The following is a 144,179-nucleotide window of genomic DNA, read 5'->3' as shown; positions in this document are numbered from 1 at the left end:
CATGAACACATCACTCCCATTCTCAAATCTCTACACTGGCTTCCGATTTCTCAGAGAATAGATTTTAAGATTTTACTCTTTGTCTATAAGTCTCTCCATAATATCGCTCCTCTCTACCTATCTGAACTTCTTCATCCCTATTTTCCTATTAGAAGTCTCCGTTCATCTGACCAGGCTTTGTTGGTTGTCCCTTGTGTACGGCTCAAGCGTAGAGGAGAGCGTGCCTTTTCTGTGGCCGGTCCTAAATTATGGAACTCCCTGCCACTAGAGATTAGGATGGCACCCACCATTTCTAGTTTTAAGTCCATGCTAAAGACTCACTTATTTTCTCTAGCCTTTTCATGATTGCCCAGGGTTTTATGTCTGTTATATCTTATGGTCTTAAACTGGCTATTTTATTATATTTTATTTTATTTTTTTTAATTTTTTTTTTATAATTCTTATTTTAGTTTCTTGTACTATCTTATTGTGTATTTTTTAAGTGTATCTGAAATATCAAACGCACTGTGAAGCACTTTGGTCAGCCGTGTGGCTGTTTGTAAATGTGCTATATAAATAAACTTGAACTTGAACTGAACTTGAACTGGAGCTCAGAGTAGAGCCGCTGCTCCTCCACATCAAGAGGAGTCGCTGAGGTGGCTCGGGCATCTGTTCAGGATGCCTCCCTGGGGAGGTGGGGCATGTCCAACTGGGAGGAGGCCCCGGGGAAGACCTAGGACACGCTGGAGGGACTATGTCTCTCGGCTGGCCTGGGAACGCCTCGGTCTTCCCCCGGTAGAGCTGGAGGAAGTGTCTGGGGAGAGGGAAGTCTGGGCGTCCCTGCTTAGACTGCTACCCCTGCGACCCGTCCCCGGATAAGCGGTAGAAGATGGATGGATAGATATATATATATATATATATATATATATATATATATGTATATATATATATATATATATTGGGTAGGGATGGTAGGGACATGTACCAATATCCAGGGAACACTCAATTGTCCCTAGCAATAATTCGACCAAGCTTATATATATATTTATACATAACCACTGATGTCCGTCTGTGTATTGTGCATTTTTACTTATTTCATTCAACATTTATCCAGGAATCATAAAATAAGATGAAAAATATTTTACATTGGCGTTCTGTAAAAAATAGTGCAACTTGTGGAACACAAACGGTTAACAGATTTACCCCCTGCAATGAATCCCGCCTCTGTAACTCACCTCTTTAAAAAGATTGGCCTTTGCCTTTTTTGAGTCCTGCCTCTCTAACCCACGTCGCTGTTTGATTGGCTTTGTCTTTCTCTTTCTCGCTAATGTGTTGAGGTCGGCTGCAGCTAAATTCCGTTGTATGAAGCAATATGCAACGGTGGAGAGGCTTCTGGAAAGACAGGGCCACAGGTGATTAAAAAAGTTGATAAAAATATGATTTTAAATGTTGTTGTTTGTTTTGCATTATTATATTGAGGTTGAACTGTTATAGAGTACTATACCATACAGTAGTTTTAATAATGTAGGTATAAATGCTGTACTATGCACTATGCATAAGATGCAGTTGCACATGCAGTAGTTAATTGTACATTGTGGTGTATTTCTAAGGAAACCCATCCTGATGTAGACAGTAAAAGACAGTGTAGCAGTGAGAGTGGCAAAGATGAAGAGCAGAGTGACAAAGATGAAGAACAGAGTGACAAAGATGAAGAACAGTGTAGATCTGTAGAGATTCTGGACTTTGATTTAAAGCCAAATCAACCTCAACCAAAATACATTGCAGTCCAAAAGCTGACAAACAGGGTCCTTCATTTTCAGGAAAGTTGGTATAAGCAGTATCCATGGCTTCACTATAGCCCCAGAGTAAAGGGGATCCTTTGCTTTCACTGTGTAAAAACATACACAATACAGAAAAGTACACTTTCCAAAAAGGCAGACCCCGCATTCTCCTCAAAAGGATACAGTAACTGGAAAAATGCTCTTGTTAGTTTTGAACGCCACCAGAATAGTAAGTCGCACCATCATGCAGTTACAGTTTGTGTTCAAGAAGCATCCCCTGTAGATTCACAACTTTCAAGTGCCTTGGCAAAGCAACAAGAGGATGCTAGGTATTGCCTGCAAAATATTGTAGGTTCAGTACAGTTCCTTGCTAGGCAGGGTATGGCACTTCGAGGCCATGAAACAGAAAATGGGAATCTTTTTCAGCTTTTAAAATTCAAAGCCAATGATGATGCGCGTCTCTCTAGTTGGCTATCCCGTTGTCATGACTATACTTCTCCTTCTGTGCAAAATGAGATTTTGCAAATGTTAGGAAATTGTATTGTCAGAGGCATTGCAGTCTCTATCCAGTCTCTTCCAGTTTTGCAGAACTCACTCATTATAGATGGCACTCAGGATGTCTCAGGAGTAGAGCAAGAACCTATATGTTTTAGATATGTGGACCATGACCTGGTAACACAAGAGGTTTTTTTTGGTTTGTATGAAGTCTCAGGGACTACTGGAGAGGACATTGCTAGAGGGCTGTGGATGCACTCATGAGGCTAAATATTCCCATGTCGGGTTTAAGAGGCCAAACATATGATGGTGCTGCTAATATGTCAGGAAGACATTGTGGAGCACAAGCACAGCTAAAGAGACAGCAGCCATTGGCTTTATATGTGCATTGTGGGTCACATTGTCTTAACTTGATCACACAATCTGCATGCCTAGCCAGTCCTGTGATACAGGATGCCTTGCAGTGGGTCCATGAGCTAGGGACATTAAGCCAACAGTTTGGAAAATTCAAGTCTATATTTTCAGCAGTGGCAGCAGGTTCAGAAGGACCATCAACTTCACTCAGACCACTGTGTCCAACCAGGTGGACAGTGCGAGGAAAAGCAATCAAAGCAGTGCTGTCTCAGTATGAGAGTATTTTATCAAGCTTGGAGGAGATGGCATCAAATGGATCTAACACAGGTGTGAGGACAAATGGACTGCGAGAGAGGTTTGAAAAGGGTAAAACTGTGCTTGGACTCTTTCTGGCATTAAAAGTGATTGAGGAATTGGAGTGTCTGAACAAGTCTCTGCAAAAACGGACTGAAACATTTTACAAGCCAAAAGAAATGAGGAAAGTTTTCAGGAGGTTTTTAATAAAGCAGCTGCAATGGTTGACTCCCTTGGAATTACGTCCATTCAGATTCCTCACCAAAGACATCCACCAAGGCGATACACTGGTGGGGCAAGCCAGCACACGGTCATGTCACCGGTGGTGCATTACAGAACAGAGTTCTATAAAATGCTAGATAGTGTTGATGTTCAGCTTAAGGACAGGTTCAGTCAACCAGATCTAGATGTTCTGCAGAAGTTAGAGGTAACTCTACTGACTGGAGAAGTGAGTGACATTGTTGATCAGTATCCAGAACTGAACAGAGACAATATAAAAGTCCAGCTAGCCATGTTTCGCTCTAGAAACACTTTTAGATCTAGTACTGAAGTGGCTAATATTCTAAGATGAATGTCAGTTGAATTGAGAGGCCTGTTTGATCAAGTTGAAACCCTTGTCAGGCTGCTTTTAGTGGTCCCAGTGTCATCAGCTGAGGCCGAAAGAAGTTTTAGTGCTCTTCGAAGATTAAAAACATGGCTCAGAACAACAATGACACAAGTGAGACTGAACAGTATTGCTGTTTACCATGTCCACCAGGACAAGCTGGACAAAATTGATGTGAAACAAATATGCCAGCAGTTTATTTCTGGTAATGACAGACGTAGACAAGTGTTTGGCTTGTTCAAATAGCAAGTTACAGTACAGTAACAGCTCTCAGTTATTATATAGTATATATAAATATATATTGTTCTTTATTTCACAAAAGTAAGTAATTAATACATTATGTTCTGTGATGTAATGTGTTGTTTTTTCTGGAGCAGATCTGGAGGAAATCTGCTTGTTCAGTTTTTTTTTACTTGCCCTGCTAGAATTCTTACTGGCATCATAAAAAAGTAAAAAATAAAATAGATCTATTGTGTTGTTTTTGACCTGTGTAACCTTAATAAATAAAGTTATGGCACAAAAAAAATACTATTTTAATTATTGTTCAATTTGAGTAAAAAGCGATAAGCTTTTGTACTTTTGTGACAAATTGGCTCTGCAGACCAATTTTATTTATGTCCCCACAAATGTCACAATCAAACTTACGCCCTTGTATAGATTCTAACCGTAGAGACGGAGCGCAATATTTATCTTTAGCGGAAGCAATACAACTGTTCAGCAGTTTCGTGTTGTAGCCACAGGTGTATGAGATCTGTAACTTGAGCAACAGCGCGAATCCGCGAACTCGTTTTAAGTTCCGCGAACTAAGATTTTATCTTAGTTTTTATTTTATACAAAACATTTTCGCCTCATCTTTTTTAGTCAACAATAATGCATGATAGTTTAGTCTTAGTCAGCGTTTTTGGACAGTGGTGCAGTCTTGTCATAGTCTCATATTAGTCATGAAAAAAAGGTTGTTGAGGAACATTTTGTCTCGTCTCGTCTGACGACATTAACAGTAGATGAAGAGGATGTTTTTAAGGCAGCACTGCCTGTGGCGTCCAATGAACACAAAAGCCGTCATAAACATTTGTATAAAATAGACAGCTGCTGCTTAGAAATTTGGGCCAAATGAGATGTCTTTTACCGATTTTGCACTCATACCTTCAAGCTATGGCCTGAAAAAGAGGAAAACAGAAAAGATCAGATTAAAAAAAGTTAAAAAGCTTACTCTTACTCTTATCAAAAATATTGTGAAGTGAAGATAAACATTTCAGATCTATACGCCGCGTGTCTTGCTGTGGCATTTCTAAGTAATAGAGCACATTCATTACCAAGTTGGTTACCTTGAGTGTGACTCACAGAGCTGAATATTTCCACTGACTTTCTTAACCTGTTCCAAAACGGCTGACATGCCGAGAGAAAAATATATTACAATTGAATATTTTTATTTTGAACTTAACCTTCCTCTGATCATAATCCCCTCAGTTATTAAGACAGAAATGTCAACAACCAGGAAAACCCAAATAATTAAAATGTAAACATAAGTATAAAGTCACAATGAACACTTAACAATCTCTTATATTTAAGTTGCAAAATGAAATAAAATGTAAGAAATGCTTAATAAAGTGTAATAAAATAGTGCAATGTGTTAAATATAAACATAGAGAAACCTGAGAATTTAGTGCAAGTTTAGTGCTAGGAAGTTCACTAGCTTTTCACCTTCTGGTGAATAAAGTGTTTTAAAATATGTGCAGTGTTTTTTAAACATAAATAAAACCAAGGTAGACTGAGATTAGGGCTGTAGCTATCGAATATTTTAGTAATCGAGTATTCTACCGAAAATGTCATCGATTAATCGAGTAATCAGATAAAATGTATTCTTGCTTAATTAAAGAGCAAAATATACAAGAGAAAATAAGACTGGTCTCTTAAAATGAACAACTAATTGGTTTCCTTTTTTTTTTTTAGAAAAATGAATTTTTACTTTTTAAATGCATGGTATGCAATGCATACAACAATATTTTCTCTCAAAAATAAACATTTAGATATTACCCATTGCTTCTCTGTCTGTACATGTACTGTAAACAATGACAAAGTTGACTGAGAAGAATTAAGTACATTTAAGTGCGAAACATTCTGGGCTTTAAATGAACCCTTTTCTGAGAAGCAAAAACAAAAGAATTACTTTAAAATTTCTTTTTTAAAGTATCAAAACTAAGGCATACATTAAAATAAATAAATAAATAATACACAAATACTGCCTTTAAGTCATGCAACTGAACTTCAGGACTAAAGGATTATTTCCAGGATCTTCCAGATTACTGATAAATCTACAGCTCAGGCATAACATAAGCCTTTACTGTCGTCTTGGAATGATTTGTGGTATTTAAAAGGCAAAAATCATGGACAGGAACTTGGTCCTAGAGGCCATGCATGGTTTCACACCGAGTGCTTTAAGCATATACAAGCATGGACGACGTGCTGTTGTGGTATGCCAGATTCGATTTTCTGGCGTTTTCTCCTGTTTGTTTCTTCTCTTTGCTCATTGCCATTGTTATCGCGCCCTTCCGTTTTGTAGCCCGCACGCGCACGCGCCCTCAAATCATCCATTCATCCATCCATTTTCTACCGCTTATCCGGGGCCGGGGCCGCTAACTCCGTGCGTCTTCTTCCGCTTTGACGTAAGTGCGTTGTCCCCCCCCCAAAAAGATCAGTCTTAAAACAAGTCTGGTCAGGTCGTAAAACTACAACGGAGGCATCTGCTGACAGGTATGACAGGCGACTGCATCTGTGTGCACAGAGTCCTTGATGAATTTAGACACAGGCATGCAGACTAAATTTGGTTAAGTAGAACCCTGAAATTAGATTTCTCTAAACCCTTTAACTCTAACTTGATAGATAATATAAGATTGATGCTACATGTCAGTAGAGGTATATAATATATAATATTTGCAGAGTGTGCAGCCAAAAATATATAGAAATACACCTGCACAAAGCAAATAGTTGTCTACTTCCTGGTTTTTATTATCGTTTTAGCAAAATCAACTGGGTCTCTCTCTCTCTCTCTCTCTCTCTCTCTCTCTCTCTCTCTCTCTCTCTCTCTCTCTCTCTCTTTCTGATTGGCTGCTGTCTTGTGCTGAGAAAATGAACCACTCAAGTAAAGACATTTTTTATTTTCTTAAAGCATCCCTGTAGTCAAATCTGAGGCTTTTAAACCGTTTTTTTGTCCTATTATTAATACTCATTATATATTTTTATATTCTGTGCAATTATTTCCCTTATATCCGGTACCTCTACCTTTGTTTAAAAAAAGATCATTTGGGAAGGTTAAGTTGCTTCATAAAATAGACTCAATGGCTTGGACTTGTTATAATCATTAGAAAATGGCCAAACTCTTTAAGAAAACTTAACGCATATCCTTGCATCATCCTCTGGTTATTATGGGATAGTTTGACAGGTTTGGCTGCTGTTATGTAACTACTGTGATATGATTGATGCACATAGGACAGGGTAAGGTTTGGGAGGACATGCTGTAAATGGACGGAAGGAGTCAGACACTGAACTATTCAAAGACATTGTGCCTGAAATACTTTAGAGGCGTCAGAACATTTACTACTGATCTATCTAGTGAAATGGTTTTTATGTTTTAAAAAGCGCTATACAAATAAACTTGAATTGTATTGAATTGAATTGAATTATCTAGTGGAATGTAAAAGAGATCAAGGCTGGGATTGATTATGGCATCAGGTCATGGAGGGTGGAAGGATATTCACGTATAGTATAGGATAACGTATTAGTGATGTACTAAAGCATTGCTTGTTCATAATCATATCGTGTACATTTAATCTATGCATTAAATAGGTGTTTACAATTATCTGTGCTTAATAAACTCAACACCAGTCAGATTTAAGGATGAGCCTTCTGGCTTATTATAGAATTCTAATATTCAGAATTAATGTTTGGTTAATTGCTAAGTGAGTGTCTTCAATGCGGTGTAATGAAGTATAATTTCCCCACTGCAATTAAACTTTCCTCCTGTCAGCAGTGAGGCACACTGTTACGTCTTATCTTTATTTGAATTCTGGCTAACCAGCTATTTCTATGTAACTGCAAACAGCTAAGATTCATAGCACGGCTCCATCCAGATGGATCCAATACAACCGTAACATAAGCACAAATCAGATTAATTATATAATAATAAAAGTTTATTGATATATGTTGATATTGTTGACTGATACATCTACAGATGTTTACCTTAATAAACTAGACAGATGGTTTCTGACTTAGCTAATGCGGGTATTCATAACTTTCATAACACAGAACTAATATTTATTCTTTGTATGTTTAACACAAAAATGGGCTGAACGAAGTCAGTATAGTTATAGTATCTTATAGTTCCACAAAAGTGACAAGTAGCAAGCAAACACATCTCTTCTCTGCTATTTAAATGAGATTTTACAACCATGCAGTTTTAAACTCTCATATTTTTGATAGATAATAATTCAACTGGGTTGTTTTTGCAGATGTGAAACAAAACAGTTCTCCAACGAGCTTCGGTTGTATATATAGTATCCAGAACGAATAAATCGCACCCACAACAAACTGTCTAGCTGAATATATTCAGCCTAAGTATGTTGCTTACTTACTCGAGGATTCTATACAAAGCCACAACAACCTCAACCTTGGGGTGTTGTCTAGGTGGAGAACATGAGCTGTGCATTTATTTCAAAGCCATGATATCATTTGACTTTATTTGAATATTCAAAATATCTGACTGCTTTGCCTGACAAGCAGGTGAGGACATTCAACATCATCCAACAGATTCAAATTTTATAGTAGAAATTAAAACTTACATCTTTTAATGCAAAAAATCCGATACAAATGAAATATTTGATACTGTTTACTTATGTCACCTATTACAATAGATGGTTTTGGTAAATGAAATAAACTTACTTTCCCCAAGCATCCTATAAGCGTTCCTTCTTTTTTTTCCAGTGAGTGCAAACGTAGCCGTGGTGGGCAAATATGGTGAAACTGTTGAGCTGCCTTGCAACAAAGGAGACATCAAAGTAGAGGACATCCTGATAGCTAAATGGAGATATGTAAGTATATTCCAATATTTAGTCATAGTTTATCACCATCGGGATTAGTCATTCAAAAAAAATGAAGTCACGTGATTGTAACCTGGTTGTGGGTTAAATTTGAATGGATCAGCTTGCTTCAGATATAAATTTATTAGAAGTAGATACAGTGATGCCTCGAGATAAGAGTTTAATTTGTTCCGTGACCTTGCTCGCATCTCAAATTGCTCGTATCTCAAAACAATTTTCCCCGTTTAAATGAATTGAAATCCCATTAATCCGTTCCAGCTCGCAAAATTCCACTCCAGTTGTTTTGTTTATGTGTTTTGAATATGAAAAATGTACAGTAACTGTATTTATAAATGTACCTTCCTTTATTTATAAAAACATACAGTAATAAAAGAGAATGTTAAAAAAAATAAACTGGTTTTACTTCATGGAAGATGCGCACGGAGGTTGAGGGAGGAGTACTTTTGTCTCGTACGTACACTTTCGCTTTCGTTCACTTACTCGCTACTGTACACTCTTAATGCCACTTTACACTTAAATAGAACTTAACTAAACTTCACTAAAATTAACGAACATAAATGAAGCATCGCATTAGTTCTGGCAGGCCACGTCGTCAAGCATGCATCAGCTGTCCACGACGCGCACCAATTCGGTTACGACTGTTAAAATATGTTAAAATATGTCCTCAGTTGTACGTTATTATAATGCTGTGCAATTCTGTGTTATGTAAATGAGTAGGTCACAAGGGGGCACTAAAAGTATAAGTTAATTAAGTAGACGCGTTTGCCTTATTTGGTTTGTCCTAAGGGAGTTACGGTTGTCTCTTTATGGTGTTTTAACTGTCTGACCGTGAGACGTGAGACTGATGTGCAGACAGTGAGAAAAATAAATATGCCTATAGGCTAAAGGTAACTTGTCTCTATCATCCATTTGTCATTTGAATGAAACGCTAGCTGCAACAGTGGTATAGCACAATTCAACAGGTTATGGGCCCAAGAGTTGTTCAGAAAAGTTTGTTGTTTTCCACCGTTTAGAACCGACGGACAGCGTGCTAACATGGTGGAACAACGGAGGATGCACAGTTTGACTCGACTGATGTTCGATGGAGACTAAGTATGAACTTTGGGAAACCAAAATGTTGGGACATTTTCATTTATCAGGATTAAAAGACACGGTGTTAAATGAACCGCAGTCGGAAGCTGAGATAGCAACGGATGCAAAGAAAAATGCTGACGCATATGCTGAACTGATTTTACTGTTAGATGACAAAGGCCTCTCGTTAGTTATGAGAGATGCGCCCAGCAATGGAAGAAAAGCTCTGGAAATACTGAGAGGGTATTACGAAGGGAAGGGAAAGCCCCACAAAATCAGCTTGTACACTATGTTTACATCGCTACAAAAAGCAAACGATGAAAGTGTAATGGACTATATCATCAGAGCAGAGACACGTTAGGAGATGGACTGCTAGTGGCTATGGTCTTTAAGGGATTACCGGAGAGTTTTAAGCCACTTGCAATACACGTGGCACATACAGATGATAAAATCACGTTTGCTGAGTTCAAGACTAAACTACGTAATTTTGAAGAAACAGAAAAGATAAAAGCAACTGAGTCGGGCGACAGTATGATGAAGACTCAAGAAAAAGCTGGATGGCGACCTGCAAAGATGAGCGCACGTGACTGGATCAAAGACAACGCCGAGATAGTGTGCTTCAAGTGCGGTACAAAAGGTCATCGAGCCAGAGGATGTCGACAGAAAGTATGGTGTAGTATCTGCAAAAGAGACACACACAAAGACACAACTTGTAGGCGTAAGGACATTAAAGACAAAAAGGATGGCGCAAGTAAAGCCTTAGATGATGTCGAGGACTACGCGTTCAAGATGAGAGACAGAGAGACTGGTGTCCAGCGGCAACCGACATGCAGCATTCAAGAAAAAGGTCTAATGTTGGACACGGGGGCTACTTTTCATATCATCACAGACATAACTTTGTTTAAGAGTTTCGACAGCACCTTCAGGCAAGAGACACCCAGTGTAGAGCTGGCAGACAGCACTCGATGCAACGGAGTCGCTCAAAGGAGGGGAAATGCTGAGGTTTCTCTCATCGACAGCAGAGGACAGCAACGCAAGGCGGTGCTTAAAGTCTCTTTGTTTGTCATACCCCCAAAGCATCTTTTCAGTGAAGGCAGCGACCGCGAGTGGGGCTACAGTTGTTTTTAAAGAAGATAAAGACTCCCTGATAACCAGAAACAGTACCAGGTTTAACATGCATGTATACGGCAAGTTGTATTATATGCATACTGGAACTGAATCTAATGACCAGTGCAATGCATGCCATGACATACAAACATGGCACGAGATTTTAGGACATTGTAACTATGATGATGTTATTAAGCTACAGGATGTTGTTGAAGGTATGCAGATCAAAGGTAAAACAAACAGACCAGAACAAGAGTGTGAGGTGTGTATTCAGGGAAAGTTTGTCCAAACCAGAAACAGAGATCCGGACACCAGAGCAAAGGCTCCATTACAGATGGTACATACAGACCTTGCAGGCCCAGTAGCCACAGAGTCGATAGATGGTTATAAATATGCTCAGTCATTCAATGACGATTACTCGAGCGCAGTGTTCATATATTTCCTAAAAAGGAAAAGTGACACCGTACAGGCTACTGAAAGATTCCTGGCGGATGTATCCCCTTATGGGAAGGTGAGGTGCATAAGATCCGACAACGGAACAGAGTTTACATGCAACAATTTCCAAACATTATCGAGGAAAAACAAAATCAGACATGAAACGTCAGCTCCGTATTGCCCACATCAGAACGGGACTGCAGAGAGAGGTTGGTGTACTCTTTTTGAGATGAGTAGGTGCATGATAGTTGTAAGTGCATTACCAAAACAACTATGGCACTACACAGTACAAACAGCAGCAATGGTACGTAACAGGTGTTTCAACATCGTACGGGACGGACTCCTTATGAGTTGATAACAGGCAAGAAGCCTAATGTGTCAAAAATGCAAAAAGTTTGGATCTGTATGTCATACATACAAACAGGACAAAGGAATATTTTATTCCAGGTGTGACCGGGGTCATTTTGTAGGTTACGACAAGAACAGCCCAGCGTTCTTGGTGTATCACCCAGATGTAAACAAAGTACAAAAGACTAGTGAAATTTGTGAGTAATGCGGTTGCAGAAAAACAGACACAGACAGGTGTACCAGATCTAAGCGATGGCTATAGTGGAGTGAAACCCAAGACTGATGAGACTACACAGAGTAGGAGTACAGAAAATGCTCCAGAGCCAAGTGTACAGAGTGGAAATACACATAGTGATAGTCAAGGTGAAGCAACACGATCTAGTGACCACAATCAAACACAACAGAATGTGACAGATGGTGAACTTGAGAGTAGGAGGTATCCGACTAGAGAGAGAAAAACACCGAATTACTTAGACTACTTTGTAACCGAATACAGTAATAATGATGGAGTTAATATCACAGTAGATTATTGCTGCAGGGCGGTGTGTGGCATTCCACAGACCTTTGAAGGAGCAATGAGGTCAACTAACTCAAAAGAATGGATAAAAGCCATGGATGAAGAAATACAGTCTCTAAACGAGAACAAAACGTTTACCTCGACAACACTGCCAATAGGCAAGGAAACAGTGGGGGGTAGATGGGTCTACTCTATCAAGACTGATGCAGATGGAAAAGACCAATACAAAGCATGGTTTGTGGCCAAGGGTTAAAACCAGAGAATGGGAATAGACTATGGGAAAACTTTTTCACCGACTTCGGACTTAACAAGTGTAAGAGTGGTGCTACAGAAAGCAGCACAGGAAAATCTACTCCTGTATAAAATGGACATGAAAACAGCATACTTGCACGCTCCCATTGACTATGAGATCTACATCAATCCACCAGAAGGTTACCAAGAGAAAGAGGGTATAGTTTACAAACTAGAGAAATCACTTTACGGGTCGAAACAATCCGGGCGAAACTGGAATAAGATTTTGCACGATGGTCTTTCTGAAAATGGATTCACACAAAACCCAGCCGACCATTGTGTTTGTGCCAAAGAGTCAAAGGAAGGAAAAGTGATCATAGTTACATGGGTCAATGACTTAATTATTGCAGCGAGCAATCAAGAGAGACTGAAAGAAGTGAAAGAGATGCTTGCAGAAAAGTTTAAAATGAAAGACCTGGGTAAACTGAAACATTTCCTGGGTATTGATTTCAATCTATCAGATGGGTGTGTAAAAATGACACAAGAAAAGTATACTAACAAGATATTACAGTGTTTTAACATGCAAGACTATAATATCAGAGAAACACCATGTGAACAAAGGTTAGAGTATACTGAAAATGCAGTAAAAATGAAAGCTGTCAAAATGTACAGAGAAGCTGTGGGAAGTCTTATATACCTGACTGTTTGCACCAGACCAGATTTTAGTATCGTAGTGAGCAGGTTATCACAGTATTTTGCTGAGCCTACAGAAGAACAGTGGGTCACTGTGAAGCATGTGTTTCGGTATCTCAAAGGTACAGCAGATAAAGGGTTAAGTTTTAGGAGAAATTACTGTGAAGAATTAGGTATACAAGCCTACAGTGATGCTGACTGGGCAGCTGATACCAGTGACCGACGCAGTACTACCGGATACTGTGTCTAAGTTTAAGCCAAAACAGTTCTCTAGTATCATGGAAGACCAGAAAGCAACCAACTTGTGGCGCTTTCCAAATGTGAGGCAGAATACATGGCACTTGCTTCAACCATACAAGAATGTTTATACCTAGAACAGTTACTGGGAGGTATAGATAACTACAAGTACACACAAACTGCAGTACATGAGGACAATCAGGGAACAATTGCTCTTGCCAAAAACCCTGTAAACAAACGGAGATGTAAACACATAGACATAAAGTATAACTTAATCAGGTCTATTGTAAATAAGGGAAGGGTAACTTTGATGTACTGTTCCACTGATAACATGATTGCTGATGTAATGACCAAACCTGTAAATAAGTTAAAACTGGATAGGTTTGCAGGTGCTCTTTTTGGAGATTGATATGTGTATGACAAGATTCCACATTCATTCTATCTTTTATTTTTGTTTATAAAACAACCTGAGTACAAGTGGGGGTGTTAAAATATGTCAACATATGTCCTCAGTTGTTTGTTATTATAATGCTGTGCAATTCTGTGTTATGTAAATGAGTAGGTCACAAGGGGGCACTAAAAGTATAAGTTAATTAAGTAGACGCGTTTGCGTTAATTGGTTTGTCCTAAGGGAGTTACGGTTGTCTCTTTATGTTGTTTTAACTGTGAGACTGATGTGCAGACAGTGAGAAAAATGAATATGCCTAAAGGCTAAAGGTAACTTGTCTCTATCATCCATTTGTCATCTGAATGCAACACTAGCTGCAACAGTGGTATAGCACAACTCAACAACAACATCCATATTACCCAACAATTTCAATTCCCATTCCTAGAGCCACTCTAGCGCTTCGCTGCTGCCGCGATCTAAACTCCCTCCTCCAACCCCGACTCCACCATGCCGGAACTCGCGTTCCTTGTACCAGTTTACGTCATAAATCACATATTTTTTCTCTCTCTCCCTCTCTTTCTAATTGTTCAATTAATTATTTATCCATTCATTCATTTATTACTTTCCAAAAACGCGAAAGCGAACATATCTGATACTATGCATGATTAGTGGTTCTGTTACACGGGGGTCTATTCCATTTTCTAGTCGCTGCTCCCCGCGCTCTGACCATGCATGCGCACGGTTAAGCCGCCTTTCCACTGCACACGACAAACGACGGTCGATAAAACGGAAGTCATTCATTTCCTATGTAGAGTCGCAACGGCTCTGCGTGAGGTGCCGACCATCTGCGGATCCGTAATTTTCAGATCCATTTTGAGCGTTGGATCCGTTAAAAAAATTAACTTGTGTGACTACACCGCATCTGATATACTGACCGGACAGGTTTTTATTAAAACGACCGGCAGATGTTAGTGAGGAAAGAGTAACAAAAAAAAGGCAAAAACAAGTGAAGAGAAAAGTGATGAAGAAAGTTAAGCAAAATTAATGTAAAGAAAACAGAAATTGTAGCAATTAAGTTCAGTTAAGAGAATTTCAGTTCTGTCAGGACTACTTTGTCAAAAGAGAATTTATTAGATGATATGAATGCTGTTAGTGTTGGCGGTATGGTTCTGTTCTGGGCAAAAATCCACGCGCCCGTCCGTGCAGTGAGACGCGAGAAGCTGAGGCGGGGAAAACAGAGCACACGTGGTTGTTGGGGATCTGTGTTTCCGCGGCGGCTCGGACGCTTGTATCTCAAAGATTTGCTCGTATATCAAGACAAAAATTTGGTCGGATCACAGCTTGTATCTCAAAAAAAAATTGTATGTCAATGCACTCGTATCTCGAAGCATCGCTGTATTGAAGCAAAAACCATAAGTAATAGATGGAGAATTATTCTAAGAACAGATATGGTTGGGTTAAGTGAGTGTAAGAAACCACACACAGAGGTATTGAGACCACTGACACAGCCTACAGACTTGCATGTACTATCGTCGTGTATCATATGCTGATTATTTACTGTAACCATAATTATTCAACATAGCACATTTTTGTTATACATTATACAGTGAAAAATTATGAAATTCCAATTCAGGTCAATATTAAATATATAATTATAACATGAATGAATTAATCAGATGGGAGCCACCTAAAAGCTTGAACAAGATGAATGAGTTCTTTCATGCCTTAATCCCAAGGACTAGATTTTATATGCATGTTCCTACAATAAAATCACTTAAAAATGAGCTAGAAATATAGAGGACTTTGTAGAGAAAATAGTAATAAATATAAAAATATTACTCTTGCATATCGAAAGCATGTAAGAAGTGAATTATATGCACACACGACCTCATGATGAATTTTATTTCTACCTATAACATTAATGTGTGTTGAATTTATATTACTAATACTAAAACAACTCATGACATAGAACTTTTTTCCTGCCAACTGAGAAATTTGCAGTGAAATTTGCAGTGAACATGTTACATTTTTAATTTTTAAAATGCATTGCTTTTATTTTGTAAAGTATGGCATTTGACAGGAAGACTACTGTCCAGAACTATAGAAAACAATCATGTTTTGCCAGATATTTTAAAATTCCACACAGAAATTTAAGTTAACCATTTGCGTAATGCAACTCGGAAAACAAATAACTCTCCCCATGTAAATATTGCTTGTATGATCTGCACCTAGCAGTTAGCAGTATTGTGTGCAATTTTGAGCGTCTGAGTCACTCGATCATAAGCACATGTATGATTATAGCTATGCTAAGAAATGCAAAATTCTGCTTCACAGGACAATGCGGGCGGCATCGACGTTCATCTTCTGACAAAATCAAATACACAGAATGCCTCGTTTGCCCCAGTTGCGGAGTACCAGGGCAGACTCGTCCTCACACAGGACCTCAACCTAAAAATTTCCCAGGCCAAAATGGCTGATCAGAGGACATTTACCTGTATGGTGGTGACAGGAGTGGATATATATGAGCATCCAGTTGATGTGACAATCGAGAGTAAGTGTATTCTCGAATAACACTGAACACTACACATCATGCTGAAGTAATCATATGTTTATTAAATGATATATACCACTCTTGTCCTGCAGAGGCTCCGTCTCCACCCACAATCACAAATCAAGCCAAAGTGTTAGCGCTTGGCAATCTAACAACGGTATGTCATAAACTACATGCACTTAAGTTTGTTTTATTCCTCTAAAGGTGTGGCATTATACAGATATACTCAATAACTATACACAAATAGACTTAATAACAGCATCCACCCAGAAGCCTGGAGCAGAATTACATTAGCTTATGATTTTGCTGGATGTTTGGCTTCTTCCTGAAAACAGTTAAACCAGAATAGATTGTGTGGGTTGTGAAAGAGGGTGGAGTCCTACAATTGTTCTGTACTTGATAATTAGTTGTTGTAGCAGACTAGAGTTTGTCTATTGACTAGACTCTTATCTTCTTCTGAATTTTTATCTACAGATTCAGCATTGAAACACATTAGTATGACATTTACAGCTTAATGCACTATTTTTTGGTCATTTCAAATATTGTGCAGAAACTTTTATCTTTCTTGGTTAAAGCTCTAACAACTATGTCCATGTCAATGTGAAATTGAAACAAGTTGATTGGATGGACATCGGGATGCTAATTCTCTCTCTCTCTCTCTCTCTCTCTCTCTCTCTCTCTCTCTCTCTCTCTCTCTCTCTCTTTCTCTCTCTTTCTCTCTCTCTCTCTCTCTCTCTCCCTCTCTCCCCACTCCTTACCCTGTTTCTTTTAATAAACAGCTGTAGCTGTTTGAAGACACAGTACAACTAAACATTTTATTTACTTCTAATTTTTACTCAACTTAATGTTAAAGTTCAGAATCTATGATATATTTTAAACAAAAGTATGAATGGTATCTTTGAGTTGCTCTTTTGTGATTAACTAGTGTAGGTAGGATACATTGGAAATGTATTAGTATTGCTAAACGTTTGTTTTAATATTTTTTTCAGCTGGCAGAATGTACTACTAAAGATGCTAGTCCAGCAGCTCACATTGTCTGGCTGAAGAACAATGTTATACTGGTAGAAACTGACAAAGGTATGAATCATCTCAGGTCCATGTGTCAAATAAGGCTTAAGAAATATGATTATTAAAATTGTTATTTATCATTTCAGTGATCGCCATCACAGAGGATGCACAGAAAGACAAAGTCACTGGCCTCTGGACTACATCCTCCAAGCTGCAATATTCAGCTACGAAGGCAGATATGAATTCCAAGTTCACTTGTGCCATCAAGCATAAGAGCCTCGCTTCGGACCTCGTGTCTGCTCCTATGACCTTCGTCATTCCCTGTAAGTCTCCATCCTCACCTTTGTTCTGTTGTTAATAAACAAACTACTCAGATTAATTATATATTTTCTATAATATTTTATATATTAGTCAATCAATTCCCACTTACACTGGAATATCAGCGTTTACTGACTGGATAAACTGCTTTCAGTAATACACAGAGCAGTGATGTTGAAGCTTGAATAGGGCTTTTTTTGTAGGGTGCCTCAGGGCATGATTACAGCCAGCCTATTCCTGCTGCTACTCTCAAAAGCTCTCCTCACTCGGGAAAAAAACTCTGCTCTTCAGACTGAGAACCTCTCAATGGCTCATTATGACCATCTGCTTAGTGGCTTGATCTGTTTGCCCCGTCTGTAGCCCTCCATATGAGCTAATCCCCGCATTCACACCTCTTTCCTGCACAGACCCTGGTGAAAAGGTCACCCTCCAGGTTGTGGCTGCACTCCCGATAAAGGAGGGAGACAACGTGACCCTGAAATGTGCAGCTGATGGGAACCCCCCACCGACCAAGTACAACTTTTATATCAAGGTAAGTAGAGCACGTCTGGCTCTTTTCATACCGAGTTCACTCTTTTAATGTCAAGCAGCTTTTGAAGGTCATATGGGCTACTGCATAATTTATACATACTAAGGTATTACTCAACAATGCAGTGTCTATTAGGAATAGAAAACAGGCAGAATACTGTCCATATGTCCCATTTTCCTTTCCATTTTCTCCAGTAGCCAATTTTTTTAGTTTTTTACAGGGCAATCTAAGTTCTGTTGTAAGAAAAAGACATAGGAACAAATACCACTTGTTTTGATCCAACAGATCTACTTATTTGCATCATCAAGGCATTCACAATCTTTTGTTTTCTAACCCTGTTATTGTTTTCCTTTATTCTAAGTAAAATCATAAGTCTTGAACTTCTGATAAAAGAAACTGTTGCATGTTAATCCAATTTTTTAGTGCTTTCTAATATTTCTGTTTTTTTAAGATTTCGCCACTTAAGATCAAAGCAGATGCTTTATATATTTTATATTGAATTAAACAATATTTTAATTAGCAGTTAGCTGTGTGTAAATAACATGGTTATTACACAGACTTATTTTTGCATAAAAGGTGTGACAGAATCCTGTTAATAATTTATATAGTCTCAGGAATGGTGAGCTCTGTGCTTCCATTTAAATGTGCAGGGAAAGAAGGTGACCACTGACAACTCGGACAATTACACCTTCCCGAAAGTCACCCGGGCCGACAGTGGAGAATATAAGTGCTCCCTGGTGGACGACGAAGCAAAGGCAGGCTCTGCCAGTTTTACCGTAGTGTGTAAGTTGTTTGGATTGTTCTAGATCACATGTGAGCCACTGTAATGTGTGGGCCAAGATCAGAATCATCATATCTCATACATGGGAAAGCAGTCATCTTAATAACAAGTAGATTGAAAGATGTGTTTGTTTGTTTTTTACACACTTCACTGTGCATGAACATATAAGTGCTGGTATCTCTTCCGCAGTCACACATCCAGGAAGTCTGCAAGTCTGTTTTTAAATGATGGTTGTTCAGCAGGAATGAGCTATTCTGTAGAAAGACAGTTTTGTCTTTGTTCACTGATATGGAAAATGTGTGCATGTGAGTTTCTTTAGTTTTTAAGTCTTAAGCTTTGTTGTCTTGTCCACTTTCATGGAAAGTACTAATTAAATTAGAGATCTGCTATGAGTGATGAAATGGACATGGCCAATAAAGCTAAGATTTTTCTTCATGCCTTGTTTTGCTTTAGACTTGGACATCACCAACGTCACCAAAGGAAAGATTGTTAAACTTTTGTCTGAGAGCTTTGAGGCAACATTAGATGTAGACCCCTATAAAGGTACACAAGTGTCATGGACAAAGGTAAATCAAAGAACGACAGTTTTGCATATTATTTTTATTTGTAATCAGCTTTGTTGCTTCTAACAACTACTGCTCTTACAGGACAACGTAAAACTGAGCGGTAAGCCCAAGTTTGACAAGCTGAAGTACTCAGACTCTGGAGTGTACGAGTGTGTGGTTTCCTTGGAAGGAATTGTCAAAAAAGCATCATTTGAGCTGAGTGTCCGAGGTAAGTGTGCACTAATATTAATCTAACAATAACACCCTATTAGTACATATCATCCTCATATAAATCATCCTTCAACTTAAGCTGTATGCATATAGTAGGGTCCACTGCATAGATGTAATGGTGTCAAAAAAGTATAAGAATAAGAACTGAATATTCAGTAGGCTGCACAATTTCTAGGTCACTGTTTAAACACAAGCATGTTTGTGTTATTGACCCTGTTCCAGAGTTTCTGTGTCTTATCCCTTCCATTGAAGCGCATGTTCAAGTGACACGCCAATGGATTTTTACACAATTTTACACAAATTCATGGAGTCTGTGTCAGCTCCTATGTACATTACACAAAAAACCTTTGTGTTAAATTGAGATGGTATTCTGTGCAGAAGCATTTATACTAGTGGTACTAGCAGACATTTGGACCCTACTGTATGTTCATATTGTAAAGATGATCTTACTGTCTCTGTCTCTGTGAACGCAGGACTGACTCTCTGAATGCAGGACTGACTCTGTGAACGCAGGACTGTCTCTGTGAATGCAGGACTGACTCTGTGAATGCAGGACTGACTCTGTGAACGCAGGACTGACTCTGTGAACGCGGGACTGACTCTGTGAACGCAGGACTGTCTCTGTGAACGCGGGACTGACTCTGCTTGCTATTTACATACTGATGAGTTAACTGCCATGTTTTGATGGTTGTTCTTGGCCGTTGTAACAAACGGCTTGATGTTGAATTTTCTATGTTAATACAGAGCTCTTACAGGACTCCGCTGAGAGATACTGCTATTCCGACCATTTTTGACCTAACCGGCCACCTCAGTAACCCACACAGCAGACATCGAAAACGGATTAAAATTTTGGTACACTGTTCTTTTCAACTATTAAAGTTTTAATGAAGCTTAATCTACACTAGTATTCTATTGTCTTTATCCTCTCTACTAACATATATAGTAGATAAAAGATGGGCTAATTATCCTATTCAACAGCAGTATGTTTGTTTCTGTTCTGGCGATAAAACGATAACGATATGTATCGCGATAGACACGTGATCGATAGCAATAGAAAATGTGCTCGATAAAACGTTCGATATTTTTATTCTTCGTCGGAAGAAAACAGAAGTTGAGAAGCAAGATTGGTTGCATTAACAAAGGCGCTCACTCTCTGGTAACCTAGCAACTTGGGGAGTGACACTCTAACAGCCAATCATGCAACAGTATCATGTTTGGTTGCGCCATATCGTTGTCTCGTGCTGGTGCTGGTCTTCTCTTCAGTAACCGGCGACTGATAAGCAGAACATTGCGAGCGGGGAAATTGTAAATAAAAGAGGAAAAGTCAGCTCGCCAGTACGGCATTTTTTTGGATATTATATCTAGGGCTGATTACAAAAATTGTTCGAGGCAAATTCATTTTAAAGCTTACGTCATGTTATTGTGCAATTATTTTGTGTGTGTGTGTGTGTGTGTGTGTGTGTGTGTGTGTGTGTGTGTGTGTGTGTGTGTGTGTGTGTGCGTGTGAGACAACGCACATATGTAAAAGCTGAAGGAGACGCGAGGAGTTAGCGGTCTTTTAATTTGAGGGCCGGGGCTAGTGCGGGCTGCAAAATAGAAGGGCGCGATAACAATGTCAATGAGCAAAGATAAGAAACAAGCAGGAGAAAATGCCAGAAAATGTCCAAGTTTTGGGACACTATCAGAGCATCTGTTTTCAGCAGCAGGAAACATTTCTTCAAAGCAGAGGGCAAGCCTCAATTCTGAGCATGTGGATACCTTTTTTCGTTGCAATCACATGCTCCTTTAAAGACTTTTAAAGCACACATGTTGAGAGAGAGAGAGAGAAAGAGAGAGAGACTTTTTATTCTGATTTATATATATATATATATATATATATATATATATATATATATATATATATATATATATATATATATATGCATGCTTAAAGCACTCAGTGTGAAACCATGCGTAACCTCTAGGTCCAAGTTCCTGTCCATGTTTTTTGCCTCTTAATTACATTCCAAAGCATTCCAAATTAGACAGTAAATGTGTGTTATGGCGGAGCTGTATATTTTGAATATTTTAGTTCTGAAAGTTAAGTTGCATGATGTAAAGGCAGTATTTTTGTATTATTATTACTATTTATTTTAATGTATGCCTTAGTTTTCATACTTTAAAAATAATTCATTTCTTTGTTTTTTCATCTCAGAAAAGGGTTCATTTAAAAGAATGTATGACACTTAAATGTACTTAATTCTTCTCAGTCAACTTTGTCATTGTTCACAGTACAAGTACAGACAGATAAAAAATGGGTATCTAAATGTTTATTTTTGCTAGAAAATAAACATTTTAAAATTGCACTGCATACTATGCATTTAGTTGTTCGTTTTAAGAGACCCGTCTTATTTTCTCTTGTATATTTAATATTGCTCTTTAATTAAGCAAAAACAAATTTTATCAGATTTTTTTAGTAGAATACACAGAACTGTACAAGAAGAACTATAAAAGTTCATCTCTGGATGTAAATTTGTGCCTCTTTTTTTTTGTTTGTGTGGTCCCGAGATGGTTATATTTGCATACAATTGTTTGTACATAAGCCTGTACTTCCTTCATGTATATGGAAATTGTGCCTGTGAAGGAACTAAACTTGTGGAAGTCCTACTGAGGTCATGGTTGAGTTCTTTGGCTTTTCCAGTGGTATCAAGTGCAAGAAATAAGCAATAGGTTTTAACAGTTTCAATGGCCTTTAACAGTTGTCTCTAGTTAACTGATCTTGATGTTAGCTGATCTTAACAAAGCAAATGCTTTCATTGGTTTGTCTAAAGAAATGCATGGTAAATTGAAATGTGTGTTTGTAAAATCTGAGATTGAACATCTTTCATTTAGATGTATGAAAATCAACTATAAAATCAACTATAAATCAACTTACAAACCAGACCTAACAACTTAAACTTAAAAATGTAACCCAATGTACAATATGTGGTTCTCATTTGTGCAATTAATACTGTGATTCCTGCTCTGAGAAAAACAAGAATAATGTTTAACCAGAACAAGAAGATGAAAGTGTGAAATTGTCCTTTCTATAAATACCTGTTGTCTAGTGTTTGTTTGTTTCTTTGTGTGTTGTAATTTCTCATGGTTTCTGTTTTGTTTTTCAGTTGCCTTGTGTTTTCTTCATGGATGTAGATTTTGCTGTTTTTCTTAATAAACCAGTTTTTTTGCAATCCCTACATTTGGGTATAAAGACACCAGCATTTTTGAGAGAACGAGTTTGTCTTAAACCTTATCATTCCTGTAGGCTGTTTAAACTTTAAATATGAACCAGTCATATTTCTTTGTTATAGTTTCCTTACTGTGTATTGAATTTCAAAGGATCCCCAATTTAAACCAGTTGTCTCTTTTCACTGTAAATATTTATTAACACTTTCACATAGATTTTGATGTTCTCGGTCTTTGATCTGGTGCTATACCATTGCTTGGAGGCAAGAGCAATTTACAGCAAGTTAACAAACAAGGTGTCAAACTGATGGAAGTCTTAAAAGCTATATAACTCAAATGAGCTCAAATGTTGTAGAATTCAAACTATAATCTAATAGCAAGAAGTGAAATGAAGATTTGATTGAATAAAAACCTAAAGACAAACTTAAAGAGAACATTACAGAGTAGTCAATTTTAGGTGAGAGTAAACACGCACCATACTTTGGGACAGAGGTCTGACAAAAATAGTTTGAACTGTTGTTTTTATAGTAAAGATCTCTGCTATTGTGATATTTGCAACATAATGTATAAGGTAATGGTTTCGATCTGGGTTGTGATTCAGCGGATTGGGGTTAAACCACTAGCATTAGCACTGCCAAACTGCCCTTAACCCTTACTGCTCCAGGGGTACTAGATCATGGCTGACCATCAATAGCAGGTCATCAGGAGCGGTGCAGTAACATGTTTGCAGGAACCACACCACGGATGGGAGAATTAGAATTAGGACAAGAGTTTTTAGTCTTAATGTTCTTGAGGAATTAAATGAATTGATGTTTATTTAACATTATGTTAGACATAGTGGTTTCATAGACAGGTACAAAGGCAGTGAGGAAAAATTTTTATACAAATGTACATAAGATGAATCAGGATTGAAAAAATAGCCCTTACAACACATACACATCCTTTCCTAGCAAGAACAATGTTCATAAATGACCAAATGGTTTGTCTGTTGCTGGATGACTGGCGGGTGTCATACTTTCCTAAAGGCGGCTTCTGATGCATTATTAGCTGCACAGATAAAAAAAATCTTGTGAAAACACACGTGTCCTCAGACGATTTAATGGCTGCACACATTCCCCCTTTGCTCAAGTCATCTTTATCATAGTAACAGTGGAAAAGTGCACATGGCAAACATTGTTTACCATCAGGACCAATAAATAGAGTCTGTAAACTTGGCACCAGATTTTGACCAAACAGTGCAAAGAACAGTACAGTTATTTAAAGGTGTAGATGGTGGTGGAGAACTGACAAATCAAGCAATGGCTGGATTTCTGGTAAAAAGACAACATGAAATAGTACATAGAAAAAGGTGTACCACAGTAGCCACATCTTCTGCAGCATTTCCCGTGACGACAGACCTGTTTGTATGAGCTATACATTTTTATTACAGAAATAAAAGCCAGAAACAGAATGGCATCTAGCAGAGCATATACAAGTTTAATAGGTTTGCCAGATGAAGTAAGAAAGCTTCCTTGTTTCCAAAGATTACCAAACAATATTTGATGTCATGATGTCAAGGTCTCATTTCTGCCATAGTGTTATTTAATGACTTGGATTAATATACATGCAAATGAGATCATATTCATGTGTTAAAAACTTCTCCTGGGTGTTTAGAACTGAGTATTTGGTCTCCACACTTACAGTTGAAACCAGATATTTACATATACTTCAGAAAAAAACACAAAAACTTTTATTTCTTTACTGTCATACTGTTATGAGAGCCATGAGGGCGCCCTCTGCTGGCCTGTAGAGGATTTGCTGCACTTTATCATCAGGACTCTATTTCCCACAATTCATTGCACCACCAACTCAGTACACCTGTTTCCTGTTTGTAATCACCTGGTCTATTTAAGCTCACTCAGAAGTCCCTGATGGCGCGAAGTATTGTTAGCACTGTCTGCCGGCTGAGCGTATTATTTATTCTGTCCCGTCTATTGCCTTGTTTTGACCCTGCTTGTTTTGACCCTGCTTGTTTATCGTGTTTATGAATGTTTGCTACCTGCCCTGACCTACGACCGGATTATTGACTACTGTTTTTGGATTTCCTTTGATGTTGTTGTTTGCCTGATGTTTGACCCTTGCCTGTTTTGGATATTGCCTAATAAACCAGCATTTGGATCTGACCTGTTCCACGTGCGTGACACATACATTAAATCAGAGTAAACTTTTTCTGTTTTAAATCAATAAATATTAACATATTTTTTGCATTTGTTAAATGTCAGAATCAAGCGAGGGAGAACTTTTCTGTATTTTTTCTGTATCACTTTCATCAAAGTCAGAAGTATGCATACACTAAGTTTATCGTGCCTTTAAAAAATAAATAAATACATAAATAAAACTCCAGATGATTCCATTCTGAGCTTAAGAAGCTTCTGATCGGTTAATTGATTCCATTTGAGTTAATTGGTGGCACACCTCAAACACAGAGCCTCTTTATTTGACATCATGGGAAAATCAAGAGAAATCCACCAAGACATCAGAAAAAGAATTGTTGACCTCCACAAGTGTGGCTCATCCGTAGGTGCAATTTCAAGATGCCTGAAGGTCCCATGTTCATCCGTTCAAACAATAATATGCAAGTATAAAAAACATGGGAATGTACAACCATCATACCGCTCAGGAAGGAGACGGATTCCGAGTCCCAGAGAGGAACGCGTTTTGGTATGAAATGTGTGAATCAACCCCAGGACAACAGCAAAAGATCTTGTGAAGATGCTGGCTGAAACTGCTAAGACAGTATCACTATCCACAGTAAAACAAATACTGTACTGCCATGAGCTGAGAGGTTACTCTGGGAGGAGAAAGACATTACTTCAAAACCACCATAAAAAAGCCAGACTACAGTTTGCAACTGCACATGGGGGAAAAAAATCTTAATTTCTAGAGGGTCTGACGAAACAAAAATGTAACTGTTCAGCCATAATGATAAACGGTATATTTAGAGGAAAAAGGGCGAAGCTTTGAAGCTTCAGAACACCATCAACACTGTGCAGTATGGGGGTGGTAGTATAATGTTGTGGGGCTGCTTTGCTGCAGAAGGGACTGGTGCACTTTACAAAATAGATGACATCATGAGAAAAGAAAATTATGTGGATATATTAAAGCAACATCTGAAGACATCAGACAGGAAGTTAAACCTTGGGTGCAAATGGGTCTTCCAAATGGAAAATGACCTCAAACATACCTCCAAATTAGTTACAAAGTGGCTTAAGGACAAAAGCCTTATTCGGACGGGATTAGTTTTACGTGGGGACGTGGGGGTAAAGTAATTATTACCAGAGCTTCTCTGTGATTTTAGTCCCGTCCGAATGTGCCATCTCGGTAATCATTACGGACAATGTCAGTAAAGATTACGGCGACTTTTACCTTCTGTAAAAAGGTCCGGAAAAATTACCTCAGGTAATACTAATCCCATCCGAATAGACCCGTGGTAAAATTCTGTCATTTCCTGTGCGTTTGGCGCGTTTTTCAAGCAAGGAGGCGCCAAATTGTCTGTTTGCGCACGTGATAACAGGAAGCAACGTCATACACACAAGGAGGTTACTGTGGTGCACAAAGTGAGTTACCCCTCCCACTTCTGCTAGTTTTACTGAGATGTCTTGTCCTGTGCGAATTGGCCAATTAATATTACAGACGTCCTGAGGTAAAATTGCATTACTCCACGTCCCCACGTAAAACTAATCCCGTCCGAATAGTGCTAAAGTCAAGGTATTGGAGTGGCCATCACAAAGCCCTGATCTCAATTCAATAGAAAATTTGTGGATGGCACTGAAAAGGCAAATGCGAGCAAGAAGGCCTACAAACCTGACCCAGTTACACCAGTTCTGTCAAGAGAAGTGGGCCAAAATTCCAGCAAACTATTGTAGAAAGCTTGTGGAAGGATACCCAAAACATTTGGCCCAAGTGAAAGGGCAATTCCACCAAATACTAGGGAAGTGTATGTATAGTCGCAACAAAATACAAAAAGTGATGTCTGTGATATTATCTAGTGTGTCTAGACAGATGATAAGATTATATGAATCTATTGAAACCTAAGTGGAATTAAGCAGGTCAAGAAGGTTCCTTGCACAGATAAAATACTCTACTGCATCTGTGTCCTGGTCCGGGTGGAAGCTTACCTCTAACTCATACCTCTAGTCCCTGGCATCTCTTTTAACTATAGCAGTGACACGTCCCACTGGCACCGTTAACACATCCCAAGTGCCTCTAGCTCCACACAGAGAGTCTTTTGCTGTTCTTCCCTACAGTGCCAAAGCTTTCAGCTACAAGACTGATGCTTGACATTGTTTAGAGTTTCTGCCTGCATGCCACTACAGTGTTGCTTCCAGGATTTTGTGCAAATCAATCACTCATAGTTGTCTGTATTTTACAGGATTTTGGGTCACCGGAGTATTTTCATTTTGCAGTGTCCCTGGATTGTCAATATTCATTTGTCTTTGTCCATTACAGAGTGTCAGGTTTGAGGCATTCAGAAATTTTGAACTGCTTTTTGAATGAAAGTATCTTGTTCTATTGTCCAAGCACAGTATTTGGTAAACTGAATTTGGGCTCCCCTTTTTTCTGGAGTGTGAAACTTTGTTCTCACTTCTTGTCTGTGTATTCTTGCACCCTGGCTTGATGAGCTGCCAGCCAGTTGCACAATGTTGCATCACTCCAAGTTGATATTATTGCAGGAGACATATGTAGGTTTGTCCTCAGCTAGCATTTGAGCAGTTCAATTGGTGCAATACCTGTGGTAGCATGTTGTGTGATGAGATATTGGAGCAGAATGTCTGTGACATAGGTTTGCCACAGTTTACTTTACAGGATTGCTCTCTGGACACAGCCCTTGAGAAAATTATTACAGTGTCTCACTGCATTGTTGGCTTAGTAAAAGTACAGAGAGACACAGTGAGATGTTCCTATCCCACATGTGTTTTATTATCCTAGTCATTGAAAGTCCAGGATGTGACCTGTGCAACTCACCAGTGTAACTCACCAGTGGCTAAAAACAATAGCCCGGAAAGTAATGACTGATAGTTGTGAAAACAATTTTAGTCTACTTGCTGTAAAAGTCCATAAGAGTGAGGATATATGTGAGGATATATCTGCAGTCTCAGTTTCCAGACCCAACAGGTCCTACAATGTCCAATCTCAGTCTAATCCCAGTCCAATCTACACATTTCATGATTTTGGAAGACCTCACAAGTGAAGATTTTAGAATTATCCACGGCTGCCATTCCTAGGCAGCACTGCATATCATGGAGACACGGTCCTTTGTACCCTTCGTTTGCCATCATAGTATGGGTGGCACACAGGGTAATGATGTAACCAGGAATGGTGTGACTTTGATAAATCAGGCTGTCTTAAACAGAGAACTATCTCAAGATCTATCTCTATCTCTAAATCTCATAATAAGTATGAAGCTAGCTTAAGCCAAACACTTTCTGAGATCTGGGATCAATCAGATTCAGAGAAGGCCAGAACCATCAAGATAAAGTTGTCTTATCTTAACAGCTTCAATCAGTGCATCATTTATCGCCACACACATTGATTCACTCGTTCACTCGTTCACAGCTGGGGCAATTTATCTTATCCAGTCCACTTATGTTTTACTATTGTGGTTTTGAGTGCTGAGAGGAAACTGTAGAACAAAAGCCTGAGGGTACACGCTCCTTGGACCCTAAAAATGTGAGGTAGTGTGGCAATTATATGCACTCCTATGATACCCCATATGTGCACGGATGTGCAATAAATGTAGAATCACTTAATCATGACCATTTTAAAACCTAGAAACCTAGAAACCCTTTGGTGCCAACTTCTTTTTTAATGCTGAACACAATCATTACTTCAATCACAGTTCTACCATTACTTCAAACAGTTCCAATACATGGGCTTACTAACATATTTTCTCTTTCACACATTAGTCAAAGTCACTTATCCTGATCTTCCTGTTATTTAGGGCTACAATATCCTGGAACAGATCACTATTATTTCTGACTGCAGAGGGCGCATGGACTTATCATGAATTATTTTCACTTTATGAGTAATATGATTTGAAATAAAGAAAAAGAACAGGCCTGTTATATGTAATTTATACCAGGAGATGGCGCTATGTCTTCGCCGCCTACTTTTTAACGCACAAACCAATAGATATCTATGGCACATATCGAGGAACATTTGAACCACTCCCGAAACCAAAACGACACAATTTGCATAAATGCATATTCATAAATCATTATAGATATTTGAAAGTCAAATCTCTTAACAGATCAGAGTATACATTTTAAAGAATAACGTGGAATTAAAAACAACAGCTTCAACAGCATCTTTTATAGATTAGGAAACATGTAAATATGAATTTTAGTTTCAATCAACACTTTTCATTTAAATACAAGACAGTGTAAGTAAAATAACCTTGTAAAAAAATGGGGTGACATGCTAACAGTTAAAAATTAATTCAGAAATTAATAAAAACGGTTTGATTCCTGGTGACCACAAGCACCTATTCAGTCATCATATGTTTGCTCATTTAAATAATAAAGAAAAGGCACATCTAGCAAAGCATTTCCAGACAAAATGTAGATGATTGGTCAATCTCCAATGGCTGAACAGAAATCAGAAGCATTAGGCTATATCCAGGCAAATCTAGTGCTAGTTGGTGGAAATCAGTTAAACTCAGTTCACGGTTTGGTTTAGTGGGTGTGTTGCTTTGTATTTAACCAAACTGTGAAAAAAATCAGATGAACAGATGTTTGGTCTAGATTTTGTTTTGTTTTGTTTTGTTTTGTTTTGTTTACTTGCTTGTTTGTTTTTTAGTGTGTCTATTTTGTCTAGTGTGTAACTGGATGAAACAACCATGCAGTATAAAAAGACTTAAATAAATAAATAAATAAATAAATAAATAAATAAATAAATAAATAAATAAATAAATTTAACTTATTTCTGTTATACTTTAGCATAGATAAAGATAGTAGACATGTTGGTTATTCTGAAGTCTTAAAATTCAAAAGTATTGAGAGATACAATTTATTTTGAAAACATGTTATCCAGAATGAAATCGTTCATTTTTCATATCTTAAACATTAATTTATTATATTTATTAAAACATAATATGTGTCAAATCAAAATAACCAGAAAGGCTTTTCTTAATTCTGTTCAATCTCTCTAGAGTTTATAGCTGGAAATAGTTATATTTATAAGCATTAAATGGAGCATCAAAGTGATCACTTAGGACTATAAATAAAACATACACTATTCAGTTATTTATAATAATATTTATAATACAATGCGTACTTCTTTTCCATGCTAATCCTCAACATATTTATTGTAATAGAAATTGGCTTTTTCACTCAAATGCATTCATGTGCTATGTTTTTTTTTTTATTTAGTAACATAGCACAAAAGAAGCTGCTTGTCTACTGAGCTATTTAAATGGTAGTTTATTATAATTTTCTTATCACCATGCACATACTGTAGATAGATGTCTATAATTTGACTATATATCACTATAGTAATGATGTTCATGATTATCATCATCATTGGCTACAAACTCTACAGTAACATTTATTATCATATTTGAGACAGGGCTGATTAAATATTTAGAGTGTATTAATGAAAGCAAGAAAAATTAATGAAGGGATGACCTGAAGATCATTAATTCCTGATGAATTACATGAATGTATAATCGGACAAGATGCTGTAAGTGTAACGTACCACTGGATTATTATCACTTTCTTTAAAGAGTTCTATCCAGAGACCCTGAAATTGATTGATTGATTGATTGATTGATTGATTGATTGATTGATTAATCAAAGGTCAGTTATTAGACACTTTGCAGTTCTGTGTGTGTTTTTTCCTCAATCTCTGGTGTCCTCCCATCTCTTAGAAATGTCGTTCAGGTGGATTTGGTACATTAAGTTACCCTAATAACCTTGACCAGGATAAAGCAATCACCAAACATGAATAAATGAATGTTAATCCATGAAAAAACCTTGTTTATGAAAAAGCAATATTGATTATTGAGGTTTACGCAAAGCTGAGGCTGTTGTGATAGACTTATCATTGAAAGTCCAGGATGTGACCTGTGATAGACTTATCATTTAAATTTTATGTGATTTAATGTGGAAAGGGGATTGACTGTAAAATAAGGGTGATGACTGATGACTAATAAAAAATTCTTAATCAGATTTATGAGAACAATGTACAATGATTTTTCTAGAGCACAGTTTGAAAAGTATATTAAAATCCTCACACAAGAAGGCAGCAGCATTGAAATTGAAGTGGTATCCAGGAGAAGACTGTCTGCTCAGGAGAACTTAGTGCAAATATCAGCACTGCATTGACTGTCTCACATTTATTAGATGTTACTCATCATGGACCTGTCGTGTTGGTTCGCAGTGAACTTTAATGCATGCTGAAAGACCATTTTGAGCAGACAGCAAAAATATTTGAATCAAGCATCAAAAATGTATTTATCGTGTAGCTCTGAATGCTGTACATCCATGTTAGATCGAACGTTCCTATTATTTCTATCAAGCTGCTGTAATGAAAAGTTACTGGTAACAATTTAGAATAAACATCATTATTTAACATATTACTTACTATTAACAATTAGTTAACAAACAGTCGCATTAGCTGATGTTTTTTATAATAAATTAATTGCCAGTACACTGTTGTAATGGGAATCAATTTATCAAACATTTTCAATCGGTATAAACAAATGAATTATTTTGTACTCTATATTCATTAAGGTGTTGGATCAGAATGATATGATTTATGGGCTTAGTTTTACTCATTGATGGTATAAATATTGCTTAAACAGATAAGATAAGATAAGATAAGATAAGATAAGATAAGATAAGATAAGATAAGATAAGATAAGATAAGATATACCTTTATTCGTCCCACAATGGGGAAATTTCACTGTTACAGCAGCCAAGAGGTAATATAATGCAAATAAATAAAAAGAATAGAAACATAATATAATATAATATAATATAATATAATATAATATAATATAATATAATATAATATAATATAATACTAGATAAGATGCTGATTATTTAGATTATTTTGTTTGTTATAAAAAAAAAGCGAATGCAAATGTTAATTAATTTTTATTATAATTACAAATGTGTTAAACAATGTCAGGAAATGGATCTGTATTAAAAATTGCTACTAGTAACTTTAGGCTAGGTAAAAATAGAAATACCGAGTGCTGAGTGTCTACTTTCATATGAGCCTTTATTCATCAATATGGAATATAGTCTAACAGTGAAATTCAATGCTAAACATGGGCACCCAAAATAGGTGCAAATTCCATTACAGACCTCTGGAAAAAAGAGTAAATTAGCTTTTACATACTTAACTTTTTTCCCATTCCAAGCACATTAATGTACTATAAATTACAGGAACCATTTGAACAGGTTCAGCACTTACTGTCCTTTAATATTTGTGTTTTTAAAGAAAACTGGATTAAAATTCTGGCAATTTACCTTGTGTCACTTTAACAGAGGAATGAATTATGATTCATATGGTCATATGCATATCACCAAAAAAAACAAAAAAAACTTCTTTTCACACCACTACAAAACATTTTCATTTAAAAATTATGTTTAAATGCATTGAACAGTAATCTACTGCTTTTTTTAACATTTCTACCATTTGTAAAATTTGCACCTTTTCAATTCCTTATATTGCACCAATACTGCATCATGATTTGGGACAGAGCCTGTGCTCTTTGTGTACAAGTATGGTGGTTCTAAGCAGCATTTATAGAGAAGGTCAAATTCTAGACAGATGGGACCTACTCTGTTTAGCAATACTAACTACATTTTATTGATTTTCTTTGCTTTAATGTCAAATTTTAAAAAATAATCTGTCATATGTCCTTCATGCAGTAGCACCCGCAAGCCAGATGCTTTTCTTCACAAATTCAGATGATGTGCTTTTTGCAGACATGTCTGTGTCAAGGGTGAATCCAAGATCACAATCAACAGCTTTGTTCTTTGTTGCAAAGACCACTTCCTCCATCTAAACGTCAATACCAATGAAGGCATGATGGGAAGCGCATATAAAGTGCTGAAGCCATAACCATTAACAGACCAACCACACAAGGAATGGGACGCTACAAATCAAATGAGATCATTTCAGAAAATTGGTTTGTGTGAACAACATTCACATGAACATACACAGGAGTTACTTATGTCAAATTATTAAAGTGATGTATAAAGTGACGTGAAATACGGCTAAGTACGGTGACCCATACTCAGAATTCGTTCTCTGCATTTAACCCATCCAAAGTGCACACACACAGCAGTGAACACACACACACACCGTGAACACACACCCGGAGCAGTGGGCAGCCATTTATGCTGCGGCGCCCGGGGAGCAGTTGGGGGGTTCGGTGCCTTGCTCAAGGGCACCTTTTTCATTATCATTATTCAGTCTATGAAAATCTGTAAAGTGCAAATGAATGAAAATGAAACGTATTGAAGTTTACTGTAAACACAATAATACCCATTGACCACTTTATTAGTAACAATCCTAAATCATGCGATTATCCAGGCAGCCGATCATGTGGCAGCAGTGCGATGCATGAAACCTTATACATAACACAAAAGCCAAGAGCTTTAGTTAAAGTTTGCATTGAACATCAGAAATCTAATCTCAATGACTAGAGATTCCAGTTATTCGTTGATAGAAGTAGAACCTGTTTCTATAGATAGACTTCCTATCAGCTCAAAGCAATCTTTCAGGCCACCTCTGTCATCAACGAGGTATTTCCACAGCACTGATGTTTTTGTTTTTGACACCGTTCTCTGTGAACTCTAAAGACTGTTACGCAAGAAATACCAGGAGACCAGCAATTCCTGAACTACTGAAACTAGCCTTTCTGGCACCAACAGCCATGCTATGGTCAAAAGCACTGCAATCACATTTATGATCCATTCTGATGTTTGGCTTGAACAGTAATTCAAGCTCTTGACCTGTATTTATGTGATATATGTGATGTTATGCCCTGAACTGCTGCCACATGATTGGCCGATTATATATTTCCATGAATGGCCATGTATACAGGTTTTTCTATTAAAGCGGCCTGTGAACTGCAACACCGAACTGTGTATTTTATTTTCCACATGAACAGAAGAAACTTCCAGCTGAAACTTCCACAGGTGTTATCCAATGAATTCCATGGCAAAGAAACACCTGATCCTATTCTGAGCTGTATTCACTCTCAGATCAACTCTTCTGAATCATCAATTTAACTGACAATAAAAAACATTACACTCACATAATAAAGGCCTTTAGAAACCAAGCTCTTCAATATCCTGTTTTTTAGTTATTCCATCATATATTAGATCTATTAAAGAATTAATAATAGAATTATCTGATTTGTGTGAGAAGAGGAAACAAAAGATTGTTATACACACTCCTCTCATTATATACAACTCAGGAAGAAAGAGCATTCCTATCAATAATTCACTGCATGTATTTTAGTTCATTTTAGATTAGGCTGAGCACATCATTAGTGCAGTAATGCAGGTTACATCAGGGAAATATTGTAGGAAAAATTCCAGTGCAATGAGTAGGAAGGATGTTGACGAACATGTATGGATGCATTATCTCGAGTCGGGCCCATTGGAACTGATATGTCTCTCGATATAATAAAAGAAGCACATTCTGTTTAGTCCATGTTGAAATATCATTACCAGACAGCATAGCAGGTATTATCAGAAACATTCCTCATGATAAAATCATATTATTATCTTGCCCTGAAACTGCACATGTGAACAATAAATAAATAAGTGGATAGAAATGTTCAAATGTGGGGATTAATTTGTGAAAATTAATGAATCATGTAATATTCACACAGTGACACAGTGTCTAAAAATTCCACATGTATAAATCTCACAAGCAAATACACATTTGTGTCACAACAGATTATGCACATGCAGAAATTAAGAAACAAAATACCAAGAAACACCAAGAAACAGCTAAAATAATCCAGACACAGGTGAGACTGATAAAGGAATTGAGGGCAGTGGTTATGAAAACAGGAAGTGAACAGGAGGGCTTCCTCTCAATGTGTGGCCCACTGGCCCTGTTAATGGCAGTTAGAGAGCTTTTGGCAGCTCTGCAGCTGTTACTACTCTGAGTGGGTCTAGAGTGCTTGACCCTCACTGCTCTCCTGGAGCCTGAGGGGAACACTCCCTTTTATAATTCATAACAGGGATCAGACATCCCAAAATGCAACGTAGACTCCCTTCAGGCTACAGTGTTACATTATGCATGGGACAGGCTGTGTTCCAGCAGAGCAAAGGTCTGCCCTTTGAAAGATTGTACGTGAAAATAAAAAACCTGTTTTGAATTCTGTAAAATTTCATGATGTATTGGAAAGTTATTGTTATTTTCAAATCCTGTATTATTCATAAAAGTAGTAAAGTCTATAATTCAATTCAATTTTATTTCTAGAACACTTTTATCAACAGACATGTCTTAAAGCAGCTTTTCGTAAATATATTTAAAAAAATACATCAATTCTGGACAACAAATTGATCAATTCATCCCTGATGAGCATGAGAGATGTGACAGTGATGAGGAAAAAGCTCCATGAGATGATATGAAGAAGAAACCTTGAGAGGAACCAGACTTAAAAGGGAACGCATCCTCATCTGGTTGGGTTAGGGTCGATATTTCCAAGATATCACAAAATATCTATTTTATAGAATTTTTAGAGTATAAACAGTGAAAGCAGTACTGAGTAATACTGAATGTACTGAATACTAATAATACTGTGCATGGTTTTCAAAGTGAAGTGAAGAGCAAGCATTTGGAAAAATAAGCTTACTATGGGCAAAGCTATTAAATATGTATTTTATGTAAGATCTTAAGCCTGTTTAACAAGTTATGTGAACTGAATAGGGTTAATCTACATGATAGTTTAAAAGAGTGGTTATAATTTAATAATTAAAACTATAATAAATGCAAAATTGAATCTATTAACAATATTAATACATTTATGTAAATGTAGCATAAGACATAGTTTCTGGGTGTTGCAGAATCTGAACTTTTCTAAAAACAACTTTTTTTTATGATTATGTTACATTAATGTATCATGTATTTAACACAAATGTAGTCCGTTTGGTCGGTAGAACACTACACATGTTTTGGGAGTGGGTAGGAGAGAGAGAGAGAGAGAGAGAGAGAGAGAGAGAGAGAGAGAGAGAGAGAGAGAGAGAGAGAGAGAGAGAGAGAGAGAGAGAGTGTGTGTGTGTGTGTGTGTGTGTGTGTGTGTGTGTGTGTGTGTGTGTGTGTGTGTGTGTGTGTGTGTGTGTGTGTGTGTGTGTGTGTGTATGCGTGTGTGCCTTCTTTTGGAGATAGTGGGGGTGGTGATAGTGCTGGTGGTTCTCGATGAGAACATGTTTTGAATGTAGACATTTGAGAGGTTGGGTATTGACCTTGGTTTGGAATGTGAGCATCGTTGGAAAGGGCAATCACACAGTTTTGTCTGCCGAGGGGCTTATTGAAGCTCTTAAATAGTTCTTTGTGGTCCTACAACAGAGCTTTAAAAGATTTGCATTTATCTATTTGCTTCTAAAAACGTTTTAAATCACCTTTAGTGTAATAAAGCAAATTTAAAATGAGATAGTGTTTAAAACATAATGATGTTTAACTAATATTATGTCTTACTGATTTAATGAGGTGAAATATTTGAGCTAGACATAGTACACAATTTATATCAAAATATAATAACTAAATAAGCTTTCGAGTGGCACAGGGTGCAGAAGGCAGTGGTGTTGACTCACAGCCCCAGGATTCTCATTTCAGATTCAGGTCATTCAGGTTCACTGGATTTGTTGTTTAGATATTTGGAAATTTTTTCCATGTTCATCTGAAATTTCTTCAGGTTTTCCAGTTTTCTTCCACCTCAGAAAAACTAGCAGGTAGATGAACTGGCGATGACAAATTGGACCCTAGATGTGAACAAATCTGTGAATATGTGTACTATACATTATGTTCTGCAAACTGGCATTCAGGGTGAATTCAGGGTGTGTTCCAGCTTCACACTCAGTGTTCCCAGGATAGACTTCAGATCTACTGCATCTCAGACCAGTCTCAACTAAATAAAGATATTGCTGAATTTTGCTTTGTGAGAGTTTCATAGATCTGGGTGCTAATTCAGAAGCATTCATAAAGTTATTTTAATTTAACAGATTATTTTTCAATAGACATTGTATCCTGATCATTCATTCACTCATTGAGACTTTACTCAATGCTCACTAAAATAATGCAAGAGAGGGCTATGAAGTCATGAACGTCATTTAATATTTAAGATCTTTCAGATCTTTATTTGGGTTGGTCTTTGGAACACTTTCACTCAAATCTCAAAACATTTCACTGCATAACGCTAATGTCTCCTCTGTGTAACAGTATCATTGTCATTAAAGAATAAACTCTTTCTGGGGGTTGGGTTTATGAGGGCTGTCACCATTCTAATGCATATGCTCTATTGCAGCATCTGGAGGAGTCCTTTTTACAGCTGCCCTTTGATTTTATCTTTCGTGTTTCTTAAGTCAAAGTCCTGCTTTCGGTTTCTGAATCCATCTTAGATGTTATGACGGTTCTTTAGAAACCTTATGAATTAAACTGATAATATCAGTGAGATCATGTGCGTATTTTTGGTAAGTTGCATGTTTTGTTTTTTTCTTTAGTATTATCTTAACTCTTTTTTTTTTTTTACCAGAAATCATTCAGGTTTCCATGTTTGCCTTTAAATTTATCTATACACAATGGAATTTCTCCACAGTGGTGATTCATTGCTCATATTAAAATAGTTTTAACAATTTGTAGTCTTTTGCCTAGTAGGGTCACTACATTCATATTTTTATGCAAAACAAATTGTATCTTCAAAATCTTAAAAGTAAATATTGATATCAAACCATTTCTGCTCTCTGAAATGCCCCAAGTGTTTGTTCATAAGCTTCTGAAATTTGAATGTGTTTTGTAATTTGTAATTTTTGTTTTCTGCAATTACTAAAATTTTATGTAAGCTTATTCCAATAGAGGTAAAATCATCTCACACTGAAAGTGTGACAACACAAACAGTGATCTGTCTCATTTAAATCATTTAAGTCAATTTCCATTTTACCGGTAACAGAATGCCAGCAAGCTGTTAAAAAGGTTTAATCTTACAAATTCCAGGCCATATTATTAAGTAAATTTTTTTAAACTAATAAAAATAATTTGTAGTACACAGAATTGTACAAGAAGAACGATATAAGTTCATCTCTGGGTGTAAATGTGTGCCTCTTTCATGACACGGTGTTTGTGTGGTCCCAAGATGGTTATATTTTTGTATACAATTGTTTGTACATAAGCTTGTGTTTCCTTCAGGTACATGGAAATTGTGCCTGTGAAGAAACTAAACTTGTGGAAGTCCTACTGAGGTCATGGTTGAGTTCTTTGGCTTTTCTAGTGGTATCAAGGGCAAGAAATAAGCAATGGCTTTTAACAGTTTCAATGGCCTTTAACAGTTGTCTCTAGTTAACTGATCCTGTTGTTAGCTGATAAGTATCTCTGATCTTAACAAAGCAAATGCTCTCAATGGTTTGTCTAAAGAAATGCATGGTAAACTGAAATGTGTGTGTTTGTAAAATCTGAGATTGAACATCTTTCATTTAGATGTATGAAAATCAACTATAAAATCAACTTACAAACCAGACCTAACAACTTAAACTTAAAAATGCAACCCAATGTATAATAGGTAGTTCTCACTTGTGCAATACTATGATTTCTGCTCTGAGAAAAACAAGACTTATGTTTAACCAGAACAAGAAGAGGAATGTGTGAAATTGTCCTTTCTATAAATACCTGTTGTCTTGTGCTTGTTTGTGTCTTTTTGTGTTGTAATTTCTCCTGGTTTCAGTTTTGTTTTTCGGTTGCCTGGTGTTTTCCTCATGGATGTAGATTTTGTTGTTTTTCTTAATAAACCTTTTTTTTTTTTTTGCAATCCCTACATTTGGATATAAAGACACCAGCTTTTCTGAGAGAACGAGTTTGTCTTAAACCTTATCATTCCTGTAGGCTGTTTGAACCACTCATATTTCTTTGTTATAGTTTCCTTACTGTATATTGAATTTCAAAGGATCCACAAATTAAAGTTGTCTCTTTTCATTGTAAATATTTAGTAACACTTTCACACAGATTTTGATGTTCTCAGTGTTTGATCTGGTGCTATACCATTGCTTGGAGGCAAGAGCAAGTTACAGCAAGTTAACAAACAAGGTGTCAAACTGATGGAAAATGTCTACATTTGAAGTGAGATACACACGTATGAAAGCAAATCTTTTTCATGCAAAGTAGACAGTAATATCGCCTGGGGGCTGTGGGGAGTTTTTTCAATCTGGCATTGTGAGATTAAGTATTGACATTATTCTATGAATGCATTTTCTCATGTGTACTTTGCACACATAGTCGCAACAAGTCTTAAAAGCTATATAACTCAAATGAGCTCAAATGTTGTAGAATTCAAAATATAACCTAATAGCAAGAAGTGAAATGAAGATTTGATTGAATAAAAACCTAAAGACAAACTTAAAGAGAACATTACAGAGTAGTCAGTTTTAGGTGAGAGTAAACACGCACCATACTTTGGGTCAGAGGTCTGACAAAAATAGTTTGAACTGCTGTTTTTATAGTAAAGATCTCTGCTATTGTGATATTTGCAACATACACTAGAATAAGCTAATGGTTTCGATCTGGGTTGTGATTCAGAGGATTGGGGTTCAAGCACTAGCCACTAGCATTAGCACTGCCTAACTGCCCTTAACCCTTACTGCTCCAGGGGTACTAGATCATGGCTGACCCCAACTTCCAAGGTTGGGATATGCGAAGAAAGATTTCAGTGTGCTGTAATGTATATGTGACAAGATAAAGGCTTCCTCTTCTAGACAGAAGGTGAGTTGAGAGATGGGCTGCGGAACTGAGGAAAGTAGAATAAATAACTTCAGTCATGACAACTGCTGAAGTAAAGTTTAAGCAATTATTGATGAAAAGATCTGCTATGCTGCTGCTGCTATTGTTGAGTGCCGAGACTGCATGTGGTGCCTGCTATAATGCGCAGGTGTTGAAAAACATGCTGCTGCTGCTGCTGCTGCCGCTGCTGCTGCTGCTGCTGCTGTTGCTGCTGCTAGTTAAGTAGAAGAAACCTGACAGCCCATTGTGAATTTAACTTTTATTTGAGGCAGCGTTGATCCTGCAGGTGACCCTGCAGTGTGTGTGCCTGTGTGTAAGCAACTGTAGTTGCTGTGCTGATTCTGAAGGAGAGTGTGGCATAAGCTTCTGGATGGCAACCACAGAGATGACAAAGCTGCTTCAGTTTGGAGGCAAACCAGGAGCTTGTCATTGAAAGCATTTGCTATAAAGAATAGCAGGTCATCAGGATCGGTGCGGTGACATGTTTGGAGGAACCACACCACGGATGTGAGAATTAGAATTAGGACAAGAGTTTTTAGAGTCTTAATGTTCTTGAGGAATTAAATGAATTGATGTTTATTTAGCATTATGTTTGACATTGAACTGTGAGTTAATAGACATTTACAAAGGCAGTGAGCAAAAAGTTTATACAAATGTACATAAGATGAGTCAGGATTGAAAAAAATAGCCCTTACAACACATACACATCCTTTCCTAGCAAGAACAATGTTCATAAATGATCAAATGGTTTGTCTGGTGCTGGATGGCTGGCAGGTGTCATATTTTCCTAAAGGTGGCTTCTGATGCATTATTAGCTGCACAGATTATACATCTCTTACAAACATTTTGAGAAAACACATGTGTACTAAAAAGATTTAATGGCTGCACACATTCCCCCTTTGCTCGAGTAATCTTTATCATAGTAACAGTGGAAAAGTGCACATGGCAAACATTGTTTACCATCAGGACCAATCAATAGAGTCTGTAAACTTGCCACCAGATTTTGACCAAACAGTGCAAAGAACAGTACAGTTATTTAAAGGTGTAGATGGTGGTGGAGAACTGACAAATCAAGCAAATGGCCGGATTTCTGGTAAAAAGACAACACGAAATAGTGCACAGAAAAAGGTGTACCACAGTAGCCACATCTTCTGCATCATTTCCTGTGAGGAGAGAGCTGTTTGTATGAGATATACATTTTTATTACAGAAATAAAAGCCAGAAACATAATGGCATCTAGCAGAGCAGATACAAGTTTAATAGGTTTGCCAGATGAAGTAAGAAAACTTCCCTGTTTCCAAAGATCGCCAATCAAAATTTGATGTCATAATGTCAGTGTCTCATTTCTGCCAGAAGCAAGCTTAGAGGTTTAAATTAATACCACGAGCTCTGCAGCTTGTGCCAAGAAGTGTAAAGGTAATTTAACACAGAGTTTTAAATTTAAAACCTCATCATGAATCTAGAGACAATTGTGATGACATTCACCATCCTCTGCTTTTGGGGAGTTGCTCGATTAAGAACATATTTTCACAGTAATATCAAGTAAAGTAGCATGATAACCATTACTGTGCAAAAGGTGAGAGGTTTTCTGCATGTTTCAGAATGTATGCAACTGCATGTAGCACCAAAATTATCCGCATAACCTTCATTGTCACATGACGCAACCACAGTTTCAACAGAAGCGACAGCATGCAGACACAGAAGGAGGGCAGGTGCAACGTTGAAATAGATAAGAGTAGCAGTCTCCTTTTCCAAAAAAATGTGCAACAAATTCAAACTTTCTGTTTCCACTGGCTTTCTTTACCTATCATTATCAAACTTTCTGTCTGGCACTTCTAATGCATGTATGGTGTAGTGTAACGATTGAGATGAGTTGTGATGTTACGTGTGCAATGCTATATGGCTGCAGAGACAATTCATAAATAATATGAATAGTATTTAAATATTACAATTATATCATAATGGCAAATGAGGTCTCTGATCATTACATTAACAGGACAATGCATTGATAATAATGAGTGTTTAATTGTGAGTGTTTAATTTTGGCATCCTATATGGTGTATGACAGTGGCATGGTGTATGATTCTATAAGAGGAACCCCACCAGCACCCACCATTCTTCATGTCCTACTACTTTTCTTTAGGGGTTTTAATAAAGTTTATTAAAAAACAACAGTGTTGCTCCTGAGACTAGGAAAAGTGTGATGGATTAATTATGGTGTGTGCATTAATTACAGCCTCAGTGTGTTTTAGATCATACATAACTGTTTCGCAATCAAATGGAGAGTGTGACATATCCAAGTGTTGTATTGTGTTTGTGTTGTGCAGACTGGTCCATAACCAGGGTTCACTAATCCATCTCTTTCTCTGAGTTTAATTGCGGAAATTGTCTTGGCCTCTTGATTTTTGGATTAGGGGCTTCACCAATGTCATGCTGACCACACACGTAACAAACATCTGGGTCATTTGTCGATTTCTGTCTGCCTCTGCCACGGCCACACCCTTGGTTCCTGCTGCATCCATTTCCTTTCCCTCAAGAGCTCTCCATTGCCTGAAACATACACTCTGAGTGCTTGAGAACATTAGAGCTTCTTCTAACTTCTGGTGAACATCCTTCGTACGTTGATTCTTTCTCATGCTGCTGGTCTTCTTTGTGCTCAGCATGTTGCAGAATGTGGGGGATGTATTAACTTCCCCCAAAATGCAGCTGCCCGGCTTGTTTTCAACCTGCCAAAGTTCTCTCATACCACCCTGCTGCTGCGATCCCTCCACTGGCTTCCGGTAGCTGCACGCATCAGATTCAAAACACTGATGCTGGCCTACAAAGCCAAAAATGGACCAGCTCCCTCTTACCTAAAAGCCCTCATCATTCCTCGCACTGCACCCCGCAACCTCCGATCTACCAGCACTGCTCGACACCATCTCTCAGGGTAAGAGGCAAATATACAACAAGACTTCTCTGTTCTGGCACCAAGGTGGTGGAATGAACTTCCCCTAGAGGTCAGGACAGCTGAGTCACTGGCTATTTTCAAGCGGCGGTTGAAGACCTACTTATTCAGGAAACACTTCAACTAACACTTCTTTCCCCATCTTTGGCATTTTGCAAAAAAAAAAACCCCACAACCTTTGACACTTTTTCATTGTAACTTTGAACAAATGTTTTAAACTCATGGTATCTTTAGTATGTAACCTAGTGAGCCAGTATTAATGTATTCAATGCTAGAGATGTAAGCACTTATGCACGTCGCTCTGGATAAGGGCATCTGCCAAATGCTGTAAGTGTAAATGTATTAACTTAGTGGTTAATGTGTTGTGAGGTAATGCTAAGAAGGTTGTGAGTTTGAATCAAGCTTGGCCCTTCAGCAAGGTCCTTAACCTTCAATTGCTCAATTGTATAAAATGAAATATAAATGTAAGTTGCTCTGGATAAGGGCATCTGCTAAATGTAATGAATGTCTGCCTGTGGTGCAGCTTTTCAGGAAATGCAGGTGAATTTCCACTCAAAATGATATTTTTGGTTTTATGTGTCACTGTAAACTTTCCTTTAGATGGACCTTGTAGGGTTTCAATGGTGTGTCCCTTGTCTGGCCCTTCTGAACCCAGTCCATGTCAATAGCTGCAGTGAAATGGGCCAGGAACGTACTGCCTGATTCTCTTCATCCTGCTACTGAAGAGTCTTGTTAGACAGCTTCATTTTCATTTTAAAAAATCAGCAATCAGCTCTCTAACAGCCTGTCGAAACTGAGTGTTATCACCATGTTTCTAGGTTTGGGTGGGTAAGGTGGAGATTCATTGTAGCATTGGTAAAGAATATAAGACCATATGCATGGTTTCTGCATTTTTACCATCAGCCAACTCAATTCAGTCATTGCTGGTCTTTGTTTCTGGAGAAATTACATAAGTTGAGTTTCGAACAAGGTCAGATTACAGTATGTACAATATTACAAATGTGGGCCATGGCTCCTGTGACAGCTTGAAAACCAGAATTGTGCAATCACCCCAGAGAGATTCATCTGTTGATCAGCAGTTGACAGGTAACATCCCCATCTTCTTCATCCACATTTCCCTGACATCCCTTTTTTGTATGGCTGCACATCACATCTTTTCCAGGAGCAGAGGCCTGAAGGTCTGACTATGTGGCCACTGCACCTTGTTGATTCTGAGCCTGTGGCAGATTGTGAGCAGAATCCATGTCATGATCCAACTTGCATCATTTCCATTTTATCTCCCTGAAGCAAAAATACAACATGGTAGTGCATTTAAGCTTTTTGATATTATCTATAATTTTTTTCTTTAACTTGCTTCTTTTCCAACTTTTGTTTCATCCATCCACATATTATATGCCTTTTAATCTGTTTTAAATGCTTAATGTTTTCCCGGTTTACATATAGGTGTGGCTACAAGTTTTCCTCTGCTTTGTCTCTCCTCCTCTTCTAAACAAGCTTCTAGCTGACTTGACTTGAGCTTAATTAGACTTGAAACAGAGTCTAATTAAACCCATTTTTTATTTTGTCTACCGTAAACTTTAATGTTGATCTATTTTGGGTATTGACTCGTCATTGTTTTTTCCCATATTATGAAATGCACCCATCTAAATTCCTAAATATCACAATAATAATAATCTGTCTCCAAGTATTTATGAAGGAATAATGTGGTCTACCTTCTTAGTTTTAAGTTATATCACCCCACAAGTCCGTACCTGCTTACTGTACCTTCTATTTCATATCATCTGGATTGCAATAAAATGTCGATTGAGTAGCAGATACTTTTAATACTATCTAATGATTTTCTTCTGCTCAAGTTTTGTGGCTCCACTGTATACCAGCTTACGATTTCAACATTTGATACACCACTGTATACAGTATGTACAACGATATTTATCACAATATTGACAATAGGTTTGAGTTGAATTAATGGTAAACAGTAAGTGCAAATTTAGACCCATTATTCGCTGTGCTTGCTTTAGGCATGGTTATCCAAATTAGTTGCAAAAAAATTGTTCGATTAACTATTGATGTAATCAATTATTAATTAGTGAGCTCATCGTTGGTGCAGACAGTCATTTAAAGCCTGCCATGTCTGTCTCGCTGAACACATTGCATATTGAAATACTAATGTGAATTAGCACACAAAGAACTGAATACATCTAGAGTGACATTACATTAAGATGAACAGTTCATGAATAAGAGATTCCTTTTCTCAGATCCTTGGGGATGTACATGAATAATCAGCCTAGCAAAGCCCTATTTCATATATCACTGTTCAAAAAAAGTTATACTAATAACACCCTGTAACATGAATCTCAGCTAACACCATCTTACAGTGAACAAAATACAAAGAACATGTGGTTATTTTCATTCAAAACCATTTGTACGGATGTAGTAATCAGCACAGAATCAACCCAAAGTTCCCCAAATAATCTTCACATGCAGGAGTATAGCCAAAAGACACACAGATATGTAGGCTGAGAGGCTTGAATATAAGTTTCACTATAATGATGTAATAAGGTCCCAGAGGCATATTTCATCACATCCTGACACATCTAATCATTCAGCATTACAAACACCTACAGCAGTTTAATTTATATAACTGTGCATTTGAGGAGAATATAGTATCATTCTAATGAGATTTTTTTTTGAGGTGTTGGTCAGGTGTCCATTTCAAAAATAGCATAAAACCTAGCAAGCATTACAGCTTTGTTTGAAAGTTTTTGGTAATATGAGCACTTTTCATGAAAATTCTTTGACATACAATATAACTTCAACAGGATTACCTTCTCTTTGATTGAATTGCATTAGCATGCCTTTCATGTGCCTATGATTTAACCTGAACATAACTACAACCCAATCTTACTGACAGTCCTCTAATAGAAAATGCTAGGATGTCAAATTTGTGTATTTTACTGCAGCATTATTCTGGAGAATTCACTCCCATTGTAAGCCAGTCCAAACAACAAAACATCATGTACACACAATTATGCTCTCATTCACACCTACGGGCAATTAAGCTTTACCAGTACTTACCGGTTTGTTGTTGAACTGTGAGAGAAATGGAGAACCCTAAGGACACCTACATGAAACACAGAGAAGATATAAAACTCCAAACAGCTGGGAACCCATGTTACTGCTGTGAGGTAGCAATGTTACCTGCTGTGCCTCTCTGCCATACAGTAATAAAATTTTCAGATGATATTTAGATAATTCTTATTAAAAACTGACCTTCTATTCTGCTGCCTGATGGTTTAACCATTGCGATATGGATCAGAAGGTTAAGAGTTCAACTCCAACCACCACCAAGCTGCTACTGTTGGAACATAGAGCAATCCCCTTGAACATCAGCCAAATTAGGTAAATATAATGTAAATGTAAATGTCGGCATAAAATAAAAATGCTTTATAGTTATAAATGCAACATGCAAAATATAATGCACATTAGAAACATTTTCATACAGCACCAACAACCATGTAGATAAGGAATGCAATGTATTTATAGATTCATGTTCAACATAAACCATCAGTCTTAATGGTCTTAAAGTAATGAATCTCCAGTTACATGAACTAATGAAGCACTCACGCATTGGAGATTTAGCCATCGACTGACACTGGGAAAGCTGTTAAGGGCATTTGCACCTCCTGCCAATCCGAAGCATGACAGTATGTTAGATTCCTCCTCTGCTCTTTGCCCTTTTCTTTTCTATATTGAACATAATGAGGTCTCTGCTGCCTTCTGTATAGCCAAGCCTCACCATTCATTCTCTGTGGAGTGAGTCATTTCATGTACTTCAGAGCACTCTGGATAACAGAGTCTCTGAATATTTCTTTGAAAAGTCTTCAGAGTATTTAATATTTTTTAAAATAATTATGCTCCCTAATTTTTGGATGTAATTGCACTAATTGCAGTGTTCAGATTTGCTGCTACTATACACATATGTAGTTATGAGTTCCGTTATTTTTTTGTAAGTCTATATGGACTTAATACTAATATGCAATTTGGTCAACCAGTGAAATATTCATGCAAGAATGTTGGATACTTTTACTGGTTCAGGTTTTTGATGGGAAATAGTAAAAGTTTGAATATTCTACCATTTTTATTAGTAATTTGCAAGAATATTGTTGCACGAAATCTGTTTTTGCAATGCCAATATTGGAAAATACCAGAAGATGCTTATGTTGTATAATGTCTCTTAGCTTTAAAGATTAAAAGATTAAAACTCTCCAGGACTGTAGGTCTTCTATTTGTTTTGTTATGTATTAATTACAAACTGTGATTTTGGCTCTGCCTTTTCTCAATACAAAGTCATGCCCAACTTCTGGAGTTTTTAAAGACATTATATTTCTCCTAAAATCTTGGTCAGACTGCTCAAACAGGTGACATATCAACCTAAACCACACTCATCAGTGCCAAGTAAACATACAGAAATGTCTGTGCCGAGTGTTGGATTTGAAAACATAAGATTTTCCTTATTTTATGCTTTAAAATCAAGTAAAGATTCTCATATATTGCACTGCTGTGGATTCTCACTCTGTTTAAAAGAGGGGCTTTCAGGCTCCCATGCAGACCAATAGGAGGTGTTAGGAAGGACAATGTAAATGTGAATGAGGTGAGAGAATAGTGAAGCAGCAGGGACACTTTGGGGTAATAACAGCTATAAAATGTAAATTTAAAAGAGAGAGTGAACAAGATAGAAGAGACTTTGTCCCTGGTGAGATATTAAGATTCTTTGATCTTATGTCAACATAATTAGAGTGTAGTACACCAGGGGTGTGATTATACACAGGTATAATGTTATACTGTTATAAGAAACAATAGATAGCACTGTTTATGGTAATGTTAATTTGGTATAATGCCTTATGATAGATAGATAGATAGATAGATAGATAGATAGATAGATAGATAGATAGATAGATAGATAGATAGATAGATAGATAGATAGATAGATAGATAGATAGATAGATTTAGTATAGGGATAGATATGTAGATCATGTAAAGAATGCCACAACATTTGAACATAAACATTATTAGCAGTCATGATACTCCAGTTAGTTAGTTTTTTAGTCATAATGAAATTAAACACTAAACAAATTATATAGACCATAGAATAGAAACGCCTAGTGTTGTGTCCTAACCTACAGTTAGTTATGAAGACTTAAAAAAGTCTCTTAAAAAAGAAATCTTCTACAAAGGGCGGCCATACTAAATATCCAGCTAGTTTGAATATGTTGTCTAAATTGTGGGCGGAGAGAAGGATTTCTTGTGTGTGTGTCATGAACAGACCTAAGGCGTGTTTTGAGTGGCGCGCGCTCCGGACTGCAGAGGATTGAACACGAAGCGCACGCGGTACCAGTTTGAATTGGGAGCTCGTTGTGTATCACGCTGTTCGAGTCGAGCACAAACGCTTCAGGACTTATTTCAGAAAGTTGTTTTTTTTGTTCAAGGGGAACAGCACTGATTGTTTTTCAAGAATGCATGCGACTGTCTTTTCTGCGTGGGTCCTCTTCATATCCCTACTGGACCAAGGTAATGTCCTTTATGCAGTAGTCTATACTCCAAAATATATATATACTCATTTTAAGTTTAGAAGTAAGTAAGTTTTGTAAGGAACTGATACTGAATCAATAAGTAAAAAAGATCAACGAGAAAGCATAATGAGCAGAGCATAATGTTTAGTAAACTTTTAGTCTATTAATAACTATCCAGTCCTTATACTGAATTAACTCTTACATCTCTGAATAAACTCCTCCTAGGACTACATAAGATCTTACAGTAACAGTACTGAATTAACTCTTTGGTTATAAAGTAGTCCTTACAGTAAAAGTCCTGAATTATCTCTTTAGGGTTATAAAGTAGTCCTTACAATATTGAATTAAATCTTAAATCTCTGAATTAACTCCTAGGACTACAGAAGCCCTTACAGTAACAGTACTGAATTAACTCTTTGGGGTTATAAAGTAGTCCTTACAGTAAAAGTACTGAATTAAGTGTTACTTTATTAACTTTTTAGGATTATAAAGTAATCCTTAGAACTGAATTATCACAGAATTAGAATTCTGAATGAACTCAGTAATAAATTTATTCTTGCAGCACTGAATTAACTGGTAGTGTTAATGTAAGGGGAGTATATGGATATATATGGATGGTATATATGGATGGTATAATCCCTAATGTAAGCTGTAGATAAATCCTCTGTATATGTGACAAATCCTCTGTATACCCCTGTAGTGTTGGGGTTTTAGGATATATCTTGCTTTGCTTGTTCTGATAAGAGATCAAGCTAAGTGATAAAGCTTAACTGAAAACTGTCTTGTGGAGTTTGGCTGTGGGGAGTGTGCTCATTGATTGCTCATTTAAAATCTGAGGAAAAGTCTGCACATGTTGCAGGGCAGATTATACATTGTCTAACATGCAGTTTTTTAATTTGTACAATTTTTAAGTGTTTTATTCTTTGTTTTGTTTTTTAACGAATTTGTGTATGCATACTTGTGAGTAAGACGGTAAGATAGTGTGAAGTGGGGGTTGGGGTGAAAGGCGTTGGTTTCTTTCCCTCAGGCTTGCATGTGAATGCAGCCTTCACCAGGTGATGAAATGTATCATGCTGAGAACAGCATGTGTTCTGAATATTCAGTTGTACATCTTCGTCATCTGTGTTCTGCGTCAGAAACCGAGGCTTCATGAGTATAGCACTTGCCGTGTATTTTAACAGACAGGACTGTTGCTCATTTAGTACTGATACAGGCGCAGGAAGATGTCTGTTTGATAACAATGTGCCTTGTGCTGAAAGATTGACAGTTTGTCCTGCAAAGACGCAGTATGAACACGTGTGACCTCAGTGCTTTTTCAGGTCCAACAGGCAGCAGCGCTTTCGAAGCGGCAAATGAGGCACTTTTGAACTTAATCTGATAAAGAAGTGCCAACATCTTGCAAATGCCAAACACTTTTCTATTATCATTTTACAGTTATAGGCATATAACCTGATTATCTATTTATATATATTTGAGTTTTAAGTCAAGAGTAAAGGGGATTTTATTATCATTTTGACCATATATAGCTGATGCAGTTCACAGTGGAATAAAATAACCTTCCTCCAGGGCCAGTGTTCCTTCTTTTTGATGCTTATTTTTAATCGTATTCTTTTAACTTTGAAAGCCTTTCTTTAAGGACTACAGCACTTTCCCTCCAGAACAAATAGGGCTTAATGGCCATTGAAGGAGTCACAGAAAAGTAGCCTTAGTGAGGCATCTGGTTTTTGTTCCTTTAGCGCTCCTGTTTTCCCCCACCCCCTCCGGTCACATACACACAAACACACAAATGCGCAGGCACACACACGTACACACTGCTGGCAGAGTCACACCTGGTCTGACTTGTTTAGCTGGTGGGATTCTCTTAGTTGGCTTTCATTCGAACATCCCCTTCTGAAACCGAGTCTTATGTACACATCTTTGTGTGTTCGCAGGAAACTTGTTCAGATATTTAATTGTGATTAAGAATTTTTTTAATGTTTCTTTAATTCTGTGCTTGGATCAGTTGATTTCATTTCTTTAAACAATTGTGGCCCACATCACAAAATTAAATTTATGGTGCGTTAGAAGATCTGCGTTAAGCTATTTCAGCTATTGACGAGAGATATGAGAGATATGTTAAATAAAATGCAGCGAGAACTTTACAGCCTCTTCAAGGCAATATTTCTGAGTTATTCCCTAGAAGTGCGGGTATTCTTCAGAGCTACATTATATGTTATCAGACAAAACAAGAGAACAGTTCTTTCTGCATTCGAAAAGGAGGTAACCTGTTGTTTTTTACGACCGATAGAAGAACAGCACTGACGCTCTTGCAATGCATTCCTATTGAAATGCGCGTAAGGTGCTTTCTAGAAGCTCCAGTGCTCCTTGAGGTCCACCCTGTTTTGGACAATGAGTCAAGTTTTTCCCTTCCTTTTGTTATGCACTTTACCCCTACTGGCTACATTGTCTGTTGGGTTTCTCTTAACCGGTGCATATATCTGCTAGTGAGGAGTTCTCTTGAATTTAACACAAGTGCATACACCCCCATGGAGAGGGTCTTATCTGTTCTGTGTCCTTTATTTGAGGAGCCCGGTCTCATATGAATGACTACCCTTCATGCAGCTGCAAGCTGAAATATGCCATCAGGTCCATTTACATTTTGTGAGAGTGAAGTGATGGGAGCAGATTTGTCCATTCTTATTTACAGTAATTTGGTGTTATCCAAAAAGTGCTTAGTCCACGTGTCTTACTGTGCCTTTTTCTGATTAGGTGGAGAAAGAGAGTGAGATCTATTCCCATTGTCTTTCATATAATCATCTTAATATATGTTTATTTAGTGCCTTTGTTTAGCTGCTGAACACAAAGGGGCTTTGGTACGATTTTGAGAGCTCATAATCCCACTCAGGGTGTGTCAGGGTTTAGAAAATAAAGCCATTTCTTACAGTAATATATGACAGAGAATATCTTTTTCTTATCCTAAAGTAATCTTCAAGAGCCTCTTCTGATGGCTGTTGATATTTTGTCTTAGAAATTATTTTCCGTGCATAGAGGTACAAAAAAAAGTCTTTTTTTTTCTTCAGATTCCTGAAGATGTTTTTGTACCAGTCACAAATAAATTTTTTATTTGTATTTTTTAATAATTCTTTATTGACTGCACCCTTTTATCTTTGTGCACCCAAATTAAATGAGATATGCAACGTAATAGTTTCTAGACTAACGTCTATAAATCTGTCAAACTGAGCTCTCGGGCTAGAATCTTAAATGAAAAAAAAAAAAAAACCTGAGCCACCACAGTGTTTAACTAAGCAAGCTACTTCCTGTTCAACTGGTTTGGAGAAATAAACACGTTGCTTTATATAAAGGCAAACGTTCACCCAACACCACTTACCAAAACAGCCCACTTGTACATCAATATTGATAGCTGTAATCGGTCTAGAAGTGTGGCTCTTGGCATCGCTGCCATGTTTCTAATGTCCTTTAAAGTACAACATGATACAGCTCTATACTTCTTTAAAGAATCAACAATGAACTGAAGGCAAACATGTAAATATGGGACATGGGTTGCTTGCAGTTGGTCAAAAAAAAAAAGAATAGGTTTCAGGTGGGGTGATCTTTCATTGAGGCAAACTTTGATGTTGCTTTGCTTTGAGCGTACAAGCCACCACAGATTGCCTCAGCAATTTCGAGCAGACACACCTGTTCCAGGTGTGCACTTCCATAGCGTACAGTAGGATGTTTGAAAGTCTCTTTTTTCCAGCATTTCAATTGTCTCTTAGCGTCTGGGTTAGGCCAAAGAACACAGTTTGAACAGCATATTTCCTGACTGTTTTTCCTTACATGGGGTCAAGAGTCGACTATAAAAACGTTATTCATTTACAATATTGTAATCAAGGTGAACTCAAGTTGAATCATGTCTGCTTAATGAAATGTTATGAATAAACCAGTAGGAAATAAAGTGCATAAAGCACATCATAGGTCTATTTTAACTAAACAAGCTGGTGCGCCAGCGTTAATATGGTAGCTGGGATTTATGCTGCAGGGCGAATCCTAAAGGCAGGGTAGATCATGGTGTAGAGGGCAGGTTAAGACCTGCATGACCTGTGACTTCTTGTTCCGGACAGGCCACTGAACAAGCAGGAATGTGAATTGAATGCACAGCATACAAACCGAGACGTTCTCAGGTGACATACTTTAAGTCATGTTGAAGGATTTTTGTTATGCATTACCACTGAAGCACGTGCCAATGTGAAGGTAAGAATAAAGGTATGTCGAGATACCATGAAGCACAAAAAGCCATAATGTGAACACCATTGTTACTTTTCCATTCTACCCGGATGATCTTTGTGTGCTGTTGTGTATTTCCACAACATATTTATTCTTTCACACTACTGACCATCTCTTTTAGAAAAGAAAGTCCTTCTAAAAAAACAAGTAAGCTGACCTTCATGTTTTGGCATCAGTTCTGAATGGCCTAATGTCCTACATGCAAATGCTGATAGTATGAACACGTGCAGGCCTGCAGGCCTTGGCCATTCAAATGTGCTAAGTGTGAATGCATTCGAAGTGTAGATAAAAACAACGCTGAAATTTTTTTTTTATTATTATTATTTTTATTTTTTTTTTTTTGATGCAGTAGCCATTGCGAACAAGCCGATGTAGTCACCAGGAGCCAAGTATATTTTCTATCTCTGGTTTTTAATGACTGCTCATTACTGGGAGACATTGTTGGATTTTTAATGCATTCCGGACCCGGGGGTCGTCTCCCATCAAATTCATAATTTAGCACTTAATGGATGTGATTCCGGAGTGCACTTATCTCTTAACCTGCAAAATTACTTTTGTTTTTATGTAGCTTAGGCCTGATGCAGACATTCACTGACAGGCTTTATGGCAGTTTCAGAAAGCTATAATGGCACTTGCTCATTAGATTGACAGGAAGACATTTGGGAAAGAAACATGGGCTCAAAATCAATTTCCGCCTATTGGCTTTAGTAAATGGTGCCCTCTATTTATCCAAGACACAGCCTTACTAAACGGCCTCATCCTAAAGGTTAATAGTTAACAGTTAGTGAACGCTTCTTCTTAAAAGCGATCCCTCCCTCTTAGTACGAGCCGATTACGGCCTAGAAGCAAATGTTTATGATTTAATGCAATATGATTTAATGCAGTGTGGCGACTGATCATGATATTAGACACGATGGAGAAAGCATGACGTAGTTTAACACAGGGCCTCAATGGTATAATAACACACACACACACACACTTATAGGTGTTTCAAATCTATAATCTATAGGTTTCCACCCATTAAAATAAAAATAGTAAGCAGATCAGTTGTAACCTTTTTCTATTAAACTAGAAAAAAACAAGCTATGGTTCTGTCATCTGTACTTTTGTGTCATCTCTACTTTGATTTGATTGTGCCACTGTACTATACTTGCACGTTCGTATTCATCAGCAAACTGGGACGTAAAATATCAGCCCAAACGAAGCTCAGATCTGCTGGGCGTTTCTCTCTGACTAAACTAATGAGACTGTCAGTGACAGACTGTGTGAACTGGCTGCGAGCCCTAGCCCTAGCGCTAGCTTTGCTTGTTCATGCCAATATGTTTATTTTTCTTACCACATTCTGTTGTGCTTGCTTCCATAAAAGATCCCACATTTATCTACATTGACCCAAAAACTTTTAATAAAAAAAATCTATTTTTGAAAGACAGGAAATTATACCAATATGCATAAGAGCTGTCCCGTTAATGTATATATTAATCAGTATCCAATCAAAATGATTATTTACATAAAATTTCTAATTTTATTAGCTAATTTTAGCTCCATCGCTTCAATAAATCGCTAGATCAAAAAAAGTACATTTATGTACCGGTGAAGTAATAAAGCACTGTTATACAATTACTGTTACATTATATTATACAATTATTAATATTTCCAGATCATTTAACATGTGATTTAGGTACAGCTGTATGAAAGTATAGTACAGGTTCGGTTAACTATAACTATGACAAAAGTAAATAAGCATTGTGTGATCCTCTGGCAACAGATGAGTGATCTGTGAGCGTAATGTTTAAACAAAGCACTTGCTTACAAAAGAAGATTGAACATGGGGGATGGGGTGGATTTGTTTACTTCACCTGGCCCACAGTCATCAGCTCGGAGGAATCAGCACAGCACACTCGCCGGTCTGACTTTGTGTGCTCATCTGGTGTTCACTTCCCTAATGTAGGTGTTACGGCGTGTCCTCTTTGTCGAGTGAGATTAGATGAAGAGGAGGTTTTTAAGGCAGCAGTGCCTGTGGCGTCCAAGGAACATAAAAGCCGTCATAAACATTTGTATAAGATACACAGCTGCTGCTTAGAAATTTGGGCCAAATGAGATGTCTTTTACCGATTTTGCCCTCATACCTTCAAGCTATGGCCTGAAAAAGACGAAAACAGAAAAGATCAGATTAAAAAAAGTTAAAAAGCTTAATCTTATTAAAATATCGTGAAGTGAAGATAAAAATTTCAGATCTATCTATACACCACCTGTGTTGCTATGGCATTTCTAAGTCCTAGAGCACATTCATTACCAAGTTGGTTACCTTGAGTGTGACTCACAGAGCTGAATATTTCCACTGACCTTCTTAACCTGTTCCAAAACGGCTGACATGCTGTGTACTTACAATTATTTGTTGTCCACTACGTTTTCGGTTTTGGTTTGGGATCCATGCGAACAGAGCAAGATTGCTTTTGATATGCTTTTGGATATGGGGTAGCTATTGTTTACGAATCTGAACCGGCGAGACAGAGATCAGATCTGAGCAAAAACACCAGAAGCTTCTAACGTCAACATGGCTTTCATGTGATTACTAAGAAAACCTTTGCGCGAACATTTAAAATTTTTGTCTTGTCAATGTTGTCTTGCAAGATGGTTTAACTGATAAAGTCTAGAAAGCAAAGTAAATATGTTATCTCTTCCTTTTTTTGTTGTTGTGCATTTTTTAAAAATTGCGCATGTAGAGACAAAGATCTGTCTTACAACAAGTCTGGTCAGGTCGTAAAACTACAACGGAGGCATCTGCTGACAGGTATGACAGGCGACTGCATCTGTGTGCACAGAGTCCTTGATGAATTTAGACACAGGCATGCAGACTAAATTTGGTTAAGTAGAACCCTGAAATTAGATTTCTCTAACCAACCCTCTAACTCTAACTTGATAGATAATATAAGATTAATGTGTCAGTCTCTTTCCACTAAAGAACACAGATCAGCATATGAAATATACATGCCAATAGAGGTATATAATATAGAATATTTGTGTGAAGTGTGAAGCCTAAAATATATAGAAATACACCTGCACAAAGCAACTAGATGCCTACTTCCTGGTTGTTATTATTGCTTTAGCAAAATCAACTGGGTTTTTCTTTCTCTCTCTCTCTCTCTCTCTCTCTCTCTCTCTCTCTCTCTCTCTCTCTCTCTCTCTCTCTCTCTCTCTCTCTCTCTCTATTTCTCCTGATTGGCTGCCGTCTTGTGCTGAGAAAATGAACCACTCAAGTAAAGACATTTTTTATTTTCTTAAAGCATCCCTGTAGTCAAATCTGAGGCTTTTAAACCGTTTTTTGTCCTATTATTAATACTCATTATATATTTTTATATTCTGTGCAATTATTTCCCTTATATTCGGTACCTCTACCTTTGTTTAAAAAAAGCATCATTTGGGATGGTTAAGTTACTTCATAAAATAGACTCAATGGCTTGGACTTGTTATAATCATTAGAAAATGGCCAAATCTTTAAGAAAACATAACGTATATCCTTGCATCAACCTCTGGTTATTATGGGATAGTTTGGCAGGTTTGGCTGCTGTTATGTAACTACTGTTATATAATTGATGCACGTAGGACAGGGTAAGGTTTGGGAGGACATGCTGTAAATGGATGGAAGGAGTCAGACACTGAACTATTCAAAGACATTGTGCCTGAAATACTTTAGAGGCGTCAGAACATTTACTACTGATCTATCTAGTGAAATGGTTTTTATGTTTTAAAAAGCGCTATACAAATAAACGAATTGAATTGAATTGAATTGAATTATCTAGTGGAATGTAAAAGAGATCAAGGCTGGGATTGATATGGCATCAGGTCATGGAGGGTGGAAGGATATTCACGTATAGTATAGGATAACGTATTATGTGATGTACTAAAGCGTTGCTTGTCCATAATCATATCGTGTACATTTAATCTATGCATTAAATAGGTGTTTACAATTATCTGTGCTTAATAAACTCAACACCAGCCAGATTTAAGGATGACCCTTCTGGCTTATTATAGAATTCTAATATTCAGAATTAATGTTTGGTTAATTGCTAAGTGAGTGTCTTCAATGCGGTGTAATGAAGTATAATTTCCCCACTGCAATTAAACTTTCCTCCTGTCAGCAGTGAGGCACACAGTTACGTCTTATCTTTATTTGAATTCTGGCTAACCAGCTATTTCTATGTAACTGCAAACAGCTAAGATTCATAGCACGGCTCCATCCAGATGGATCCAATACAACCGTAACATAAACACAAAGCAGATTAATTACATAACAATAAAAGTTTATTGTTGATATTGTTGACTGATACATCTACAGATGTTTACCTTAATAAACTAGACAGATGGTTTCTGACTTAGCCAATGCAGGTATTCATAACTTTCTTAACATAGAACTAATATTTATTCTTTGGAAGTTTAACACAAAAATGGGCTGAAAGAAGTGAGTGTCATAGTTCTACAAAAGTTACAAGTAGCTAGCAAACACATCTCTTCTCTGCTATTTAAATGAGATTTTACAACCATGCAGTTCTATTCTCTCATATTTTTGATAGATAATAATTCAACTGGGTTGTTTTTGCAGATGTGAAACAAAACAGTTCTCCAACGAGCTTCGGTTGTATATATAGCATCCAGAACAAATAAATCGCACCCACAACAAACTGTCTAGCTGAATATATTCAGCCTAAGTATGTTGCTTACTTACTCGACGATTCTACACAAAGCCACAACAACCTCAACCCTGGGGTGTTGTCTAGGTGGAGAACATGAGCTGTGCATTTATTTCAAAGCCATGATATCATTTGACTTTATTTGAATATTCAAAATATCTGACTGCTTTGCCTGACAAGCAGGCGAGGACATTCAACGTCATCCAGCAGGATTCAAATTTTATAGGAGAAATTAAAGCTTACGTCTTTTGATGCTAGAAATCCGATACAATTGAAATATTTGATACTGTTTATTTATGTCACCTATTACAATAGATGGTTTTGGTAAATGAAATAAACTTACTGTGTCCCCAAGCATCCTATAAGTGTTTCTTCTTCTTCTTTTTTTTCAGTGAGTGCAAACGTAGCCGTGGTGGGCAAATATGGTGAAACTGTTGAGCTGCCTTGCAACAAAGGAGACATCAAAGTAGAGGACATCCTGATAGCTAAATGGAAATATGTAAGTATATTCCAATATTTAGTCATAGTTTATCTTCATCGGGATTAGTCATTCAAAAAATAAAAAAATGAAGTCATGTGATTGTAACCTGGTTGTGGGTTAAATTTGAATGGATCAGCTCAGATAAAAGGATCTTTCAGATATAAATTTATTAGAAGTAGATATAGAAGCAGAAACCATAAGTAATAGATGGAGAATTATTCTAAGAACAGATATGGTTGGGTTAAGTGAATGTAAGAAACCGCACACAGAGGTATTGAGACCACTGACACAGCCTACAGACTTGCATGTACGGACTATCGTCGTGTATCATATGCTGATTATTTACTGTAACCATAATTGTTCAACATAGCACATTTTTTATACATTGTACATTGAAAAAATCCATTTCAGGTCAATATTAAATATATAATTATAACATGAATGAATTAATCAGATGGGATCCACCTAAAAGCATGAACAAGATGAATGAGTTCTTTCATGCCTTAATCCCAAGGACTAGATTTTATATGCATGTTGCTACAATAAAATGACTTTAGTGAGCTAGAAATATAGAGTACTTTGTAGAGAAAATAGTAATAAATATAAAAATATTACGCTTGCATTCCGAAAGCATGTAAGAAGTGAATTGCACACACAACCCCATGATGAATTTTATTTCTACCTGTAACATTAATGTGTGCTGAATTTATATTACTAATACTAAGACAACTCATGACATAGAACTTTTCTCGTTCCAACTGAGAAATTTGCAGTGAACATAAATTCAAAACAAAAGGGTTCCTAGGACTGTTGTTATTTAAATCTTTGCCTTCTTCTCATTTAAAAATGAACATTTTTAATTAAAATTTTTAAAATGCATTGCTTTTATTTTGTAAAGTATGGCATTTGAGAGGAAGACTACGGTCCAGAACTCTAGAAAACTATTTTAAAATTCCACACAGAAATTTAAGTTAACCATTTGCGTAATCCAATTTTAAAACAAAGAACTGTCCCCGTGTAAATATTGCTGGTATGACCTGCACCTAGCAGTTAGCAGCATTGCGTGCAAGTTTGCGCGTTTGCAACCTCTGAGTCACTCGATCATAAGCACACGTATGATTATAGCTATGCTAAGAAATGCAAAATTCTGCTTCACAGGACAATGCGGGCGGCACCGACGTTCATCTTCTGACAAAATCAAATACACAGAATGCCTCGTTTGCCCCAGTTGCAGAGTACCAGGGCAGACTTGTCCTCACAAAGGACCTCAACCTAAAAATTTCCCAGGCCAAAATGGCTGATCAGAGGACATTTACCTGTATGGTGGTGACAGGAGTGGATATATATGAGCATCCAGTTGATGTGACAATCGAGAGTAAGTGTATTCTCGAATAACACTGAACACTACACATCATGCTGAAGTAATCATATGTTTATTAAATGATATATACCACTCTTGTCCTGCAGAGGCTCCGTCTCCACCCACAATCACAAATCAAGCCAAAGTGTTAGCGCTTGGCAATCTAACAACGGTATGTCATAAACTACATGCACTTAAGTTTGTTTTATTCCTCTAAAGGTGTGGCATTATACAGATATACTCAATAACTATACACAAATAGACTTAATAACAGCATCCACCCAGAAGCCTGGAGCAGAATTACATTAGCTTACGATTTTGCTGGATGTTTGGCTTTTTCCTGAAAACAGTTAAACCAGAATAGTTTGTGTGGGTTGTGAAAGAGGGTGGAGTCCTACAATTGTTCTGTACTTGATAATTATTTGTTGTAGCAGACTAGAGTTTGTCTATTGACTAGACTCTTATCTTCTTCTGAATTTTTATCTACAGGTTCAGCATTGAAACACATTAGTATGACATTTACAGCTTAATGCACTATTTTTTGGTCATTTCTTGGTTAAAGCTCTAACAACTATGTCCATGTCCATGTGAAATTAAAACAAGTCGATTGGACGGACATCAGATATGCTCATTCTCTCTCCCTCTCCCTCTCTCTCCTCTCTCTCTCTCTCTCTCTCTCTCTCTCTCTCTCTCTCTCTCTCTCTCTCTCCCCCCACTCCTTACCCTGTTTCTTTTAATAAACAGCTGTGGCTGTCTGAAGACACAGTACAACTAAACATCTTATTTACTTCTAATTTTCGACTCAATTTAATGTTAAAGTTCAGTATCGATGGAATATTTTAAACAAAAAGTATGAATGGTATCTATGAGTTGCTCTTTTGTGATTAATTAGTGTAGGCAGGATACATTGGAAATGTATTAGTATTGCTAAACGTTTGTTTTTATATTTTTCAGCTGGCAGAATGTACTACTAAAGATGCTAGTCCAGCAGCTCACATTGTCTGGCTGAAGGACAATGTTATACTGGTAGAAACTGACAAAGGTATGAATCATCTCAGGTCCATGTGACAAATAAGGTTTAAGAAATATGATTATTAAAATTGTTATTTATCATTTCAGTGATCGCCATCACAGAGGATGCACCGAAAGACAAAGTCACTGGCCTCTGGACTACATCCTCCAAGCTGCAATATTCAGCTACGAAGGCAGATATGAATTCCAAGTTCACTTGTGCCGTCAAGCATAAGAGCCTCGCTTCGGACCTCGTGTCTGCTCCTATGACCTTCGTCATTCACTGTAAGTCTCTATCCTCACCTTTGTTCCGTTGTTAATATACAAACTACTCAGATTAATTATATATTATCTATAATATTTTATATACAAGTCAATCAATTCCCGCTCACACTGGAATATCAGCGTTTACTGACTGGATAAACTGCTTTCAGTAATACACAGAGCAGTGATGTTGAAGCTTGAATAGGGCTTTTTTTTGTTGGGTGCCTCAGGGCATGATTACAGCCAGCCTATTCCTGCTGCTACTCTCAAAAGCTCTCCTCACTCGGGAAAAAACCTCTGTTCTTCAGACTGAGAACCTCTCAATGGCTCATTATGACCATCTGCTTAGTGGCTTGATCTGTTTGCCCCGTCTGTAGCCCTCCATATGAGCTAATCCCTCGCATTCACACCTCTTTCCTGCACAGACCCTAGTGAAAAGGTCACCCTCCAGGTTGTGGCTGCACTCCCGATAAAGGAGGGAGCCAGCGTGACCCTGAAATGTGCAGCTGATGGGAACCCCCCACCGACCAAGTACAACTTTTATATCAAGGTAAGTAGAGCACGTCTGGCTCTTTTTATACCGAGTTCACTCTTTTAATGTCAAGCAGCTTTTGATGGTCATATGGGCTACTGCATAATTTATACATACTAAGGTATTACTCAACAATGCAACGTCTATTAGGAATAGAAAACAGGCAGAATACTGTCCATATGTCCCATTTTCCTTTCCATTTTCTCCAGTAGCCAACCCTTACAGGGCAATCTAAGTTCTGTTGTAAGAAAAAGACATAGGAACAAATACCACTTGTTTTGGTCCAACAGATCTACTTATTTGCACCATCAAGGCATTCACAATCTTTTGTTTTCTAACCCTGTTATTGTTTTCCTTTATTCTAAGTAAAATTATAAGTCTTGAACTTCTGATGAAAGAAACTGTTGCATGTTAATCCAATTATTTAGTTCTTTCAAATATTTTAAGATTTCGCCACTTAAGGTCAAAGCAGATGCTTTATATATTTTATATTGAATTAAACAATATTTTAATGTTAGCTGTATGTAAATAGCATGGTTATTACACAGACATATTTTTGCATAAAAGGTGTGACAGAATCCTGTTAATAATTTATAAAGTCTCAGGAATGGTGAGCTCTGTGCTGAAACCCAATAAATGTGCTTCCATTTAAATGTGCAGGGAAAGAAGGTGACCACTGACAACTCGGACAATTACACCTTCCCCAACGTCACCCGGGCCGACAGCGGAGAATATAAGTGCTCCCTGGTGGACGACGAAGCAAAGGCAGGCTCTGCCAGTTTTACCGTAGTGTGTAAGTTGTTTGGATTGTTCTAGATCACATGTGAGCCACTGTAATGTGTGGGCCAAGATCAGAATCATCATATCTCATACATGGGAAAGCAGTCATCTTAATAACAAGTAGATTGAAAGATGTGTTTTTTACACACTTCACTGTGCATGAACATATAAGTGCTGGTATCTCTTCCGCATTCACACATCCAGGAAGTCTGCAAGTCTGTTTTTAAATGATGGTTGTTCAGCAGGAATGAGCTATTCTGTAGAAAGTATTTGTCTTTGTTCACTGTTATGGAAAATGTGTGCATGTGGGATTGTTTAAGTCTTTTTTACAAAAAAAGGTAAACGGTTTGTGATGTGAATACAGCTTTGTTGTCTTGCCCACTTTTATGGAAAGTACTAATTAAATTAGAGATCTGCTATGAGTGATGAAATGGACAAGACCAATAAAATACGGAAAAGCTAAGATTTTTCTTCATGCCTTGTTTTGCTTTAGACTTGGACATCACCAACGTCACCAAAGGAAAGATTGTTAAACTTTTGTCTGAGAGCTTTGAGGCAACATTAGATGTAGACCCCTATAAAGGTACACAAGTGTCATGGACAAAGGTAAATCAAAGAATGACAGTTTTGCATATTATTTTTATTTGTAATCAGCTTTGTTGTTTCTAACAACTACTGCTGTTACAGGACAACGTAAAACTGAGCGGTAAGCCCAAGTTTGACAAGCTGAAGTTCTCAGACTCTGGAGTGTACGAGTGTGTGGTTTCCTTGGAAGGAATTGTCAAAAAAGCATCATTTGAGTTGGAGATCCGAGGTAAGTGTGCACTAATATTAATCTAACAATAACACCCTATTAGCACATATCATCCTCATATAAATCATCCTTCCACTTAAGCTGTATGCATATAGTAGGGTCCACTGCATAGATGTAGTGGTGTCCAAAAAGTCTAAGAATTAAAACTAAATATTCAGTAGGTTGCACAATTTCACTATTTAAACACAAGTATGTTTGTGTAATTGACCCTGTTCCAGAGTTTCTGTGAGTCTTATCCCTTCCATTGTTCAAGTGACACGCCAATGGATTTGATCTGGATTGGAGCATGATGTTTTACACAAATTCATGGAGTCTGTGTCAGCTCCTATGGACATTACACAAAAAACCTCTGTGTTAAATTGAAATGGTATTAATACTAGTGGTACTAGCAGACATTTGGACCCTACTGTATGTTCATATTGTAAAGATGATCTTACTGTTATTTACCACTGTAAAGTGAACATTACAAAATACAATAAAAATGATTTTGAGATCTTTTTTTAACAGTAATAACAGACACCAAACAAAAGCAGGTGAGCCTGTGTCAGCTGTGTCACTGAGCTCACCTCATAAAGATCTTTAAAGTAAAGTAATGTTGTATAGTTGATGACTGTTGATGACTTCTTGTACTTGTAGGTGCTCCAGTTATCACTAAGCTGACTAAGTCACAAAGTAATGGAGCCAAGCTTCTGAGCTGCAAAGCTGAAGGTTCACCTAAACCCACCGTGCAGTGGAGCATCAACGGCACTAACGTAAGCACGGAACCATGAACCTCCAATTTTATTAAAGACTGCAGCTGGCATGATGTATGACAAAACAAATTAAGAACATATTGTAGATAGCTACAATATATTAAACAACACAAAATTAGTCAATGTGTAGTTAATGAGTAAGGTAGATTTTTGATTAATTTACCTACATTACCAAAAACTGGGTATTCCAACATGTTATATCATGTCAAATACTACAATTATAACACCATTATTTCAACTTCCATTAAAGTGATAATGTAGTGTCTTTTTGATGCACAGGCACATTTTCACCTATACAATTTGTAAGTGCATTATATGTTTGACTTTATTATGTTTGCACTATATGTTTGACTTTATTTTATGAATACATTTCTGGGTCATGGAGCTTCAATGGGGTTCAAGTGTATAAGTATCTCACTTCATTTCCTGTTTGGTAGGGGGGAAGTAAGCGGGAAAGCTTACTTTCTGTTGACCGTAACCTTTATTGGTGTATTTTAATGTGATTTTCACATAGACTTCAACATAATCAGTCAACAAGTGCGTTTCAGTGTTTTCTATAATAATTATTAATAATAATTCTATAATAATCAAAAACATATGGCTAAATACGGTGACCCATACTCAGAATTCGTTCTCTGCATTTTGTTCTCTGCATTTGACCCATCCAAAGTGCACACACAGCAGTGAACACACAAACCGTGAACACACCCAGCGCAGTGGGCAGCCATTTATGCTGTGGCGCCCGGGGAGCAGTTGGGGGGTTCGGTGCCTTGCTCAAGGGCACCTCAGTCGTGGCCGGCTCGAGACCATTAGGCCACGACTTTGCATCATCGTATGCTTTTTTGTTTATGAGTTTGTGGTTTTCATCAGTCTGTACAACATGAATGTCATCTCATCAATAAATGTGATCAAGGAACAGTGTTTCTTCCTGCTACTTCGCCCCTCAGTGTTATAGGTTGTCGCTACACAATTGATCGAACTGAGTTGTGAATCTGGAGCTCTGAGATTGTCACTAGAACACACTCCATGAAGCTGTTAGTGGATCAAGTTGAAGTAAAGTAGGACATAGTACTATACTGCCCTTAAGTGGTGCATAGTGAAAGCACACCTAGACGTTAACAAACCGAAGCAGCAACCGTTTCAGAACTGTCCATTACATACCTACTTTGCCCAACCATTATGCTGTATTATTAACCTAGCCTGATCAAATGTAGTTCCATCTCAGTGCTAAAGTATGCATGGTGTAATGTATGTCTGTGTTTTTTGATTGCAGGTCTCAGAGAGTTCCTATGTGAACGGAGCAATCACATACAATCTCACATTGATTCCAACAGGCAATTTCACAATCAACTGCACAGTTTCTAATGAGCTAGGCACCGTCACGAAGAGCATAGAAATTTCCACCTGTAAGTATATTTCTGTCGACAGCATTATGGATGTTTTTCACTTAATGCCTTTTCACTAATAATTGCTGATCATTTTATTTCAACTATATATAATATAACATAAATAATCATTTGGCATTAACTGGCATATTGGGTGGTATTGCCACCTCACAGCTCCAAGGTTCTCGGTGTGATCCCTAGTTGGCTGCTTCTAAAAATAGTGGCTATGTCAACAGTATTTCCAAGAAGTGTATAGCGAATAAATGCATTATTAATCAGTATATTGGAGCATGTTCTGCTAGGTTAAATTCTATTTTAAATATTATTCGATATACACTGTATAGTTTCTATATATATATATTGAAAGTGTAAGCAAAATACTCATATTAACACATAGCCTATAGTGTGTACACACTATACACACTATAGGCTATGTGTTAATATGAGTATTGTGCTTACACTTTCAATGTACTGTCCACAAACATTTGAAAATCCACACAAATCATACTTTTTATCCGGTTACAGTGCCGGAAGATTCAACAGTGGACAAAAGGGGTGAGTTCACAAAGTTTCATGAATACTCTTGTGTCATCAAATAGTGTATGTTGTGCAAACTGACCTCTAGCAGATCTTCACTGATTAGAAAAAAAACAGGAAATTGCGGATATACTAGCCACTTAAAGCTTTATCTGAATTAATGACTAACATATTAGCTTAGAACATCACAAGAAACATCATTTGTACAGCATTAGAGGAAATGTGCAGATTTTTAAAACCATGTGACTAAAGTAATAAGGATATTATCAAATTTGATTTTTTTTTTATTAAGTGTTTTAATGCAATTGATCCTTTTTGCACAGCAGAGCAGACAGAAGACTCTAAAGAAAAGACACATGTAGTATTAGGGGTCGTCATAGGCCTGATCGTGGCTGCTGTCATTCTGGGTCTGGCCTACTGGGTCTACATGAAGAGAACCAGGTAACAACATAGTTCACAGCTAACCTTGACTCAAACCTTGATTTATCTATTAAACTGAAATTTCATTCAATTTCATATCATATATCATGATTACTACCGTGCCCTAACAAATATCCCCAAGCATGTAAAGGTTCCTGATGACTATTTATATAAATATTGTTTGTACTGATGATCATCAAAATGAATGTAGTACAACATATGTGTGTGGGAGCCTGGAAATCAACCTGAATTTAGGCTTTGCTTCTAACTGTTTTCTCTGGCTACAAAGGTAACATCAGATAAAGAGTCATGTTAACAAACACAATGGCCATGTCATAAACTTTGCCAGATAACTGTGAATTCTTCATGCAGTAAATGCCACACTTTGATCAAGTTGTTGGAGTAGCTATGTTCCATAAAGAAATAGCGCCACCTGAACATAAAGAATCATCTGTGGTCTGGAGTTGATAAACTTATTTCTCGGTTTGTTGCTACTGGATACTTGAATTTTCTTCCAGATGTATCCATCTATCTATCTATCTATCTATCTATCTATCTATCTATCTATCTATCTATCTATCTATCTATCTATCTATCTATCTATCCATCCATCCATCCATCCATCCATCCATCCATCCATCCACCTACCTACCTACCACATAGGAGGCTCTACACTGCCTATAGGAGTTAATGTCTTTAGTGAAAGATGTAACCAAACGGCTAAAGGTGCCTCGGGTCAACAAATTACATGACCTCTTTTAACAACTGATACACCAGTAATAATTTAGAGGGTCAAGTCTTCTGCAATCCCTACTATATATTTGTCCAACCAGGTTGCCATTTCTTCTAATTCAGTATTGTGTCTGTTGACTTCTGTCTGTTGGAACATTGCAAACTTTCCATGGGAAGTCAATACACTGTACACTCTGTCATGTGACAGGGTTTCCCAGGCCACCACACATGTATCTCAAAGATATGTATAGACAAATCCCAGGGTTATAAGGATTAAAGTTTGAAATATGCACTTTTGGTCTCTATTTAGGGAAGGCACCTGGAAAACAGGAGAAAAAGAGAATGGCACAGTGGAGGAAAGCAAGAAACTGGAGGAAACTCTAAAAGCTGATGTTTAAAACCAAAGGATACATTCAGAGTAAGAAGGTGAGTGTTTCCTTCAGGCTTGTTAGCATCCTGGTACTTCTTCTGTTACTGATACACTGCTTAGCTTTGTAGATGCATAGAATTCTCTATATTAAATACTTTAAAAACTATTTACTCTGGCGGATTTGGTTTTAGTGGCATTCAGTATGATTGTCCCAGAAGAGTCATTGTTTGAATAACTTTTTTGTTTTCTAGGAAAGGAGGCAATACTGTAGTAGTCTGTATTGCAAACTACGGAAACGTTTGGGAAGCTAAAAGGAGACCATCTCATTTGGTTAATAAACCAATATCTGATCCAGTGTGTAATGTATATTGCCATCCTCCATACAAGTGGGAGATTTAATAAATGATGTGTGTTGTATAATTGTGAATCTCCTGCACTGAGGATCAACTGTGGAACAAACTTGTTCAAAGTCTAAATGTTAATTACTTTGCTGTTTAATTATTTTGTGCATTTGACATACATAATAGTTGGCTTTTTTGTTGTTTATTGAACACATTTATTTAGTTAATGTCAATTTACCTCAACACTAGTCTGTAAACTGTGACTCCATTTGTGGTTTTGGATAAGAAGCTTGTCCTGCCATTTGGTTTTTTGGAGAGATTTTGCTTCCTTTTTTTTTTTTTTTTTTTTTTTTCACATCTGTGATCCACATATACATGTGACTACAGTATGTTTTCTTTTTTGGTTCATTCAGCACTTGGATTTTCATCAAGATAAACTAGTTTGGAAGTTAAAATAAGCTCGCAAGTCCATTCCCAGTGTCCAGATTTCCTTGGCATGAGACTCGAAAGCTCCATTAAGATGTTACAATATGCTCAATGCTACATTTAAAATAGAAATTTTTATAGATTGGCAAAATTATGTTGAGTTAAACCATTAAAACCCTAAAAAGGACAAATGTAAATGCTAAATGCTCCATCTTTGGTCTGTTTTAAAATTTCACTGAAAACACTATATTGACCATATCTACATTACTGATGTGTTTCCTGTAATACATTTGTTTAATTTATACCCAATAGTGTTTTATTTGAATTCAGTCCCTTTTTGGATAAAAACTCTGATTTAGATTAACATATTTTATTCGTTTTATTTGTTTGATAGGATTTCACTTACCATTGGATAACAGCGTGTTATATAAATATATGTCATGTCAAATATGTCATATAAATTTACTACCCTGATTTCACAACTCTGCTAATGTATGAATAGGGAAAAAAAGTATATAAAAATACCTGCAAAATGCTTTCTAACTGTACTAGTGATTCACTTTTAGTCTGTAGAGCTTCAAGGTGCAGCTGTGGACTTCATATATTTAATCTGATGTATGAGCAAAGAATGGTAATAACTTGACATTAGGTAGTTAGTAGGAATATGACAGATTTGCTAATCTCTGGAAACTCATTGCAGTACTAGGAGTTGAATTACAGCCTAATCTTGTGTTTTTAATGTGTTCTTTCACAATTTGTTTAAAAACAATTTGTATTCAATTCATGCTAGTTCTTTGTTGATATGTGTTTGATATATATATATATATATGTGTGTGATGCTCAGCAGATGTCAAATGGTAACTGGATTGTTTTTTTGTTGCCATCTAATTTGCTATTCTTCTGCTATGTATATTGTATATGCTTTGTATGCCTGGTTCTGCTCCTTTTCCATGCTTTTTTCCATTTAAAATCACGGTTGAGACCAAAGAGGATAGTCGTTTAAGTATTGTACATACATTGTTCTTTTTTTGGCATTTGCTTAAATAAAGTGTACATTTTTGGAAAAAAAACGGTCATTTGCTTTACTGAAATCAGTATTGGATTAGTGGATTAGAATTTGTATTGTATTTATCTTTGTTTCTGGGGTTTTTATTTTTTTACAGCACAAAACCCTGCCTTATTGGGGTTTAGGTTGTAAGGAAAAACAAGAAAATATGAGGATGAAACATTGGGAAGAATCAAACGTAAAAGGGAACCCATCGTCTTCTGGGTGCAAGCAGAAACAAGGATTATAAATTATTACAGTATACAGGACTAGAAGAGTAAAGACAACCAGTACTGTGATGAAAAGTAATGTTTAATATATTAATATTTAATTCCTTGGCTCAAATCTACTGGTAGGACTTCTGAATTTTTGCATATTTGAGCTTTAACGGTAAAGATTTACCGTTTAAATGATAGGTATTCTGCAGATTTGCTGATCAGAAGTAACTTTCAGAAAGCTTTGATATAATAAATCAATAAATACAGGTTCACTAGGTTACATACTAAGAATACTATAAGTCAAAAAGTATATACATTGAGACACAACAGTAGAAGACCAAGTCAGGTTCAATTTATGTCAGGAAAGATCAGATTGTAGAGCCCAGTTTCTGAGCCAAAAGCATGAACCTGCCTTGTGTAAACAGTCTTTGCTTGTGAAAAGTGGTGTAAGGGTGGGGAATATTTTCTTGGCACACTTTGGACACATTAATGCCAAACAATCATTGCTTTAATGCCACAGACTATTTGAGCATTTTAAGCAAGTCATCTCAAACTGGTTTTATGAACAAGACAATGAGTTCAGTGTTCCTCAGTGATCTCTGCAGGCACCAGATCGGAATCCAATATAACATCTTTGGGATATGGTAAAAGAGGAGAGTCACACATAAAAGTGCACCTGAAAATCTGTACGAATTGCATGATGCAGTCATGTTAATATAGACCCGAATTTTGGGGAAGGAATATTTCCATCATCTTGTGGAATCCATGCCGTGAAGAATTCAGCTGTTTTGAGAGCAAATGCAAAGTATTATTATAGTATTCCTAATAAAGTGCTTAGGAAGTGTACATTTTCCTGGCAGCTTAAGCCAATCTGGCCTTTTTCCTCTAACATCTCTTAACATTAATGTTTTTCCACCGACGAAACTGAATGCTTTTTACTTTTCAAATCATGCGATGTAAACTATATAAAATGTGTGAGAAAATCCTAGATCAGCAGTTTCTGAAACCGTAAAACAAACCCAACTTTTACCTACAATCAGGCCACAATTAGAGTCACAAAGATCACAAATTTTCTTCACTTTGATGTTTGAGAAAAAAATAAAGTGAAGCTCTTGATCTGTTTGCAGGATGTTTTCACTCTGCCGCTGTCACTTTCATAAAAAAAAATATTGAATTAATTAATACAAGTATTTAAAAGAAACATTAAATGACAACAATAATAAAACAACAGATTTCAACATGTCATTTTTTCCAATATAAACCAACATTAAAAGCCAATTGGGAAAAAATAAGTAGAGCCGTACAGTAACATGTAGATCCAAGTTTAGCAACAATTACTTGATTAAAAAAATAACAATAAATGAATAAATAAATATTTTCTAGGAACTCGTCAATCTTTCAAACCATTGTTCATCATTGTTTCACCATTGATACCTCCAATGCATCTCTACTGGTTGAGGTCATTCAGATGTTATTTAGCCATTTGCTGGTGTGCCTAAGCTGCTAAACAGAAAGTTTCAATTTTTCCTCAAGAATATTTTGCTAGAAAGTGGAGCTAATGGTTGTATCAATGACTGCAGGTCTTATGGCTGCAAAACAAGCTCAAATCATCAGCCCACCCCTAGGCTTGACGGTTTGTATGGGGTGTTTGTGGTCAAACATAGTGCTGTGCATGTCCAAACATCTCCACCTTGGTCTCATCAGTCAAAATAATATTGTTCCACAAGTATTGTGGTTTGCTCAGAAGCAATTTTGGAAAACGAAAGCATGTTTCTGGTTTCTTTTTTGTTTTTACTTGTTCAATCATTATCTGATTTTGCTCTCGTGAACCTAAATATTTAATGTACTTAAAGAGACCTGTAGGACACGTGTTGTAGCCTGTAGGTGTTTTTGATTGTTTGCCTTGCATTAAATGTTATGAATTTCGGCTGAATTTGCTGGATGACAATCCTTCTCACTGTAGAATGGTGAATTTCAAATTATATGGAAATTTAGCCTTTATAATCGATTAATTGGTTGAACAAGGTTGAACATATGTGTACAGTTTTGGAAGCTGAATGTTGATTTATTTTAAGAAGTTGGTGGACAACAAATCTCATCCTAATTTGGTTGATTTCCAGTTCATCGTCCAATACGAAATTTTATTTAAAACTTGATTGGATCCGATGCTTTTACTCAGTTATGAAGCAAGACCCAGTGCAATAGAATTTACCCATCTAATATCTGACAGCAATACGTAGTTTCTCACAGAGCATAAAATAAAACTGCCCACAGTCAATTAAAAAAAAAATACTTGTGTGTTAACTCCCCCCTGTGGTGGGTGTGAGATACAAGGCTTGGTTCATCAGGTACATCAGGTATATAGTCAGTTACATTATACACCACTACAGACATATATAAATATAAATTATAATCAGGAGAATAAAATTCTATAGATTTTTCTTTGTTATGTTTGTATAGATGAATACATATGTGCTATTATGTGTTTCACTTTTACCCATCATAATATGGTCTTGATCTGGATGTAAAAACATAAACATACAATATTATCTGTTAGAATATGAAATTATTATAAATACCTTCTAGAATAATAACATGGTCAGATTATTTATAGTTTATATCAACTTTATCATATTTTGAGGATTTTTAGGTTTCATGTAGATCTTTTTTACTGATTAAATGGCTTAGTCTACAGTATATTTGTATAACATTGTAAACTCACAACTCTCTCACAACAGTAGTTCTAATTTGCATACACTACAACACCCAAAAGACCGATAACAGCTTCTTCTCCATTGTGAAGGCTTCCCACTAGATTTTTGTATTTGGCTTTGGGAATTTCCTATCAAGCATTATGCATTAATGAGATGAAGAGAAAAGTCCTGAGACTCAGTCAATGCTCAGTCACGGCAAGCAATGTTGTGTTGACACCGTCATACTGAAACAGGTTCAGGCCCCTTAGTTTCAGTGTAGGAAAGAGGAAACAAAGTCATTCTATCAATTGTATACTTTCAGTTTTGTGGCAACAGCTTGATGGAGGCCCACATTTGATTAGTTTAGATTTAACCTTATTGCCATTGTGCAAAAACAATGAAATGCAGTTAGCACCTAACCAGAAATGCATAAGTGTCATATTTAAAATAAATAATGAAAAAGGATACTGTACAGCTATGGGGGTCGTATGGACAGGGAAACGGATGTCTAAAGTAGGTAGTATAAATATATAGGGTTATACGTGGTCAAGGTATGTATGTACAAACAACATACAGTGGTGAAGACATGTAAAGAATATAACATGCTGAACAGGATGTACATATAGGTTTGATGGTATATTGTCCACACACACACACACACACACACACACACACACACACACACACACACACACACACACACACATTATATATATATTTTTAATCTATTTTTCACAGGTAAATAAAAAATACATAAATTTTTTACTCAAAATTTGAATACACTATTAATAAAAAAAACTAGAAAAATATGTAAAAAACAAAAACAAATTATATATATATATATATATATAATTTGTTTTTTACATATTTTATACATATATACAAATATACATATTTTATACATATATACAAATATTTCTAGATACAAATTATATATGTGTATATATATATATACACATATATAATTTGTATCTAGAAATATTTGTATTTCTATTTTCCAAAAAAACAAAAACAAATTTTATATAATCACATTAATTTCACAGGTAAATAAAAATACATGAATATTTGAATACAATATTAATTCTATTTTATTTATTTATTTATTTATTTTTTTACAATTTTTTCAAACATTTTAACTTAAAAATGAAGCAGGACACGAAGAGAGGACCGTCAGGTTTATGCTCTATGGTGTTGATTGACAGATTATGACAGAAGCTTACGTTGTCTTTGGTCGTCATTGCTACATCCGGGACTTTATCGTTTGATTGACAGTTTCCATAGAAACATCACAGGCAGTCGCCATTTTGTCGGCAGGTTTTTTTGAACCTTTCAAATGTTTTCGCTTCCCGCCGGAATAATACAGTCGTATAATCCAAAGTGACGGCTCTGGGGGAAGAAATTCTTCGACTGTTGTGGAGTAAGGCGTTTTCGGAACAAACGTTTGGATATGTTTGAGGTAGATTAAGCGGCACGGAGATCTCCTGGCTAACGTTAGTAGCCGTGTCTGGGGTCCGCCGGGCCGGTCCGCTGCGCAGGTTTGGAGCGCGCGCCATTTTGTGAAAATTGACATATAATCTTGGTGGAAAAGTGAAATTTTAAATATAACGACATGTTCATAGTGCACGATGTATGTGCACGCGCAGCAGGTTTACCGTTGTTAACGGCGCACTTTTTGAAAGTGTGTTTTCTGATCCGTGCTTGAACGATAGCCACGGAAACGTTCTCACTTTTGAACGAAAGCTAGCAGCGGAAGCAGGAGCACTAGCCTTTAGCTGGTTAGCTACACTCGTCAAGTCAACGACGGTTAACGATACGATAGCTAACATTGGTGTACTATATACAGCGGTCGTTTGTCTGTCCCGCTATGGCTGATATTAAGAATCAGCGTGACGTTGGGTTGGTTTTGCAGTTTGACGCCTGTCACTTAGCTTGTTAGCTACGCTGTGTGTTTCCGAGTGCCTCAGTCAGTGAACGCGTCGTAACCAACGTTACAGAAGCTGGATCATTGGCTTTACCTTTCCGGATCTGGGCCTTTAAATGAAGATCACATCATTAAAGGTAGGTGGAAATGGTTTCCTCTTAAACACTTGAACTCTCTCTGTGTGTATGTGTGTGTGTGTGTGTGTGTGTGTGTGTGTGTGTGTGTGTGTGTGTGAGAGAGAGAGAGAGAGAGAGAGAGAGTGTGTGTGTGAGATGGAGAGAGAATAGTTAGTTCGGCTGCTGGTTAGCCACTTAAGCGGCTCTCACTAGCTTGCATTGCTATACAACACTGGCCTACATACTAACACACTGCTGCCTAGCAGAATACATAGAAAAGTTCTCATCTTCAGGTGTTAAGCAGTGTTCTCGTGCTGTACTCTGAAGGTGTAGTCGTTACATTAGTTAGTTAGCTCTGCCTACTATGCTAACTGAATCGGTAAGCTAAGCTAAACGGTGTTAGCAGCACAGAACGCCAGATACTCGCCAGCTACAGTGTTGGAGGAAGATTAGCTCGTTGGTGGTTACTAGCTGAATTGTAAATCACAATTAACATATGATAGTGTTTATATCCTTGTAACTAACATGTCTAACTAACTGTCAAACCAGTATTTTGCTCACGGCTGACATAACAGCTGTTTCAATCCAGCAATTATCCATTAATATTCAGCCATAGTAATAGTAGCCCACTGTCAGCTAGAAGCCTTGAACTAAAAGAATATCAGCGACCTACTGAATTAGTGTACTTGTTAGCATTGCTAGTTTTCTTTTAGCTTTTACAAAGACACTATTATTGTTTTGATAAAGCATGCATGACACAGTTATCTGCGTTAATCTGATTAGTTCGTATATGAGATCATCCAGTGGACCTCTCTGACTTTGGACTTGGCAGGCAAAGACATGAGACAATGTGATGTTGGTACATCAAGTGTTACCTCAGACTAAGTCATCTAGTAAGGAGTTCTGGGCGGTTTAGAACAGAAAGAACAGCTACAGAACAGTTTGAAGCTACTGAAGCTGATAATTAATTGATTGGTTTAGTAAGTCAGTGCCATATTCAGTCAAAGGTTAAATGTCTCTGCATGATGCAGAATGATCATTAGGTATGAAAATTGAACAATAAGATACAATTTCTCAGAAAGGTTTGGATATGTGTATGTCTGTAAAGTGTGAACGTTTCTACATTTGTGTTTCGAACTGTTCATCCTTGTCAAAGCACCCCAAAGTCATTCATGTCAGTCTGACAAAGAGCTTTCCATCTCACCTACTATTCATTTTCTAAAGAGAATTCCAGTGCAGAGGATTGTGGGAGTGAGTGGAGTTCAGCAGGCAAGAAAAAAATGAGAATTTTTCAACTTTATGAAAATAAGAAGCAAATATTGCCTGCTGGTCAGACTGCTCGCATAGTCACACCAATCGTCATGGTCCAGCTCCACCATCATTGCAGCTCAACTAATACACTGTTACAGTAGCATATCAATAATGTCAACTCTTCCCGCAAAAGACTACCAAAATGTATTCAGTATTTGAACCCTCTCTTTTGAATAGGTGATATATTGGTTAATAATGTAAAATATTTACATGTAATGAGATTCAATTAAAAACAGCACACCTCAGTCCATGCTGTAATAATAATCAAAACATTCTACATGTTTTCAGCATATTTTTATATGAATGTCAATTTACTGAGAAAGCAGAAAATGTAAAATCCTCTGTCCTGAAGATGTTTGTATGCTGGTAAACTGAATCTAAGCATGTCTTGATGACTCCGAAAGCACTTGTAATACAAACTTGTATAATTGTTTCACTTTTTTAGGCAACGTTTTATTTTAAATCAGTCTTATTATATGTGGGCCTTCTGTGGTACAAATTCTATTGTACAATGCTGTTACTGTAGTATCTTCTAACGGGAATGTGTTAGTACAAGCACTTTGTTATTAAACTTATGTTACTGTTAATGACTGTCAAACTACCGTGATGCTACAAGAAAATAATGCAGATTGTCTGACCAATCGGATTTGGGCCTTCAACTAATCTGTGGTCTTAGTTAAATTAATGAAACACAAACAGTGAATATTTAAAGCCCGACATTATCCTCCACTCCACTGGAGCACAGATATAACCTACAACTCTGCATGCACTTTAATCCTGAAAGGTTTAAGCAGTTTAAACTTTATTCAAGGAAGATATTAAGTGATCAATATGGTGGTCTTTTCCTGTTTAACTATGAAACATCTGTGCTCCCCCCCCCCCCCCCCCAATATTTCTAGTGTGGTATTTGAAGTAGATACACCAATCTGCCCAGTTCTTTGGTAAACAGATCATCTTTTGTTTTAGACTAATTAGGGCTGGGTGATGAATCGATTTTATCGATTTACTCGAATGTATAGTTTACGTCGACTTGTTTGAATGAAAATCAGGTTTCTCTTTAACATCCCCTCAGGCTTCCATAGTTTCGAATGGTCATATCGCCCAGCCCTAAGACTAATTTATATTTATCTTTTCACCTTTTTATTTTTAATGCATACATGTGTACGATATGTAATGGACAATACAATACGGACCCTAATGAATATTGTAGAACAGCTCTCTTGCTCTAGGATAGCTTCATTTCCATATTGAGTTCCTCTTGAGGTAAGACTCACTTATACTTGCACTTAAATAAGCATCCGGTGCCTTCAGGGTGTCAGGATTGCAATTCCAATCGGCCAGAGAGCGACACGTCTGGAAACCCTGTCAACATTCCAAAGTATCCAGACTGCCTGCTCACCTCTACTAATTAGTCAGCAGAAACATGTGAATAAACAGAAAACAGTGACAAGAAAAGTGGCAGAAAACAGTGACGGTTCAGACTCACTCCTGTTCCTCACGTTCCTTCTTATAGAACGTGTTTGTTGTAGTTAATCTTCCCCATACTGTGATGGGTTCACTTTAAATGAAGTTTGAAACAACATTAGTTTGTTTTCATAACATATTCGTATTTTGAAAATGAAATGATTCCGTGTTTATCTCCAATGTTTAAGTCGGTAAATGGTAAATAGTTGCTGATAATGGATGGCAAACTATTTGGACGAGGCTTTACTTTTAGGTGGATGATTTTGTAAATAAATGCCCTTTTCAGATTGGATTAGTTTATCAAGGGGATATTACATTTTACACCTTACATGTGTATTACATTTTTCACAGGTCTCCGCAAGTGATAATAATTTTGAATTTAGACAGCAATAAACTTTCCACAGGAGGAGGGAGTTTCTCGCGGATTGCAATTTCTTCAAACCCGAACATTTGCATCACCCAATCATATGATTACGCTTTATTCACAATATGGCTGAAAAAAGAATAAGAAGGTTCATTTGGTTATTGCAGTTTGGGGTAAGCCAAAGTTTTAGCAACAGTTTCAGAATACAGTTAAGCATATTACAAAATTACCAAAAAAGAAAAGCATACAATGTTTGTTTCTCATTACAGGAAGTGTTTAAATTTTGGGGCAGGGTAACTGATATGCACTCTAAGAGAGACTAAAGACCCCAAATTGCAACAGTCAAACACCGTTTTTCTCACCATCACAACTTATCAGCCAATCGCTGAGTTTGGCAAAAAAAAACTGTAGTTAATTCAACCAGTAATTTTCTCAGAAAAGGACAGAAAAACATCAATGTGGTCATCTGCATGGAAAAAAGTCACAGAGCTGAAAAATACGGGTTATTAATTTCAGTTTTACACTGTACAATATTCAGTCTGATTTGCTGTTGCTGATACAGTTGTACATCATATTGGAGTTGAAATGAGATTTGCACATTATAGTGCCAATGCAACCTAAAATTATATTAGAATCTGAGTGTGATTGCTGCTACAACACTTAACCACTCAACTCAACCAAAAGTGATGGTGAAACATTGCATTTAAATGAAGAAAATTTTGAGGTGCAGCAGAAAGAATGCATCTATAAATCATTTATGAGAAAGTTACTTGTCTGGACAGAGGATGAATTTCAGATCTCAGGTGAATTACCTTGCTTATTAGTTTGCAGAAGTTCTGTTCATTGAGTTATTTTACTCTTATTACCACATGAAACTATTTGGTTTCTAGATGAAGAGCTACAAACCTGTGCTGCGTGACTGCATAACCAGTATGACGGAGCATAGTGACTATCTTCATTGTTTAATCTGACATGAACACATTATTGCACAGTCTATTATAGAATTGTTATCGTGATCATCTCAGATATACACTTTTAGTTAAGAATTGCAAAAGACCACTGTAATTGCACAGTGTAAAGCCGAGTTAAGACGTGACCTCTTTTAATTTTTCATTCGTGATGGTTTAAGTTCTGTTTAGTGGTCATAGCAACTTTGTGCATAATCTCTTTTAATTTATCCAAAACAAAAGCAAAATCTAATATTATATTGATGCTATCCAGACTCAAAAGCTTTTACTTGTAAGAGAAGACCCCACAAGTTATGTACTGTAGTGTTGTATGTACTTAAGCATAAAACCAACTAACTTACCAAGAAACTGTTCTTTTCTTCCAGATGAAGATCCTTTGTTGGATGGAAATGTTTCATTTTTCTTTTTGCATATAAATTGTTCCTTTTTATATTTTTCTTTGTTTAAAGTTCACCCAAGTGTTCAGAAACAGGTCATCCACAGTTAAAGCAATACTTAAGAACTCTCAAACACTTGGAACTGTAGTTTACCTGAGACTGGAAGAAGGCACAAGCGTATTATTTATAGTGTTCTTCATCGATTAAAAATAAGGAGAGCAACATAACTAAATAATTGATTTAGTTTTATTATATATGTCATTTGTTACATATTATTTACAAAATGTAAGGTCTCAGATTCAGTTTTCTCCCCAAAAATATGTGTAAAATGATTAATCATAGCAGTTATAGGTATAGCTAATCTTATACAACACCAAACAAAACTGTTATTAACCTAAAAATAGAACTTTTCAGGTAGCTTGGTACAAAGATGTGGACAGAAAGGGGTGCATTGTCCATGCAATCAAAGTGCATTTTATGCTCAATTCACCACTTCTGAATGCTAGACTGTGTTCCCCTCTAGGTCTTCTGTGTGCAAGAGCAAGCTCAAAGCTGCAAACTGGACTCCTACTAAAATTCTACAAATAATGTCTTAAGTCACAGGGAATAGAGAGAGACATTATATGTGGCCGGCATATGCAGGTTTAAATAATCGGTTCCAATGATTATGGTGTTTTGCATGTTTCCAACTTACCGCTGACTTGAACACCAATATTTGATCATCCTTGCATTATTTTTATGTTCTTGCATTTTATTGCATGGAGCTAACTTGTAGGCAACAAATACAACATCAGCTTAACAGTGGTATGTGAAAGTACTGAATGTTATAGATACAAACCACTTTGAGCTTTGAATGTCCAGTTGTTGCTCTCCAAGTCTTGTACTGTGCCTCTGTAAGATGCCTCCCTCAGCAACAGAACCCCAAATCAACACAGAAATAGTTGCACTCATGTATAAAACCCATGTGTATGTGCAGTTTTCCCTAAAAAACTGCAGATGATCCAGTCCGCATATGAATGTGTAATGAGGGACCGTTAGACCAGTGTTTTTGTGGTAACTTCACTCGTAATAAATGGAGATATTTTTTTTTTTTTTTTAGTTTATTTGTGAAAAAGTCTTACAATGTGTGTATACCTTAACAATCATTACTTAATAGTTACATAAAAATCAGTTCTCTCAATATATGGGATGCCACAGAAATATTTGAAGTACTACTTTAAAAATTATGTTGATGGCAATTTAGAAAGGACAGTAATATAAAACACAGATTGCACTGTATATGGCAGCTTGTTTGCAAGGGGTTGTAGAAAATGCAGTTCAGCCTTGTTTGTTAAAACAAAATCCTAACAAAATTGTTACAACATGTATATTCATGCTCATTGTACAGAAAGCTTTATTAACAAAAAAAATTGCAGAGGTTGAAATAATGTTTCAAAATTAATGCTTAAATCACACAAACTACAAAAGGTTACCTGACATTTTACTATTGATAATTATGTCTGGAGGTCCTTTCTCATGGCTTTCTATATTGTCACTCAAACGTTCCTGCCGTGGTTGCTCCCAAATGTCATAAATGTGCATTTTGTAGACAGTTTATAGTTCAAGATTCACCCTTGAAAGAACTGCTGCTCTAATCATAAAGACTATCCTGTGTAAATCCTAAGACTCTCATTCACAATCTGTTCATACTTGATAATCCTTTCAACACAGCTGTATTCTGTAATGATTGCTAATACACTATCTGGTGTAACCCAGCATAGGACTGGTTTCCTTTTGTGTCTGAACTTGCTCTTGGTTTCTTTCATGGCTCTAAATTTACACCCAGCTTTCTGCAAAACCGATATTGTTAAATGCACTATACAAATAAAATGTAGTTGAATTGAATCACCATGAAATATATATGCAGTTCTGTGCTGGTTCCATACGCGTCTTGTTTTCCTATGTTTTTGCAAAAGTGGGAAAAGTAATTTCCACATGCCATTTTGTTCACCACCACCCAGAGCTGGGGTTCCTGCATGTGTACCTGATGAATGGTTAGCTTAAAGATGCGTATGTACTTCACTTTCACCGTGTATACGTGCATGCACACACTTTCTACAAGTGCTGCATTGTTTAAATGCTTGCTTTATGTACACCTGGAAGACTAAATGTAGCATCTTTTATGCTATATATATGAAATGTTCGGACATTTCATAACGGTATATGAAATGTCTGAGCTGAAACATCCAATTTTTCAATCCGTACTGTAAAGATTTCATGCGCTTTAACAGAGGCACATGATCAGAGGTAATACTCAGATATGTATTAAATTGTGGCATTCAAATGGTTGATTGGCATTAACTGGCCCAAAGTTTCCAGGAAAACATTCCCCAGACCATTGAACCACCTATATTAAAACGGACCATTGACGCAGTGCAAGTTGGGTCGATGGATTGGTGCTGTCCAGTCAAAGACAACTGATCACATTTTTTTTTTTTCAATTTTCTTTTGTGTGAACATTTTACTGAAGCTGTTGGCTTGTATCTGCATGATGCTATGCATTGCACTCCAGCTATATGATTTGTTGATTGAATAATTGTATGATTGAGTAGTTGTACAGGTGTTCCTGCAGTAAGTGGATTTACTAATCTAGCAAATCCACAAAAGTGGTACTCGAAGCAGATTTTTGGTCAGTACAAAAAGTCTTTTAAAATTCAAATACTTACTATCATAGGAAAACTGCTCTAGAAGAGTACATGGTTCAAGTATGCCAGTGGAGAAATAGTGTTAGTTTGTTTAGTCAGTTGTAGAAACACTGTTACATGATTGTACACTTATTTCCCACCATACAATTATTCCCATTGGTATTGTGCCACACAGTATGTTAATTTCCAAGTATGTGAACAAGTGACGTTAAAAATAACACTTAATCACTTTGAGCCTTTTTACACCTGGTCACTTCATGTGTTTTCTCTGATCCGATAGCTATCTGATTTGTTAAAACTATTCCATTTACATTAGGCCACATAAATGCATCTTGGCGAATCGGATATCAATTCCATCTTTTTACTCCCGCCCAAAATGCAAATAGATTTTACCTCATTTCCGGGGTAATTGAAATGGAACACGTTTTGGTGTATGCGGTTGCTACAAAAAACAGCTTTTACTGTTTGCTGCATTTTCGCTGGTGGCAGCAGTGCATTTTAAGACCAGACGAGACACCTGGGTGAAAGATCGGAGCCAGCACTGGTGGGAAAACATATTTGTTTCTGGCGCGATGCACGAATCGTGAGTCACCTGCAAGTGACGTACTTCCGTTTGGGAGGAGTATAGCGCTGACATATGTGGCTTGAACAACCACATGCATTTACACCTGTCCAGTTTCATCTGAAATGCGTCGCAGACCACCTCCTGAAGTAGTTTGAACCATCAGATTTTTATCCGTCTCAAAACCGTTTCGGAGAGCATTTACACCTGGTCTTTTTACGATTGGATAGCTATCGGATCACAGAAAACGCATGAAGTGACCAGGTGTAAAAAACCCCTTAGTATAGTAGATTAATGCATTCGCCAGAGTTAAAAAACAAATAAAAAAAATGAAAATGTAAATATGGAGTCCAGTAAAATGATTGAAGATATTTCTTGGGACACTACCACATATTGTGTAAAGGTAGATTGTTTTTGAATTTTTTTTTTCAACTCCTGTCTGCTAAACTTTCTAGTCTTCTTGCAAAATTAAGTGGACTGTTACTGAATTACTGGTTACTGCACACTAACCATCTGATCATAGATGTGCACAAACCACACACAAAATGCATTCAGATCGCTCAATGTGAGGATGTGCACAGTCTTATGGAGCGTTTGTTCCCATTAAAAATCAGAAAAATATTGAGATTTGACTCATTAGCAGCAGTAATTGGGTGAGTTTTTGGCCAAGAAATAACAGAATATGTTAAAAGCATGTATATTTTTAAAGAAAAGAAACAGTGTAGTGCTTATCAGTAATGCTTGGCTACTCAGATGGTATAAAAGTTCTTTTACAAGCTTATGATTACTGTGACGTTTACCCTAAAAATGCACATGCATTCATTTAGAAAAATCTCAATATCTACTTATTGTAGATAACATTTTAAACAATTTTAAAAAAGTCATTATTAAGACTTTAACACTGTCTTAACAATGGATATTTTCTGGAGCTGGTTAATGCGTGTTTAGAACATCATTGGAAGTTATTGAAAATGGTTCCGTATTTGTCTGGGCTAATATTGAAGTTTCTTTAAAAAAAAAATAAAGGAGATTACAGAAATACCAAATGAAGAATGAATCTTTGAGTATCTTTGGAAGTTAAAGTTGAGTTACGTATGTGTATCAGTATTTAATACTGTTTGTTGCCCCAGTATTCAGGTGTCTTATGTAATAAAGACCTAAGCCCGATTCAAAGATTTCATTCAGTTTTATGCATATGGGTTGGCAGATGGAGTCATGTCTTAGTTATGTGTGTTATGTGTTATTCTGACTTATGTTCATTTCTCTTATGAAAAGTGACTACTGTGTAAAGAATTATTTATTTTTCAGCAGTGGTATCATGTGCAGGTGACCTGTTGGTGTCCTTAATGCTCAATTCCGATATTTTGCTCAGATCTGATTTTTTTGTTTGGCTGTTCACATTAGCTTTTAAAATGTGGCCTATATCAGATACTGGTGTAAACTGTTTGCTGTTTCGAACTGACCCGCATGCGCAAACGAACAATAACAATGACGTCACAGGCAGCACGCCGTTGCGCTAAAAAGTTGGCGAGGTTATGGAGGAAGTATTGTATACGTAACCATTTTATATAACACTCTTAACACACACACGTTACCCGTCACGTTTTCGCTGGCGCAAAAAAAAAAAAAATCTTAATTGTGATGAATGTCGATGTAGATTGACGGAAAAGTCGATTGACGCCTTGGGTGTTCACACTGCAGCCACGTTGGAAAAAATCAAGATTTGGGTCCCAAATCCCATCTGAAGAGGTTGGGATCGGAGGGCAGTGGCAGCTTGGCAGTGCTTGAACCCTGACCTACTGATCAACAACCCAGAGCTTTAACCGCTGGAGCCACCGTTATAGCATTGTAATGGTATAATGTTGTTTGATGGGCATTATAACAATATAAACCTGCAAAATTCTCCTTGTGTTAGTTATTGGGAATGGTCAAGAGTTCCTTCACTGTCTTTATTTTTTTGTAATGAAGTCTTATGAGTTTTTAAGCTGACGATCACCTCTGGTGTTAGCATTCTTAGCTGCATTTCAGTGTTAGCTAGCATTTCATACTTATATGAACTTGTGTTTCATACTTGTATGTATACATACATGCGTAAATACTTATCCAATCATTGAGTTGTGGTTTATGATTCAGCGTCTCTTCTGTACTCCAGTACCTCTTAGTCTGTTTGGATGCCATGTCGCAAATGGAGTGTGATAATGTGACGCACATCTGAATGCATGAGAAATACAACCTGCTACAAAACACTCTCCCTCTGCGGAAATTTGATTGCTCTTTGGATGCAAGAGTTTTAGCACTGAGGAGACAGGTTAAAAAAAATGTCCCAGGAAAAACCAATCCAATTCAATCCAAATAAGGCTTAAGACTGTATGTCTTTAATCATGAAGACTGCTGTGTCTTATTTTAATCTTTAAATGAAAGACATTTTATTCTTAAAGCACAGTGTCATTTGGTTCATTATATATTAGCTTCTATATAAGCTTTTATACATTTGTCCTCACTTTTTATGGTCGTGTAAAAACAACACAGGAAACAAAAAAATGATCCGTTTTTGTGAAAGCAGCAATAAAAATTGCTTATGTTGAGAGTAAAGCACCTTTTGTTTTTAAGAGTTTTTTTATTTTTTATTGTTTAATGAGCCTGCACTGTAAATAAATCTATAATAAAATAAAATCAAGCTAGCCTTCTCTTTTTAGGTTATATTCCTCTCAGCGCTAGGCATGATTCAGAGTGATGGGACGATCATGCCGGGATTGCACTTTCTGTTACTGGTTTGGGTGAATTCTTTGCCAATCTCAGTTCGTTCAGATAAATCGCTCTCTCACTCCATGAGATTTTTTAGTTTGCTCTCAACCTCCCATGTGCTGGATGTTACCTCGAAGTGTACCAAAGTTCAATTTAATTTCTTGTTTATTTCTTGTTTTCTTATTGGCAAATGGCAGAAGCTCTCCCCTGGCAACAAAAGTAGTCTATTTGCATACTCTGCCGTGATTGGCTTGAACATTGATGGGCTTGCCAAATCACACTGTATCTTGGCGGTGATAGGCTATGCTAATTGGGTGCTGTTGCTGGGATTCTGAATAGTGGTGTGGTTCAGTGTGGCTGTGGCGCATTGTGCTGCCTGCTGAGGGATGCTCATAAACGAGCGTTCTCCTAATAATTATCGGAATTCACTCTTAAAATGAGGATGGATTTTTTTGGGGGGATCACGGTTATATCTCGTGGTTATTTATTTATTTTAATATTGCTATTACAATTATTATTACAATTATTATTACTATCATTATATCTGCCCTACAATCACCCATGAGTTTCTCAGAAACTAAATATTAGATCTTCTTTCACTTCATGTTTGGTTTAGTGTGCACTGTGGCGTTCAAGTTTGTATATAACATATTTCAAGATTATCCTATTCTCATGTTTATCCTCCATATAGGAATAAGTTGTATATAATCAGATATGTCTTTGTGAAATAAAAGCCTTTTGTGATCTGTGATACTTGTTAAAATAAGGGATCCTTTTTTTGGTTGTTCATTATTATTATTATTGTACTAATATATTATGTATATTATATATTTGAACTTTTCTTCCAGAGGGAGAGACCTCAGCATGCCAACCCTGGTCTGGCCGGCTTGCACACTCTTTTTCTTTCAATGCTGCTGGGTTTCACATGGCTGCTCCGATGCCTCATTCACACCCACAGCACAGTGACTGTCACCAGCAGAGTACAGAGCAGTCTGGCACTGTACTACCGTACAGTGACCAGACACAAGCGCTCACTGCCAATCAGGTATTACTGAGTGCTCATGTGCACCATACAAAGCAATTTTTGAGAATGAATTTTCCATCTAATACTGAGAAATCACAAATACTGCAGTGCAATTGAGAAATATAGGAAGATTTTAAATGTAAAATTGGATTGTCTGCATCTTTTACATTGACAAACTTTGATGGCCTACTGTCTGCCTTTGTTAATAAAGGTTTATATTAAGAAAATGAGTGTTTTGTTTATTAGGGCTAATACGCTATGCAAGAATTGCTGTTCAACACAGAGAACATGCACGCATAGTTTTAGTTAAATTTTATAATTAACTATGTTGGCTCCTGGTGGTCCAAGCAGCAGAATCCTTCGTTTCCATCGCCGTGGGCCAGGTTAGATTCCTAGGCAAGGCACTAACCCAGCCAGTAAATAGCTAACTCTCAGTTACTGTCCCAAGCCCAGATAAAAATAAAATGGGTGGGTTGCATCAGGAAGGGCATCCGGATAAATCCTGTGCTAAATCAAATATATGCGGATGAAATGACACTCTGTGGAGACACCTGAACAAGGAGCAGCTGAAAGAACAACAAAGAACAATATAGCTAATAACTTGATATTATTAGTCTTCCTGACCTTGTTAGTGGCTAACTAATCCAAAAACATTAAGAAAAAAATGGCTAATGATTAGCAGTTGTAACTAGAACCAGCTCAAGGTTCTGTTATTTTTTTCGGGATGACATGACAGGATGATGGTTCAAAAGACTAGTTTGCAGTTTTTTCAGTCAACTGTAGATTTCTCCTTTTGTTAAGTAATGATCATCTATGAAATCTTTTTCAGTGTGTTTGATAGACTTTAACAGAACATGGTTTTAATGGAAGCGGAGGTAGTAGTGTAACGTTTAAAACTGTAGTGGATTATACAGTGAAATGGTTTTCAGAGCAGTCCACGTTACCTGCGTGGTCCATAGTATAGTATGATCTTGGCAACTCTAGAAGCTCAAAGTGGTGTCTGATAATGGACAAAATCTGCACGTTAACTTTTTTAACAAAGAAATTGTCTTTACAAAAAAGTGTACATTTAATACATCTTGTTCATTTTTTTACATTGTTAATGTATTATTGATTTATTATTGATGGTGAATAAATAATTGGAAAGTGTTCAAACAATGTTTATAACCCAGAAATTGCTCAAACACTGTGATTTGTAAGAGGATTACATCAAAAAGTTGACTTGTTTTAATCAATTGTAAAATGTTCTCTTTTACTGAGAATCTCCTAAAAATCCACCATCTTCCTGAGCTCTCAGTGACATGACCGTAAGGCATCTGATCATACTCTGTCACTTACTGTGATGGTATAACAACCCAATAAATATGTGTTCCTTGCCTGCAGGTTCCAAGTTTTGCGTTGGTTTTTAGCTGATGTAATGCAGGTCCAAGAAGAATGAGAAGTGAATTGTTATATACGGTTATTCCTCAACCTAAACATCTGTTTGTTTTTTCATACAGAGGCACATGCCCCAGTGTTTCCGTGTGCCAACTGCAGCTCCTTTGAGGAAGCTCTCTGTTGACTTAATCAAAACCTACAAACACATTAATGAGGTAAGACCTGCTGCCAAATCTGACTGATGCTTAGTAATGTGTAATTAAAGTAAACTCATGGAGTTAAGACGTGCAATATGTACACATCTTAATGTAATTATTTAGTGCTGTTTAGTCCTGTTAGTCTTTTAAACCTAAACCCTTTTAAACTGCATCCGCTTGATTCATGGTTTCATTCACTTTGTAAGATGCAAAGTAATACATCAGTGCACCAAGTTTAAAAGCCAAATGAATATTTCATGAATATTTTACCTAAAACAATGAAGGTCAGAAGGTGAACATCCTGAAAGCAAATACAACAGGTTTATATGATTGCACATATTAATGTTACATTTTCTATAGTGACAGTTCCTATAGTTCCTATTTCCTTATTTAGTATTTTCTTGTTGGCACAATCGATGTCACAGATTGACGTCACAAATATGTTTCATGTGTCAAAGTAAGGAACCAATGGTAATATATTGAGCAAACATGTCAATCTGATGGTTTTACAGCATCTGAGAAAATGTGTAACACATAAGGATGAACATGTAGAGCAAATGGTGAAAAGAATAATATAATGCAAAATTAAGTATTTCTAGTTTAACTCTTATTTTACATTGTAGTCGGATTTTGTATGACAGACTTTTTTCCCCTGTATTTAGGTGTATTATGCAAAAAAGAAAAGACGGCATCAACAGGGTCATTGTGAGGACTCCAGCCATAAGAAGGAGAAGAAAGTATTCAATGATGGCTATGATGATGACAATTTTGATTACATTGTTAAGAATGGAGAGAAGTGGATGGACCGTTATGAAATCGACTCTTTAATAGGAAAGGGTTCATTTGGACAGGTAATGTCCCTAACAAACATTTCATTTGTAGATGTCAACATTGTCATACTTTTATAGACTTACTTGTGTTTTTAAATGTCTCTTTCGACAGAAATAGTCAAGTCCAAGTAGATACTATACATTATATACTCCACATTCAAGTGTTTCGATTGCTGACCTTTAGATATAGATTTTGCCTTGGTTTATATACCAATTTAATGAGTTTGTATAAATTATATTTTCTTTCTTTTTATGCATGTATGTTTTAACTGTTTTGTTTAAAACACCCCCCCCCCCACACACACACACACACACTCCATTTTTGTTTATTTATTTTTATTCAAAAAAAAAAAACTTGTTTATCACGGACTACTATTAATAATTATATTAGTTTTTATGTGGGGGTCTGGAGTAAACCTCTCAGATGTTGCGGTCACATTATTTTTGCCAAACAGCCAGGTCTTACAGGTCTTTAAATGAAACTTTATGAATCTGTAGACATATTTCAACTAACACAACATAAAGTTAAGCTTTTTTAATTTTGCCTAAGCTATTTGCCTACATAGATCACCACAGTGATATGCAGTGATAACAACAGTTAAACTACCTAAAGAACCTAAAGATACTTTTCTCACACGGTGAGTCCGTCTTTTATGTAGTTGTTCGATATCTTTAGTTAAATGGTCCTAAACCTAATCAATAGTTTGTAATGAGATACAGGTGATCAAAATGCCTGATGCTCTTCCTATGCTGCAGTCTGTGATTTGAGATACAGTTATTGCAAAAGAGAAAACGTATTGCAATTCTTGAATGCGTATAGTGTAAAGAATTTAAAAATGTCATGTGTGAAACCCCTCACATATGCTGCTTTTTTATGTGGGGGACTTCATACCCATGTGTTTACTGAACTTTCCATTATAACATTAGTCCCACTTTTCTTCTTACAGTAATCATCACTCTTGTAGTGTCTTCACTCAAGATTTTGTAGTGTGGCTGTGGAGATTTGCTCATTTAGCCACTAGAGTATTAGTGAGATCAGACACTGTTAGGTGATTAGGCATTCCAGTTCATCCCAAAGGTGTTCAGGTTGCAGTCAGGGCTGTGTGCAGGTACCTCATGTTTTTCCCTTACAGTCTTTCTGGGCTTCACTTTGTGCCGAGGGGCATTGTCATGCTGTCACATGTTTGAGCCCCTTAGTTCTAGTAAAGGGGAACTGTTAATGCTGCAGCATACTGAGATATTCTAAACAATTCTGTGCATGAACCTTTGTCAAAACAGTTTGGGGAAAGGTCTAAGTCAGGGGTCAGCAACTCGCAGCTCCGGCAAGTTAAAATTTTGATGTCATGAATACGAAGAGGACTCAATTAGACATTGAACTTTTTTTTTTTTAAGTAACCTTCAACCCAGTGTCTCTTTTGTTAAGGTTAGTTCAAACTGTTCAAAATATTTTTGTTTGCTTGCAGAAATAAAATTTCGTTTACTCGGTAGCAGTTCTTTGATTTCATAAATGCAACACACAACAGATTTTTCTATACTTTCCATAAAGGTAAAAAAACAATATATGCAGTGCTATCTTTATTTTAGATGTCAAAAGGGGTTTGTGGCTCCCTGTGGTATTTTTTCTGTAGAAAACGGGTCCAAATGGCTCTTTGAGTGTTTAAGGTTGCTGGCCCCTGTGCTAAGTAGTCTTCATGCTTGACATCACTTAATCTTTGTCTCCGAGACCTCTTTGGATTGTCAGTAGTCATCATTAAATGTGTATTAATGTCTTTTAATTGGCTTCTTGCAGGTTGTTAAAGCTTATGACCGAGCTGAGCAGGAATGGGTAGCAATCAAAATCATCAAGAACAAAAAGGCTTTTCTGAATCAAGCTCAAATTGAAGTGCGGCTGCTGGAGCTCATGAACAAACATGATACAGAAATGAAATATTACATAGGTATTTAAAAATCCAGACTGTTTTTTATCTTGTATATTTATATTTTGAGTGGTATTAATGATGCAATTTATCTGTGTAGGATTGGACAAACCCTGTGTATAATTTATACTTCTCTTTATTATAATATAAACCCCTCCTTATTTATAAATTTTTTTTAGTTCATCTGAAGCGGCACTTCATGTTTCGGAATCATCTGTGCTTAGTGTTTGAAATGTTGTCGTACAACCTGTATGACTTGTTACGAAACACAAACTTCAGAGGGGTTTCTTTGAACCTGACCCGGAAATTTGCCCAGCAGCTCTGCACTGCACTGCTGTTTCTTGCCACTCCTGAACTCAGCATCATCCACTGTGACCTCAAGCCAGAGAATATCCTATTATGTAACCCCAAGAGAAGCGCCATTAAAATAGTGGATTTTGGAAGCTCCTGCCAACTGGGACAGAGGGTATATTTCTCATTGTGTCTGTATGTGGGTGAGTTGTTGTTGTCATTGTCTTGTTTGCTTATATGTAACCGTATCCTTTTCAGATATATCAGTATATCCAGAGTCGATTTTATCGCTCCCCTGAAGTGCTGTTAGGAATGCCATATGATCTGGCAATAGACATGTGGTCACTGGGGTGCATACTGGTGGAGATGCATACAGGAGAGCCTCTGTTCAGTGGAGCCAATGAGGTGAGAAACATCACGATTGAATCAGTAAAATGCAGTTTCCAATTAATCTTTGGTAATCTAATGTGTTATACAAACATTGCTTTATTAGAATATACACACATTTGTTCACAAAACAATACATGTATGATAAATTAAGATTTTTTAACTTCATAATAGTGTATCTAAATTGCATTAAGTTAAGCATCAAGTGCTGTGGTGTTCTATACTAAATGCCTGAAAGTGCATCATGGATTGCCTGAAGATATGTAAGATATAAACAGAGTGACAACACTAAGTAGGGAACTGCAAATGTATATGAATGGCAGTGTACAGTATATACTGTTTAATGTATGTCTGTGTGTACAGGAAAAAATTAAATGTATTGTTTCTACCCAGGTGGACCAAATGAACAAAATAGTTGAAGTCCTTGGTATCCCACCCAGTCACATAATGGACCTAGCACCAAAAGCCAGAAAGTTTTTTGAGAAGTTGTCAGATGGGTCATGGAGCGTTAAGAAGACCAAAGATGGGAAAAGGGTGTGTTTATTGACACGTTTTTTTCTATGGACAGTAGTGAGCTTATATGTTCGTTACTTAGTTGTTTGTTTCTCTGCCAACAGTACAAACCCCCAGCTTCTCGTAAACTTCATACCATTTTGGGGGTGGAGGCTGGTGGACCTGGCGGTCGAAGAACCGGCGAATCTGGCCACGCAGTGGCTGACTACTTGAAGTTCAAGGACCTTGTGCTCAGAATGCTGGACTACGACCCCAAGACTCGAATTCAGCCCTATTATGCGCTCCAGCACAGCTTCTTTAAGAAGACTGCAGAAGAGGGAACGAACACAAGCAGCAGTGTTTCAACAAGTCCTGCACTTGAGCATTCGCAGTCCTCAGGGACCACTTCTAGTACATCCTCAAGCTCAGGTGCGCCTCCACTTCGCCTACTCTGTAATCCCTTCTTAGAGCAAACAAGTGACTCAATAAGTGCTATTAAGAGTTTTCACCTCAATATGAGAATGAAAACATCAGAATGCATCTTCATTCAGCTTTCTTAGAAAAGAACAGAAGGCTATTCCTGCATTACAATATGTTCCACTAAGGCTAAGTTTATAAGGCGTGAATGATTGGTGTAGCTATATATGTGTGTGTGTGTTTGTTTGTTTGTTTGTGCGTAAGTACGTTTTGATTAATGAATGAAAATCTACAACTGATTCACTGTAAGAGCAATAAAAAGCGCTATGAAAGAAAAATAGAATCAAAATGCATAAAATAGAAATTAACCAGGAAACTTTTTTCTATTATAAGTACGCATGCCACATACACCAAATTTATGCCAGAGTAATTAGGTCATCATTCCACATTCTCTTCATTACTGTTCATTTAATGATAATTTGACAGTACATTCTAAAGCAAAAAAATTGTGAATTACATGTTTATTCAATGTTTATTTTATGTTTTACTACAAAAAAATTTTCTACTACAACCTGACGTCCACCACAAGCTTTGCAAATTCCTTGTCAACATAAGAAAAATAAATAAATGAATAAAAAATTTAAACAGCACATTTTCCGTGATTTCAGGAGGATCATCTGGAACAAGCACCAGTGGCAGAGCGAGGTCTGATCCCACTCATCATCATCGGCACAGTGGGGGGCACTTTAGCACAGCAATGCCAAGCATGGACTGTGACAACCTCCGCACTCAGGTTAGTGCTTGAAGAAGGACTCAGCTCTTAAACATGTGAACACACTAAATATATATATATATTTATTTATATATTTATTCGTGGCTACGAGGAGAATATTGCAATAACAATGAAATTACTTTTCAAACAATTCTGCATCCTACTGTATGTGTAGATTCAACCCAAGCTACTTATTCTGTTAAAGAATTTGCCAGGTACATATTTACAGAACAGCCAGGATCTACAGTTTAGCCAAAAGATTCACAATTTTCAACTTTGGAAATTAAAATGTTATGTGCTGGTGTTGGAAAATAAGCAATTTAGGGTGGCCGCAATAGCACAGCTTTGTATTGGCTCACATCACACCAGCTCATCAATGATTGCTTTTAAGAGCATTCCTCAAAACAATCTCATTCCAGTTCTTTAATCCTTGTGTTATTGTCTTAATGTTCATGGTGTGGTGGTGTTTTTTTGTTTTTGTTTTTTTAATAACAAACACAAATTTAAACCAAGTAATACACTAGCGTATTTTCTGCATGCTATGATTTTCTTATTAGTAGTATTGGCATCTGTTGTGTTTGACAGTGCTATTTCTTGCTGTTTTTGTGTGTGTGTGTAAATGGCTGTCCCTGTGTTTTTTTCTTTTACTGTTACAGAAAAGACAGCCTTACCATCCTCCTCTAGTATGGACTGATGGTGTTGGCTCTGAAGCTGTCACTGTAGAGACACATCCAGTGCAGGAGACAACCTTTCATGTGCCTCCCCAGCATCCTAAAGCATTACACCCTCATCACCACCACCACCACCATCATCATCATCATCATGGACAGGTCATAACAGCGTTCCCTCGGTCACGGCTCTACAACTCGCCCACTAACAGCGCCTCAACACAGGACTCCATGGAGGTTGGGCATGGCCATCTGTCCATGACATCGCTGTCTTCCTCTGCCTCCTCTTCCTCCACCTCTTCCTCTTCCACAGGAAACCATGGCCACCAGGTGTACCAGTTCCGCCAGGGGCCTACCACAGCCCTGGACTTTAGTCGAATTGGGAGCATGGGGTTGGGTGCCTTCTCAAATCCCCGCCAAGAAACTGGCATTGCTGGACATCCACCGTACTCTGTTCCCTCTAACACGGGACCCGGGCACTTCATAACAGAGGGACATTTGGGAATGAGACAAGGCGTTGATAGAGATGAGTCTCCGATGACTGGAGTCTGCGTTCAGCCAAGCTCCATGGCTAGTTCGTGACTAATCTGAAAATGTTTTGTTTTCTGTATGTGGTTATTATGACTATTTTTTCTAGGTGATATTTTCCTTTTCTCCTATTTTTAAATGGTGCATAGAGAACAAAAAGCTGCTCACTTTTTAGGGGAGATATCACTGAAACGCTACAACTGAAGAGTATTTAAAGTATATGTATTTCAAATCTCTCTCTCTCTCTCCCTCTCTTTTTTTAATTTGTTTTCTTTCTTTTTTTCCCCTTTCCACTTAATAGATGCATTTGTAATACTGCAAAATGACCATCATAAGATTGCATCTGCCAGTTCACTCATTATACATGGAACTCATGGCCCACTTATTGTTCATTGATTTTATAAAATTTTTTTTTTTCTAAGTATTTCTAAGCCAAGAACTGCCACATAGCTCTCTACATGTAAAGCAATGCAAAAAAAAAAATCCATTTTACATTCCAACAGTGAAACGTTTGGATTTTTTTTTTTTTAATTAATTTATTTAGCCTTTATTTGAAACCTCTCAAAGGAGCTGTGTGTTTAAAACCTGTAGTGTGTGCAGGAAGAAGTACTCGCAGTGGTCTTTGGTGTTGTCTGTATTGTGTAACTGTGAGAAGCGTGTGCTCAGGCTGCAGGAGCAGAACGAGCTGCAGTAGTGTTCAGAGAGACACATCTCACTATGTGTTCCAGTTATGGAGAAGATGCACTGAACGGGGTCAGATACAGATTAAGGGTTCTTGTTAAGAGCCCTGTTGGCCTTATGCTTTTTAAATATTTGAATGAAAAGAACATGGACAAAACTGTTCAGATAAAAACAACTTTCCTCTCGTTTTAACATAAATGATAATTATTTAGAGGAATTCTGAGTAGAGTTAAAAAGTAATCAAGAGGTTATAAAGAGGCCTTTATTAAACAAAGGACTTAAGGGACTCATAATTACAGGGTCATATTTAATTGTGAATTCCTATAATTTTTTTCTTATCAAAGTAGGATTTCACAACAGAGTTAGTCAGCCCTATATAAGATGCTTGATTTTATTACATTTTTTTCCCTTTTGTTTGTACACTTTCCATTGAACACTGTTTACTTAAATTTGCTTATTCACTTGTTAGTACAGAATTTTTTTGCTGAAATTTGTGACTGCCTTTCTCCCCTCTTGAATTATGCTGTGAACTTTACACATTTTTTTAAATACCAAAGTAATTGGGTTTTTTATGGTTCTGTAACCAACAATGTAGCAGTTCACCACTCCAACATAGTGTTTTATTAAATGATCAGTTTTGTCCATACTAAATGTCTATCAACTACTTTTGCAAGATGGAAATTTGCAAAGCTTGGTTGAATTGTTGTTTGGTTAAAAATCAAAATGATTGTTTATAATTTCTTTTTTTTTTATTATTCTTTTAAACATCAACCATTTGGGAGCATAGCTTGGCACAACACTGCTGCTCTGCAGGCTACGGAGTAGCTATTAAAAATAGACGCAAATGGGGAAAAAGGGTTGTTTTTTGTCTGTTGGTGGGTGATGCTACTTTTTCTACTTACTTTGGATGACATGCTAATTTTTACCGAAGTACCATACTTTAGCTCAAACATTCAGACAGTCTACTGTAGCTACTATGAGTATAAGTTGAGTTTGTCGAACATTTATTTGGTGCTTGTTTCCCCATATACTGTTAAAACAGATTCAAAATATGGCACTGAGAGCACATGGGCATATGCATGTTTCCAAGAGATTTCAAGATCACTTTGCTGTCAAAAGAAGCAATTGTTAATTAATTGCATAAGCAATCTCACCCACACTTTATATAGTATGCCAGGTTGTGAATTGTTCTTCACCCGTGCTCACAATTTTGCATCGGGTTTTAAACTAAGACCAACTCCATGCGTATTACCAATGAATCTTTAGTGTCCTGCTTCAGAATCTGCTAACAGGACACTACTGAACATGAAAGTGGTGTTTATTTTGTTGAAGGCATCTTTACCCTCTTATAAAACAAATAATGTTTGCTATATTTACGTATTCTGAGAAGAGTAATGGTGATGAGAAATGGTTCATATAAATGTTAAATGGCTTTTAAAAATAGTTTTTATAAATGATCCCATTTGAGTGGGAGAAACAGCAATTTGCTGAGCTCAAAACATTCCAAAATAAACCTGGAAAAACTAAACATATTTAAGTGTCTACCTGTTAAAGCTCTCGGATTTAGTGTCGTTTCCTGAAATGCAGCCCCTTTTTAATAGTTGAAATAGACTTGATGTATATATATATTTATATTTTTTAATAAAGGAAATACAGAATTCGCTACATTTCTCCTGGTATATAATTACAACTGGTTTGGCTATTACTGCTAAGAGGTATTTTCCTTGGGTCATGAGTTTAAAAATCTTTTCAGCAAGCATTAGATTTCATCTAAATTGTTCTAGTATAGAGGGGAAAAATGTTTTTCACCATCTTACACCCTTTTATTAAAAAAAAAAACAGTAGGAATGCTGATCTGACTATAAATGAGGAACAAATTTGGTCTTGAATCCACACTTTTACTCTGTGGTACTTTGTTTTGATGGTCCAGGATCCCAAACCCACTGTAGCGTGTTATTCTTACCATTTAATGAAGTTTGTGTGTGTGCACGCTGTAATCTTTTTTGGAAACTCAGCTCTGAATGTCTGAATGCTGGCGGAGCCTGGTCAAGTAATGTTGTCCCCTACCTATTAATGAGATGAAAATTATGTTGGCTTTTTCGTTTAAAGAGCAGGTCATTTTAACAAAGAGAACCAATGCCTATTTGACGGTCCTTGAAGTGTTAAGATGCAATAAATAAATAAAGGGAAGTGTAAATAAATACTCACACTGTTTTTAGGAACATCTTTACATCTGCCCTTTCATGCAGTTATCCAATCAGCAAATAATGTGGCAGCATTGCAGGGGATAAAAAACATGTACATGCCATCAAGAGCTCTAGTTAATCTTCACATCAAACATGAGAATGAGGAATGTGATTTGAAGTATAATGTAATGTAAGGGATTTCCAGGATTTTCACACATTACAGTTCTTAGAATTGACAGAATGGATGAAGTATAATCATCGTCATCCTGTGAATAGTTCTGCTTTGAGCTGACAGGAAGGCTACAGTAGCTCATTTAACCACTCTTTTTCAAAAGTACTGAATCTGGACAGTTGAACATTCATCATCTGTTCCTTTTTCAGTCTTTACCTATCAGGTATTAATGAGTCTGTGCTCACCGTAGTGTCTGATTTCTGTTCTTGGCTTTTAGGAGGGAACATAATGTGGTTGTGTGCCCTGTGATGGGTTGGCACTCCGTCCAGGGTGTATCCTGACTCGATGCCCGATGACACAGCACAGGCTCCCCATGACCCGAGAAGTTCGAATAAGCGGTAGAAAATGAATGATAGGTTGGTGGCTAAGGTGCTGGGCTAATGATTGGAAGGTTGTAAGTTTGAATCCCATGTCCCCCAAGCTGCCAATTTTGGGCACCTGAGCAAGACCCTTAACCTTCAACTGCTTTGTGAGATAAAAATGTAAGTCACTCTGGATAAGGGTGTCTGCCAGGATGCCATGAATGTAAATTCTACCTCAAAGTTTGTGTTGTGCGTTTCGATGCTCTTATACTTGTAGTGTTTAAGTTAGCATAGCCTTTCTGTCAGCTTGAACCATTCTGGCCATTCCACTGTGATCTCTCAACAACGTATTTCTGCCTTTTGTTTTTCACACCATTCTGTGTGAACCATAGCAACTATTGTTTATAGAAATCCCCTAAGAAAATCTCAGAAAATCTATAATACTACAACCAGCCCATCTGTCACTAAAGACCATGTATTTTTCCTCTAAATCTGATCAGAACATTAACTGAAGCTCTTGACCTATATCTGCATGATTTATTTTTGCACTGTATGGCTAAAGGTATGTGGACACCTGATCATCACACCCAAAACTTGTCCAAACTGTTGCCACAAAATTAAAAAAGCCTGCAATTGTGTAGGATCCATTTGTATGCTGTAGTATTACAATTTCCCTGTACTGGAATTAATGGGCATGCCTCTGTGCATAAAGCAAGGTCCATTGTTTCCAAGGATGGTGTGGAAAAACTTGTGTCCTGCACAGAAAACGCTGACCACCAGCCATTGTAACACCAACTCCACCTCAGATCTCCTCAACCAACAACAGTACTTAACCTTACTTATACATTTACAGCATTTGGCAGATGCCCTTTTAAGGTTAAGGGCCTTGCTTAGGGCCCCAGCAGTGGCAGCTTGGTGGACCTCGAACTCACAACCTTCCAATCGGTAGCCTAACTCCTTAACAACTAGGCTGCCACATGCCCTTGTGTTTTGTAGTTGAAAGAGTACAAATTCTCACAGCCCTATTTCAAAATCTATTGGAATGCTTTTTGCAGAAGAATGGAGTTTATTGTAACAACGATGAAATTAATCTGGAAGGAAATGTTCAACAAAACCATAACGGTGTGATGGTACTGTGTCGACAAACATTTGGCCATGCTTAGCATCAAAATTATAAACTAGAAACGCTTGAAACGCATTGTGGGTGTTTTATGAAGATATGTATTGAGAGAAAGTGCCTGATTGTAGCACGTGGCTCGTTGGTCTAGGGGTATGATTCTCGCTTCGGGTGCGAGAGGTCCCGGGTTCAAATCCCGGACGAGCCCACTTTATCTTTTTTTATGGTCTCTTTTAAAAGGACCAGTAAAAGAATCAAGCTGGTTTGTTATATTGATACAGCTCGGTCGCGAATTAAATGTAAATAACAAACATTATGTAGCTCAAACGCTGTAATTACCTTGCTAATAACGTTTAATACCTAATACCAGAGCTAACGTAGGAAAATACGACGCATTTTCATTCTAAAATCTAACACCGTCTATGAGGTTCAATAATAACATTGTTTCATCAATTTGCCTCATTTTTAAGACGATCTCTACACAAACGGTAGCATTATGGGACGCGTGTCGAAATGCATTCTGGGATAGCAGTTCCGTGCTTTGTTAGCTGTTTTGCTAGCTAGCTAGCTGTGTAGTATGTGGGCGCTTATTTAGTGGGGAAAATAAAAACCGTCCCGTTTAAATACGCCCGATATAATGCGTAGACTGTGAACAGTAACTGTTTATTCATATTAGTTTTATTTAAAAACAAAATGCCAAATTTTTGCGCGGCTCCAAACTGCACCCGGAAAAGTACTCAGTCTGATCTGGCTTTCTTTAGGTTTCCAAGAGATCCTGAGAGGTAAGTGTGTTTGTTGTTAGCAAACTAATACGTTTAAATCAATAAACCGAACACCAGCATGTTCATAAGAAACGTTACAAGCGTATATGCAGACTCAAACACCTTTCAGTAAGCAGTTCGTCACAGAGAAGACGAATCATGTATGTGTTAGCTAGAGAAGCTAAGGTAAATAGCGTATTTGTTTTACCACCCGTACTCCGAAAAATCGCTCGCGCTCTCATGCTGTTTTTTAATTGGCTTGTAATTTGTTTGGTCATGCTGTCAGCAAATCACGCCCGAGGACGCGGGTTCTGTCAGAATACGGGTATGGATAAAAGGTTTTTATGATTGAGCAATGGGTTGATGAAAGTAAGCAGTGCCTGAGACGACCTCAGGAAGTAACCTTAAGAGAATCCACGGGGGAAAAAAGTCAAGGTTTAATTATGAGTGTCATGATTTCTGTCTTTATAATTTTTTTTTGCTGCTTTGAGTAAACTTCAGTTAATATTTCATTCAGAATGTATTCATAGACTCTATACAGTAGGTGCACTTTGTAAACAATTACTTACTCTAAGCCGATTGTACAGGGTCTCGCATTATCAATATAATGAGCACCAATGGTTTAAAAGTTTGTGGACACATGACCTTCACACCCAAAAGTGCGCTTTTACAAAATGATAGAAGTACATAGTTGTGTAAGTTGTTTTTGCACACTATAGAATTACAATTTTCCTTCTGGAACTGAGAGGCCTAAACATGTTTCAGCATGTGCATAAAGCAAGCTCCATGAAGACATGATTTCCAAGACAGGAGTAGAAGTAGTAGAGTAACCTTCCCAGACCCATGAACTCAACCCCACTGAACATTTTTGAAATAAATTAAAAACACTGACTGCTCACCAGGCCTTCTCACCCAACATCAGTGCCCGATCTCATAAAAGCTCTTGTGGCTGAACGAGCACAAACCTCCACATTCGCAATCCAAAATCCAGTGGAAAGCCTTCCCAGAAGAGTTGATGATATTCTAAAAGTCTGGAAAGGGATGAAACCAGCCTGTGTGTGATGGTCAGGTGTCCTCATACTTTTGGTGATATATTCAGGTTTTGGAATGTTCTCATTACTGCAGTGACACTGACTGAACACTCAGTGGTGTTTCTGTTGTGATATTTTTTCAGTGATGGACATAATAGTTGAGCTTTGCTGGGTTTTGTAAAATCTTTAATTTTCTGGTCAGATTGGACCAGTTTTTTGGTCCACATTGGAGTGTAATTGGTGTGTTCTCACCTGCCTCTGTGAACTGCCCAGACAGTGAAAATTCATCAGGAATTAATAGGGTAGATAATAAAAGGGCTAGTCAGATTAGACACAAGGTTTATGTGCCCACCAAAGTGGCTAATGCTTCTTATTATGTCAGAGAATGAAGACTGTGGTGTCATTGTATTAGTATTTAATGTTCTGCCAGTTGGAAATGAATCGGAAATGAAAATGAGTGTAACACCTTTTCTAATTCCTTATTCTTGTGGGCAGATGCAGGCTGTGGGTAGAGAACTGTCGGCGTGCCGATCTCGAAGAGAAAACTCCTGATCAGCTAAATAAACATTACAGGCTATGTGCGAAGCATTTTGAGCCTGCAATGATTTGTAAAACGGTGAGTGTGGTTACTTGCTTTCATTTACCGTATCGTTGTAGGTCTCTGTGAACTTGGGTCTGACTCTGTGATCGCGGGTCTGACTCTGTGATCGCGGGTCTGACTCTGTGATCGCGGGTCTGACTCTGTGATCGCAGGTCTGACTCTGTGATCGCAGGTCTGACTCTGTGACGGCAGGACTGTCTGTGACCGCAGGACTGTCTCTGTGACCGCAGGACCGACTCTGCTTGCTGTTTACATGCTGATGAGTTAACTGCCATGTTTTGATGGTTGTTCTTGGCCGTTGTAACCTACGGCTTAATGTTGAATTTTCTATGTTAATACAGAGCCCTTACAGGACTGTGCTGAGAGATACTGCTATTCCGACCATTTTTGACTTAACCAGCCACCTCAGTAACCCACACAGCAGACATCGAAAACGGATAAAAATTTTGGTACACTGTTCTTTTCAACTATTAAAGTTTTAATGAAGATTAATCTACACTAGTATTCTATTGTCTTTATCCTCTCTACTAACATATATAGTAGATACAAGATGGGCTAATTATCCTATTCAACAGCAGTATGTTTGTTTCTGTTTCCACACTGTACCATGTCTCCATACATAGGGGAAATGAACAATTCCAGAATGTTTCAGAGTATATTGTATATATTTTTTCAGATAGCCATTAAGGTTGCCTTTGATAAAAGGTCACGCATGGAAACGATCATTTAAAGGAACGTATTCCAAACATAGAAGATGATCACGTGCATAACACCAAGTGATGAGTCATTCTGAATCCGAAAGTCAGACTAGGGAATTCTGACTCATTCTGAATCAGAAATCTTTATCTTTGCAACGAAATGGCAAATTATGTGGAACATCTTTTGTAAATACTGCTATCTGTTGCTAAAAAATGTCATTTTCCCAGTGTATAGAGACTTTTGGGACACCCTGTACATTAGCATTACGAAGCACTCAATTATACTCTTATTTATATCAAAAGCTATTTGGATAAAATTTTATCAGGTGACGTTTAATGCCATTTCATTTCTGTTTTTACATTTATAGACAGACGAAGAGGTACGGAAAATCAAAGAGCGAAGATGTGAGTATTCGTTACGTCTCAAATTATATCTGTTGGATGCCAGGATTAAAAGAATCTAAAATGTGTTTTGCCTTTTAATTGTTTTTCAGTGGAGTCTTCAATTGAACAGTTGCTCTCAAAAAAGGATAAAACTACCGGTGAGGATGATGCAGAGGTTGAAGATGTACCCCAGCTGACTGCGCATCAGAAAGAACTAAGAGAGTTCCTAAGGTCTTTGTTTGAAGTGATTGTTTTAATAGGAAGACAAAACATCCCATCAAGTTACCAGTCAAAAGAAGAGCCGGCAAACATGAGTACATTTCAGGCTTTGCTGGAAAACCGCATTAACGCTGGCGACGAAGTTCTTCGAGGACGGTTTGAAGCAGCAGCTGTTAATGAGGAATTTTTTCCAGGAACACAGCAGAAGCAGCTGCTGGATGTTTGTGAGCGATGCGTTCGTGACGAACTTCTGCAGGAAGTCAGAGAAAGCCGTTTCTTTTCACTGGTGACTGGGGAGCTCGTGGAATTTCCAGAAGGTCAGCATATCCCAGTGTTCTTGCGTTTTGTGGACCAAAGCAACACTCTCAGGGAGGAGTTTGTAGAGTTTCTCTTGTTTGAAGGAGAGGAGAAGTCTATGGCAGACAGATTGGAGTCTCACATCATGAAGGAATGGGATCTTAACATGGAACACTGCAGAGGTCAGGCACACTCAGGCTCCGGTGTTTTTGGATGTAAGATGAAAGCCATAGCCAACCAACTAATGGAGAAATACCCAATGGCCATGAATACACCATGTGCGACCTATGCACTTAACACACACCTAGCAAACAGTGTTTCACTGACCGGTGTTCAAGTTGTGATGTCAGTTCTTAAAAAGACAGATGCCTTCTTTAAGGCTTCTCCACTACTGCAGGCTGAGCTAGACAGCGCCATTTGCATCCTCTCTCAGGGCAACACAGATAAAGGAGACAAGCTCAAAGAGAACTGTCGTGCCACCTGGACAGAGCTGCATGATGTGTTTGAGATGGTTGTTGAATTGTTAGAGCCGCTTCTGCTCTGCATGGACAGCATACACGACAACGAAGACTTGAAATGGAATGACCAGATTACCAACGACGCTTATGCCATCTCCGAGGCTTTGGCTGACTTCGAGTTCGTCGTCACACTGGTCGTTATGAAGAACGCACTTTCATTCACAAGAGCCTTTGGAAAAAACTTGCAAGGAGAGACTCTTGATGTGTATTTCGCAGCCAGCAGCCTGACAGCCGTCTTGCATTCTCTGCATGAGGTTCTAGACAACATTGAAGTTTACCATGAATTTTGGTTCGAGGAAGCTGTAAATCTGGCTACATCGATGGAGATCCCAGTCAAAGTGCCCAGACTGTTCCTCAGAAAGCAACGGGCGATTGAAATGGTAGAAATACAGGCCGAGTCCTTTTACAAAGAATACTTAACTCTTCCGCTCATGGAGCACATCACTCAGGAAGTGAAGGACATGTTCTCGGATAACCATATCAGAGCTCTTAAGTGCCTATCTCTTGTTCCTGCAGTTATGGGCCATATGAAATTTAACACCTCAGAAGAAGCCCATGCGGACATATTCAGAAGCGATCTTCCTCAGCCAGACACACTGCCTGCAGAGCTTCACTGCTGGAGGATCAAATGGAAACACAGGGGAAAGGAGGTCAACTTGCCATGCACCATTCATGAAACATTGCAGCACTCAGACGTCAAGTTCTTCCCAAACGTTAACGCGTTCCTGAGAATTCTGGCGTCTTTTCCTGTGTTGACGTTTGGGGGTCAGGGAGGCTCTGGACAGAAACGCCTACAGGCTTACCTTTCAGACACACCAGTGAGGCATAGGTCAAAGAGTTTGGCTGTACTGAATATCAATTACCATATTAAAATAGATCTAGATGAAATGATTGAATGTTACATCAAAAGTTACCCAGAAGAAGAAAGTCCAAATAAATAGTAGCCCTCAAAGAGACTCAACAGTGGAAATGTTCTCTAAATCACACTGTGCTTGTGAGCATAGGGTAGATTAAATTATTTATTTTTCTAAACGGTGTATATAATTTGACATTTTGCAGGATTATTATTTTGTGTCCAGTAGACATTACTATGTTCAATGTATTTATACTGTTTTCTATTATACAGACCATATGAACCTAAATGCATTTAATCATGTGTATAAACTAGCGTGTATAAATTTCACTGGTGTGAGACTGAAATAAATATGTGAAAGTGAAATCGTTAATGGTCTGAAACATCATGGCAAATGTTGCATTGTTTTATCTGTACTTCATGTACAATGTAAATAAATGCCACTGATTTTTGATATGGCATTCTGACAATTCTCATATTTCAGATGTTTTTGGATAAAAATAAATTAAATTCATTAATTTGTATAGAACATATTTGTAACAACTGACCTTATAGAGTTATAAAGCATCTTTATGGATATTCAGATATATATTTAGATCTGTACTGAACAAGCCAGAAGTGACTGTGTCATGAAAAACAATGATGATGAAATGCTGAAAATACCCAGAAAGAGAAATGACAGAGTAAACTGAATCTGATTGATTTTAATGTGAATGTCCACCTGTCCTCTTCAGTCATTATCATTTTTGGTAAATAGTGTAAATGTGAACCATGACTATGTATCTTTTCTCTCTGTCTCCAGTTTCCAGTCTGCTTCTCTGATATGGCCACTAGATGGTATCTTTAATGTTTCTCTTAGAAGCTTGAAACAAAGGAACATGGGTGTGACTCATCAACTGCCAAGTTCTCCAAGAACTTAACGTGATTCTCTAGGTGTTTCAAAATTCCAGTCCTCAAAGCATGTGAAACGAGCACAATCTGGTAAAATGCAGATTTGCAGATACAAATCTCATCATACTCATCTGTTACAACATCTAGGTTTACTAAATGTGTTAGTGTTACAAAACCACCAAACACTAGAGCTATGATTTACTTAAGAGCACAAGCTTACTTCCTACTAGAGAGAATACTTGAATTAAATGCACACAACCCAAACCTACATTGATCATGCAGGGCATGTCACTATTTTGCATGACAACTTAGGGAAATGTTAATTTTAGATTTCTTTGTCTAACTGTCAACTAGTGTTTTCACACTCCTCCAAAGAACATAATACTCTGAGGACAAACTGTGATGTTGTTATATATATTAAAATAAAGATTTGATATATTTGCTATAATACACTCCATTCAGCTAATCGAGTTGAAGTGGGTGTGCCATAGCAGAGAATAAACGCTAAAATGTTCAGAATTTCAAGGTACAAGGACAAGGTACTTGTGAATTGAACAAATTACATACATTATATAGTATAAGTCTCGTATATAGTATAATATAATATACCTATAATGGCTTGTATAAAGCTCTTTGCTTGCAATTTTTCTCATTAGATATTTTTTCCAAATTTTACATTCATTTCTGAAGCAAACTATATTATAGTCCTTATAAATATTAGTACATAAAGCCAGTATAATATTACATTAAGAAAGCCCAATGTATTCCAATGACTAAGAGAATATGACCGATTTTGACAATGTATTGAAGTGAGGGTTTAGACAGTTCGGACGGTAAAAGTGTGATTTATGTTAAAATGAATAATGTTATACAGACTCGGACATGAAGTGGTTAAATTGGGGGCGTGGCCTGTGGATGCCGCTGTCCAGCCGCAGCCGTCTGCAGGTGACGGGCGATTTTACGCAGCAATCCTGCACAACCAGGCGGGGCCGCGCTCACACTCATCAGGCCTTTAAAACTAATATTTGGGGTTATTTTTTTCTGCGAAGAGGTTAGGGGTAATTTAAAAGGAAACTATTTTCGATTGGAACACCACTGCAGGATTTTATGGACTTCGCCTTCTGAGCGTAAATCCATCACAAGAGGAAAATTCGCGCTTTTATCCGTTTAAAGGGGAGCGGGTGAAAACCCGATGCCTCATTTTTCCTGGTTATAAATCGCTGCTGCAGGTCTTCGGCATGGCGTGGCCCTGCATCACTCGCGCCTGCTGCATCAACCGCTTCTGGAGCGAATTTGATAAGGCGGACATCGCTGTGCCCCTCGTCTTTACCAAGTACTCGGACGTGGCCGAGGTGCGGCATCTCCATCCGCAACCGGGCCCGTTAGCGCAAGCCCATCATCTTAGCGCGGTCGCCATAGAAACAGAGCCCGCCCACACCGCGCCACAAGAGTCGGCTGCAGCATCAGCATCTTCAGCAGCGCGCGGATCGTCCGTCACGCGCCAGGACTTCAAAGCGTGGACAGTCAAACCGGAACCGAGCTGCAAACCCAAAAATGAGTACCGCCCGTGCCAGACACCGTTCAATAATGAGACGCAGTACCAGAAAGATTATAAACCGTGGCCTGTTCAGAAACGCGGCGATCATCCGTGGATCCCCAAAATCGACAGCAAGAGCCAGAAGCCCGAGCACATGACCGCAGAACCGGACACAGGCATGGAGAAGTGCGAGATAGAAGAGAGAGTAAAAGAGAAGGAAGATGCAAAGGAGGAAAAGAAGAGACCAGTGAAGAAAGAGCAGGATGCTGAGACTGGAGAGAAGAAGAAAGAGCAAAGAGCAGGATCCAGAGGAAGGTCAGCTGCAGATGCTCTGAACAGGCAGATCAAGCAGGAGGGAACCTCCGGAAGTTCATACAGGTAAAAGCTGACTGCAAAGTGACTACACCCCACTCACATACACTTCACACTATGATTATAGGCTGTGCCCCTTGCACAAGGCTCCACTGTGCACAAACCTGTGAGGCTCTCTGCTCTAAGTTGAAGGAATATTGCATGTGTGTGAAGCAACTTAAGTTTTTAAAAATAGAAGAAGACCAAAATTGTGTAGCACTGTTACAGATTCTGACAGCACTATGCAAATGAGTGTTATTGCTTGTAAAAGAAAAAGATTATATATTAGCATATTATTTCACTTTACATACTTTCAGCTATTCTAATCTTTTTCTAGGGTGTATAATTTTTCAATTACTATTTACAGTCAGTACAACATGAAAACCTGAGATTCAATTCTTCCCCTACATCAGTGGTTTAAATGGCATTAATGTTCAGTCTGGTGTAATATTTAGTACAGAATACCAGACTATCACAGCTGAAAAATGACTAAATACTAAATGACTAAAATATACTAACTACTACTTTTAAAATATATATTATGACATAAAACAGTTTTGACTGCATACACGTGTCCTTGTCCTTGTGCACAGTATGTAAGCTAGGGCTGGGCGATATGGCTGAAAACTGTATCACGATATCAGTGTTTCATATTGGTTGATACCGATAATTATTGATATTTTTTATGACCCATTTAAAATAAGGACCAGGAGAAACAGTTATTAAGTTAGAAATGTCAACAACCATGGAAACTCAAATAAATTAAATGTAAACATAAGTCTAAAGTCACAATGAACACTTAACAATTATCTCTTAACATTTAAGGTGCAAAATGAAAGCAAGTGTAAAAAATGCTTAATAAAGTGTAATAAAATTGTGCAAACTGTTAAATATAAACAGAGAAACCTGAGAATTTAGTGCAAGTTTATTGCTATTGCATAATTTGCAGACGACATTGGTCTAACTACAGTCAGACTTATAATATCCAAAAAGCTGCCATACTGGTGAGCTGACTTTTCCTCTTTTATTTCCTCACTGCTGCGCTCATTTTCTGCTTATCAGTCGCCGGTTACTGAAGAGGAATCCAGCAGACCAGCACGAGACAATGATATGGCGCAACCAAACTTGATATTGTTACATGATTGGCTGTTAGCGTGTCACTCTGGCATTCACTAAATTCTAGGGGTTTCATTACCATGACGTAAAGTGGGCGTTTTTCTGGAGGTCTTGGAAGGAGGTCTTTTCTGGAGATCTTTCAAAAAAAGAGCATACCTACGTACAGGTAGATTTTATATTGTATGTGTATTTATGCTTTATTATCTTACAGTTAAGCTATTTTAGAAAAAAAATAAACAACCAAAAACTACGGTTAGGGTTAGATTATCAAATAGGCCACGCCTATCCGATGACGCAATATATGTTACGCTGTTCTGAAATCCTTGGAAATAAGTGCATCATCGTGTCACTTCCTACGTTGTTGGGTTACCAGAGAGTGAGTGCCTTTGTTAATGCAACCAAACGTGCTTCGCAACCTCTGTTTTCTTCCAATGAAGAATAAAAAATATTGAACGTTTTATCGAACACATTTTTTATTGATATCGATCACGTGTCTATCGCGATACATATCGTTATCGTTTTATCACCCAGCCCTAATGTAAGCCTGTTTTAGTAAATAGAAACCAGTGTACTGTCTTAAAATACTACATCAGATTTGTCACTCCTGTACTTCAGAAATCTCTTGAGATGAAAATTCATATACTAATGGAAACAAAGGAAGCAGTCAGAAATATGAGGTACATAAAACACAATACTAAAACAAGTTTAGGTGTTATTTTTGTGTCAAGCTGTCCGAAGCTCTCCTCTGTCAAAGTCTGCAACAATTGCTCTTGGTCTTATTGCAATGTTTCTGGAAAGTCAAAGTCAGAAAATGTACAGCAAATACGATGCTTTTTTCAGGATGGAATTCAAGGCGTACACTGATGTAAAGCCCGTAAAACCGATCAAAGCCAAGTCACAGTACAAATTGTCAATGGAGGAGAAGGCTAATCTGGAGACGAGCTACAACGCCACTTATAAAGGAGAACAGTCAAAACCAGAGGCTGCAGATAACAAACTGCTGGATCGCCGCAGGATACGCAGCCTGTACAATGAGCCCAGCATGAAAGAATCCAGCAAGGTATGCAAGTAGTACAGTACAGTAAGTCCAACATTAAGGACACCTTTAATAGCTTCTGCAAATAGGTGGTTTACTAAATCTAATCAAATAACTCTACTTCTCAGTTACAATATTGAATCTAGACACAAATCCAGGGGGGGCGTTTTACACATTTGTCTTGACATTCATTGATAGGATGTCTAAATCTCCAGACTGGGCTAGAAAGAAATTAGCCCCAGCCACAGTTCTTTACACCGTACTGTGTATTTTTCTTATGAACCTAGTTGGTGCTTGTTCCACAGTGGTAAAATCTATTCCGCTTTTAGCCTTTGGTCAACAAGAATTTGTCAATAAGACAAATAGAAATGTCAAAGCTGAGAGTGAAAGCTTATATTTATATATATACTAATGGTAAAAGTTTGTGGACACCTGACCATCACACCCAAGTACGCTTTTTGATCATCCCACTGTTATAATAACTTCCACCTATTCCAGGAAGGCTTTTTTTCCAGGGAGCATGACTTTGGGGTTGAGGTCAGGACACTGGAGTTTTTCCACTCCAACCTTGGCACACTATAACTTTATGGACCTTGCTTTGTGCACAGGGGCATTGTCATGATGGAACATGTATAGGATTATCCTCTGAGGCACAAAGATATCTTATACAATTGTGTGTTTTCAACCTTGCAGCGACAGTTTGGGGAAGAAACACACATGGGTGTCATTGTCCACAAAACTTTGGCCATATAGTATATATTTTTTACTGTGACTGAGATTGAGGTCTTATACCTGTTAGCCTATTTATACTAGCCAGGCCTGACTCAAAATTACATATGTACTGAATTTTATTATTGCGTGATTAAACCATGTAAAGTTAGTTCAAGCCATTTGCTGAGTGTAGGGCTGCTACATGCTCTGTGCCAAAAATAATTCTGTAAAGGAGATTTATATCTGTTAGATTCTTTCTGATTTATTTATAGTTTTTATTAATACTGTTGTGAAAAGCTTACCATATTTAGTAATTAAGATTTATCAAATACAGTAGATATAAAAAGTCCATATAACCTGCAGAGATATCTGTCAAGTGCTGGGCAATTCCTACAACAACAATCTCTAGTATCCTTTACATATCTAAGCTATGAGGTAAGCTAGAAGAAAGCCCTGTCTCACATAAATAAAAACAATCCAAAGCCCACCTAAATATTACAGTCAGCTCCAGAATTATTGCATGGACAGTCCAGCCCTCGCTATCCCTAACCACAGCTTTAAATTTTACTAAAAGCATGTCAAAAAGTATAAGAATAATTGTATAGACATGTTTGGCAAGACCCCATGGTAAATCATATAGCATCATGCTATGGATCTGCTGTCCTTCACCTGGGAATCATCGATAATTCTAAATACCAAACTATTTTGGCACAAAACCTGTAGGCCTCTGTTAGACAGCTGATGATGAAGCAAAGATGTATACACACGCGCTAACAGTGATGCGCTAACAGTGATGTATAGACTTTTAAATTGAATGTATATAATTACTACTATCTACAGTAGGTGTGAAATTGTATATGCACATACGGGTACAGTAGATCTGATATATGTGTGTAGTTGTATTTATGCAGCCCATCTTTTCATCCTCATAGGGCTGTTCAGACAGTGACAGACGTTCTGTTGTAAGTCTGTTCTAGTCAGGTGTGGTTTTTTTTAAAAATATTTTATACACAAAGCATGGAGGACATGAAGCATCTCAGCCCAGCACACCAACACCATGGCTGAGATGATTAGACCTTTCTCACTGTGGGTCAAATTCAATCCCCCCGCAAGTTAGACAGCCCAAAACTGGCTAATTATGTGACTAAATATCTCACAGATTTACACACAAATCTGCAAGTACAGGCTGATGAATAGTCAGTTTATTCCGTCCTTGGTGAATGGATAGATAGGTGGATCCTGCTAATAGTGGTTGGATGAATGGAAAGATGAATGGAAAGTGTATAGATGGAAGGTTTTAGCAGTAGTCATGTGTGCTGTTAAATTTGTGCTGTCATGCGGGAGGATTGAATGCACACATTATGAATGCTCAGCTTTACAATTAAAAGACCACTCCTTTATTTGCACGTCACAAAAATGAAATTCACTATGAATGGGCTCTATTTTCCCACTATTAATGCAAATGAATAGTGCAAGAATTAATGAAGCACATTCACAAAACTTTCATAATGCACATCTTTAAAAATTAATTATTTATATATAATTATTTATGCATTTACTCCTTTTCATCAGTACCTCTGTAGTAGTTAAGTCATTCTTACAGATGTTATCCTGCAGTTTTTCATCTTAGATTTTACATGACACATGCAGCACAGCCATTTTTGCCTTTCCGGACAAAAATGCCATCTGCAAATGCATGTTGAAATAGGGCCTCTTACTCAAATGACTGCCAAATCTACACTAACAAGAGAATAACAATTTAGAATGAAACAATTCTGAATGAACTATTCTGTGTGGATTTTTGTGTTTATTCCACATTCACTGTCAGTCACAGAATTATTGGCACCCTTGGTAAAGATGGGTAAAAATGTTCAGGAAAATAGTTTTTCTGCTTAATTAGCTAAACACTTTATTCATTCCTTTATTTACTTTCCTTTTACTCTTTTGGTTTGGCCAGCAAGCTAAGTTGGTCAGCCTGGACTACTCTAACCCCACCCATAGATTCTAGCTTTTTCTGGGCATTCACAGACATTCATTCATCCATTGTCTAGACTGCTTATAATACTGGGTCACCTAAGCAGGGAACCTGGAGCCAATCCCAGGAGACTTGGGGCATAAGTCAGGGTACACCCTGGACAGGTTGCCAGTCTATTGCAGGGCACAATTTCACACACAATTGCATACACACACACATTACAAAGATGTGACAATCAGCCTTCAATTCATTTCTTTGAACTGTGGGAGAAAACCGGTGTACCTGGAGGAAATCAATGAGGCACAGGGAGAACATGTACAGTCCACACACAATCAAACCTCCAACCCTGGAGTGTGGGGAAAACTAATCCACTAATCCACTAATCCACTGTGCCCCACTGGATTCACAGACTTTCAAAAGCCAATTCTGAGATATTTTCTGGCTGCTGGGTCTGCACCATGGTCTACATCCACTGGGACAGGTATGATCTTTAGAAGGTGTCTGAACCAACTCAACAATCTTCTCTTGATTTGAAGCGCAGCTCTATTTGTAGCCTCTCACATTTACTAATCTCCTCAAACTATCACAGAGAGTAAACCCAGCAACTGTCTGAAGGCACATTGTTCAGTTACTACACGCAGCTCAAGGTGAGAATAGAAATGTAGATTAATAAGACATACCCTTGAATGGGTTCATTAGTGGGTCAACTGTTTGACACTGCCACAGCCAAGGCGACCTGGTGGGAAAGATAGTACTATTTTGTCAAACAGAGTGACAGGCATCTGTGAGCTCAGGTGTGTGGAAGAGGGCAGACCGTGGTTTCATCTGAAAGTGCCCTGCCATGAGCAGCAGGTGGAAATCATACAGGAAGCTAGCTTCTTGGAGGAAGTATGTAATAGCAGTTTGCTAGCATCTAGGAGGAAGCATTCCTAGTAACCTTTCCTAGTGGGTAGTTTTAAAACCGGCCCATTTTTCCACATTGTACTGTTTCCTTCAGAACCGTGGCATAGACTTGTCTGGGGAGGCTGGTGGGTGAGATTCCCCAATATGTGCAACACACCCTCCAATCCCTGTAATAAGATCTTCATTCAACACTAAAGAAGCAAGTCTGAATTGACTGTAAAACACCAGAGCTTTCTAACACTGCCCCATGAAGGGAATGCATGGATTTTCTTAAAGTGCTCCTGCAATTGCTCAACAATATCCTCAATAGAGATCAACACCCCCTTCACTTGCTTACTAAAGCTTATGAATGGTCTCTTCTCCTTCTTCTGAACGAATGGTCAGAGCATCTTTTAGCCCAACCCAAAGTCTATTAACAAGCTCAAGCTTTCACTTCTATAACTGTTTTATTTAAACATTAGTCAAAAAGCCTTCTTCATCAGCTTGATGGTTTTTTCAGCACTGGTGTCCATTGGTGTGTCTTAAAGACGCCCATATAATGGCTGATTGTCCTGATGTCAGTAACTTTATTCTGCACACTCTTGCTTCAATTAAAGTACCATCAGATAAAATTAAATCACAGTGGTCTCTCTTCTGTGAACATAAATCTGACCTGCTCTGTTCAGTTGGAACAAAAAAGTTTATTGAGAGCAAAGACTCAGGGTAGATATAATGTAAAAATGAGGATGATTATACAGATAGGAACCTATTCACTATAGCTAGTTATAATGGAGTGCCTGTGGTTTTGCTCCCTTGATTAAGCTGCACTGAGACTAACTAGTTTGGATGCATGGCACCATAATGTCCATGTATTCTAACAATAATGTCCATAATGTCACAAGAGATTGTAAATGAAAGTCTGGCTGCTTCTACCAGGACAATATCCAAAATAATTTCCAAACCCATACAAATGATTACAGAATCAAGCTTTTGACATGACCATTTCAGTCCCGTGACCTGTACACCTATTTAAAACCCATGAAGTGAAATGTAGAGGAGAGTCCAGAAGAGACGATATAGGACCCAGGACTCTGGAGTATCTGGAGACATTCTGTAATGAGAAGTTGACTCAGATCATTGCTCTTTATTCTCTAGTCTCATCAAACATTACAGGAGAAGAATTAGTCACAAAGGAAGGTTGCACATAAAGTGCACATAGTATTAAAAATAAGAAGCAAGGGTGACAATATTTGTAGCACATGTAGAATTGTTAAAATAACAAAACATATATTTTAGTGTGAGATATACAGCTAATTGATAGAGGTGTGTGCTGGGCTATTTTTAAAATCCCAATCCTACACATTCCCGCTAATTTTGTTCACACCCAAACGTAATATTTTCTACTGAATTTAGTTGGTTCTACAAGAACAAAACAACAAAATCATTTACTGAATGAATGAACACAATCTTGTCTAATTTGCACTCGTGTCAATAACCATTACTTTTCTTGGTCCCACAAACTTTCTGACCGCCTGAACCCACCCGCATGACAGTAATATATGCTTGCTCTAGTCCCATAGAATCCTAATCCCAATGCACACCTCTAACATGAAGACATTTTTATAACTCTTTTTATCTTTACCAATTTTTACAGATTTATTTCATGTATGTAATCACAATACAAAGATGTTTCTAAAGAAAAAAACAAGCTGCTTGTATTTAATTTGGAAGTCATAATGCATGTAATATATTTATATTACAAGTGCAGTATGTGGTTGATAAAGTATTACTCATGTCTTTGTCTTTAGAGCTAATGTGCTAAATATCTGACTTTTGTGCCTACAGTCAGAGAAGCCGGTTGCGTCCCACTCCAAACCCAAAAAGACGACAAGCCATAGTAAAACAGCAAGTAAAGCTAAAGCAAGGCCGAACACTGGCACCCAACCTGCCAAGAAGAAAAGCTCTGTGAGCAAGTTGGAGTTAAAGCCAGATGGAGGAGTCACCAAGAAAAGTAAAGAAATGATTAACAGACTGGCTGAGGGAAAAAAATAAATGCAATTCTGTGTGGATTTGGGTGAAAGTAGTCTGTGCTCTGCTGTTAGAAGACTCACTTTTATTTCAGCCCAATTTCAGTCATTAAGGCTTTCACGTATGGATTGTGGATTTGGATTTGACAGCTTGCTTTGCCTTGAATGTGGCATCACTGCATAATTCACACTGATCTTTTTACACAGGCCTTAAGCTTTACTGCATGAAATTTGCCCTTACCATAAATGTTTGATTAGAAATGTACTATAAGAAATTTGTAGCTATTACCATTGGGCTTTAATCACATAATATTCATATAAACACTTATTACATACCCCAACTGGATTTAAATCATATATAATATGTACTGATAAGAGGTATTCATTAAATTGCACATATATCTGGCTCCTAGCATCTTCCAAGCATCCCACTAACTAATTATTAAAATGGTATTGCAAATAGCGACATCAACAAACACTAACAATGAGCCAGATTTCTAGTATGTTTTCTCACACGATAAAATTATTAGTGCATGAACTTCCACAGTCATAATTCATTGTCCAGTGCACTGCTTTTTCATCGTCATCAAAAAACTGCTGCTGAAACATTAAGAAATCATTATGAAATCTTTCCGTATACACATGAAAACAAAAGAAATGATTGTTATAAAATACAGACACCACCTTTCAGTCTGAAGAATGTGAGTGTCACCCAGCCGCTCTGTGTTTTTGTGTTCTTGTAGCATCAAACACGAACTCCTTCAAACTGAATTTTTCAAAAGTGTCGACATACCAGTGTCCTGTGTGATCTGCTGTGTGCTGTGTAATGAGAAATAAACAACTCTTTTAGGCTTAAAGTTACCTGCTATAACCTCATTACTGTTTGGTCTGTTTAATGAATATGATGTTTGAAGCCATTTTTGTTAAAATTACTAATAAAAATGGTGGAAAGATTCTTGCAGGAGGACGCATGGCTTCGGTATGCCTCTTTAATTTTTGATAACCGTTGTTTTGTTATTATCATCCCAGCCATGTAGGTCACAAGATGGGAGAACCTGTAGACTTCATGGCACACATTCTTTCACCATTCTTTAAACATGCTGTGTACAATTCACTGGGTGCTATCTTCGAGCTATGCTGTCCATTAGAGAATTTGGTGCCTGAACACACCACCTGATGCCACTGCAACTGCGATGTATTTGTATGAGTGATGTTCTTGTGGTGTTCGCTTGCCTTGAATAAAATCTCTAAAGCAGAGTCTGTGATATATTGATTTATTTGAGTTTATACCCTTCAATATTCAAAGTGGATTCTGCCTTCCATCTCTCCATTTTAGTAATTGCTAATTATGGTGAATTAAGAATAATAATCTACAAGGATATAGCTGAGTCAGTGAAGATTAAGAACCCAATAGACCCAATAGCAGGTCTGAGATTTGAATTCATAACATTCATGTCAGTAGCATGTTTAGCACAATAGCAACCTAAGCTACTGACTTAACATTCATTTCAACCTCAAATGAAATAAACCAAGGGTTACAGAGAAACGAATCCACCTGATAGTTCACTGTAAGGGAGGAATATTTTTTAATCCTCATAAAAAACATGTCAAAAGTTTCTTTATCTGGGAATAGATAGAAGATGGGCTTGTCTGGGGAGAAGAGGCTTTGGTGTGGCATAGAGATGGGGGGGTATGGCTTGTCTGGGGAGAAGGGGCTTGGGCGTGGCATAGAGGGGGGGTGGGGTGGGAAGAGAGGGGGAAGGGCTTGTTTGGGGAGAAGAGGCTTGGGCGTGGCATGGGGGTAGGGCTTGTCTGGGGAGAAGAGGCTTGGGCCTTGAGAGAGGGTGGGAGAGGGAGAGGGGGTAGAAGGAGGAGGGGGAGAGGGGAAGGGAGAAGAGAGGGGGAGGGGAGAGAGAGAGATAGTGAGAGATTAACAAAACAGAATTTATATCTAAAGGTCAGCAATCAAAACACTTGAATGTGGAGTATATAATGTATAATATCTATTATTTTAAATGAACCCTTTCCTATTAAAGAGTCGATTTCATAACGGTCCATCCACTTCTCTCCATTCTTAACAATGTAATCAAAATTGTCGTCATCATCATAGCCATCATTGAAATCTTTCAATTAAATTCAGTTCTAATTAAACTTCACAGTTTAATGTTGGTCTAGACCAACTTATTTTTTTTTACATGAATTATTTCTAGCAAGCAGATCCACTGCATTTTTTTCTATTTCTACTCAGGGCAGGGAAAAAAGTTGGTAATGAATTCTGTCCTCTGACGTCTAAAATAATTGACATTTTTAATAATATACCTCTTTAACATAGTATGCGCCTGCTGTGATGTTGGAAACGAGGACATCTTGTGGCCAGTCTGAATATTGCAAGTCTGCAGTTTTCATAGATTTTTAACCAGTGAAATACTAAAGGGTAAATCTGACAGATTAATTATTTAAATTAATTATTAACTAATCATTTAAATCAATTAATCTGTCAGATTTACCCTTTAGAATTTCACAGCAGGCGCATACTATATTAAAGGGGTGCATTATTAAAAATGTACCCCTTTAATATAGTATGCGCCTACTGTGATGTTGGAAACGAGGACATCTTGTGGCCAGTTCGAATATTGCACGTCTGCATTTTATATAGATTTTTGACCAGTTAAATTCTAAAGGGTAAATTTGACAAATTAATAATTTAAAATTAATTATTAACTAATCATTTAAATTAATTTCTGATCACATGTCTTTACATTTTAATTTGTGCTGACAAATTAATTATTTAAAAATGAGCCAGTTGATTGTTCTGTCCTTTATAGTCAGTGTGTGCTGTGTAGTGTCCTGCCTAGTATTTATTTTATTGTTACTGTATTTATTGTTTATTGTATTATATGTTCTTTTGCACTGATTTTTTTTAGAACTAAATTAAACCCATGATAAATGACATTTAAAAAAGCATAAAGTTTAGTCTAAAGTAAATGTTTCCTGCTCTCACACACCTGATTCAAATATAACAGTAGGTGTGTTCAGGCAGGAAAAACATACCGCGGTTTGGGATTTGATCTTCTGTGTCCGTATAACTAGCCTTTAACTTATTTAGATTTTTTTTAGATTTAACTTATTTAAATTCTTATTTAAACCCGCCATAAATACAACAGAAGAAGAAGCAGAAGCAAGGGAACTCTTATTTTGTTTTCATGCCTGATGACGCGATCAAACTGCGACGAAAAATCCGACCGTTTTTCAAATCGTTTGCGGCTGCCTATATTAGTGGACTATACGAGGCAGCCAATAATAACGTATTTACTCAAAATAGTGCACTTCTTATCCAAACCTAGGGGAATTGAGATTCGGCCATTATCCCGCGCCCAAGTTCAGTTTTAAGGAATGAGTAACAGTGTTCGGTTCGTGTTATCGAGTACAATTTTAACAAAATCTTTGTACTTTAAAATAAAAATAAATAAATAAATAAATAACATTTAACTCAGCCCATGAACAGTAAGAATTGAATTTGATTAGTGTGCTAATATATGGTTTAGGTTTGTTAGCTCAGCTCGTTGCGTATATGTTTATGTTATATGCCTAGAACATATTTGAGTTTTTACCTCGTTACTAAGATACCTCGTGACTAAGTTAATAAGTTACCACGTTACTAAGATACCCAGTTACTAGGTTACCTCGTTACTAGGTTACCTCGTTACTAGGTTACCTCGTTACTAAGGTACCTCGTTACTAAGTTACCTCGTTCCTTTTTTTAGGTTAACATGGCAAAAAAAATAAACCTCTCCGACATGGTGATTACATGCGAGTGGTCATCGTGTACATTTAAGGGCCACAGTATGGAGGAGCTGAGTGATCACATGTCTGTACATTTGAAGGAGCATCTTGGGGATGGGGACACCATGGAAGAGCTGGGTAAGTCATTTAAAGTCAAGAAATGGTACAGAAATTGTGTCTTCGTAGGTAAACCTACCTACATTTCAATTCAATTCAGTTTATTTGTATAAAGCGTTTAACAATTCAAAGCAGTTTTACAAAAGTATGGAAACAAGAGAGATAAAAATAGAAGTAAATACATAATAAGAAGAAGAAAATATAAGAATGAATATATACAATTAAAGTTTAAAATTAATTTTAAAAAGATTAACTTTAAATATAAGATACTATATATCTAACCTCTATCACTAATGAACAAGCCGGAGGTGATGGCAGCAAGGAAAAACTCCTTGAGAGGACATGAGGAAGAATCCTTGAGAGGAACCAGACCTCATCCTCATTTGGGTGAAAGTCTACAGTAAATAGTGTAAATGTAAATAATGTCCTTTCTACAACAGTTTATAATAGTGCAGCTGAGCGCTCCTGAGGAACTAATAGGTCATCGTAAACTCTGAGTTCAGCACAGACCTGTTTGCTGATAAAGACCAGACCGTACAGCTGACTGACACAACATTGGTTCAAAAGAAGGCATGACTGTCTTCATCCACAACAATCCCATGATACACTGATTGCAGCTCAATCCAAGGTGACCACCGGGCGATGAGACTCCAGCCAGCAGTTGTACAGAGTCACAGTTACCTGCATAGATGCATTGTTTTGGAATAACTGAATAGAGCACAACAGTTCCTAGGATAAATTTTTTCAGCTATCCTTTATGCAACCTAGCAGTGAAACAGAAGCACCAGACAGATGTTAGAACTTATGTGCTGGTTAATGTTCAGTACAGCACTGACACTCAGAGATGTGTGGGGTATTAGTGGTCATTAACGAATCAGGGGCATTTGGTTCTTATTGTTGCCCTGTACAAATTGAGCTGCACGATGTTTATTTTAGTGGCTACATCAACACATCCTCTTGATGTTTCATATGCAGGTGCATAGCTCTTGAAAAATGCGTTTTTATTGCTTTTTATTTATCACTGCTCAGTTTCTGACCACAGCATCAAAGTTAGATAAAGTTAGTTTTGGCCGCGTGTGCCAACAACTTACTCGGTTTTGTAATCCATAGGAGTCTCAGGTCTGTAGGGATTTCTACATTTTTTCATTTCATACATTTCATACTTTTATTCGGCAAAGTAAAACGTTGTCCACACGAAGCAAGCATGTGTTTTACTTCATTCGCTAAATCATACATGAGTAGAGTAAAAAGCATAATAATCATTTCCCTACACCACTCATTATAGAGGAACATTCAGGAAAAAAGTGGAACAACCTGATAATTAGTTCCAGATACACGTACATAACAAAAGTGGTTTAACATAACAAAATATAGTGTTATTGGTATTACTTTATATTCACGTTGCTATGCGTTACAACTCCTATTAATTTACGCAAGATGTTGGCTGATTGTGTTCATTGTGTTATTGGGGGGGGGGGGTGTTCGGTGCCATGCTGAAGGGCACCTCAGTCATGGTATTGCTGGCCCGAGACTCAAACCTTTCTTACAAATAACCTGAAGAAATGTGGGACACGTTTATCAAAGCATTTAGGTTGTGGCCTCAGTAAAATTGTAGAAAGGGTTGTTGAGAGAACTTGTTTAAAAACGTGGATTTCCTGCATTTTTGTGTCTGGAGCTGAATCGTTTAAGTCATGTTATAGACATCATAGGCGTCTTCCTGCTGCTGTGGATCATGGACATGAAGCTTCATGAACGTGGGAAGTAATCATCCAAATATTGAATACAACTTAGTGTTAGAGGCCTAATTAAAAAAAGTTAATACGGAAAATCATTTTTGTACATTGTTGCTTCTTTTTCTTAAGAAAAGGAGTAGATTTTTACAGCTGATTCATCACAGGTCTTATGCTGTTATAGTTACACTCTGATCACATGTGAAGTGCTGCATTAGCAAGATGCTTGCTCTAGGTATTGTGTTTTTCATTTAAGAACTTAAAAAGCAATATTCTACCCTCTGATTTTTGTCCCACTATTTTCTACATATCATGGCTTCAGGTGAGAAGTTGTTGATGTTCTTGGCCAGAAAAATCTCAAAACGCATGGTCTTTTTTTTCTCTTTCAGACGATTATCAGTGTTTGTGGCAGGGCTGTGAGTTCCTTGCTATGGGAAGTCCTAATGAGCTCATTGCCCATGCACACTTCCATAACTTCCACAGCAAACTGAAGTTCATCGGGACTCAACTGCTCCAGTCCCATCCTGAGCTTCCGAGCTGCTCTCAGGATCTGCACAGCAACAACCTGGTCACAGACATCTCTGAAGGCTTTGTGTGTCAGTGGGAACACTGTGATGTTAGTATGAGCTACATTTTCCTTAGTTCAATCTTATTTCTATAGAGCAGCTGATGTTGTCGCAAAGGAGCTGTACTGGAATGTAAATGTTCAGAATCAAAATGATAAAGATTAATGTTTCATTTATTCCTACTGAGCAAGCCAGAGGCAACAGTGGCGAGGAGAAAACTCCCTGAGACGATATGAGGAAGACGAAACCAGACTCAAAACTTTGGTTAGGGACTCAAGCAAATTTTCTCTTTCTGCAGAGTTCTTTTAACAATCCCGAGTGGTTTTACCGCCATGTGGACATGCATGCTCACTGTACGGAGTTACAGCCGCTTCCCGATCAACAGCAGGCTCTCTTCTGCAGCTGGAAAGGTAACATGCATGTATCAGACAGGGAAATATCAGCAGAAGATTGTGTTATTTTATTATATTTGCGTTCTTCTTAAGTTAACAGATTTGGTACGTTTCAGGCTGTGACGCCTTCTTTAAGATAAAGTATCGGCTGCGCGAGCACCTACGCAGTCACACACAGGAGCGTCTGGTGGCCTGTCCAACCTGTGGCTGCATGTTCTCCAGCAACACCAAGTTCTTTGATCACATTCAAAGACAAGCTGAGCCAGAGGGTCAGTAATTACAAGCATACTATACCGTTCCACAACTAGGTACAAATTAAGCCTCATAACTCTTTAAAATGTAGTTTGTTTGTTTTTTCCCCCTGAAAGTATCAACCTGAGCAACGAGCTCGTCCTTTCCAAAACAGCTTGTGTGTAAATTTCACAACATTAGTTTAAAAAAGAGATCATTCTTCCCATGATCTTCAGAAAATCCTCTAGAATATTCCAGATTTTATTGGCTTGAGAGCCTAAAATGGAGCTAATATTACATTTTACATAGTCTCTAATCAATGAGTGAAACGTTAGTTAAGGTAAATATAACAAGTTGTTGTTTTAATGATTCTACTCCAAGGTAACATGACGTTCTGAGAGTTATACAAAGGACAGAGAGTGAAATGTTATTTATCTGAAACATGCACGGATATTGTCGAAGTCCACTCTGACATTTTGATGTTAATTTTGCTCAATAACGTTTTCTGATTTCCTGTTTCAGATTCTCTTACATGTGCTCATTGTGACAAAGGCTTTGCTAATGAAAGACTGCTGAGAGACCACGTACGGCAGCACGGTGTGTTCACCTTCAGAGCATGTTAGCCTTTAGTTTATATCACGTTTTGGATTCTTTCTCAGTGATCAAAGTGATAGTATATAGACATATGGGATTGTGGTAGAAATACGGTATTACAGACCTCGAGATTAAACAACTGAGCTTCGAGTCTGGTGAATTAATGTGATGATTGAACATGGCAAGACAGTGCACGCTTAATAAGTACTCAAATAGACAACACTGAGGATGTAATTATCTCCTGCTGTTATTATAGTCTCCTTGGTGTTGCCGGAGTGTTTTGTAATTATATGTAAGTGTTACGTTTCCTGTCTGTGTAACAATAGGCAAAAATGCTAAATTGTTAGTTCAGAACCAGAAATGAGAACCACTGAATCAAAACATTTCAATGGGCATGCATTGTGTGAGCCTGGGTCCTTTATTTGTTTGTTTATTTATTTATTTATTTATTTTCTTCTTTCTCTTCCCATTTTTTTTAAGTGAATCACATAAAATGCCCACTCTGTGACATGACGTGTACATCCCTCTCTACCCTGAAGATCCACATCAAATTTCGCCATTGTGATGAGCGCCCTTTCCCCTGTGATTTCTGTGAGAGCAGGTAGTGTGATTATGTTCATCTTATTCCCCCACCTTCTATTTTTTGACCCATAAACCTATAAAAGCAAAAGGACTGGAGTGGATATTTTAATTTTGCTCTTCAGCTTCAAGAATCAGCATGATCTGAGGAAGCACATGGAGACCCACAACGAAGGAGCAGCGTATCACTGCACGGTAGAGGGATGCGGGTACTCTTCTCGCATGGCTCACACCATGAAACAGCATTATAAAAGAGTACACGAGGTTAGCCAGCTGGGGGCACCATAATCACAAACGAACCATTTTTCTGCCATTTCACATCTCAAGACGTTTGGATTTTAAACACAGTGTGTTATTACTGTTCCAGCAGGGGAACATGGTGTCCAGGTATAAATGTCATCTGTGTGACAAGAACTTTTCATGGTGTTACACTCTGACCCTTCATCTGAGAAAGAAACATCAGCTCAAATGGCCATCAGGACATTCCCGCTTCAGGTATGTCGTTTGCTTCAGTTGTTCGTATATTATACTGTTGTTCAATTTATGAAAGTACAGGTCCATAAAATTCTTCAGACAAGTAACTAACCTGACAGAATGGAGACAACAGTTACCCTTTAACGCTTTACCATCAATGATTCATTGACTGCTTATAAATAATGCAATTTGAATTGGCTATATTTAGTTTTATAGTGGCACATCACCACCACCACCACAACCAAAGATGATGAGACATTAGTTTTGAACGTGATTCAGGGAGAATGAAATCATACCTCTCAGTCCATTCACATTTAAATATACTGTTTTTGTCGTTGACTTTTTTTTTTTAATGTCATGTCATCAGTTTGATATAACCAAAGTTTAACTCGGTGAAAACAGTCTGTGAAATCTTTCCTCTTTCTGACTTCTTCATGTCTCGAGCTGCTACGTTAACTGTGTTTACTCAGTAGGTCAAAATTGGAGCCAAAGCATAAGCAGTACACAATGCTAGTCAGACACTAGGTCCAACTCTTAGCTAACCAAGTTGGTCATTCTTCATTCTGTGAGCACAGATGAGCAAAGTACAAAGTTATTAATATATAAAATCGTAAATTCCAGGCAAGTAATCTTTTTTTTTTTCCACCTTTTTGTCGTTTTTGAGTCATGATTGAATGAGCTCCTGTCTGCTAGCTAGCTGACGTAACTGACGTATTGTGACAAATATACTGGTAAACACTTTCCCTCATTTCCTCTACAAAATCTTTTTTTAAACTAAAAAAGATCTGCTGGTCTCCATGTTTTATTAGTTTATTTGTTTTTAGCTCTAAGCAGGTTACCCATTTGAATAGAGAAGTTCTCTTTTATACAATGCTAATTCTGTCTGCGGTGTTGGTTTAAAAAGGAGAGACTTGGTCATTTTACCAAGCTACTTCAAGCATGAGATAAGGACACACACAGTAAATCATAGATTGTTATCTTGTGTTAACTGCCTTGGTTTGTGATTTCGCTTGTGTAGAACATGGATTGCTAATAAATAGCAATGATAAGCTACAGGGCTCTCAAGTTTTGAAGACAGGCAAGAGTGACATTCTCCTACACACACACACACATACACACACACACACCGGCGCACCAAAAAAACCCAAAAAAAACACAAAACTGTTCCACCAGGATCACTGATTACATGTGTGTGTGTGTGTGTGAGAGAGAGAGAGATTATGACTGCTGTTGTTTATTGTAAGTGTTTGTTGCCTTTTTGGACTCATTTATTCCTGCCCGGTTCCATAGAGACTGCAGTGCAGACAGATACATTTTGTGTGCTGTGGAATATTAAATATATGATAAATAGTAAGTTTTTCTGCGTGAGAAATACAATGTGTGGTGGGAAAGCGTGAGAAAAGACCAAAATGCGTGACTGTCACTCTCAATGTGTAACACTTGATAGCCCTGGAGCTAGCTAGCACATCAAAAAGAGCAAGATACTGAAAACTACAAGGACCTTCTCACTGAGGGTCTGTTAGAACAGTATACAACAGAACAAGACAATGCTTTGCTACAGAGCTCTCAAGAGATTCAGAACCTTGGAAAAATAACTGCACCAAATCGATCAATGACCTCATCAATCATGGCTTTTTACTTATCGTCAAGTAATTTGGTTAAATTCTTGTAACGTACAGAAAAATAATGTGACATATATCAGAGTTAACTGATATCTTGTAAAATTGACAGAAAACGATTCATGTAAATAATTTGTGGGGTTGTAACTTGAAATGTACGTTTGGGTCATTCTCCGTTCACTTACTGGAGAATGGGTGGAGTTAAAATTGTATTGCACTCAGCCACTAGAGGGCGTCAAAGACACTTTGCCTTCACTTGTTATGCCGTTCATAGACACGCGCCACCAACGTTGTTAGAAACACCTGTGCACCTGCAGATTTATTCAGATAACCAATCAGCCAATCATGTGTCAGCGGCACAGTGCATAAAATCATGTTGATACAGCTGAAGAGCTTCAGTTACTGTTCCCATCAATCATCACAATGGGGAAAAATGTGATCTCGGTGACAAACTGGCAACTGTGGCATGATTGTCGGTGCCAGATGGGCTGGTTTGAATTTTTCAGAAACTGCTGACTGGTGATCTCCTGAGATTTTTACACACAAGTCTCTAGAGTTTACACAGAATGGTGCAAAGGAAAAAAGAAACTTTGAGTGAGCGACAGTATTGTGGGTGGAATTATATATATAACATTTTACAATTGTGCTGAGAAGAGTAGTATCTCAGCATGCACAACATCAGAACCTGCAGTGCATGGCAGATAAGAACAAGAATCTGAGACTAATATGGGCACAGAATCGCCGAATCTGGGGGGAAAAAAATCACCTTGTCTTTTGCTGTTTTTTTTTAATGAGACTCTGTTCATGATGGTGTCAGATTCCTGTTTGTGGCTGATAGGAGTGGACCATGATGCGGTCGCTTTTCTGCTCACCATGGTTGAAAAGAGACCTTATGAGAGTTATTATAGAATTCTGATCATTCTACTCTGATCCCTCTCATCGATAAAGTGTTTCAGCCTGCAAAGTTTTCACACACAGGATGCATTTAATTTCTTGCACCATCATCTAGAGACCGCTGTGGGTGAACATTCCAAGAGATCAGCAGTTTGTGAAATACTCAACCATCAACAAGCATTTTTTTCCCCTCACTCTCATGTGAAGATTAACTGAAGCTCTTAAGCTGTAGCTACACGGTTTTATGAATTGCCTTCAGTGTTGCCACATCTATACACACACATTTATCTATAAATGTATAGCTTGATAGAACAATATCAATATCGATACCACTTGTTGCCTTAGCCTGTTCTGATGAATTTACATAAACATATTGGATAATAAGCCGATAATACAAAATATTTTGGGGGGTTTTCTCTCAAAATGTTCATCAGCTCCGATACAATGTTTTTCAATACTTTACTGTATTCCGGACCTGGTCTGCATCTGATGATTACTGAATATACAATTTAGAATAAAAATATTATATAAAAAATACCCATTGAAGTGTTGTCCTTTTTATATAGTCATAAATCATATAGTCATGTCCTGTATTTGACTAAATATCTCTTTATGATGAGCAGGTATAAAGAAGATGAGGACGGCTACCTGCGCCTGAACATGGTGCGTTTCGAGACCGTTGAGGTAACAGAAGAGCTAATAAAGAACATGGCAGAAAAACGCACACCTCGCAAGCTCTCGGGCTCGACTTCTCAGACTAAGAGACCAGCGCTACAGGCAGAAAGCATGAACGATGTTCCAACACAGTCTTCCTACCCCTCGTCTTCATCCTCCTCCTCTTCCATGACGGTGCTTATGAATGACAATGACGGTGCGGTAAAGGACAGAGCACCAGTGTACTGTATACTGAGCACAGTGACGGAGATGAACGGGGATCAAGAGAACACATCAGACTCAGGGAGGGAGTCGGGGGCAGTGAGAGCGCTGGCGGCTGTAGCTCGAGGGCTGGGTATGGACGTAGTGTGAGATGTTACATCTACAAATCACTGCAAACCACCATTACTGTTGTACTGCATCTAATTTAGTCTTACACAAGCAAAGCAAAAATATTTGGTTTTTCTTAGCAGGTTAGTAATTTTAGGCTGCTTAAAATTTCCTCTTTAAATAATTACAATTGAATTTATAACATGAATTTATTGTTCCACTTGGGAAACTTTGGTTTTAAAACTGATTGTAGATTCACATTGTAGACATCCATCTGCTTTTTAAATTGTTTTAGATGATGCGTTGTATTTACGGGTTTTTACAGAGTGTTTATAATAGTCATAAAACAAATGTGTTTAGAGAAATTGAACATGTAGTCGGTTTACATTAACTGACAACACTATTTATTTATATTTATTTTTATTGTAAATGTTGCATCAATTGTCTAATGTTGTTAACTCAATATTAATCAAACCAAATAAATAAACAAGTCTTTTTTCTTAAAATTCTTTTAATTTTTTTCACAAAAGAAATGATGTGCCAGTTGCCTGGTAATGAATTGAGTAGCGGACATTGGAAAAAAAAAACTCTGAATCACCACTGACACTGCAATTAAATGAAAATCTAGACTTAATCTGGATCCAGGCAACAGCCCAGATGCTTTTGCCCCTGTACATTTCCATATTTATCACATATTTGACATGAAGTGCTTGGCTCAGCCTCAGCGAGGCTTGCATTATGTCCCATTCATGGTGCCTCGATATTTCTGTCCGCCAGTGGCGCAGTCCGTCTGGGAGAAGGAGGCCGCATGGGTATTCCAGGCAGCAGAGGGGGTGGAGGGGCATGCATGTAGCCTGCAGGAGGCAGAGACTTGCTCAGAGGGCCGTAGGGTGCAGAATGAGGCAGTGCTAGGCGCGGGAACAGCGGGCTGGCATAGGGTCCGGGCAGGAGGCCGGGATGTGCCAGCTGGGTCTCGAGGGTGGCGTGGTGGTGTAATGCCAGCAGGCGGCTCCTCTCGCTCTCCTCACGCAGCAGTGCCAGGCGATGGCGCTCCTCCAGCTGGCACCTCTGCTGCTGTTCCAGCGCCAGCGGGTGGAGGAGTGGCTCGCGTGGGTAAACACGCTGCAGTGGGTCGCCCCTCAGCAGCAGCTCCTTGGCAACAGGGTCTTTTTGAGATATGTCCAGACCACGGCTCATACACCGAATTGGATCCCAATGCTGTGGAGAATATGGAAATCGCTCAGCACCACACAGTGGGCTCATCCCAACAAGCGGTGATATTAAACGAGTCCTTTCCAGGCCATGTGGAAATCCTGTCATTCCTAGAGGCACAGGAATGGATGACATGGGCAAAGGATGCATGCCTGGGGTTCTTCGGTCCTGCACTGGTTTCTCCAAGACTTTCAAAGGTGGTTTGATTTCAGGAGAGTCCTGATTCTCTCTCCTCTCCTCCTTCACTTTAACCTGGACACTCTTTGTGTGTTCAGTATCCAGTCTGCTTCTCTTTGCATCTGGCTCCCACTGTGATCCATCACTACTGCGTCTTTCAACTCGAACCCTTTGTTGCTGTTGGGACAAAGTGTCCTCAGAAGTAGACTTCTCCTCTGTAGGACGCTGGTCACCCTTAGCAGGTTTCTCCTTCTTCTCTTGCTGGCTGTCCCTGTGCCTCTGATCCTCTGTTTCTCCACTCTGAGTGGGGGGTTCTTGGGACTGTACTCTTTCTCTGGCTTTGTCCTTGTCTTTTGGCTCAGGAGTGTCTATAGAAGACTGTACTGTTTGCTTATGACTCTGTGGGCTTGAATTAGCAGGTGACAGGTGTCTCATATTTAACTTCTCTTTTGTGTCCCTGCAGAAAGGAGGTAAAGCAATGTAAGCAAACGGGAAGCAAGTCTATTTATTTTACAAACAAATATTTATATGCATAAATATTCTGTATTACTGCTGTATTTTTCTTTGTCTCAAAAGTGCATGCAGGAAACAAATGAAAAACACTGTGGCCAAATGTTTGTGGACACCTGAATGCAACATGTGATTCGTCCCCAAACATCCTCTTTGATGACACAAAGTTGAAAGCACACAAATGTCTAGGATGTCTTTGTATGCTGCAGGTTAACAATTTCCCTTCAGTGGAACTAAGAGGCCCAAACCTGTTCGTGCAAATGTTCATGTGCACAAAGCAACACCTATGGAAACATATTTTCAAGGTTGAAGCGGAAGGACCTGAGTGGCCTGAAATGAGCCCTGAACACAACTCCACTGTAAACCTTTAAGATGAACTGGAACACTGACTGCACCCCAGGCTCCCTCACCTGACTATCCATCACTAATGGTATTGTGGTTGAATGGGTTAATCCCCACAGCCATGCTCCAAAATCTAGTGGACAGCCTTCTCAGAAGGGTGAGGATTAGTATAACAGCTAAGGGGAACTAAATCTGGAATGGGATGTTCAACAAGCCCGTATGAGTGCCTTCAGTGTCTATTTCCATTAAACAGAACAGATAAATAGAAAGAAAAAAATAATTTCAGACCTTTCGTGCTCTTCTTTGTTCAACCCAAAGTCTCTCTTGTCCATTACTCTTTCAAGTTCAGGGGGCTGGGGCCAAGCAGGGGGTGTAGGAAAAGAAGAAGGTGTTTGCTGCAGCCTGTTCCAGGGCTCCTGAGGTCCTGCTGAAGATTGTGCTGCTTTACTGTCTTTATTACCATGTGTAGAACTTGCTGTTTGGAGCAAAGATTTCAATATTTTTAGAATTGGTTTTGCAGACTTACATCCTACAACACCCAGAAAGGCCTATAAAATCGAACAAAAAAAAAAAAACAGGTTTTGATTACTTACTTATTGTGGGATTTCCAAGCCCTCCGAATGCTGTGGAGCTCAGTATTCCCAAACCTCCATATGTTGGTGGCTTACTCAAGGGGTCTACATATTCAGACAAATACAATGTTTAAATGAGTGTTTACAATGATACCTCAGAATTAAACAATAATCACATGGGAACCCAGTCTTACCATGATGAGAAGGGGGGGTATGGAGATTGGTGTGAGGGTGAGGTAAGTATCCATAGGGAGAGACCGAAGGGTGTGTGGAACCTGATAACAGAACACTTGTCAGTCATAATTATTATAATTAAAAAATATTTACTATAAATATAAGATGTTTTTATTTATTTTGCCCAGATCATTTTCCACGTCTGGTTCACGGAACAGAAAATTGATCATGAGATCAGTTCATCTAAAAATGTTGCACAGCTAATGTGAAAATTTTGTTACAGATTTATTAGATCTCCACTAAATACTGCTATTATAGTAAATATCCATAATTTCTTTTCTGCTTTTGTGTCACTGCATTTAACAGAGCCTCATGACTTACCAGCATTGGAAAAGATAGTGGAAGGGCGGGGTAAGTCACGCGGTTGCTGGATAATTCCTAAGAGGCCTGAACCAGAAGGTCGACTCAGGAACTCTGGCTTCAACCCAAAGTCTAGCTTGTGTGGCTCATTTTGCATCTGCTTCTGAAATGCACACAGACAAGAATGGGGCTTAGTGCTCTAGTAGCTATGACAGAAGCCCAAGATCAGTGATCTGGTAAACACAGATGGAGAAAGGCTGAAGGAACAATAGCTTCCAAAACAAACATGATAAGAGTCATGCTACAGTGCCAGTGTTTGATCTGCTAACATACCTTTATTTTCTGCTGATGGTGGTACACCTGCCATGCAATGTGAACATGCATCGCACACCATTTCCCTGGCTTCTGTATAGCAAACACAAGGAAATTACTGTATTTCCGATTTGTACAGATGGCTGAATAATGCTTTATCTGTGGGAAAGCATGCAGCTCTTACCTTTGGTGTAGGACACGCAGAGTCCAACAACTGGAAAACAATAAGCATAAAACATTATTTACTTACTGTCCACTTTTTTTTATTTACTTTATATCAGCTTCACTGAAATTTGTTCCTCGACAAATACATCGTGTAATAGCCGGTTTCATCTGAACGTTGAAACTATAATTCGATACACAATAATATTATTTGAAAGCTTACTCTGGATTCCTTCTGTATTAGTGGACGGGGCATTGCTCCCGGTCCGGGAACAACATCGAGCGGGTTGGAGGCCTGTTGTAACAAACAGGTAAATCACACAGGTCACACAAAGCACACTGTACCATGGAGTATTATAAAATATATTTAAAAAAAGTAAATCATTTGCAAAGTCAGCTAGTCGATAGCATTAATCACAGAAAAGGCTTTTAATATTTAATATTTTATAAGCACTACCAAAGATAAATATAGACAAGTGTAATTTTGAGCAAAAGGATCTTTTATTAATATTCTACAATGGTAACTTGGTCTGTAAGTATGTGTATGTGGAGCTGCATTACCTTGGGCTGGAAGGCTCCCTGTAGAGAGCTGAATATCCCGGTTGGGGGCACCATGGGGGGCATTCCCTGCATTACTGGAGGATAGGACTGAAGTAACTGTAAAAGATGGTGGAATAGTGGGTTATTAGTCCATATGGTGAGTGAGAATGCGATTTTTCTAACTACAAATACAATTTTAATAATGAACTGAAATGAATGAACAGAAAAATTTCCTGATCTAGTCAGAAGTGAAAAGCCACTATATTTAGAATGAAAAGTAAGACATACGTTGTGCCTGTGAAAGGAGTCGACCTTTGGTGGGTATTTGTCAAACTGGAGAGAAAAGAAGAAAATGTTAGTCTACAGACCGAAAAGGTTCAAATCCAATGTTTTTGGTATCGATATACAACAACAAAACCATTAAAGCGTCCCTAATATGGAACCAATAACTATAGTCACATTAGTCCTCCAGTGCAATCAAATTAAGTGATACATTTATAAATGTGACCAATAGGAGAATAAAACACAGCCTCGTTAGCTCATCCTCACATGTCTGGTGGTGGTACGCACCAGGGGTGCTACAGGGCCTGGCAGGATGGCCGGATGAGGGAAAGGGGTGAAGGTGTGCTGGTGTGTGTGTTGGTGTGTGTGCTGGTGCTGGTGTTGGTGCTGGTGGAACTCGGTGCGCAGGTACGATGGAGCAGCCATAGGAGTTCCTCTATCCACATTCTGGGAGGCCAGGAAGCGTGAGTTCAGCTCTTGGCGCAGAAGGTCCTGCTCTGTAATTTCAACAATAATGCACACTTAGCTTAGACAATTTTTCACAAATATCCACACATTTGGAGTGTAAAACATGTAAATAGAAGCATGCCGTGATGTACCTGTATAGGGACCTGCAGGAGAAGAACCGGGCACGGCTAGAGCATTTCCTGTTAAGAGTGGAGGAGGAGCTAAGGCTGCAGTTGGAGAAAACATGGTGCAATCCTGCTGATCCCACAAGCACGGGGGCTTTTATATGACAGCTTTTACTTCGGAAGTTTCTCCTGCACAGTTAGTGTGCAAAGATGTTTTATGTTTTCCTGTGCTTTCTTTTGCTACCAGGAAAGAGGACCGAACTTTAGTCTTCCTCGTGTAAAATCTCCAAACCCAATTTCGTCTGGACTTTTATCTGTAGTATCATTAACATCACTGATATCTGCAAGAGACACAATGAAATCTTGTCAGTACAAACATTTTCTGTCCTTTAATGCAACTTTGCTGAAGTATCACAATTTATACCCCTAGTGTTTATTGCCCATCTCTGTGGACTAGTACTGGAACATAAATTCATCCAGTGTTGTGAGACTGCATTATGGACAATAACCTAATTTAGAACGAGGCCACTAATAATCCACTAATTACATTTGATAGCATGTTGTTCCAAGAAAGGATGTTGGTATAATGCTATCTGTTTAATGTTGTTAAACAGGGCAGAGCACATTGCAGTAATGCAGCAGGGACAAAAGCAACAGAGAGTAGGGTATGGCAGGGAGGGCCATGTCATTTGAAAGAGCTAATAAAGCAGGGGTTAAGGAAAATAAAAGCTAGCCTTTCTGCTTTTATTGCGGCACCTTTTCCATGACATTACGCTGCCGTGCTCTTTTAATTCTGCTGCACTCAAAGTAAACCTAGCATTTAATGGCTAATGTTGGTGTCACTTTGACATTTACTGGACCTTCCCAGGGGAGCGGCAATAGTGAATGCAAATGGGGCGGAGGCCTGAAATCCCAGGAGGATTGCCGATGTATACAACCTGCAATTACCTCTTTTTGAATGCCACTCATGCACATGAAGATAAGCAGTAAATCTCTTTTGTGTAGGGCTGTCAATTCGAGCCTTTTTCCCTCCTGGAGCCTGTTGTATCTAGAGTGAAAGGTCTTTTGAGAGGTCCATAATGGATGGTTAGGCTCTCTTAAAGTAAAGCTCCTTTTGGGAAGCACCAGGGGTCCATGGAGGAGGGAGTAGTAGGAACAGCTTATTCCTCCTCTGCAGAGCGTCGCTTCTCCCCTGGTGAACAGTTTGTATTGAGCAGGGTGATGCAACCACAGGGGGGTGAGCATGGTAACGCCAGGAAGAACAGCAGACAAGAGCACCGCTGCCTCAAGGAACATGCCTTTGTGCTACAAAGCACTTGAGATATAGACCACAAAATAATCTTTAGTGCACCTTTGTGTAATTGTGGAGCTGGTGGATTTGTGGTGCTTGTGTAATTGTGGCGCTTGTATAAGTGTGGAGCTGGTGGATTTGTGATGCTTGGGAAATTGTGGAGCTGGTTGATTTGTGGCATTTCCAAGGTTTAATAAAAGAGATGATTGTACAGAAATAATGATATATTGTTCTGTTATGGCTCTTGCATGTTTAATTAAACCCAATCAGGGTTTTATATATATATATATTTACTTAATACATTGTGAGCTGATGAGCTGCATTTTTCTGCTTTGTTCAAACCATTTAAACCTTTTAAATTCAGTTCTATGCATTTATTTCTGAAATCAAATACTGACTGAAGCATTACTACAACCATTTTAGACGTTTAGAAAATTTGATGCTGCCACTTTCCTTTACTGAATTTTCGGATTGTGACTCTAAGTGCTTATTTCCAGTTTGCGTCATGGTACATTAATGTTCCTTTGATGAAGGTTAGGTATTAGGGTTAAGCTTCTCAAGCTGTCAGCCCACCAGCAAATGTGTCTTCCTATTTCAATCGGCGCCTCTCTTGTCCAAGCAGTTTTTGTCATTCATCAACCCCATTACTGAGCTAAACCTCCCAGGCATGCTGAGTCTAATGGCCTAATCCCTCCAATCACACAAAGGTGAGATTAGCTGAAGGTTAAATACTCTTGTTCTCTACATTTTTGTCTTGCTTAGAGTGACAGGAAAATCTTGTGAAGGAGCCATTGCAAGAGGTTTCTGTGTACACAAAAGAAAAGATTCAGAGGATTCAAAAATGGTCTGAGGTAAAGCCTGCGTAAAGACGGAGAGGAGAGTAGAAAAGTGTTTATGCTGGCAACAGTGGACAAGGGACAGCCTGTAAAATCTCCTGCTACATGGTGGTTTGTGGACAGAACTGCCTAAGTGCAACTGGCAAATGACCGAAACAGAGAAACAGTTGTTCTTGCACGCTGATAGTTTCTCATGTTGCTTTTAGTTTAGCTGTGAATGAGGCCCAGTCAGCTAAAGGGGCATCTGGTCCAGAACTGTTCTCACATATACAGCAACATATGTCCAACATTTGAGTATAACATGAAGTTACTGCATTCCAGTGCAGCAGACACTTTCCAGTATTTATTTTACAAGCAATAAAATAACCTTTGATCTACAGTTCATAATATTTAGAGAACAGGACGAAATATATCAGAAGGTAAAGAGGAGAATATGTTATGAGACACACAAGGTTTTTAATTTAGTTAAAATCTATACCTTGGAGTCCTCCACAGATATCTACTGCAATACAAACTTTACATCTTTGCAGAGCTGCTGCTTTAAGTGCGGAACGTCTGCAGTCCAGCTAGAGTGTAACGAGCTGGGTTAATGAAATTTTCCTCCAGTGGATTTCTATGTCTCTCAAATAAGGCACCAGGGAGCTCTTTCTGTATACTCTACTTCTGTCTGAAAGTTCACTGTCTGTGGTGTAGGGTAACACACAGTCTAAGCGAAGACTTCCCTTATGTCTCTGCCTCTTTCTCTCTCTCTCTCTCTCTCTCTCTCTCTCTCTCTCTCTCTCTCTCTCTCTCTCTCTCTCTCTCTCTGGCAAGAAAACACACTCCCCCAACACTAAGCCTGTTTGATGGAGAATGCACCACAGAACATTACTAACGTCAATCACAATTTAAAAGGCACTGAGTTCTTACACACTAAATTAAATAAGAATTTTCAAACATCGTTTTCAACACGATTGTACTATTGTTATTAACAGACTATCTAGACCTGAGAAAACTTTGGCTGCATTCAACAAAACATACTGGGTTACTTGAGCAAGACAGCCTTGGCATCGAACTTAATCCCTTTCTCAATGTACTGTGTAAGACAGAAGACTTTGAAAAGAACACATGAATTGCAGCAAGCAAATTGGTCCATGCCAGGAAATAGGTGAGTGCGCTGGCATTGAGCTCTTCCATTATTTAGCGGTCAGGTTTCTCTCAGTTAGAGATTAGCGGCAGTGATGTAGGGCGGGCATGCACACAATAGCTGTCAATGCCTCTGGGATGTGTCGTGCCGCCTGCTTCCTAGAAACCAATCCCCCTAGTACGCTAGTATAACAATCTGCAGCCCAGAGGACCCCAGGGACTCCCTCCACTCCTTCCTTATAATGGATGGCTTTAAAGAATGACCTTACAAATGAGAAAGGGCTGGGCTGCTTCCACAGGCCCAACATGACGAGCTGCTGCAGTTGCGGCTCTAACGTGTGTGTGGGATCTTAACCCTCGTAAGTTAGGTAGTCAAAGTATTTATTTGAGCCGCGCTGAAAGCTCCCGAATGAGCAGCTGTCTTGCTGATCTCTCAACAGAGTCCACCTTGGCTGCACACCATCGCTCCCTCCCCTTCACTGCTGCCTGGCTCAGCTCAGGTTACCACGAGAACAATGTGAACCCTGTGCAGGCTCTGCAGTCTCTCAGGATCCATCTGTACTAACATTCATACCTATGTCTCTGCTGGACTGAGAATTAATATATCATGCAGTGGCCTTGGATGGGTTATTTCCTATGCATCATCTATGAGCCAGTTGCAATTAAGTCTACACTTAAAGCTCTGCCTTCTTGGCCTGGCAACAGAAAGCTTTTGTGAGCGATCCCTAATATTAAATTAAAAATAGATGTTATTCTAGAGTTGTGGTAAAAAAAAAATACATTTGTGGCATTGTACCCTGTATCATATCTTTTTTTAAATGTAGTTTTTGAAACGTATACAGGACAAATTTGAAATCATGAGATATTTGGGGATATATATATTCCAGGTTACACATTTAAACATAACAGTTTTACTGCTGTACATATTTGCACCGATTCCAGTATGAGTAGGCCATTCATAGCCTTTAAATGAGGTTTGACATTCCATTGCATGTTGGTTTTTCCGCATTAAGAGCTCTGGCTATGAATCTGTAGAGGCCAAATGCCTCACTTTCTTGGAATGCCTCACAATACTTCTTGGAAAATTTAGAGCCCTGAATGTGCAGGAAATGGATTTTGTATCAAAAGCTTTCAGGCATATTTATAACAGGCTTTCCAAAAGTCCTTTGCAAAGACTTTTCTGTTGACAAAGTAATAAAATAAAAATAGAATACACAGGCTACCATTGGTTTGCAATAACATTAATGGTGTCCATGTCAGAACACATGATATTTCAACACCTTAAGCAGGACATCATGTAGAAACATTGTGAGCCTACATGAATGTGTACATTCTGCATGTCCTTTTAATAAACATAGATCACAGTAGTTACAAAGGTGCAAAAACCTTCGTCCATGGCCAGCTGCCACACAATGTGAGCAATTCCGAAGCTGGGGCCAAAAAACAGTTCCACAAATAGCCGCTCCAGTTATTCCAGGCAGTGACAAGGTAAGACTTCTGCGCTGAGGGAAGCTGTCAGCATTTGACAGCTGGGTTTCAGCCAAGTGGATGAGCTGCAGTTTAGCTCTGCTGGGACCTTATCTTACTTTAAATGGTACCTCAGCAGAAGCGCCATACCAACAGCACAGACACATATCCCATATCAACAACATGCTAATTTAACTAGGCCACCACCAACCAGAGCATGAACCCATGACTTTTAAACCTTTTAAAGCTTACATGCTTTAGAGATCAGTGCTATCGGTCACAGAGCGACTAACATTGCTCAGTGACGCTGTTACAGTGGCTGCACCATGTGATATTAGATATCATAAACCAGGGATAATCAAACTGGAGTCATACAACTTAGGCAGTAAGTGTTACATCACTAAGACTATATTTGGTAAATAGTTCTCTATAGATTGCTGTTTTAAGCTAGGTAATCGTCACAGCTGTCCTTTTGAAGTCTATTCCAAGAACTACTTTAAGGAAAATCGGCTGTAACTTAAGAAAATGCCCTTTAACTCAAGTGCACTATGATAGCCCAAAGGCGTTGCAAGACTCAAATATACCATATGATGCAACTGAATAAATCTATGAAAAAATAAAATGCTTTCCAGTCAGTCTGGGATCTGTGTCCAATTATAGAACCTGCACAATGGCATTTAGTCACAAGGAAGGTTTTTAATGCCTCACACCTCTGGCATTATCTGTTAAAGGAAGGTATCGGCATTCACTAGCATTTCACGTGGAGCTCTGGCTCAGCAGGTTGATGGTCACCCCGACCTTGGAATCCCAACAGGCCTTGCTTTCTGTGTTTAGGGTCACAAGCCAGGCTTTGGCTCCTGCTGACACATGTGCTAGACAGCACCTTTTCTAAAGCACCGTCTCTAATTTAAAGACCTAAATACCATTAACCAACACTGGAGACCGTATAACCATAATCTTTTTACGTTCTTAAGTGCTTTGGTTTTCACAGTCTTAAAGAGCAAAGCTAACACAAAGCAAATGTTAATGTATTACCTCAGTGGTCGTATTTTACCTCTTATGACTGTCTATTAAATGCATTTTAGTAACTGCATTTATCAAAATGTCATGAGTAACACAGTCTCTGTAACCTTCACTAATGTTGACATGATTCATAGTAATGGTTCTGTCTTCCAATCCAATTATTTTAGCGATTACTAGCACACACTTGGCTTACCACACACACTTCCTTAAGTTATCAGGACACTAATTGGTTAACAAGATATTGCATTTTGCAGTCTTCTCCTTGGTCCTTGGGGATTTCTCACCATGCCATCTGCTCAAAGCTAATAGGAGATATAACGTTTCTATATTTCAGCAGCACTCAGACACACAATAACATTACAGATCTGAGATGATTTGAGTGAAATGGAGTAAAGTCTGGCGTCTGAGTTAGATTTTTCTTTTTTTATCAGAACAAGAATGCCCATGTTTTATAAACTTTGGGAGACTTTAATAAGTTGTCCAACGAATAATCAATCTAATGGAACATTATTATAGCAATGTCAACACACTAGGACTTGTTTCACAAGCTACTGGAATATTAAATGTCTCTATAAAACACATGACATATACTAAGAAGTACCATGTTTACAGCTTTTACTGAGTGCTCTGGGCCTCATAAATTACACTGAAAAGAACATCCTGAAAGGAACAGGGTAAATAATTGCACTTAGTCAATTTGTGTTGAAAATAACTTGCGTTTATTTACGGTTAAATCTCAGCTAAGCTGTCCTTGGTTAAAAAGAATCAAAAGAACTCATCATGGTGAGGAACTACTAAAATGACCTTGCCATTAAAGGATGTTCAGGTTATAACAGGGCTCTTGTCTGCTGCAGAGGTTATGACAGTTTCAAGTAATTGGTTTTACGTGATATTTTAAGCCACGTAAACGTGATAGTTTGACGAGTTGTGTGTATTTCAGTCTATCAAAAAGCAACTGAGGGTTCTTTCTTCTCATATGGTTTGATTGTATGCAGAAAATCGAAGAGAAAACTCAGAACAATAAGTTCGGATATTATTGTAATATAATGCATTGTCACATTAAGTAAAATCCAAATGATGTTCTGTCTGGGAAATAAACAGAAATGTGTTGTTTCATAGCATTCTCCAGAACCATGTACATGGATTCATTTCATATTAAAACTCTAATGGTGTGCATAGGATAGATAGATAGATAGATAGATAGATAGATAGATAGATAGATAGATAGATAGATAGATAGATAGCATACTGCCTGGTAATAACATAGAAATGGTATTAAATACAGTTGAAGGGTAATAGTTAAAGGACATATATGAGGTTTTTTATTATTATATTTGTTGTTGTTGTTGTTGTTGTATAGAACAGTTGAGTCTTTATTGGTTAGCAGTTATAACAGTTTATGTCAAGTAAACAGTGAAGTAGGTTTGCAGGTCTGATGTTGGCAATGAAACCTCTTTTTCTTTCAACGTGTTTCTGTCTATTAAAATCCCGATGTTTTACCGTCTAGTTTATTTGACTGAAGCCATTTTGATGTTTACTTACCGAATTCACAGACAAAACAGTACAAAGAGGGACATGACGTTCCGCCTGCTCCTCTTCTGCGTTATAATCCACAAACACACAACAAATTCCAACAAAGTATATATTTATTCTCAATCCTTCCGTGCGTCTTCCCGCGTGTGTGTGTCTGTGTGTGTCTGTGTGTGTGTGTGTGTGCACGCGCGCGCGCGTGCGTGTTTTTGACTGTAGCCCACGTAGCCACGAGTGGAGAAAGAAAGTTGGTGTGTTGGGAAGGACAAAAGAAGCCGCTCAGAAGTCGGAGAGTTTCCGCAGAGCTACGAGACCGTTAAACGACTTTCCCCGCTCTTTTATTCCTCGGATTTAGCAGGATATTAAGACCGGGAAACGGCGTTTATTACCACGTCCATTGTTAAGAAAGCTCATATCCATTAAAAAAAAAAAAAAACATCAACAACAACAACAAAAAGGATCCCTGGAGTGGCGCAGGCTCGGGTTTCTCCCAGCTCGCTTACAAGTGAAACAGATTAAATCCGGGTCCGCTGAAGATGAAGATGATGAAGAAGCAGCAGCGCGTGAGGCCGCCCTTCTTTTACGCGAGGGCGCGCGCGCGTCCAACGCTTAAGGAAGCGCTTTTCCCGCCGAAGCGCGTCTCCGCCACGCAGGTAGGCAGCACGCGGACGAACGATCGATCGCTGAAAAACGAATGCTGTTCTGCACTTCCGTCTCGATCTCCACCCTCAGTAGTGCACTTCCCTCCCTTCCTCTTTCACTCCCTCCCTCTTTCACTCCGTCCCTCCGCCCAACAGGGTGAAGGCAGCGCAATACACCGACCAGCACAGCAGACACCTGCTCCGAGTCATGCCCTTTATCCCTCACATAACACACACATACACACACATTATTTAGCTAACCATCCTTGTAAGGACCGTCCATGTGAGGACCGTCCATGTGAGGACCGTCCATGTGAGGACCGTCCATGTGAGGACCGTCCATGTGAGGACCGTCCATGTGAGGACCGTCCTCTGACCTACAGCTAATTGAAGCTACATATACACCTGAATTTTTACCCTAAACATAAATTGTATTAAAGGTTAAAAAAAAAAAGTAATAAAAAAGGTTTTCCTTTTTAAGGAACTGGGACAGGTCAGAAGTCCCCACAAGGATCATTATAAAAAATCATTATATTCCTATCCTTGTGGGAATATTTGGCCTTCACCAGTATATGAAACATGGCCATAGACAGGTAGATAGACAAGCCTGTAGACTGTAGGTTGGTCCTCTTTAATTAGAAGGAGGTGATGGCCTGAGGGGAGTTTGAATAGGCTCAGTATGGTGATGAGGATTTTCTGGTTCACACAAAAAGAGACCACTCAGTAAAGTGACACAACATCACAATAATAATTAATAGTGGTGTGCTGAGATGGCCACTGCCAAGGCATTCAAGCCTGCTGTGTAGTCTTTAGAAACTCCTATATAGCCTTAACACTTACTCATACAGCCTTCATCCACACCCAACAACTGCGCTTTCTTCTTACTGCAGTACGGCTTGTGATGGTGGCCTCTGGCTGAAAAGAGCATAATAAATAAGCATAATAAATATATTATTAATAAAGGCTGTAGTTATTCAAATGACACGGTTAAATATCTATTGGACTTGAGGTGAAACGTTGAAGACACAAGACCACTAATCTAATTCATCACTAAACTGATGAAACTCCTCGGATGAGTGGCCAAATCTCTACAAGATCAGGCCACAGGTTCTGGATTTTTTCCTAACAGACTTTGCATATAAAAACACAAAGTAGGCCATGATCACACAATCTCCCCCAGTTTCTCCACAGGGAAATGAGCCTGTGGTCAAATAACATCTAACCAAAAAAGGCTGTAGGTGAAGATTAAAGGCAAGCTGCATGCGCAGCAGTTTGCCCACGGCTTCTTGTCCCTAACGGCGCCCCTCATAGAGCAGAAGAGAGATGGCGGAGGACTTCAAAGCCCTCAGGCTGTCCAGGCCAGCAGGGAGGTCCCTCCCTCTCTCTCTTTCAGGCCCTGTGGGGGTGTCTAATTGCATCTCACCAAGGCCCTGAACAGAGCGAGGCCTTGTTGGAGGCGCCGTGGTCTCTCCCGCTGAGACGGGGGCTGTTATTCGCGACTCCTCAGCGGGACGCAGAGCCTCGGCGAGTCGACAGGCCTGAGGAAAAATGGCCTCCACTTCCTTCGGCTGATGGCGCACACCGGGAGGCTGATCAAGAAGGGAGGGGAAAAAAGGATAGAGAACGGCAGGCGACTGCCATTTCCTTCCATCACCAAAGAAAATGGTTCCAATTTTATTTGCCGGAGGCTTGACTGATGGTATAGTTGATTTGCTGTTCAGCTTTTAGAGTAGAAAAGATCAGCGTGACAACAGGGGATTTCAAACCATTCTGTCCTACATCATCAGATCCCCTGTAATCAGAGTTTAATCCTAAATATCAAATAAAGACAATAAATAAACATACATAAAATCTTGTGTGCTGCTGTTGGATTAACAAGGCTTGGATCTTATAAGAGCTGTCACATACCGATAATACCTGTCTTATAGTTATTTTCTTTGAAAAAGGATAATTAACACCTATCTAACAAAAATGTTTGTTTGGCAGTACAACACATTCTGTTATACAGTGGTGTAATATTGTATGCTGAGCTGTGTTCCTGTTCTCCTGCATGTGATTTGGATAATAAGTGGATAATGTTCATCGTCTAGATTCAGTGCTAGAGAGTGCTTGTGTAAGAACACTTGAAAATGAACATTAAAGTCAGTAAATAATTAAAAGCAGAATGTTTTAATCAGTTTTTGGCACTGGTTTTTTATTGTATGCAAACGAAATGCAATTGGGAAATAAACCAGTCAACATTAAACTGTGTGAATAAATACAACTTGTGTATTTGGCAACTAAAACAATGGTCCTTTATGTTAGTTTTGCATCCAAACTCTGGCCTGCTAAGAAACTCAGACATAAAGCTCCATGGCTTTATAACTCCTTATATCTCTTTTCTGAGTAGAGAAGATGCTTAATTGGTTTCCAAACCAGTTTTTTAGCATCTTCTTTTGACTAGCTATTAGATCTTTAATAAGATTAAATCCATTCATTAGACACTGAGGCGTAAGGACAAAACTTTCCAATAGCCTTATTTCTCCAACATTTGTTTTAATACCTCTAGGAAACAATTGCATGTCTCAAAACTGTCAGTTTCTAATAAATGTGTAATTATTCTCAAAGGCTGCAAACCTGAGGCACACATAATCACGGAAATTGAGCTGCAGAGAGAATGCGCAAGTCTCTTGATGAGCCGAGTGCCCATTTGCATGAATCCTTTCTAAATCATGTTTTTATGATAATGAACCAGAATGGTCTCATAACAATGTCGCATGCAGTTTAGTACGCCCTCAAACTCACCAAAAAACACAACATGCTCATCTCTCTGAAAAAATATGAAGCAAATCTTATAGACCTGCCTCAAAGGCAAAGTCATTAGTGCAGCTTGGCCTGATTGCTTTCACCGATTTTCTGTCTGGAGGAGGAGTAAACTGATGTCTTAGCCTTCAGCCCGAGTCTGGCTATTAATTTCAACATGCAAGTCTGGCCTGATGGCCCAAAGAGACAGAGAGCTGATTAAAGTAGATAACTGTTAATAGACATAGTGGCCCTCTGGAGTAGCACATGTCCTCCATAAACGCTCGGATGTAATGGCCTGTGACTCTTATTGACTATTATTAATGGCCAGCCAGCCTTGATAAGAAGTATATCAGCCCTGTGTATTGTAAGGCGTGGGCTAAACTCAGGTCAAGATTTAAACGACCTGCCTTTCTAGCCTCCTACAAATTAAAATTCTTGCCCCAATCCATCATCAGGAGTGAATGTATGCTAAGACCCTGGTCAGCAAAGGTTCTTTTATGCATTCTAAATGACTGCAAAGCATCACTGGCCCACAGAAAATGGCACTGCCAAATGATTATCAACGCTAGCCTAAGTAAATCAAAGGAATTTGGACTTCTTTGAGAACCATAGCGAAATGCCAGTCCTCTTGGATTTCAAAGCCCATCTAACGAGTGAAAAGGCTTCCCATATGCCCTTTGGTTTGGATGATACAATGTTGCGTCTGCTCCGCTTTGGATAAATTAAGCATGTGAAAGTTTTAGTGAAATCCCCATTTTCCAGTTAATCAAATCTCACCTAATCAAATTAGGAGCCATAATTCCCAAGGATGCGTGGCACAAAAGTGCATTATTCCTGCCTTGGGAGCTGAAAAGGGAAAATCAGCGTGATGCCATTCCCCTCTGCTTCAGTGGCCCTGAATTGAATCGCTCTTCCGACTGACCCGGGACTAAGAGGCAGGGTCAGGGTAAACTTTGGCAGTGTTTAGGTTCCCAGCTCATTAAAGAGCTGCCTCAGTGGCCTCCTCCCGAGACCGCTCAGCCGTTCATTAACGAGCCACTTGTGTAATTCTCCCTGGACATCTGTGATGAACAGGCTCTCTTCCAATGCCACACACACAAAAAAGCACCTCTAACAAAGGAGCGTATTTTTCCTGCCTGCCAGGCTGATGAACGACATTAACAAGATTATTCATGACGAAGTTTAACAAAAAAAAAAAAATCTGAATATTCTCATCAAGTTATAAGGTCCCTGGAGCATAATGCTAAAATATGCAGGTCTTATTATTAGCTATCTGCACCAGTGACAAGTGAAATATTTCTGACTTTTGTAAGGACCTCACCCAGTTTCTCTTGCCATCAATTGGAGCTGACAAGTGTAACTGTATATTCAGTGTCGAATTTGCTAACGGATTGGAAACATGTTGCTGCAGGCTTATGTTACATTCTGGTGGTGCATGTGGGTATGAACATAAATGTACTACCATCATGTTTTACTGGCTGCTCTGCACATCACCCTTCTTCTTGGAGGTAATACATGTGACAGCTAATGAATATGGCCCTTTAGATGTCCTGAATTGCTCCTTTCCATTCATTACCCCCAGTGTTAACAGCCCTTTATGCTGATTCTTAACACCTATTGCATAGTCTCTCAAGGTCACTCTGCTGGCTTGGAAAGATGAAGAAGTGGAAAAAACCTGAGAGGCTCCATCCCTATTCATTTGTCACATTTGCATGCATGCCTCTATACTCCATCAGACAAAGAGCATGGTAGCTTAGTCATTGCCCCCTACCAATTACAAATGAGCCCATTAAGCTGTCTGCATCGGGCCCGGCCTCTTCATGGTAATGGCTTGTGAGATTTCCATCATAATCACGCAGCTCCCATTGCAGTCATGAGTGCAGATAGAAGAGGAGAGACAGCAAAGAGGTGAAATTCTTCAGCATTTTTCCTCGCATAGAAATCTTTCAGAAAAACACAATAGAGAATAAGGATAAGGAAAGATACAGAATAAGAGATTTTATGCTTAAAAAGGAGGCAGGACCTAGACAAACTATCAACCATGTCATATTTTCATGTCATTTTGGTTAGAAGGTACATCTTCACCTTTGCTTTGCAGCTAAATCCATTCTACAACCCAAACCTACACACACATACACATGTTTCGGCTTGATCATCAATCAGTGGAAAGCTGTAAACTGCAGATTGAGCAACTGTTGCTGCAGGCTGTGATAAAGCTTTTTAGTTAACCCTCACCTTTGCATCCTATGGTTTTCAATCTGGACTACTATGTACCCTTGCTCTTTGGCATATAGAGGTGGCCCACCCTTCCTTTTGCACCAGTAGAGTTAAAGTGCTATGTCTTGATCTCTCCATATTTCACATCACAGCACACTCCCCTGCTAGTAGCCCTATATGCTGAAAATGATTGCAGCATTCCACCTTGAGGACATCTAGACCAGCGCTAATGCAGTGCACCAGCCCAGGGAGAGCATGAAGAAAGATGATGGGACTTGGGAGGTATTAATCACCAGGACAGTGAGAGGCGCAGCCTCAAGCCACTGAGGTCTCCGGATAAGCTTGTGAAATTGCTCTGCTCTCCGCAGGGTCCTTATGTCTCGCTGCTTTATGGCAGCTGAGTCCCTGAGGAGGCCACGGCGATGTGCTAGCCTCTAAACCCTTGCCGTCAAAAATGATCTATGACCGTCATTAACAGAAAATATCACTTCAGTCGCCCCATGATCTTGCTTCGCTAAGGGTCATATTATCAGCCAAGAACAAATTACGGTCCAAGTACATTCAAATAGCCCTAGAAAAAAAACAAAATCATGCAAATGGTGATATGTCATCTGTGACAATGGCCTCTGGTGTACTGTCGATGAAAACACAGGGGAGAAATCATGAACTGACAGACTGGGAAAGCTCTTTCTTACCCTCTCTCGGTTGGCAGCAGTGAACTGAAGCCTGAGACACACAAACAAACACACACACAAAATGGTTTTGACCAGATAGGAGCAGACATCTCCATATTTCACTGTAAATCTCAGAAGGTTTACTATATTGATCTTGAAGGTGTTCCCAGTTTTG

General features: G+C 38.0%; 7 protein-coding genes and 1 non-coding gene across 15 annotated transcripts in view; 7 read left to right on the top strand and 1 right to left on the bottom strand.

Annotated features, from left to right (window-relative positions):
- Positions 1-20,485, top strand: part of LOC113660465 (CD166 antigen homolog A-like) — a 26,907-nt gene extending 6,422 nt beyond the window's left edge. Inside the window, exons 2-11 of the mRNA XM_027173978.2 lie at positions 8,485-8,591; positions 15,962-16,178; positions 16,271-16,335; positions 17,168-17,255; positions 17,333-17,509; positions 17,912-18,036; positions 18,684-18,816; positions 19,268-19,380; positions 19,462-19,588; positions 20,335-20,485. Coding sequence (XP_027029779.2) covers positions 8,485-8,591; positions 15,962-16,178; positions 16,271-16,335; positions 17,168-17,255; positions 17,333-17,509; positions 17,912-18,036; positions 18,684-18,816; positions 19,268-19,380; positions 19,462-19,588; positions 20,335-20,384 — 1,202 coding nt within the window. The 3' untranslated portion in view covers positions 20,385-20,485. The remainder of the gene's footprint in view (positions 1-8,484; positions 8,592-15,961; positions 16,179-16,270; positions 16,336-17,167; positions 17,256-17,332; positions 17,510-17,911; positions 18,037-18,683; positions 18,817-19,267; positions 19,381-19,461; positions 19,589-20,334) is intronic.
- A 27,573-nt stretch (positions 20,486-48,058) lies between these two features.
- Positions 48,059-68,535, top strand: alcamb (activated leukocyte cell adhesion molecule b). Of its 2 annotated transcripts, none has more exons than XM_027173975.2 (16): positions 48,059-48,307; positions 57,653-57,759; positions 58,900-59,116; positions 59,209-59,273; positions 60,056-60,143; positions 60,221-60,397; positions 60,802-60,926; positions 61,569-61,701; positions 62,182-62,294; positions 62,376-62,502; positions 63,139-63,254; positions 64,528-64,660; positions 65,165-65,194; positions 65,500-65,617; positions 66,639-66,754; positions 66,950-68,535. In XM_027173975.2, the coding sequence occupies exons 1-15, from the start codon at positions 48,253-48,255 to the stop codon at positions 66,724-66,726; spliced, it is 1,692 nt and encodes a 563-aa protein (XP_027029776.2). In that variant the 5' UTR covers positions 48,059-48,252; the 3' UTR covers positions 66,727-66,754; positions 66,950-68,535. The 2 variants fall into 2 exon arrangements, with proteins under 2 accessions (XP_027029776.2, XP_027029777.2); XM_027173976.2 differs by having other exon boundaries at positions 48,060-48,307; positions 65,503-65,617.
- A 4,112-nt stretch (positions 68,536-72,647) lies between these two features.
- Positions 72,648-95,720, top strand: dyrk1ab (dual-specificity tyrosine-(Y)-phosphorylation regulated kinase 1A, b). Its single transcript, XM_027173950.2, has 11 exons — positions 72,648-73,479; positions 84,782-84,978; positions 86,457-86,549; positions 87,194-87,382; positions 89,151-89,298; positions 89,457-89,743; positions 89,827-89,973; positions 90,349-90,489; positions 90,573-90,876; positions 91,533-91,657; positions 92,293-95,720. Exons 2-11 carry the CDS (start codon positions 84,859-84,861, stop codon positions 92,884-92,886), a joined length of 2,148 nt encoding a protein of 715 aa, XP_027029751.1. The 5' UTR covers positions 72,648-73,479; positions 84,782-84,858; the 3' UTR covers positions 92,887-95,720.
- A 1,766-nt stretch (positions 95,721-97,486) lies between these two features.
- Positions 97,487-97,558, top strand: trnap-cgg. The gene has a single exon. It is a non-coding gene; the product is annotated as a tRNA-Pro (tRNA).
- A 29-nt stretch (positions 97,559-97,587) lies between these two features.
- thap12b (THAP domain containing 12b) lies at positions 97,588-103,166 on the top strand. 3 transcript variants are annotated; one of them, XM_027174033.2, is made up of 5 exons: positions 97,594-98,132; positions 99,638-99,758; positions 100,085-100,192; positions 100,810-100,846; positions 100,936-103,166. In XM_027174033.2, the coding sequence occupies exons 1-5, from the start codon at positions 98,044-98,046 to the stop codon at positions 102,798-102,800; spliced, it is 2,220 nt and encodes a 739-aa protein (XP_027029834.1). In that variant the 5' UTR covers positions 97,594-98,043; the 3' UTR covers positions 102,801-103,166. The 3 variants fall into 3 exon arrangements, with proteins under 3 accessions (XP_047676792.1, XP_027029834.1, XP_047676793.1); XM_047820837.1 differs by lacking the exon at positions 97,594-98,132 and adding an exon at positions 98,192-98,546; XM_047820836.1 differs by lacking the exon at positions 100,085-100,192 and having other exon boundaries at positions 97,588-98,132.
- Positions 103,167-104,528: 1,362 nt separating this feature from the next.
- On the top strand, positions 104,529-114,483 carry map6b (microtubule-associated protein 6b). 2 transcript variants are annotated; one of them, XM_027173925.2, is made up of 4 exons: positions 104,529-105,518; positions 107,448-107,667; positions 109,287-109,335; positions 113,057-113,109. In XM_027173925.2, exons 1-3 carry the CDS (start codon positions 104,842-104,844, stop codon positions 109,329-109,331), a joined length of 942 nt encoding a protein of 313 aa, XP_027029726.1. In that variant the 5' UTR covers positions 104,529-104,841; the 3' UTR covers positions 109,332-109,335; positions 113,057-113,109. The 2 variants fall into 2 exon arrangements, with proteins under 2 accessions (XP_027029726.1, XP_027029725.1); XM_027173924.2 differs by lacking the exon at positions 109,287-109,335 and having other exon boundaries at positions 104,531-105,518; positions 113,057-114,483.
- Positions 114,484-116,483: 2,000 nt separating this feature from the next.
- Positions 116,484-125,584, top strand: zgc:112083 (uncharacterized protein LOC550461 homolog). Of its 3 annotated transcripts, none has more exons than XM_047820546.1 (10): positions 116,484-116,742; positions 117,003-117,159; positions 119,258-119,484; positions 119,733-119,844; positions 119,943-120,095; positions 120,580-120,654; positions 121,132-121,252; positions 121,356-121,494; positions 121,601-121,725; positions 124,841-125,584. In XM_047820546.1, exons 2-10 carry the CDS (start codon positions 117,009-117,011, stop codon positions 125,241-125,243), a joined length of 1,506 nt encoding a protein of 501 aa, XP_047676502.1. In that variant the 5' UTR covers positions 116,484-116,742; positions 117,003-117,008; the 3' UTR covers positions 125,244-125,584. The 3 variants fall into 3 exon arrangements, with proteins under 3 accessions (XP_047676502.1, XP_027029748.1, XP_027029747.1); XM_027173947.2 differs by having other exon boundaries at positions 116,487-116,648; positions 121,598-121,725; XM_027173946.2 differs by having other exon boundaries at positions 116,487-116,742; positions 121,598-121,725.
- A 165-nt stretch (positions 125,585-125,749) lies between these two features.
- auts2b (activator of transcription and developmental regulator AUTS2 b) lies at positions 125,750-138,423 on the bottom strand. Of its 2 annotated transcripts, none has more exons than XM_047820545.1 (13): positions 137,701-138,423; positions 130,444-130,757; positions 130,133-130,341; positions 129,851-129,895; positions 129,584-129,679; positions 129,246-129,317; positions 129,045-129,074; positions 128,882-128,953; positions 128,570-128,711; positions 128,209-128,289; positions 128,036-128,119; positions 127,731-127,917; positions 125,750-127,047 (listed from the first exon to the last, which is right to left on the bottom strand). In XM_047820545.1, the coding sequence occupies exons 2-13, from the start codon at positions 130,535-130,537 to the stop codon at positions 125,949-125,951; spliced, it is 2,211 nt and encodes a 736-aa protein (XP_047676501.1). In that variant the 5' UTR covers positions 130,538-130,757; positions 137,701-138,423; the 3' UTR covers positions 125,750-125,948. The 2 variants fall into 2 exon arrangements, with proteins under 2 accessions (XP_047676501.1, XP_047676500.1); XM_047820544.1 differs by having other exon boundaries at positions 125,751-127,047; positions 130,112-130,341.
- Positions 138,424-144,179: the final 5,756 nt, after the last annotated feature.

This window comes from Tachysurus fulvidraco, chromosome 11 (genome assembly GCF_022655615.1).
Source record: "Tachysurus fulvidraco isolate hzauxx_2018 chromosome 11, HZAU_PFXX_2.0, whole genome shotgun sequence".
Lineage (NCBI taxonomy): Eukaryota > Metazoa > Chordata > Actinopteri > Siluriformes > Bagridae > Tachysurus > Tachysurus fulvidraco.
The sequence above is the reverse complement of the archived record's forward strand: the minus strand, read 5'-3'. Positions and strand labels throughout refer to the sequence as shown.

What these genes read in the sequence shown, in the direction of transcription:
- dyrk1ab (XM_027173950.2), top strand. Translation starts at nt 84,859, where the DNA reads ATGGCTGCTCCGATGCCTCATTCACACCCACAGCACAGTGACTGTCAC. An exon ending in AGAAATGAAATATTACATAG is followed by an intron (nt 89,299 to 89,456) that starts GTATTTAAAAAT and finishes AATTTTTTTTAG; the next exon opens with TTCATCTGAAGCGGCACTTC. An exon ending in TAGTACATCCTCAAGCTCAG is followed by an intron (nt 90,877 to 91,532) that starts GTGCGCCTCCAC and finishes CCGTGATTTCAG; the next exon opens with GAGGATCATCTGGAACAAGC.
- auts2b (XM_047820544.1), bottom strand. Translation starts at nt 130,537, where the DNA reads ATGTTTTCTCCAACTGCAGCCTTAGCTCCTCCTCCACTCTTAACAGGA. An exon ending in CTGCGTGTCCTACACCAAAG is followed by an intron (nt 128,954 to 129,044) that starts GTAAGAGCTGCA and finishes TTTGCTATACAG; the next exon opens with AAGCCAGGGAAATGGTGTGC. An exon ending in ACCATCAGCAGAAAATAAAG is followed by an intron (nt 128,712 to 128,881) that starts GTATGTTAGCAG and finishes TGTGCATTTCAG; the next exon opens with AAGCAGATGCAAAATGAGCC.
- zgc:112083 (XM_027173947.2), top strand. Translation starts at nt 117,009, where the DNA reads ATGGCAAAAAAAATAAACCTCTCCGACATGGTGATTACATGCGAGTGG. An exon ending in AAGACAAGCTGAGCCAGAGG is followed by an intron (nt 120,096 to 120,579) that starts GTCAGTAATTAC and finishes TTCCTGTTTCAG; the next exon opens with ATTCTCTTACATGTGCTCAT. An exon ending in AGACCACGTACGGCAGCACG is followed by an intron (nt 120,655 to 121,131) that starts GTGTGTTCACCT and finishes ATTTTTTTTAAG; the next exon opens with TGAATCACATAAAATGCCCA.
- thap12b (XM_027174033.2), top strand. Translation starts at nt 98,044, where the DNA reads ATGCCAAATTTTTGCGCGGCTCCAAACTGCACCCGGAAAAGTACTCAG. An exon ending in CTGCAATGATTTGTAAAACG is followed by an intron (nt 99,759 to 100,084) that starts GTGAGTGTGGTT and finishes ATGTTAATACAG; the next exon opens with AGCCCTTACAGGACTGTGCT. An exon ending in GAAAACGGATAAAAATTTTG is followed by an intron (nt 100,193 to 100,809) that starts GTACACTGTTCT and finishes TTACATTTATAG; the next exon opens with ACAGACGAAGAGGTACGGAA.
- map6b (XM_027173924.2), top strand. Translation starts at nt 104,842, where the DNA reads ATGGCGTGGCCCTGCATCACTCGCGCCTGCTGCATCAACCGCTTCTGG. An exon ending in ACCTCCGGAAGTTCATACAG is followed by an intron (nt 105,519 to 107,447) that starts GTAAAAGCTGAC and finishes TGCTTTTTTCAG; the next exon opens with GATGGAATTCAAGGCGTACA. An exon ending in GCATGAAAGAATCCAGCAAG is followed by an intron (nt 107,668 to 113,056) that starts GTATGCAAGTAG and finishes TTGTGCCTACAG; the next exon opens with TCAGAGAAGCCGGTTGCGTC.
- alcamb (XM_027173975.2), top strand. Translation starts at nt 48,253, where the DNA reads ATGCATGCGACTGTCTTTTCTGCGTGGGTCCTCTTCATATCCCTACTG. An exon ending in CATATCCCTACTGGACCAAG is followed by an intron (nt 48,308 to 57,652) that starts GTAATGTCCTTT and finishes CTTTTTTTTCAG; the next exon opens with TGAGTGCAAACGTAGCCGTG. An exon ending in TTCAACAGTGGACAAAAGGG is followed by an intron (nt 65,195 to 65,499) that starts GTGAGTTCACAA and finishes CTTTTTGCACAG; the next exon opens with CAGAGCAGACAGAAGACTCT.